This window comes from Sarcophilus harrisii, chromosome 6 (genome assembly GCF_902635505.1).
Source record: "Sarcophilus harrisii chromosome 6, mSarHar1.11, whole genome shotgun sequence".
Classification (NCBI taxonomy): Eukaryota; Metazoa; Chordata; class Mammalia; order Dasyuromorphia; family Dasyuridae; genus Sarcophilus; species Sarcophilus harrisii.
The window spans coordinates 98,911,867-99,035,261 of NC_045431.1; the positions used below are offsets into that span (position 1 = coordinate 98,911,867).

General features: G+C 36.7%; 1 protein-coding gene across 3 annotated transcripts; it reads right to left on the bottom strand.

The window, feature by feature from the left end:
• Positions 1–2,000: 2,000 nt before the first annotated feature.
• On the bottom strand, positions 2,001–71,638 carry MFAP3L (microfibril associated protein 3 like). Of its 3 annotated transcripts, none has more exons than XM_023505880.2 (3): positions 71,443–71,638; positions 36,772–37,208; positions 2,001–9,236 (listed from the first exon to the last, which is right to left on the bottom strand). In XM_023505880.2, exons 2-3 carry the CDS (start codon positions 37,070–37,072, stop codon positions 8,287–8,289), a joined length of 1,251 nt encoding a protein of 416 aa, XP_023361648.1. In that variant the 5' UTR covers positions 37,073–37,208; positions 71,443–71,638; the 3' UTR covers positions 2,001–8,286. The 3 variants fall into 3 exon arrangements, with proteins under 3 accessions (XP_023361648.1, XP_003773131.1, XP_031798945.1); XM_003773083.4 differs by having other exon boundaries at positions 71,315–71,638; XM_031943085.1 differs by lacking the exon at positions 71,443–71,638 and adding an exon at positions 70,815–71,095.
• Positions 71,639–123,395: the final 51,757 nt, after the last annotated feature.

The window sequence follows — 123,395 nt, forward strand, 5'->3', positions numbered from 1 at the left end:
TCTGGCCAGAAACTTTCAACTTCTTGGTTTTTTGTCATCTATCCTCCTGGGGTATCAGAGGTAGGATATCAGCCAAATCCACCTTTTAGGGAATCCATTACTTCCTAATACATTCAATTTCCTTTTTTTGTGGGATGAATTCTGAAAATATCCACAATAAACTGGGAAGAATAGTAATAAATCAATCAACAAGCATTTACGTATGTTAATGTTAATACTATCAATAGTTTAATACATAGCATTTATTTAGTGGTTTAAGGTTTGCAAAGTGTTTTATAAATGGTGATAATGCTATTCCCACTTTATAGATAACAAAACTTAAGAAAAACAGTTAAAACTGAGGGTTTTGGGTCAGTTAAGCACTGACCCTGAAGTCATAAGGACTTGAGTTCAAATTCGGTCTCAGACACACACACACAGAGAGAGAGAGAGAGAGAGAGAGAGAGAGAGAGAGAGAGAGACACACACACACACAGACCTGAGGGTCTTTCTAATGTTTTACTTTTTACAGGTAGAAGAAATCTCCTCTGTAATAATATTTTTGTATTCTGAATGGCTTTCTTTAGATGATTCTAGCTTTAGCTTAGGATCATAGAATGAAGAGCTATAAGGGACTGAATTAATTGTTTAATCTAAATCTTTCATTTAAGAGATGAAGAAACTGAAGCCCAGAAAGTTTAATCCATTTCCCACACATTCTAAAAGTATTAAGTGGCAGTGTCAAGATTTGAACCCATGACCTTAAAGTTACAATTACTTATGGGTCATGGAACTCAAGTTGTTGTGCCACAGTTCTCTTTAATTGTCCTGATTTAGTTTCCGTAATTGGTTCTGCCTCAGTTTCCTTAACTGTTCTGCCTCAATCCCCTTAGTTGCAACCCCCCCCCCCCCTCCCCCGGTTCATTAAGACCGAGGGCCATTTGCTCTAAGGTTATAAATTGTCAATGTGAGACTCAAAATGAGGGGGGGATCAAACTTGCTGGCTCCTAACTCCTCCTGCCCTCAAGAATTTATGACACTACCTCCTCTAAAATATTCCAAAAGATAAGACTATCCCAGACACCTCACTGACATCTTTACTTCTGTTTATTCAAACATCCTGACTCTGGCTTTTAGTAAGAATTTATAGCCTCCCCCCATCTTGACAGACCTAAATGGTTCTGTAAAGAAGTTTCCCACTCATTTCTTTCTTTGTTCGAAAAAAGATAAAGACTTGGGATTCTCCCATTTGTCACTGGATACTTTGAGATGAGAATCCTGTCCAGTCAATTATCCTCTCCAATTAATAAAATATTAAAAACTCTCTAATCTCTATCTTGCCTCAGTTTCTCTGGCATTACAAAGTTGTATCTATTACTTTCTGTTGTTTATGTGTTGAGCACTACTATAGTGATTTTTTTCCTTTCTCCCTCTATTTTCCATTTCTTTTCTTTACTATGCTGCTTTCCTTGTTCACTGGTTCATCTCTATTTACCTATTTTCTTCCTTTCTGATCTAATTGCATTCAGTTACTAGAGTCTCTGGGTTGACTAAGTGACCAATCAGAACATTCCCTTGAAATCTGCTTCTACTTTAGGGCTTTTCATCAGCTTCTTGGTAAGGACAGCTCTCTGACAGTGAAGTATTCCAATTATTTGAATTTTCTGGATAAAATGAGACTTTACCTATTAGGTCTGACAGTTTGGTTCTACTTGGCAGGGATGGGGGTCAGGGAATTAAAACTCTGGTTCATAGGTTTCTGCCCCCAAAATTAAATTCTAAAGGATGAAGACTATAAATCATGTCATATGGAGAGTTAAGACTTCCTTATTCAGATAGAAATAAGTTTTGTAAAAGTTATTACACTTTACTATTCCCTCCAAAAGTCTGCACAAATGGAAAATTTGTTCACAAAACTAGTTGAGTACAGATTCATATGTTGGGGAAATCCACAGTAAATCTACACTTGTTTTTGAAAATCCTTCAGGAGGGACACACACACATTTTAACAAACCCTGTGCAATTTTTTTTTTTTTTATTGAAGCAACAATCAGTTTACAGGATGGATCACATTTTTTTTTGGCTGTTGTTACATCCATTAGATGCTGCCATTTGTTTACATCTGTGAAAGAACATTTACAGTTCACAAAATCACCAGACAATTTTATGATATTTTTGCTCAAAGAAATCCCCTTTTCTTTTGCTTATATACCCATTGCATGGCAATAAAGGACTCCCAGAATGACTGAATTATAACAAACCAGACTTCAGTGTGGTCATTCTCTTTGAGCCTAATGAGTTTTTAACCACTCTGTGATGTCTGAGAGATACCTTGAAGGCTTCTAATTTTTTGTTTAGATGGAAGGCAATTATAACAGCATTTGAGTAGAAATGCTGCTTTGTAGCTTTTTATGTTGTCTCTCTATTCAATTTTTGAATATAGTAATACTCTCTGGGACTTGACCATTTATACCTCAGCCTTTAAAAGTCTCTATTAAAGGCTCATTGTTCATTATTGCCTTCATAGAGCATTTACTTGTATAATATTCAAAACACATGCTTTTGGATAAGATAAAAAAAAAAAAAATAGCTTCACTAAATCCAAATCTCCCCTCATTCCTACAAAGCTTTTTAAAATCCATAACATAATTCTTAATTCTATCAACATTTTTTTGCAGGGGTGGGATGAGGGATAGGAGGCTGTGTAGACCCTGTAATAATATGAGAAATCCCCACTCTGGAAACTCCCTTCACCTTTGCAGAACCTAAAACTCAACCTTAACTTCGTCTTAGGGAGTTATTGGGAACTAAAAGGTTAACTTACTCAGGATCACAAAATCAGTATATGCTAGAGGCAGGATTTTAACCTTGGTCTTTCTGTTGCCAAGGACAATTCTTAAACCATTAAGCCACTCTTGTCTTCCATCATCATTAACAGCAACAACAGAAAGTTTTTCGTTGATTTTTAAAATTAACAAATCATTGTAAAAATTAGTATCCCAAAGCCAATAGGTACTTAGAAATAATTATTGAATGAACAACAATGAGATAAGATAAAGTTTTAAAAGACAAATTTATCAATGAGCATAAAAACTGAATCAAAGATAAGGGAATTAAAGTCTCCAAATAATAACAAAAGGCTGTCCAAGACAATCAAATAGCTAAATTGCATTCAGAAAGATGGGTCCAAAACAACATTATCTTATTAATGAAATGCTAAGGGTAACAAATATGAAATCTCTGTAAGTATTCAATCATAGATTATAACTTCAAAGTGTGAGCATTGATTCTGTCCTGTTTCTAATATAAGTTTAAAACAAACAAAAAAAAAGCATCTGAATTCCATTTCTAAAATCAGGTTCCCTAAGTGGTTTAGGTTGGAGTTTTTACATATGAGTTAGTTGGTGTTGGTTTAGATTTTTATTCACACCAGGTTAAAATTAGAAGCTGAAATAATCCAGCTTTCTTCAATTCATGGATGAGGCAATGAGGTCCAATGAGGCTCACAGTCACACAAATTGATAGAATAACCATTACAACTCAGGTCTCTTGGCTGCCCAGCCTCTCTGCCTCTCTTGCCTCATTACTATCCCCCAAATGTTTTTGGCACCTCACATTGATCACTAGAAATGAAAAGAAAACCTGTGCTGATCTCACACCACAAAGTGATGTTGAAGCACTAACTTAATTCATGTTCTTGTTCCATTGAAATACATCTACATAACTGAAATATAAATTTGTAGACTTATACTCATTTTCCCAAGTGAAATGAATCTGAATTTCTACCAAAAAATAAAACTTATTTCCAATACAGGAAGAGATCACAGATTCAGATGGAGCTGGAAAGGACTTCAGAGGCTTTAGAGTCTAAGCTCATTTTACAGATGAGGAAACTGAGGCATTAGAGAGAATGCCTTGTCCAAGATCACACAGATTGTAAGCATCAGAAGTGAAATTTGTACCTAGGTCCTACAACTTCTAAAGCCAGTGCTCTTTCCCCTTTAAGGATCCACCTCTTTGTGTAGGATGTCAGGTCCCTTGGTCCTGAATAGGATGCTCATAAGCATCTCGTACACATCCTTAGGGATGTTAAAATCACAGGACAAGAGAACTCGGGATGATGGAGAACATTCAGATACTTAAGATTTTGATACACCTTGTACCACATTTGGTTCCTAGAAAGCTGAGTCAAGTATTGGTATTTATTTCTGTTCATTATGATGTACAAAAGGATGTGGACAGTAGCATATGTACCCTAAGCATATGAAAATATAATATATAAAACAGAACTATTATAAATTACATATATTTTCAATATAAAATTCTGTATTTTCCACTTAAGAGAACCTAATCAAGTTCAACCAAGCTGATAGGTCATTTAAGTGGATCAAATAGACATATATTTCCAAGGCTTCTCCAGTCTTTTAAGAAGCACAGATACAAGAATGAGTCTTGAGATAAGACAAGCATCACTCAGAAACTTGAGCATCTGCCCGATTTTAGGGTGACTGCCTAAGATCCAAAGGACATGGCTTGGAATTAATTTTCTGTGAAGCTTTAAAAAATATGCACTCTCTGGGTGCACTTCAGGTGGATTGTTCTGAATTTCTGTACCACTTTTCTCTTATTTTGAAAATTCAGCTTAGAAAAGGAGTTCCCCCCCCCCCAGATCTGAGACCCCAACAGGAGAAGTTCTACAGAGCCCAGACCAAGCTGCCAGGATGGAAAAATTAATATTGATGAAGGGAGAGCTCCCATGCAAAGGAACATTTTAGATGTTTTGTGAAGTTAGAAAAATCAGGTTACCTCCTTTAGCCTGAAGTGATGAAAACCAGTCTTCTGAGTACCCATCTCTATTCCTGCTTCTTGGGAAATCTCTCTTTTATTAGCTACCTGTCACTAAATCAGAACCAATGTGGAGTAAGATGCTTCTGAAGGGAAATATACATGTGGTTGTGGGAGATACAATGACTGACAAGCTCAGAATTAGAAAGAGAACATTCTAAATCATAACATTACAAGATGATTGATCTACAGTTGGAAGGCACCTCAGAGGTCATCAAATCTAGCCCCTTCATTTTACAGATGAGGAAACTGAGGCCGACAGGTTAAAGGATGTGCCAAAGGTAATAAATATTAGAGGCTGGATTAGTATCTAGTTCTCTGATTCCAGAGCAAATTATGTGGATGAGTACTTACTAAATTTGTCTGTTACCCAGTGTACACATCTTAATTCTTGGTGATCTCACATAATCATGAAATAGTTAAAAGACTTATGAATGCCTCCAGTATGGCGGTTGATGTTGAATAATATTTCTTTGGGAGGACTTATCAGATGACATGGGACTGGAATGAGAAGGTGAGAAATTGTGGATGGATCTCAATCTGTACCAAGGGAGGAAGGGTCCAAGTTGATGCAATTACGGATCTGTCCACCTGAGGAGGAATACCACTTGCTAACTGCTCATGGCAGGAAATCCACACATTTGTTAAACATTTTATTATTCGGCAGAGTAAGGTTTGGTTCTCTTTTTCACTGTTATCAAGTCAAATAGTGGCTCAGAGTAATCTCACTTTCCCATTCCACAAAACATAATTGTTACCTCTCTACAGTAGATGAGAATTGCCATCAGCTTCACTAAACAGGGAACTAAGACTTCCTGATGCAGAGGCAGTTTTAGAAAGGTCATTCCAATTTCCTTTTTTCTTATAATTGCTACATATGCAAAATCTATAGCTATTACCAGCTTCAAATGCAGCTTTCTCCAGTTACAATTTATGTTACTGGAAAGTATGGATAAATCCATAATGTACATGGTTTTGTGCATTTAACAATGAACCTCTTTTCATACAAATGCTGTAATGCTCACTCAGTGGAATGATGTCAGTATTCCCTCTTACACCACCAGCTTTAAGTAAACAAAGATTTTTCTAGGTGATCCCTAAACCAAAGGCTATGGTCTTTCACAAACCGAGTATACTGTGTTATCTTGACTAAAATTGAATTTTAGAACAAGAATAGGAAAGGTAATTAGAGACCATTTCATTTTCCAGATGAAGAAACTGAAGATGGAGGTCAATGATTTCTAATGATCACTCGACTAGTAAGTGTCAGAGGCAGGATATGAACTCAGGTTATCAGATAGCAGAATCAGTCACTTTCTACTGTGGCACAATGACAACTAACTAACAAGCAGCACCTGGGAATCACAGATGTAGCTTGGTTTTTTTTTGAATGTGTGCATTTTTGTCCCAATGTGCCTATAGGATTGTAAAGTGAGATACTCTATTCTGGAGATTAGATTAGACTTTTGAAATCTACCTATTTTTAGGTTGCTAGTCCTCCTAGTTTCTCTATTTATTATTTGATGAAATTTGGACACTGTATGCATTTTGTAGATGGTTCTCTATTGCTCAGAAAAGGGAAAGTTAACAACTTTATTCAGTCTTAAAGCAAAACAACATAGGTCATGTTAATATGAAGAATTCCTTTTCATAGAACATTCCAAAGTATGAGAAAAAAGTCAATTTTTTTCTTGTGTTGACTTTGATTTTAGTTCTTTTGGCTTAATTAATATAGAAATGTTAGGATTCCAAGGAGTAAACAGAGAAATCCTTGATTAGCCTAGCACCTGGCATATGATAGGGGCTAAATGCTTATTTCTTTCCTTCCTCTCTCTCCTTCCTCCTCCTCCTTCCTTCCCACCTTTCTTCCTCTCCTTCCTTCTTTTCCTCTACTACCCATAGCAAATTTCTCATTCTCTTTCTCTACTAGTAATAGCATTATAGATTTTTTTTTTTTAGAGCTGAAAGTACCCTTGGAGATGATATAATCTAACTTTCCCTTAAGGAGATCATCATAGGATCAAAAGTTGGAGCCAGAAAGTATCTTAAGAGACTGTGTTTTACCTCCTCATTTTCCAGATAAGAAAACTTGAAGAAGTGCTTTATTCAGGATCCCTTGTTTGGTTAGTGGCCGAACCAGGACTAAAGCCCAGGTCTCTTGAATCTAGTTTTTTGTTTTGTAACTATTCTGCCTCTCACATGTCTACATTCTTCCCACAGACCCTAACAGCAGTTTTGGTAGGAGATCTGGTATGAGTGTTCTATGGAACAGAAGGCTTCTATCTCATCTCTTGGGCCAAGAGTTGGCCAGATGTTCCCTTCAACACATCTGGTTCTAAACCTTCGTGGAGTTTCATATCATTCAATCTTATCTTCTGTTTGAGTCACCTAATGACAACTTCAGGGGAGCTTCTCTAAAAAGACTTCTCCAAGGATATGCCTGATGTTTTTTATTTCTGAAGTCACGACTATTTCTAGGATCTTAGTTTATGGAGAATGACACTGTCTATCTGTGAATAAAACTGGATTGAGGTGTGGGGTGTTGGGGAACAGACACATTTAACTTCTGAAAATCTCCCTCCACATGTCAGTGGGGCTCTCCAAAGGCCCTCAAAATCCAATTGGTAAACAGATTTTTATTTGGCTCTTAAAGTGCTGCATCCTGGGCAGGAACCTCATGTTCACAATAGCAATTTCATTGTACAAAATGCAACAGAGGAAAGTAAGGATAGGGATAGGGAAAGAAAGAGAAATGTGACTTCTTTCCAGGAAGTCTAGTCACTCTTTGCAGCTCTACAAACGGCTACTAGATGTCAGCCCTGGAACAAGAGGCTGATACAAAAGTCTCTGAGGTAAATGTTTCAAGGGGAAAAATATGAATATAGAGAGACAATAAGGGCAAAGACAACTAAACCAGAAAGAGCAATTAATATTAATATAATAACAATTACTCCATCATAACTAAACAGCATTGAAATGGGGGAGAAAGTGCCAAATAATCCATGGACATACTTTTTAAAAGGGAAAAGAAATGCAGTGTACAACTTACTAAGGGAGGAGAGGGGACTTCCTGCAGCAGAGAACAGAAGGAGCTCTCAAACTCAGAAGAACATATGGTATAAGGGTGCCTTCTGCCACCAGGTTATTCAGCCTGGAAGAGAACATGGCCTAAAACATCTCAGTCCACAACTTAATGGGCCATAGTCTGTCCAAGACCATCTCTTCTACCCACTGGTGTGTCTGGTGTGTAAGGCAGGAGGGGGGAGTTCTAGGTGCACACACACGTGTGCACACAATAACACACACTGCATTAATTTCTTTCCCCTTTTAAAAGAGCATCACTCCTATGTATGTTATGATAAGTCTACTGGTAAGGCTTTAGCGGCAAGTACATACTATATCTGTGTTACAAGGAGCAGCCCCTGATTTTCTCGATATGCATAGCTTTTTCAGAGTTAAGTATTATACATGGCTTTCATAAATAATACAGGTATTTGTTACATTTGCCATGGCTGGCTCAGTAGGCTTCAGGTGAGCAGATTCCAGCTGCCCTAGAGAGGGCACAGGTTCTGAAGGGGGTGCTGCTTCAGGAGGCATTACCTCCCTACAAGCCTCAGTTTCTGCCAGAGGCTCAGTGGGCGATTCTGGCTCCTCTGGGACAACTGCTACAGCAAGCACCTCCTCCTCCTTGATCTCTACCTGTACCCCCTCTTGGTCTTCCATGTGGTCCTTTTTGGACAGTGGGTGAACAGACACCTTGATGGCAATCTGCTGAGGCTGTTCATGAAGGGACGAGGCGTCCGAGTCGCCAGTGGGCGAGTCACTCCGCTTGAGCGCGTTGGGGATTGTATAAACTTCCTCCCCATCCGTAGCTTCCTGGCCCTCGGGGGTGTGCCTCACAAAGTTCTGGCCCTGTTCCTCCAGGCCCACCACTTCCATGATTTCTTCCATTATCGTCCTACAGTTCATAATGAGGGGAGGCAGAGGGACACTCCTGGCCAGCTCCTCAATATAGCGGGCAAACTCCATGGTTTTGAACTGGGTGACTTTGGCAAGCTCAAGAGTTTTGGCTGAGGTGATGATTGGGATACGCTTAGCGATCTCAAAGGCTTTTTGCAGTTTCTCTGCTCCTTCTGTCCTAAAGAACTCATTGATTGCTTTCTCTGTCTTCTTCAAGTGGCTGCTCATCATGCAGAGTCTGGTGATGTTTAAGACCATGACTATGGTAAAAGCCACCAGGCAGACAATCATGTAGTAGATGCCCATGTCCCCAGAGGTAAAGATGACTCTCAGTGTCACTGTATTGTTCACGGTGCCATAGATGTTAGAAGCGACACATGTGTATTTACCTCTGTCTGAAAATGACACCTGGGTAATGTTCAGTAGTCCATTGTCTTGAATCCACCATTTTCCTGTTGGGAAGGAAGAAAAAAAATTCAGTCAAAGATGTACAACTACTATGTTTCAGCAATTACTGTGCAAGGCTAGCTAACATATTCCTTGGTCAATAATAGAACTTTTAAGCCAGAAATAAACACATACAAAAGTAATTTCTATTTTTTCATACATCTTTAATTGGAAATGTCAAAGACTTATTCTAACTTGCATCACTGATCCACCAGGACCCCTGATCTAGAGGATCTGAAGAGTGTGTATGGAAGGTCAATTTATCTAGAATGATTTAGAATTAAAAAAAAAAACAAAACAAAACTTGGATTTTGAGGCAGCTAGGTGGTGTAGTGGATAAAGCATCAGCCCTGAAGTCAGAAGGATCTGAGTTCAAATTTGACCTCAGACACTTAACATTTCCTAGCGGTGTGACCCCAAGGTACTTAACCCCAATTGCCTCAGGGGAAAGACAAAACTTGGATTTTCCATATAACTATTTTAATGGAATATGGATTTTAAACCTGGAGGTCATAAGATCCTTGATTTGAAGGGTATCTAGGAAGCTCATTAAAATACAATAACTTGTAATATATTATTTAAGGTAGGTTTTTTTTTTTAAGTTTTGTTTGTCAATTATAAAATAATAAAAACATTTTAAAAGAAAAAACTTTAAAAGAAACTTTTTACTGATTTTGGTTTTATATCAGTTAAAGCTGCTTCCCCTCTAATATTTAAACTCCTCCTTGTCCCACTCAGAAATGTACTTTCCTTTGATAGGAAAATTAAGTAAAACTATCCAAAACATTGACAGCACCTGACAATGTACACAACTTTCTTTCCTAGTAGTCCCTCGCCTTTCTGTTAAGAGGAGGCTTCACAGGGTTGTAATGTTTAACAATTAGTTCTCTGGAAAACAAATGTGTAGAACACTCTTTTGAGTTTAATTTGCTATTGCTAATATTTTCTTTATCACTTAAGTCTAGACATTCAACAATAAGTCAAGCCCCAACTTGTGGTGCTTTCTGATTTCTCAGGGGTAAATCATCTCTTGAGGATCTTTAAGAACTGCCTCTAGGACAGATCTGGAAGGGAAATATATTTTCTTATCTGTTCCCCAGAACCAGAGATGGTTTTTCAATTTCTTACAATCCAGATTTTCTTATTTATTTATCCTGTTGTAGGTTCTGCTTATATCACTGTATCAATTCACACAAATCTCTGTTCTTTGAAACAGCCTGAAATTCCTTGGTTGCTTTCATGTAAGTTACTATCTACTAAGGGTAGAAATTTGGACTCGTATTAATTTTCTTCCATTGAGTCTAGCTGTGCAGATACATTAAGGCCTCATAAAGTATTTACTACATCTGAAAGGAATATTCTCCTCCTTTTGCTACTCCACTGAGCATCTCAACACACACACGTAAACACACACACACACTTTTCTATCTTTCTCTGACTCTGTCTCTCTGTGTGTGTGTCTCTCCCCTCTCTCCCAATAGACTAATTGGGTTCCTGCCTAACCCTAACATGATTTTGATAGGTCCCAAGTTGTATGTTGGGAATTTTCTTGGATTTAGAATAAGTCATGGGCAGAGGCTTGCTGAGTGATTCCTGGTTCTGAATCTGAACTTGGGGGTCTGGTCTGATTCTGCGTCCTTGAGAAGAGGGAAGGGAAGAGAACAAACATTTATTGCCTACTATGTGCGAGGCATTGTGTTACATGCTTTTATTTTTAAACAAATATTGTTTTATTTTGATCTTCCCAATAAACTAGTGAAGTTGGTGGCATTACATTCATTTTATAGTTAAGAAAACTGAGGCAGATGATAAATAACATGCCCAGGATCATATAGCTAGATAAAGTGTCTGAGGGTAATTTTGAATTCAGATCTTCCTAACTTTAGGCCCAGTTCTTTACCTACTGTACTACCTCTCTCTGCTTCTCTCTGTCCTGCAGAGTAGGGATTTTTAGCCTAAAGTTCAGAGATTCTAATTTTCAGTGGGTCCATTGGAAGGGAAAAAAAATCTTTATTTTCACTAATCTTTGATTTTCTTTAAAATCTTATGTATTTTATGCTTTTAAAATCACCATTCTAAGGAAGGATCTGTGAGCATCAGCAGACTGCTAAGGGCATCTATAACATGATTAAGAATCTGATTTGTAGAGGATCTTAACAGGGAATTCAGGTGAGACCAGAAAGACTGTGGTCTCTTAAACACCACTCAGTAAGAAGGCCCATAAAGAGATGCAGATGAACTTCCTAGGGATTCTTCAGAAATCAAGCATGTTCTGAATACATGCTGATTGCCTTGGGGCAGAATTGGTAAATATTAGCTTCCACTTAGGAGGAAGCTAAGGGATAAGCACGTTTAACTGTGTGGTACTCTATAAAGGCCCCTTAAATGATTTCCTCTGTTTTTTTCTTTCATTTCTAACTAACCATTCTTTCTTTGACTATGTTTTTTTTTTTTTTTTTTGGTGTGTGTGTGTCCGTCCCAATTGTGGAATTCAAGAAATTTCACATTTTTAAGAATCCTTTTTCCCTTTTAGTGGCATAGGGGACTAATTCTAAGGTCAAATGAACCTATGGTTCTTTTTATGGTCTTTATGCCCCTCAAGTTGGCAAATTCTATAAATTCTATAAATAAATTTATAAATAAATAAATAAATTCTATAAATAAAACATTAAATGGCTAGCCTGAATTAAATCATCTTGGCAAACTCTCGATTCTGTCTTTATTCCTCAGTTTCCTTTTTGAGGAGTTCCCTTTGAAGCTGGGGAGGTATTCCCAATGACTTATAGTTTTCATGGTATCACTGAGATAAGTTTGGCAATCATTTTCACAATCATAGGGAGTTGGGCTGTCTACTATGCCAATGTAATACCTCTGAGATAGAAATATTGGATTTGGGACTAGAAATGAGTATTAGATTTGGGATTAGAAATGAATATCAGATTTGGGACTAGAAATGAATATTAGATTTGGGACTAGAAATGAGTTTAGATTTGGGACTAGAAATGAGTATTAGATTTGGGACTAGAAATCAGGATTATATTTGGGACTAGAAATGAGGATGAGATTTGGAGAAGATACAGGAGATAAACTGGAAGGACAGATAATAAGCATGAGATGGGACATTCTTTTTATTGGGCACAGCTTGGTGCAGTGAAATGCATGGTTGGTGGTGGTCTGCACTCTACTGCCTCTGGTGCTGGTTTGAAGTCTAGTCCTTGTTCTTCTCATAGGGCACAGGATGCCCAGAAAAGATATCATTCTAGTGCATGAACTCAGAATGAGACTTTGCCCCATATGTTTTTCTCTTCTCCCTCCTCCTTTCCCTGTAGAAGAATATTGGAATAGGTTCTCTGGACATAGATTGCACACCATTCATGCTTCTGCTAGGACCCAGGAGAGGTGGATCTCCTTATCAAATTTGTTTCTTCTCTTTTGGAGGAATAGTCTGCATGAATGAAGATAGGAGGCAATGAGAGCATTAAGAGGATGACTGCATTGCCAAGGGTACAGAGCAGTGTCCTATTAAAAGTTACAGTTTCAGTCATGAAAACTGATTCAAGACATTGCTGTGGAATTGGTGATCCTGAAATGTATCCTAATTACAACATATTAATGTTTCACTGGAACAAATGCCCTTTTGAAAGACATTTCTGCACAGTTGGAGTTATCTCCCAGTAGGAAGAGATTACACTTAACTCTTCCTAGAAGGAAGTAGTCTGATGACCTTTACCAACCGGTTTAATCAGGGATAACTACTTGGAAGGCTCCCACAACGCCTCTTAAGCATAGTGAAAAGAGCGCACAAATTGCAAATCAAATAGGTAATGTCTAATTAAATGACATCTGCAGACTTTAGGAGAAAAACAATGAGCCATTAAGAATATGAATCATGAAAGAACACTAAAATGAGGCCAGACACTGAATAATTATAATGACCAATACTGGATCTGGAGAAGAAAGGAGGAAGAAGCACTTCCCTTTTCTTGTAGAAGATCAGGTACCAAAAAACTACATATACATACAGAAAGATTACCATATATCAATAAATTTTGCTTCACTGTTTTTCTTTGTTATTTTCAGTCATTTTCTTGTGACCCCACTGAGTTTTCTTGGCAGAGATACTGGTTTGCCATTTCCTTTTTCAGTGCATTTTACAGATTAGAAAACTGATGCAAACAGAATTAAGTGGATGCAAACAGAATTAAGTGGCTTACCATGATCACATAGTCAGTAAGTGTCTGAGGCTGGATTTGAACTCAGAAAGATGAGTTTTTCTGACTTCAGACCCTGGCACTATCTGCTGCAACACCTAGATGTCCTTCATTGTTATAAAAAAGGCCAGATTTTTCTGGGGGATCTGGTTAAGGGTTTGGCGAGCCAAGATAATATCCAAATTATGATATGATACAAGCACAAATTTTATCAATAAAGCTTTTTTAAAAGGATGTTATTGTTTTTATATTATATGCTAACTATACTAGAAAATGTTTATTACCATATTATTCAGAAGTATAATATTATATTACTATTGTGATATATTACTATATACTATAAATCATTTCTATTACTGATATACTATCATAGTATTGTTAAATTATAGTTCAATTTTAGTATGATTTAGTATATTGTAATATAATTACTATGATATGCTATCATAGTATTATTATAATGTAGTATAATTATTATAAATACTATACTATAATTCCTCTAGTATAATACCATTATTATTATACTATCCTATTGTGATAGATTACTATTTCTCTGCTACAGTAATATTACTATTTAGGAAGGAAGTATTTATTAAGCATCCACTATGTTCCAGATACTGTGCTTAGGACTTTACACATATTATCTCATTTGATTATCACAACTACCCTGAGGGGTAGATACTATTTTAATCTCTATTTTATAGTTGAGGAAACGGAGGCAGACAGAGGTTAAATGAGTTGCCCAGTGTTTCACAGCCATTATAAAGTCTCAGGCTAGATTTGAATTCAATTTTTACTGACTCCAAGCTCTATTTATTGTGCCACTTAGCTGTCCCTTTGGCACTTTATGGCACAGAAGTTGAATCTATATGAATCTAATAAGCAAGAGAAGAAATTTGAAAACAGATCTTTCTCACATCATGCCCAGCATTTAGGGCCATGAGGGCAATTTTGGGTTCTTCTGTCAATCCAAAGCCTCCTAGAAGACATAGTGGAGCAAGCTGCCCACAAGTTGTGGTATAGTTGTAGAGGCCATCACATTGGGTGAGCCTGCTTCTCCTGAGGATGGGAAGGGATTTAGTGTATTGCCTTAAGAGTCTTTACAGGAGAGGTAGAAACAATGGCAGGGCCTTGTGTTCATGTCTTCGGGTTAAGTCTCCAGGCTGACCAAAGACGCTTTATTACCATGGCACCCAACCAGACCTAACCTCCTCCAAGTAGTACCCTGACCTCTGGACTCCTTTATCTTCCCATCCTCATCAAAACTTCTCCAACTCATGTCTCTGACACAGAACAGGACCATGTTTATGATCAGTCGGGATTCTAGAAGGCATGACAGATAAATACATTTACACACACTTAATATGTTAATAACCTTAATATGTAACCCTTCTCACAGGTACTACAGAGTAAATATTAACTAAAGCAGTGCTTTTGGACAAACTAGATAATTTTAGCAGGCCTCTTTTTCTTTGATTTGATTGTTCACTGAATCAAGTGAGCCTTGTACTCCAAATGGAAGATTATGTAGATGGTCCCTCAAGAAAGATATTATTCCTGCCCTCTCTGGAATGCCCAACCAGAACAGGATTTCTCAGGGGGTCTCTGGTCCTCCTTTGCATGGCCATCTGCCCTGGGTTAACAGCTGGCCATGTTGAGGCCTTCTCCTGGTCACTCAGCAGCAGCAGCTGACTTCTTCATAGGCAGAAAGGCTGAATGAGACACGTTCTTACATGCTGATATAAGCCTGAAGAGTTGAAATTAAAAGGCAATAATTGCTTCCATGTATTTTTTTTAAATTAATAGAAAAATGCAGGGTCAGAAGCACTCATCTTTCAAGTTTTGAGAGGGTAATAACAGAGAGGAAAAAGCATAGATCAACAAAAGCATGATGGCTTCTGTGAAGTGATAGAAATAACAAGGTGCTTCAGAGTTAGGAAGACTGGGGTTGGCTCTGACACTTTAGGAAGTCACTGATGTCTACCACCAAGTTACCATGTTTTTTCCTCATCTGTAAAATGAGAAAATTATTTACAACTAATATAACTGTTATTGAGTAAAGTGTTTTGTAAAAAGCACTTTTAAATTTCTCATTTTTATAAATGACTTACAATCTGTATGGGAGATTCAGATATGTTTGATTAAAAAAGTTTTTTTTCTCATTATGACCTTTGTCACCTTCCCACCTCCTTTCCCACTTATCATATATGTATTATTGAGAATTCCACCTCTTGAGTTTGGAATACTTTGCCTCCCTCCCTTCCAAAGGTCTGGATACAAGAAGGAACTCCCATATAGCAAAAAAAGAAAATCCTCAATAGCTGCAGCTGCATGAAAGTATTATAGATTTACAAATTCAGGGACTCTCTACTTTTCTATACTTCAAAAAAGCTATTGTTAATGAAAATGTTATTAAACTAGCTGGCCAAATAGATCTTGGGGCAGACTATTTGCTATACCATATGAAACAAAGGTGAATGAGTATAACATGAACCCAGTATAACATTATGACACAGGAAAGCAGAGATAAGAAAAATTTGGTTGTTCTTGGCCAACTATTTGCTATACATATGAAACAAAGGTGGTAGAGAATAGCATTAAACCAGTTTAAGATTGTAGCAAAGGAAGGCAGAGGTGAGAAGAATTGGTTGTTTCTGGCCCAAAGTTTTTCTGTCCTAACTTAAAAAGATTTTTCTTTTTAAATATCAGGAGCAGCTTAATTCTACATGGCATAGTGTTTAAGGGACAGACTTGGATTAAAATAGACCTGGGTTCAATCCCATGTAAGGCATTTATTAGTTGTGTGAAGTCACCAAGAGGCAGTTTTCTCATCCATAAAGGGAGGAGGCAACTATAGCACCTGCTTGCCAGGATTATATGCAACTCTCTGAGATAATATTCATGAAGCCTTCACATGTTATCTAAGTGTGAGTGCTACTATTATTATCACTTCTGCTATTTATTGTTATTATGTTATAGTTTACATGCTCTACCTCTAAGTTGTAACATCAAGGAAGTCTGATATAGTAGAGAGATATCTGGTCTTGGAGCTAGGAAGAGCTGATTTGAAATGATACTTCTGATCGCTGGGCCAAGGCATTTAACCTCTTAATTTCCTAGGCAATTCTTTAAGACTTAGTTGTGGAGAAGTTGCCAGTCTATAGTAGTAGTTCCCTTAGGTGAGAGTTCCCTCTACCAATGAAATCAAAGGTCTAGTTCCTATTCTTAGTATATAATCCTGAAGGAATTCTCCTTATCAGCTTCCAAGTCCTGCTTTCCAGGACTCCATCATCTTCAGAAACTCATCATTCTGGAAGACAAAAACAACTCTGAAACTTATTTTTTTCATACCTCCACCTTTTAGGGCTCTTTCCTCAATCTGGTTGGAGAAGGTGGAAGGGAAGATATCTGAGAGCTCATCCCTGATGCTCTGCTTATGGAAAGAACCCAGGGAATCCTCCATATCATTTCTCACTTAGTTTCTTGGGCTTTATAACGTCCAAAAATTCATTATTCTTCAAGATGAAATCAACTCTTCCCTTTTTCAGATCAGTCTCCTTCTAACCCTGGCTTTACTACATCATCATATATCTCAGCAGAGGAACTTTCCCTTTCTTCTTTTTCCCCTTCCTCCAGCCTTTTGGCTTCTTTTTTGTATACTCCCCTCTGTTAGATTGTAAGCTCTATGAGGTCAGGGGCTATCTTATGTCTTTCTTTGTATTCCCAAGACTTAGTCCAGTGTTGGGCATGAGTAGGTACTCAATAAATGTTTATTGACTTTGTAATTGATATCAAACCACAAATGATGGGTTGAGTTTTAGGGAGTTGTTTATTATTATTCCTATTATTATAATAGATTGAGAAAACCATCCCCATTTCATAAATTAAAGATTGACTAATGCACACGGGATGAGAACAACACACCCAAGACATGTTGAAGCACAGTTTGATGTCAACATGGATGCTATCAGCTGGGCCATCTAGCAATTAAGAGAGATCATCATTGTACTGACTGATGCTTAGAGGCAGAACTGAAACCACAAGAAAATCTATAGAGTACTAAAGTTTATTCTAACCATAAACTTTGCAGCTATAAACCATAAAGGTCTTAAGAGTTACTCTCTAAGCTCTTTTTGACAAGTTTAAACAAAAGAACAAGGGGATCTCTAGTTGTATCATGAAAAGGGAATAAAGGTTATATATCAACAAACCCTGGAACAGAGGAAGCAAAGATCTAAGGAAAAACATTGTGTTGTTGCTGTTCAGTTGTTTAGTCATGTTTGACTTTTCATGACCCCATTTGGGATTTTCTTGGCAGAGATACTGGAATGCTTTGATATTTCCTTCTCCAGATCATTTTACAGATAAGGAAACTGAGGCAAGTAGGGTTATGTTTGCCCAGGATCATATAAGTAATAAGTGTCTAGAAGCTGGATTTGAACTCAGGTCTTCCTTATTTCAGGCTCAGTGACTACTATCCACAGTGCCTTCCCCTTCCTTGAAGAATCTACTAAGGCAAGCCATCCAAAGAATTAGAATACAGCAATAACCTGCAAGTTCCCTCTACCAATGAAATTAAATGTCTAGTTCCTATCCCAATTACAAAATTCTTTGGGAATTCTCCTTATCATTTCACACCTGGCTGCTCTCCTGGATCCTGTCTCCAGAAAACTAGTCATTCTGGAAGAATGTGTAATGGATTCGATAACTTGGGGTGAGGATGGGTGTGGGGTTCCCTCCCAGATATAGGTCAGTAATCTAATAATCTTAAATTCTGTAAAACAAAACAAAACAAAAATATTCTTTCAATCTTGTGTAGTTAAACTATAAACCTTCTGACTTCTTCCTCCATAGTCCTAGCCTGGGATTTTGAGAATTGATATGTGGTCTATAGCAATGCTTCTCAACCTGTGCTGAAAAGAACCTGAATTATCTTTGACTTTAACAGAATCTTAGTTGTTTATTAATAGGCATTAAAATAATACATTTGGATGATCTTAATACAAAGTTCTGCCAAAGTTTTGCTTAAACTGAAGGGTTTTGCCACTGTGGAAAAATTTGAGAACACTGTATGTACTATATGGTGGTGTGGAGGTGATTCTATGTTCCCAAGGGCTATCTCAGTGAGATATAAAACTTGGCAGGTTCTATCAGATAGGAAAGGAATCAAGAATAAGCATGGGGAGAGATTGGGTCCTCTATCATAAGGATTCAGCAAGGAACATAGAGATCATAGAATCAACTCTGTCATTTTGTAGAGGGGAAACTTTCAAGAAGTTTCGCTGCCATAAAAACAATGCATGGCAAAGCTAAAATTCAATCCCAGATCATTTGATTCCAAATTATTTCCTCCTGGTTCTTCTGTAAGTGGTCATCCCTGTCCCTGTCCCCTCCCCAAAAGTCTTTAAGCAAATGCTAAATACAATTTATTGGGTGAGATGTGTGTATACTTTTTTCAGGCATGAGTAGACCGAGATGATGGTTGAGTATCATTACAATTCTGAAGTTCTTCAATTCTACAAAGTCCCATCTTCTTTATATCTCACATTTGCATGATGGCCAAAAACCAGGCCAAACTATTAGAGATCCCAGAGGGCTTGTCATCAGGGGCTGAAGGGGGTTTGATTTTGTTGTTGTTGTTGTTGTTAACCATGAAAAAGAAATATGGGGGGAAAGCCAAACAATCTGTAATGATCTGGAAAGTTCATTAGGTGTTAGGACCTATTTAAGGACTTATGTATAAGGACCGAAACACTATTGAGTTCTAAAGAATGCTTCTCAAGTTACTGAAGAATCAAGGAAGAGTTTCCTTCAGAGGCAGCCCTTTCTTGGTGCTTCCTTCAACCTCTCAAACAAGATGAAACTGAGAAATTCTAAGTCCACAACATGATGGGGCAGAATGAAGTCCACACTTGGATTCATGATTTCTAAGTCTAAATTTAGGTTTCTGAGCCAGCTAGGTACATTCTTCCAAGAGGAGAGCTTGGTTTACTCAAATAATTAATGGTTTCACTGAAATGACATTGCAATGATTCTTCAGAATTTGAATTCCACAAGCCTTCTGTAAACTTGTATAATAAAAGTCTAATCTATATAATATATTCCTGCTTTAAAATATATGTATTTTGTGCACATATATACAGTACATACTACACATGTATATAATCTTAGAATTCCAGTTTATCGTACATACACACACATCTTGTATAAGCATTGTTTACATGTTTCTCCTATTGGATTGTGAACTTCTTGAAGGCAAGGATAATCCTTTACTTTCTTTGTATCCTGTTTAACACATTGCTAGATGCAAAGTAGGAACTTAGTAAATCTTATTTGACTAGTACTGAATGCTTTCAGAATACATAGGTGTTCACATGTACACATATATGTAGTGATTCTTACTACATATATGCTGAATTACAGACAGACATATTTTTCCCTTCAGATACTTCTTATTTGTATACACAAAAATATATAGGACAGAGAAGAATGACAATAGGATGCTAGGCTTAAAGTCAAGGAGATTTGGGTTCAAATTTTGCTTTTCATACTTGCTCTGGGGCTGTGAGCAAGTTATTTAAACATTATGCATTTTGAGTAACTAAAAATAATCTAAATTTCAGAAAGAATTCATCCAAAGTTCTAGATAGAACTAGAACTTTATTGAAATCCCTAAAACTTATCTAAACTTCAAACTAGTTGAAATCTGTGAGTGGAGAGAGTTTTCTTGCTGGAAGTCTCCTACTCTGAGGATATGGCAGATCCTAATGGTATTTACATATAATATATGTAGTCTTCTTGTTGGTACTGAACAAAGCATGCAATTCTTGGGGAAAAAAGAATTAAAGAGAAATCTGTAATTTCATGACTGCACCTGTTATGGAGCTTTCATAGTTGATGACAGGTTCTACAGGAATCTAGGCATAAAAATGCACCTGTTGTGTGACCGGTTGCACATGCTCTTCTAGACCCTCCCCCTAAGCCTCCTGGGAAGCTTCCTGAGAATATCAGGAAAGCTATTTCCTTTATCAGAAGTAGCAAAAATAATTTAACATAATATTCAGACTATAACACAGAAAAATAGCTCTGTGTGTATGTGTGTGTGTGTGTATGTGTGTAGGGAGAGGGATCAGTGGAATTTTCTGCATATGATCCATAGTTATTCTGCATTCCCTTAAAGTTTCCCCAAAAGGAGTAGGTGGCAGAAGGTGGGTTCTTTTAAGATAATATAACATTGGCAAAAATATAGGTTGCAGTTATTCTTCAAATCTAGCTTGTTCAAAACCTAAGTGTAGCTTATAATTATAATCTTAGTAAGAGAGCAAAGAGGAAAAGTGATGAAGGCAATGAAAACATTGACAAAAAAATGAATAAAACATCTTTAATTCAAATATAAAAAATCATTCATATTAAATAATTTTAATACAATATTTTAGTGTTATTTTTCAGGGTTTTTCTATATATTTTTTCCTTTCAAAGAGATATTTTAATTTTAATAATTGAATAATTTCACCTCAAAAGATAGGCAAAAGTTATTGTTCTTTTGGATCTGCATTTGAATCCCCTAGCTGCCAACTTGTGTGACCTTCTATGGGACTTAGCTTCCTTATCTGTAAAATGAAGGTGTTGCACTAGGTGACCTCTCCACTCCCTTCTAGTCCTAAAATCTACCAATTGGAAAATGTATGACTGCCAAACCTGGTCACAGTCATCTTTGAAAGACTTTGAAGAACTTCAAAGATTATGAAACTGAAAGATAAGGAAGGAGAGGTATTGTAAAATAAAGGATGATGTTCTGATTTTTTTCTTTTAAAGGGAAGTAGTTTTTGAGTGGAGTCCTCAAACTATAGCACAGTAGGGTTGGCTTTGATTCTGGGAAAAATGCTAGGACTTTTTAAAATGATGGTTTGTGAACATGTACAAAAGGAAGCAATGATCACAAAGAGAAAACAAAGTCCAAAGTCAAGTCATCAAGAACTTACTAAGCAAAGCACCTACTATGTGCCAGACAGGATACAGCGCCAGTCTTGGAGTTACTGGCCTTGGTCACTTTCAAACTGAATGATACTGGGCAAATTACTTAATCCTCTTTGTCTCAGTTTCCTTATCTGTAAAATGGGCTAGAAAAGAAAATGGCAAACTACTCCAAGAATCTCTGCCAAGAAAACCCCAAATAGGGTCATGAAGAATTGGACACAACTGAAAATGGCTAAACAACAAAAATGTGCCAGGGCAAATTTTAAATGCATCAAGAAATTTAAGGTAGTCTAGTAATGCCACAATAACCTCATTTTCTCCTTTTGGAAACATTAATGGACTGATAAGATTAGGGGAATGCTGCCAGTAACATTTATATAGATTTTTAGCAAAAGAGTTAACCTATTTCTCTCAGTACTGTTATTGTGGCCAACACAGAGATAGGTAGACTAAAAGATGGAAGGTTCAAGACTGGTTTGATGACCATACCCAAAGTGTAGTCAGATAGTAGAGTATTTTATGGAGATGTTTAACATTTTTACAAATGATTGGATAAAAGTATAGTTTACATGCTTATCAAATTTCCAGATGAAAACTGATAATATCTGGATGATGGAACCATGATCTTGGCAGGCCAGAACACTGAGCTGAATATCTTAGTCCCATCCAGTTTTAACTCTATAACCCTATGAGTCAGAGAAGATGGAGTTTGATGGAGATAAATGTCCCATATGTGAATGTTCAATTTAAGAAGTTTAAAATTTCTACAAGTACAAGATGGGGATGGTCCCACTGAGTAATAATGTGTGACCCATCTCAAAGAGATCTAGGGATTTTAATGGCCTGCAAGTTAAATATAAACCAATAGCATGAATTCATGAGATCACAGATTTGAAGCTGGGGGCAACATCTGAGATAACTTAATCTAATTGCCTTCTTTTACAGTTAAGGAAACCGAGCCCCAGAGAGACTAATGCCAGAGGCAGAATTTGAAACCAAGTTTTCCGAGTCTAAAACCTGTGCTCATCCCACTGTACCTGTCAAAAATGAAAAAAGAAAGCCAATGTGATCTGAGGCTGCACTAAGAAAGAGAAAGTATCCAGAAAGAGACTGCATATGGAGGATGGTGGTTTTTTCTAAAAGCTAAATTTTAAAGGGTAATGGAAAGTCTCCAGGTTGTGCTATAAAGGGATCTCCTGAAAGGGCTGAGAATGGTTTATCCTGGAGAAGACAGGGTGACAAGGTAGCCATCTTTAAGGACTGAAGGTTGGCAGAGGAAAAGAGGAATTGTCTTCATTAGGTTTTATTCTAAAGGACAGAAATACAGGTGATAGGGAGGGGATACAAAGAGACAAACTTGGACATTACATAAAGAAAAATTTCCTAATAAGTTTCTAGTAAGTGGAGCTACTCAAGAATGAATGGTTAACATACAACATAATAGTTTATATGCCATTTTATAGAGTTTTTATGAAGCAAAAAGCACTCGCTCTTTATGATAACCCTGTAAGATAAGAGCTCTTATTTACTTTATTTAATAAATGAATCTATTTAACACATGCCAGTCAGTTGATCAATGAACATTTAAGTGACTTGCCCGAAGTCAAATGGCTACTAAGGATCTGAGGCAATATTCAAATTCAAGTCTTCCTTCCTTGAAGTTCAGCACTCTATTTGCTGTGCTATTGTGAACAATATTGCCTGTGTAAACAAAGGAAATAAGTTCTTCATCACTATAGGTCTTCAAGTCAGGGTAGGATGGGCTCTGGCTGTAGATGTCGTACAAAGGATTCTTGGGCAATTCAATTCAATTCACTCATTCATTCAGTTCTACAAATTTTTATTATATGAACATGCTTGGGCAAGGCACATGGGATACAAAGACTAAAATGAAGAGTCCCTGACCTCTGTAAGCTTACCTTCTAGAGACTAGACATAGAAACACATAGAAATAAATATTGATGGTCTCTTACAAGTTTGGGTTTCCTCAGATCCCAGTTCAAGACTGGATGTAAATATGAGGAAGATGTCCACACTAATATTCTATTTCCTGACAAGTCCCCTCACAAAAATCACCTCACCTAATATTCATTTCAACTTGGTGGTAAACTATCTTGCAAAGGGCTAGATTTATATATGAAATACCCCATAGGCTAGTTAAATAATATTTTTATTGTCTTGGTTCTTTTAGCATGTGGATCCAAAATCATCCCTGATATACAAACAACCCTCTTGCAAACAATGAATGGAGATTCTCTGGTCCTATCATTAGGAAGAAGATAGAAGAATTCCTTTTTGTTTCTCTGTAGCAGCAGTATGGCCAGGGGAATGGGGAGAAGAGAGAAACATTTCTGCCAGAGGTCAAATATCAAGTTGGAACTAGGAACACATTTAAGCTATTGACAAACAAGGAGGCAATCTGGAGCTATCGACCAGGGCATTTGTTGGCAACTCAAGTTAAAAGACAAGAAGACTCTGGAGCCATTTTCTTTTCATAATTCCCATCCAATAACCTTCCCAGATGCTAATTCCTGCCAAATGAGTGATGAATCATAAATTAGGGTGAGTTTCCTAAATTAGCTCACCAAGGCCTACTACTCTACAACAGAGATTTAATGATGGAAGGGTCTTTTGAGGTCATTTAGTCCAAGGCTTATTTTTCAGTTGAACAAACATGGTCAGTGAATTGCCCAGTGTTATACTTAGTACATAAACCGCACAGTCAGGATTTGAACCCATATTCTCTGATCTCAAATGTAGCATTATTTATATTTTACCATCGGGTCCCCCATAATATAACTGGAAAAAAAATTTGTAAGTAGAACAAACTAGCATTAATTATCTGAGAACTTAACCACATACTTAAGGGCAAGCATACTGTATTCTAATACTACAAAAATACTACAATACTACTACAAATACTAATACTACTACTACTAAAAAAACAACCCACACAGAGTCTTCACTCACACAGAAAGACTGTGTGGGAAGTGGGCTTCATCTTGTAAATGTGAAACTCATTCCACTCTATGATTTTGCACATTTCATTGGAAGTCAGTAGGTTCTTCCCTCAAGAAAAGATTCCTTGGCTTTCTTCAAAAACTGCCACTTCCTATAGGAAGTTTTCCTTGATTTCCCTTAGTTCTTAATGTTTACTCCCTTTTGCCAATTGTATTATACTTACCTAAAAGCAAGCAAGAGATGATAGATTTAGATTTGTGAGAGATTTATTTCATTTAGTCTAATTCTCTCCATTTCCAGATGAGGTAATTGAGGCACAGGGGGGTTTAAGTGACAGGCCCAAGGTAACACTGTTCTGTGGAATAGGGTTTCACAAACAGGTCCTCTGACTCTGAATCCAAGCAAGCTACTTAACATATATAATAGCACTCACTTTAAAGACTGGGTGGTTTTCCTCACAGGACACAATTGTTCCCAAGTTCATTTACCATTCAGATATTTTCTTTTCCCTTTCCCCATTTGAAATGTGGTCTTTATGTCTGTTCCTGAGAACTCAAAGCACTCATTGTCTATGGCAATTCATTGTATTGCCTTATTATTGCTGCTTCAAATTATTATCTAACTTTTCATGCATTTATGGCTCTTCGTCCACTGAAACTGAAAATCTCTCTGATGGGCAGGAAAGCACATCTGTATTCCATAGGTTCAAGGCTTATTCTCTTGCAACAAAGGAACGTGTGGGCTGACTACCCTTCATTTACCTAACAGATTTATTCCAGAGAAGTCATATAACAAATTTGGGTAAATTAAATTACATTTTAAATATTCAAAGGAAGCTTATAACCTTTTTGGGGGGAATGAAGCTATCCCAGTGTGATGCAAATAAGATACCCCAATGTGTTTTGTTCTTTGGGGACACATACACAAAACACACACACACACATACACAAGAGGCAGAGTCTCTGAGATAAAGAGAGTAAATGGAGTGTTTAATTTTCTCTTTATTTTTAAAAGAAAGAATAGGGGGAGTGGTTTTTTCCCCCAGAACTAAAGTGTGGATGTGCATATTAAGGTTAAAAGCAACAGTATGTAAATTCCAGTGTCAGAAGACTGCAAGTTGAAAAAATCTTATACTTCTTAAGCCAAACATAACAAATACCAAATACCTATTCTCCCCATTAAAGCCATTAAACCTCTAGGACTTTCCAATGTTATAAAAAGGTGTACTTCTATTACAACATTATCTCTTCTCCATCCCCAGAAGAATATAAGCTCCAAGAAGGTGAGAATTGTTTTTTATTAAGTCTTTGTATCCTCAAGGCCTATCAAGTAAGATGGGTGCTTAATAAAAATTTAAAGAATTGAGTGAAAGTGATGTACCATCTGAAGAGCTTTTAAGAAAGAAGCTTTCTTTTTAAAAATATTTTTAGGTTGTCCTTGTGGTTGAGTTGTTTCATCTGTGCATGACTAGTCCTGACCCCATCTGGGGTTTTCTTAGCAAAAAATATGGGACTGGTTGGCCATTTCTTTCTCCAGATCATTTTATAGATCAGGAACTGAGGCAAACAGGGTTAAGTGTCTTATAAGTGTCTGAGGTGACTCCAGGCCCAATACTCTTTTATCCACTGTGCCCATTTGGGGTTACAGAATCATCCAAAATATTGTATCTTTTATATGGTGAGAATGTTTTGAATTCTCCTTGATGCATTAATAATTCCATGAAATTTATTCAGTGTTTCTTTCTATATGAATCATTTTAGGAATTAATATTTTAGGAAAGAAAATCTGTATGATACTTTTTCCTGAGTTTGGTCTGTCTGGTTCAATCAATTTTTAATGCTAACATGCATACATAGATTGTTTTTGCATCTAGCTTTGTCTGATGCAACACATTCTTCCAAAAACAATTAACTTTGTGAATAGGATATTAGTCTTATCAGTGAAGATAGACTTTTCTCCTTGCCTCTGACTAATCTCCTTAAAAGATAACTGTTCAGAGAAAAGTAATCTGAATGCTTCGCTGGCATAAAGTATAATTTTCCTTAGACAATTAATTTAATAGTTGCAAAGATATAATTTTTCAGACCCAAATAAATGCAGAAGTAGAAATGTGAAAAATAGGGTAGAAAATAATGATTTACTATGAAGAGTTACCATATCTGATGTTTAATTATAGTATGGATATGATGCCAGACTCAAATGCAAGCTCATGAAATTCTAACCGAGATAGTTACTTCTTCTAGTGTGACATTTGTGTCTGCTACAGGGTAATGGATTTTTTTTATAATAGCAGTTAGCAAAGACCATTCACTAAGGCAAGGCAGCTAAATTGGCCCAGTGGATAGAGAGCCAGCTTTGGAGTCAAGAGGACCTTACTGTGTGACTCTGGGCAAGTCATTTAATCCTATTTGCCTCAGCTTCTTTATCTTTAAGAAAAGATAAAAAAGGAAATGTCAAACCATTCTAATGTTTTTGCCAAGAAAATTTCAAATAGGATAATGAAGAGACCCATGATTGAAATGACTCAGTTCACTAAGGCAATGGTTCTCAAAATGTGGTTTAGAGATCCATGAGGGCCTTACCCCAAGATTTTAGGGGGTTCATGAGATCAAAACTATTTTCATAATAAAACCAAAACATTTTAATTTTTAATACAGTAAGTATCAATAGACATAACATACAAAAACAAAAGCTCAGCTTTTAAGAGAACCATCAGACTCAATCATGGAAGGGATGGATCAGTAAGAGGAGGAGAAAGAAGAGCTATGCTAATGAAATCAAAGAAATACTACTCTAACATTACTGTAATTTCTTACAGAAAATTTAGGGAGTTGCCCAGATGTGTTGCAATCTACATCAGAGAAGGGAATACTCATTTCATTGAGATCATAAACTCATCAAAATAGCCCATGTAGCAGTTATTTTATTCTCTTTAAGTAACTGCAATTTTTTTTTGTCCATTAGCATGTTCATTATGAAAACCAATTCTTAATTATTCATAATCAGTGAAGGTAGTGAGGTCTATGTCTGAATAATGGAAATACTTAAGTAATCCTGAGACTACCCTTTAAAATAAAAATTCATCATTTTTTCTCAGCAAGTCTTTAATCTAGGGGTTCTTATTTTGAAAGAAATATTTTGGTATCAATAACTATATTTCAATGGTATTGATTTCTTTTGTAAACCCAATTATTTTATTTCATGCATTTAATAACATTGAGAGGTAGTGTATGACACAAAAAGGTACAGAACCCCTACTTAAATCAGAAGGGCTAATGAGATAAAATGATATAGTATTTGTAAAGAGCTTAGCACAGTTCCTGGCACATACGGGGCATAATATAGCAAAGCTTATTTCCTTTCCCTTTCTCCTACCAAGTGCCAATGTCCCTTAACAACTCACATTCAATCTACATTATATGCCAGATATGTTAATAGTGCTTTAGATGAATGTTTACATATGTGTAAAAGTATATATATGTATATATATATCTATATCTGTTTATGTATGTATATATACACACTTTTATATGTGTATAATGATCCTTCTGCAGGGACTATTTGTGTCCAGCCTGTGACAAAGTGGTCTACTCAGCCACAGTTGGACACAATGTAACTCGATTTTAATAATGTCATTTTGGTCCTTTTTAAAAAGAGAGAACAATCAACCAACATACACACACACATATATACCCCAATATATTTATATACAATATGTGCTCAAGTATAGCTTGTTTGGGGAGGTGGGGAGGATGAAGGGAGGAAAATAAGAGTAAAAAATATACAGTAAAAAAAATACAGTAGACAGCAAAAGAATAATTTACAAGGAAGCAAAGAAAAGGATAGTCATGAACACAATCTTTTCTATTATTATATATGTTTTTTTTGAAATGGAAATTTATTGTTACATTTTTTGAATCCACCCTAAAGTTCTGCTGGGCACTTGAAAAATTTTTTTTGTTTTGTTTATTTCACTTTATCTCTCCCCAATAAAATGTGAGCTCTTGGAGAGCTGGGACTATTCTGTTTGTATTTCTAACACTCAGAACAGTACTGTGCACATAATATATAGTCTGTCTTTCTTCCTCTCTCTCCTATTTTTCCTTTCTTTTTCTTTCCCTTTCTTCTTATACAGGAAGTACCTAATATATCCTTCCTTCCCTCCTTTTTTCTTTCCTTTTATTTTTCCTTTTCTTCCTTTTTCTTTCTTTGTTTCTTCTTTCCTGTCCTCCTTCCTTTTTTTGTCAATGCAGAAAAAAATGATAGTAAATAATTCCCATCTCCTAACCCACTAAATGTCCCTAATTATACCTATTATTGCTTTCACATTATGAATTACAAAGTTGATCTGAAGGATCATTGTTCATGTTGCCAGTCCTGGATTTTGCTGTTTGTCCCAGACTCTAGAGTCACAAGCTATGTCTCTGCTCCAAAACAAATGTTCTTTCCTCTCTATCCTGGTGCTTTAATTCTATTTCCTTGATTCATCCCTTTGCTTATCATCTGAGGGAAGTGCTAACATTAAACTAAGTGTGTGAAAGTCAGGCAAGAGTTAGCTTTTTTTCCCCTACTATGTTATGTTTTTGTTTCATAAATTAATAAATTAAATAAAAAAGAAAGTCAGGCAAGAACATGGAGGTAGGGAAGCAGGAATATAATGGACAAACAGTCCTTCAAATATCTGGGAGTAGTTCTTATGATGTAATAGGTACTCTGTGACTACTCTGTGTTAGGTTCCATGAAACATCCTAAGACCCTGATGCTGTTCTTTTATTTCACTCTCTGTCAAAAAAAGCATTGAAAAATCATTAAAGTTGGGGATATTCCAGCACCACCTCAATGCTGGATCCTTTTGGCAATATATTTTGTAATTAACTATGGGCACATTCTTTGAGAGAACTTATAGAAAGAAAAAAAAAGAAAAACCAATGAGAGCAATGGGAAGATTAGTGAAATTATGCCTGAATGAAAAGAGGGTTCAGGGTCCTAGGCTATCTCCATCGGAGTGTGAAAGAAAGGAGTGATGGTGATCTGACACAGCCATCTTGCTGCTTCAGTTAAGCAAGTCATCCTTTCTCATTTCCAATCCAAACTAATGATGGCGGATCACAGAATCTTTCTCAGAATAGGGAGTGTGGCCAGAATTTTGTAACCATTTCTCTATTTCTGAATCAGCACCTTCCTCTCTAAGTCAGCGTTGTCAATCACTCACAGAGGGGCTTTATCAGATTAACCAATAAATGAAACAAACATTTACAAAGCACCAGTTCCCATGTGCTAGGTGCTGACTAGATACTGGGAAGATATCAAAGACATGAGTGAAATTCTGCCTGTCCTCAAGGAGCTTATATTTTATTTATTAAAGAGCTGAACTGAAAACAGCCGAGTTAGGGTTCTTCCTATCCTGTATCAATAATACAGCAATAATATTCTCCAAAAGACTCAGGATTTCATCAGCATGGGGGCTGGGCTATTTCCACTCAGGAAGAATATAAACCTTTCCACGACTTTATAGATGGGTTTCATGATTTGATGAGACCCAAAACATTGCTCACTCAGTGGTCAACTTTTTGGGTGAAAAGCCCTCTCTGAGCTTGACTAGCCTGGTTCTCAGGTGACAGACAGTCTTTCACTGAGGCCATATCTGAAGGCTTTTCCAGCTTGTTCCAATATGCCAGGCTCTGCTGACACAGCCTTTGTGAACCCAGGGGACACTCCCTTACCACCAGGAGGTATCAGGAGGCTTTTAGTTTGTGTCTCTGTCATATGTATATCCCAACTAAAATCACAATATCCGCTAAATACTTAAACTATATCAACAACTTTAGATCAATATTGTGATGTCAATAATTTATTATCAATATCAAATTATTCTAACTATTTAAGTGTGGGCCAAGAAAAGATTTGGGAGGCAAAAGACATAGGAATAGCAGCTTCTAGATAGATCAGAAACAAGGTGCCTCTCCTAGATGGTGGTATCCAGGATCCCTCACTCCCCCCACTGATTCTCAAATGATTATTATTTATTATTAAATATTAAACTTCTGTCTGAATTTTGCCTTAAAATTAAAATCTATATCCATTCATTCATTTAACACCTGGAGACCTCAGTTTGCTCATTTAGAAAATGAGAAGATTGTAACAATATAACCAAAATAACCACTTTATGATAACAAAGTACTTCTTACACATGTTCTTTTTTGAGCCTTACAGTAACACTGTGAAAGAGATGCTATGGTTTGTGATTCCAGTCTGATTTCTCTACTCTGTTCTTCCTTTTATCTTTTGTTCGAAGAAATTATAAGCTCCTGGCTTGGTCCCAAATTTAGTGGAATTTGTAAGTGATAATATTCTATATAAATATGTATATACATTCAGGACTTTTTGTTTTGTTCTGGGGGAGGAAGAGACTAACATGTACATATGCATATATACTTAGGCATATATATATGTGTGTATATACAGACACACATAAATATACATGTATACACACATATATACACATATTTACAACCTTTTATACTGACTTTGGAAAATATAATACACACAAGCATGTATGTATGTATACCTATGCCTACATATATGCATATGTATAATTTTAAACATACACATATAAACATACTACCTTTTATACTGGCCTTGGAAAATATCGATTTATATCTCTCTCTGAATGTGCATATCTATATGTATACATACACACATGTGTATATACATTTTATCTTTTCATATTATTTCACACTATTTACATAATCACATGCAATTATAATGGCTAACTAGGACATCAGGTGCAAGGTCATACCTTGGGCAGGACATTAGAACTGAAAGGCTTGCTTCGGAGAGGCTTGCTTCGGAGAGGTCACCTAATCTAATCTCTTCAATTTTTACTTGTGAGGAACTTAATACTATCTTTGTTGTGATAAGCAAGTTGGAGACTGATTATACCCATGAACAGACCAATAGCTTATAAACCCTGAAACAAGACCAATATTGATTAACTACTTGATTGTTTTACACATTAAGACCAGTCAGGGGGAGGTTACTAATAAAAATGAAGCTAAATGTCACTGCTACAAAAATGCATTCCTCTTAGAGAACTTTGATCCTCCTGTTCTTCCCATTCATTGGGTCGCGGAATTACAGAGCAGGGAGGCTTTTGGAGAGCTAGTCTTCACTGCACAGAGTAGTCCAAGCAAGGTGGTCTTTCTATTCTAGGTCTCCTTGCTTTTTACCTTGATTATAAATATATGGAATGAAAGAGCAAAGTAATGTGGGGCAGATTCATAATTTTATAGTAGGCTCATTAGTCTGAGGAAAGCTCTGGTGACTGATACATCCTTCCTTCCCTGGAGAGAGGTTTTGGACCTCATAGTTCCCACAATTCCCAATGCCCAGGGATAACCTTGGCTGTAGTATCCATGTGGGCGGTGAATCCAGGCCTGAATCCTATTCTCCTTGTTTCAGTGAGGGCAGTAGCCCCAGCAGTGACCCGGCCTGAAGTAGACTTGGAGAAGAAGCAGGGCCGGAGTGTGTGTGAGGCTGAATGTGTGTGGGAAGAGTTCCCAGTCACTATGGTAACTAGGCATGTGTGATGTCACTTCCTGCTGGGACTATGAAGATTAGGGTAGGGGATGAATTTATTGGAGTTGGTAAAGTTTCTCTAAAGACACTGCCTCTGTTACTGACTGACTGGGTATCTGAGCCTCTTTTTCTGTAAAATGAAGGGGATGAGCCAGATGATGTCGACCTGTCCAGCTATAACACTGCCCTGAGACACCAGGTAAGGGTCCTAATGATCGATTGTTCTAAACCTTGAAGATTTAAGAGGTCCCAGTCTTGATAGGTGGAGGTCAGTGCAAGAACCACCTGCTTATCAGACCACCCAAAAGTGCAGCAGGAGCCAAGCCCAGGCCTGGTACAAAGTCCCGGGACAAAATTCTGCTTGTAGTTGTCATTCAATACCTCTGATACCTCACCCTACAAGGAAGATGAGACCAGACAAGCATGAGCTCTGGAAAGGTTCTACCAAGCTAGAAAGACTGGTAATGGAACCATGTCTGCCCGCAGAGGATGGAGCAATCTAACTGAGAGATATATTCAGAACTAGGTTGGATGTGATAGGTTTTTTTTTGGCCATAGAAAAGACTTTTTACTAAGCTTTATAAGTGTTATAATCTATGTTAGTACATAATTACTATGTTAATTAGTAAGCATGTTCATACTTAGGGTAAAATCTTTTAAGTAGAGAATTAATTTAAAAAATATTATTAAGTATCTACTGTAATGTTGCTGTGGTTCAGACATTTTTCAGTTGTTTTGATTCTTTGTGATCCCATTTGGAGTTTTCTTGGCAATGATATTGAAGCGGTTTGCCATTTTTTTTCTCCAGCTCATTTTACAAATGAAGAAACTAAGGCAAACAGAGTTAAGTGACTTGCCAGGGTCACACAGTAAATTATCTGAGGCCAGATTTGAACTCAGGTGTCCCTGACTTCAAGTCTAATGCTTTTTCCAGTGCCATCTGGTTGCCATGAAGCCAAGTTCTAGGGGACATATATTATCAAAGTGAGATAGTAACTGTCTTTAAGGTCCTTATGTTCTCCTGGGAGGAAATAATTCTATGTAAGTTGAGAGCACCTAAGAAGAGGAAGTCCAGGAGTAGTATTTTGACAAAAGGAAGTATGAATTTCATACTGAATACAGAGTTTCCAACTTTGGTCAATTTAACTGGAGTAATGTAATTTTTAAGAACTATTGCTATCCCGTATAGACATCTGAAATCTTAAAACAGAGTACTTTTGCACAACAACCCTGCCAAGTAGATAACCCAAGTATAATATTACTACATTGAATGTATGAGGAAATTGAGGATCAGAGAAGTTATTTCACACCTGGGTTTCCTTATTCCAGGTCCTGTGTATTTCTTCCATTGGAAACTTCAACCATCTAGAACCCTGATAGAAACCCAAAACTTAGGAGTCCTACTCATAAGATTAAAACAACATGAATTTATTTCTTGAGGGGACCTTAGTGGTCATCTACTTCAATGCCTTCATTTAACAGGTGAGGAACCTAAGACCAAGAGACTGTGATAGAGTCAGGATTTGAAACTAGAACCTTGTGATTCTAATGCCAGCAATCTTTCCACCATATGAAGCTGCCCTCCAAATAAGCTTCCAAAGCTGGTTGTAAATAGGATGTATTATTATTATTATAGGATTATTAGATTTATAAAGCAGTATTTACAAGAGAGAAGGCAGAAAGATTATCAACTTAGAAAAGCAAAGTAAGAGGAGGCTATTTTCTGTTGGGTTAAACAACTCTGTATATCATACAAATCTGAATATCCCGTCAGCATCACTGAATTCATTCTAGAAAAACTTACAAAACCCCAACAAAATGAAAAATCATTCATTATGCAAGGGAATGGGAAGCAAATTGGTCCAAAAATCTCATTTTATACATGATGACTATTGCTGTGATTCAGTCATTTTTCAGTCATGTCTGACTCTTTGTAATTCCAATTAGAGTTTTCTTGGCAAAAATACTACAGTGGTTTGCTATTTTCTTCTGCAGTTCATTTTACAGATAAAGAAACCAAGGCAAACAAGGTTAAATGACTTGCCAGGGTCCCACAGCTAGTAAGTATCTGAGGTCAGATTTGAACTCGTGTTTTTCGACTTTAAGCCTAGCTCTGTATCCACTGTGCCATCTAGCTGTCCATGCAGCTCAAGATTTTACAAATAGGAAGTAGCAGCACAAAGTCAGATCCTCATTTGCTGTACAGAACTCATTTGTACAATGTTGTTTACCTGTCTCCCCTATCAGATTATGAGTTTCTTGAGAGCAGGGGACTGATTTGTGGTCTCTTTATATCCCCAACATTTAGCACAATGTCTGACTGGTCCACAATAGGTGCCTAATAAATGCTAGCTGATTGAAATTTTCAAGTTTATTTTCAAAAGCCCTTATTCCATCAGGGCTGAAATTGTGATCTATCTAAAGTAGAGAAAAATAGAATTAAAGAGATGCTACAATATTCATGTCAGTGTCTGTATCCATATTGCGATATAATGATGATGATGATAATGATGATAACTGGCACCTATTATGTGCCAGACACTGTGCTAAATACTTTACAAATTTTCATTTTAATACCTCTGGAAAAACAGGTGCTATTAATAATTTGATTTTTGAGTTAAGGAAATTGAGGCAAACAAAGGTTAGAAGTGACTTGATCAGTCACACCGCTGATGCTGAATTTGAGCACAGGGTCTTTCTGACTCCATGCACTTTGGTGGCACCTGAGAACAGCTGAGCCTTGGTAATTGGTAGACTTCAGAAAAGTTTACTCTCTATCTGCCTTTGCATCTATACTAAAGAGAAGACATGAATCAAAAGAGAGGTAGAGATCAATATAATAATAATGTATAGCTCTGTGAAGCTATTTCACATGTAATCAACAACTTTGACCCTCACAGAACCCTTGTGAGATGATAGCATAAATGTTATTATTCATATTTTACAGATGAGGAAATTGGGACTCAAAGTAGTTAACAGGCTTGCCTCAGGTCAGGCAGCTAATAATTGATGGAGCCCAGGTCTTCAGTCTAGTAGTTCAGTGCCCTTCTCAATATAATAGATTAGCTCTCTCTCTGGAATAATCTTGCCTTTGTCATTTAACCAATGGACTTGTACAGTCTTGGAGAGATTATTTCACCACTCTGGATATCAATGTACTCATTTGTAAAATAAAGGGGCTGGACTAGGGATCTTAAGATCCCTTCAAGTTATGAGGTCTGTGGCTCTAGTGAGTCAGTCAAACACGAGACAATAACCATTTATTAAATGCCTACTACACGCCAGGCACTGTGCTAAACACTGGACATAAACAGAGGCAAAAGACAGTTGTTGTCCTGAAGGGGTTCACAGTCTTATGGGGGTGCACAACATGTAACAAATTATTGATTCTCCTTTGTTCTCGAAGAGGACCATGACATCAGGGAGATGATGCCATGACACACAAATGAATTGGATTTAAGTGAAGGAGGGCTATGTAAGATTACCTGCCTCACTTTCCCCTCCAGAGCCACCTGGGTCCAGTGACAAGATATAGATTAAAATGACTGGAGATGACCCTGTATGCACATGCAACAAATATGCATGAACAGATTATGTATAGCATAATAGAAGATGATAGATAATTAAAAGAGAGAATGGGCTTCCCTCTCCCTCCGAGATCTAGGTCTCTTCATTTTTGCAAATGAGCCACTTTTGGGGGGCCTCTATATTACCATTTAGCACTATACCAGGACTTGGTGGCATAGCTGATGTAACAAAGACTTGATTTTAAATCTCAGCTCAGATACTTGTTAGCTATGCACCTTGAACACTTAATCAGCTTTGTGCCTCAGTTTACTCATCTGTAAAATGGGGAGATTTAATACTTCACAGGTTGTAAGGATAAATTGAGGCAACAGGCACAAAACCTCAAAGGGCTCTCTAAATGCTAGCTTCTGTTATTGGCTACTTATCTCTCACACCCTAAACAAGATTTATCCACACAAAAGCGGAAGAACCCAGCTGGAGGAGCTAAATTCTCCCTTGGGCCTTAGTCACACTCTTGAAGCAAGCTGTGTGCTAAGGGACTTGCATTGCCACAAAATGCCCTAAATAAATCTAGCTCATTAAGAAACGCTCTCGCCTCTGTCTTTCTGGCTGTTGCATCTTCCTTCCCTCTACAAGAAGCTATCTGGAAATTTAAGTCAGTCTCAGATAGCGAAGAGTGGAAAGACTCCTGTGTGATAGCAATGGATAGCATCTGGGGGATGTGCTGTGATGAATAATAACATAAGCAGCTCAAATTCATACGGTGCTTTAAAAGGTGCACAGAATTCTTCTATTTGCAGAGTGCTCATTTGATCCTGTATGATAAGTGCTATTACACAGATCAGGAAACTGGGCTGAAAGGGGGCTTCCTTGTAGGAGTCGGTGTGTAATTTGCACTCTTGTCATTTTAAATGACAGACAAAAGGTGAACTGATTGCTGCTTTCAAACATAGGCTAATCATAGTTTTATGGAGCTAAGAGCAACCTTGGGAGGATCATCTGATATAATTGCCTTATTTTGCAGCTGGAATGAATAGCCGAGGCCCCAGAAGTCACCAGAGGTCAGTTAGTGGCAAAAGTGAGATTAGAACCATGCACCCCTTCATACAGTGTGTCCATGCCCCTGCCCCTGCCCCCTCCCAACTGTGTATGGTCAGTGCTGTTTCTCCCTCTCCCATATGAGAAAATATAAAACAAGAAGACAGTATAAAAACAGCTTTTGTGCAGTGCTTTGGCTTCCAAGGCCTCATTTAGAATGCATGAAATTTAATATAACATTCGGTCCTACCTCCTCCCGTGCCCTGCTGGTCTTCCTCTTCCTTCAGTAAGTGGCCATTGGAATTATACCACTTGAAATGAGGGTCAGGGATGCCGTGAATGTTACAGTTGATCAAGGCACTTTTCCCTTCCTTGACGATCACATGGTCCACTCGGGCAATAATGACAGGCATGGATCCCAAGACCATGTCCGTGCTGTTTAAAGTGCTGTTAGTTATATTCTTAGCTGCAGCAAGAGTTGCTAAGAGGCTTATTAAGAAGGGCACAGGAGGCAAGAAGCACGCTCTCACGCTGCTCTTCAGTCGATTCATTTTTCTTTCTTTGCTCTGTAAGGCCACAGAGAGGTGGTTGGCTGATGGAAACTCCTATTTGGCTGGACGCTGTCCAGGACAGGCCACAGGAAACACTTATCCTTGATCCATGGAGCCGCTCCTTGCTTAAACAAGCCTATAAAAAGATTACAGAACCCAAAAAGTACTTTATTATTATAAAAGTATTAACACATCCATTCATACATACATATACATACATATAATATATATACATACATATAATATATATATATATATATATATATATATATATATATATATATATATATTACTAAAAGACAACTCTTCATTGTCTTCCTCCAACCATTCTGCAGAGCAATTTGGAACTATGCCCCAAGGGTTATCAAACTGTGTATACCCTTTGATCCATCAGTATCACGACTGGGCTTATATCCCAAAGAAATCTTAAAGGAGGGAAAGGGACCCACATGTGCATAAATGTTTGTGGCAGCCCTTTTTGTAGTGGCCAGAAACTGGAAAATGAATGGATGCCCATCAATTGGAGAATGGTTGGGTAAACTGTGGTATATGAATGTAATGGAATATTATTGTTCTATAAGAAACAATCACCAGGGTGATTTTAAGGAGGCTTGAAGAGGCTTAGATGAACTGATGCTAAATGGATTAACCAAAATCTGGAGATCATTATATATGGAAACAGCAAGATTAAATGATGATCAATTCTGATAGACAATGACTCTTGTCAACAATGGATTGATTCAGAGCAATTCCAATGGTTTTGTGAAAGCCGTTTATACCCAGAGAGAGGACTGTGAGAACTGAGTACGGACCACAACATAGCATTTTCACTTTTTTGGTGTTGTTTGCTTGTATTTTGTTTCTCATTTTTTTCCTTTTGGATCTGATTTTTCTTGTGCAACATGATATTTGTAGAAATACGTATAGAGGAATTGCACATGTTTGACATATACTGGATCATATGCTGACTGGGGAAGGGGAGGAAAGGAAGGGAAAAATTAGAACACAGGGTTTTGTAGGGGGTGAATATCAAAAATTATCCATGTATATACTTTGAAAATAAAAAGCTTCAATTAAAAAAATAAAAGACAATTCTTCATACTTCTGGCCATACAAAACTTATCTATAAATACAAATTCCACGGATAGCAAATTAAACTTCAGATAAGAGTTCTGATGACATATAAAGTTCTTTCACTTGATTTATTTTTAAAGACATAGGACTTTGATTTTTGTTTTTAAATAGAATCCTGGCTTTTCAGACAACTTCACCACATGGTGAAGCTAAATTTCACCAAAGCTCCTCCTCAGGACTATATCTTAGTGACAGTTGACACCAGGTTTTCAAAGACTAGCCAAAGTATATAAGTGCTAGTAAACAACTAACAAGGATATATTAAGCATGTGCCAGCCAGAGGCAGTGTGGCGTGATAAATAATTAGCCTCAGAGGCAGGAAGATCTGGATGCAAAGTTTTGCATCCAATACATACTAGTAGGGTGACACCGGGCAAGTCACTAACTCTGAGGATCTCTAAATACCTCTCAAAGAATATAAGCTGAAAAGCTGGTACTGACTGGCACTGGTAGAGGGAATCTCCTGTATTTCTATAAGGATGAAATCATTGATTCAGCAAAAACCAAATGTTCTAGATAATACATAGACAAACAAGGAAACAGCACATGCCCTCAAGCTTACATTCTAAATTAGAATAAATATAGAATACATTCTATAATATAAATGTGTGCATGCATGTGAAACTCTGAGTTCAAGAGTGGAGAATTTGCAAAAGGCTTTCCTCGCTGGTTGAGGATTTCTTCTTCCTTGTTTTAAGACCGGACATAGTATGATCTTCTTTAGGTGAAAACCCAATAAGAAAAAGACTTTTGATACACCAGATGTAGGAAAAATCTGGTGCTTCAAAATGTTCCTAATTTGAATTTATCTTCCAAAAGACTTCAGGAAATTTTTCCTTAAGTGAAATTGGACTCTCACACTTCAGGTATCTCAGCATTTCATTACCAAGGGAGAACTTATTCATTCTTTGAATTGTCTGGTATATTTTATGTAATATCTCTGATATAGGGGAAAAATGGCTTTACTTGCTATTTACTATTTGTGATGATCTTTTGTGTAATCGGCATCACGGGAAGCAGTTAAGTCTTTTCAATAAGATTGGAACACTTTTCCTCTTTAAGGGCTAATAACCAGAAAAATGGCTTTATCTCAAGAAAAGAACTATTTCTCGTAGACACATGATAAGTGTGTGTGTGTAGGACAGAGATTATCCTACTCCAGTATTCTCTGAAGAGCGCAGAGTGGCCAGTTTTGTGGTCCCTTCTCTAGCTCCTTCCAAGAGGGAATCAAGTTTCCTCTTCAGCAGCATTTAGACAAACTCATATACATAAAATGTGGGAAATAACTTGCTACACACAGAGAGGCACATGTGTGCACATGTACATTGTACATGTGTGTTGCATAAATATCTGGGGGAAAATATTAGCAGCTGGGAAAATTGAGAAAGATCTCACCTAAGCATTGATTCTTGAGCTGAACTTTAAAGGAATCTAGGCATTGTAAGATGTCTCAGAAAGGCTGTGAGGAGAGGACTAATGATAGAGTATGTGTCTACTGTTTGAGGATAAACCCAGTTAAGTGAAAGAATTGTCACCAGCTTATCTGTGCAGAGTAATAAATTTTTTAATTCCATAAACAGCAACTCTTCAAGTCTCTTGATATATGGATAGATTGCTTTCTGCTTGCTGGTGAAATCACAAATTCTTGAAGCGTTCTTCAAAGTTAGATTTTAAGATCCTTAAAAAATGTTTTGTACCTCCAGAATCTGGTACCTGGTAGGTATCCAAGAAATGCTTCTTGATTGGTTAACCCTTCATTTTGTGAGGCAATTGGGGTTATGTGGCTTGCTCAGGGTAACACAGCTAGTATATATTAAATGTCTGAGTCTGAATTTGAACTCAGGTTTACCTGATTCCAGAGTTGCACTCTTATCTACTGAGCCATCTAGCTACTACTCCTTCTCCTTCCTTTCCCAGTTCTCATGTTTTTATAATGTGCCTCCCAGGCTTTCAAATGCAATTGAGACTTTTGAGTCTCATTTAGAATCACAAGATCTCCCAACACAGGTGGGCATCAACACTATTACTCCCCTGTTATACATGAGGAACCCCAAAGGAATAATATTGGCTGAAGATCCCCAATTCACTCAATAGGAAATACTAGGCTCAACATCTCATGATATTCAGGCTTCCATACTGTTCTATACACTTGGGCATTCCTGTCTCTAGGGAGGCTAAGCCTGATGCACTATCATTGTGTGTCCAAGGGTGATAGGAAGAGCTTTAAAAAGGTTGTTTATTTATGATGACCTTGCAGAGTTTTTCCACCTTCCCTCATTTGGCAATGAATTGTGGTTTTCCTGCAGTAAGAGCTTAAAGGAGCTTTCTAACCTCAAAATAGTTTACTAAATTAGATATGCTTCCCTATCAGCTTTTCATTTAAAAGTCATGAAACTGCTAAATGTGCCTCTTTTTTCTATTTTTGTTCAAAATATCCTTATTAACATATATACTTGAAGTGAATCAAATTAGATCAAGCAAGTTTCTTTTTCTTTTAAAAATATGTTTTGTTAAAAAAAATATGTTTTGTTATATGAGATGTCCTTCTGGGAGGGGGAAGGCAGAAATACAAGAGGAAATTTAGGTGATGTAAAAATAAAAGATATCAATAATTATTTTTTTTAAGATTAGAACAATAAAAGAAATATGGAATATCTTTAAGAATATAATCCTTCAGTGTTCTTAGAGTTAAAATGTCAAAGGCAGGCAAGAGTCTGAGCACTTAATTTGGGAAGAGCTAAATCTAATAAAATAAACAAGGTGAGGGTGCGAGAAGTTCAGAGAAGGTAGCCAGAGCAATGAAACTTCATAACAATTACAGCTGTTCTGGAGTGGAATGGATAGTCTCAAGAAATGGTCATTTCTGTGTTACTGGGGTTCTCTATGCAAAGGCAGAGTGACCTGTGTTTGACAATTTCTGGCTACATTACAGAGGGCAGGTATAGATGTGTTGGATTAGACAGACTCTGAAGTCCCTCCCAACTATGATGTTCTGTGAAGACTTTGTTCCTATAAACGTGTGTGTGTGTGTGTGTGTGTGTGTTTGGGGACCACCCTTGGTATATTCATTAATGTGGTGAACTTTCATGGGAGAAATTCTCTCTATCCATGGTTTTGCAACTGCTCTTCAACTTAATGGTCTTCAGAATTTCCTAAAGCACTGAGCCAGTTTGTCAGTCAATAAGCATTTAATAGGCACTATGCTAAGTGCTGGGGATAAACATACAAGCAAAAGGGAACTTCCTTCTAATAGGGGAAGACAACACATGAAGCATCATTAATGGGGAAGGCCTTTCCTTCTGGGATTCTGGGAGGAATTCTCAAGTGGAAGAAGTGGGCTGGAAGTGTGGAGGAAAAAGGCAAAGTCTGAAAGTCATCATGAAATCAATCTACAAGTATTTCTTCTGACCCTCAGCCCAGTTCTTTATTCCCTATTCTACATTATCCCGCCTCTCCCACAAATATGCATATAAAACAGTGCTAGTAACAGGAAGAATACAGAGAAGCTTGGAGAGACTCTCTTGAACTGATGCTGAGTGAAATGAGCGGAACCAGGAGATCATTATACACAGCAACAACAATACTATATGATGATCAATTGTGATGGAAGTGGCTCTCTTCAATAATGAGAGGATCCCAATCAGTTCCAATTGATTAATGGACAGAAGCAACTACATCCAGAGAAGAAACACTGGGAAATGAATGTGGACTACTTGCATTTTTGTTTTCTTTCCAGGTTATTTTTACCTTCTGAATCCAATTTTTCTTGTGCAACAAGAGAACTGTACAGATCTGCACACATATATTGTATCTAAGATATACTTTAACATGTTTAACATGTATGAGACTGCCTGCCATCCTAGGGGAGGGGGTGGAGGGAGGGAAGAGAAAAGTCGGAACAGAAGTGAGTGCAAGGGACAATATTGTAAAAATTACCCATGCATATGTCCTATCAATAAAAAGCTATAATTAAAAAAAAAAAAAAAGGACAAACAACATTGTCTGAACAAAAAAAAAGTGCTAGTGGGGAGAAAGGTACATTCAGTTGAAGAAGGCAGATATTTCAAGAGAATATGAATATATCTACTAAAAGGTGGATCTATTTTTCATTATTAATTCTTCTTAAGGGATGGGGTGAAAGGGAGGGAGAGAATTTGGAATTCAAAATTTTAAAAAATGAAGGGTAAGAATTGTTTTCACATTTAATTGGGAAATATTTAACAAAATAAAAAATATATTTAATAAAGAGAATTCTTTATACTAGCAAACCCCTCCCCAAAACCCAAAACACCAACCCAAAACATAACCATGGGAAGGAAACAATTCTCCTATTATGTTCTAGTAATGACTGTAGTCACACTGAGTCAAAAACACAGTTATTGTTCTACAAAGACATGCCATCTCTTCAGAGGCCTTATGAGGCGATTTTCATCTCAATGCCATGATTTCCCAGGGTAAACTGATTATTCCCCTCATAAGGAGAAAAAGAGCTTTGGTTTTCAAATGGCACACGTGAAACAGATTGTTTAATTCACAGGTTGTTTGCAACAAAGAATGCCTTGACTATGAATACTCTGCTGGTGTTAATTTATGATTCAAACCAAGTATTGAACTGATTGACAATAAACCAGCTCGTAGAATTTAGTGAGTTGCGAATGTACTGTGTAATGCTCCACAGGCAACTTTATTGTTGTTGTTGCATTATACTGTAGTCAATTTATTTGTCACCAAATGGCTGGAATATGGAAAAATAAAATCATGATTTAGATGCATAGAAGTACTGTTTATATTTGCACATACATATGGGAAGCTTTTTAAGTGCCACATTTCCTTGTCTCTTGAATTGCTTATGATCTCTTTAATTGTCAGAGTCCATTACTTTGTGGTTAAGTACCAAAGCCCACAGGAATTGAGCTACCAAGTCATTCATAAGGAGGTGCCAACCAGATAAACCGGAGTATAAGCAATGTCGGGAAGGGTGGTGCCAGAAAGCAAGCCCGGTTAAGCCCAATGATCATTAAGGAAAGATCGCAAAGAATGCTGGTTCTGGATCAATAAGACCTTGATATTCAGGAAATGTATTCACTTCAGGCTTCAGTCTTAATGTGCTTTTTATCTGTATCTAGTCACATACCCTTAGGGGGTCATCTCCACCTGTTCTACTTAGCGACAACATATGTTGTCCATACCTAAATATCCCTCTCAGCCCCTAAATAACAAAGGAGGAAGGTAGGCACTTCATCAGTTCAGCAACTTTCCCTCCTCTGCATGTCACACCAACTGATTAACTACCCAGACTTTAGCGGTAATTATCAATGTGTACCCCAATATTCCAGGTCATTCCCTCTTGTTTACCAAAGAGTTCAGAAACTGACTGGAAGTTTCTGTTTATCCCAATCCTGCTCCTTATACTTGAGGATTTTAGGATACCTGTCATTTCCCTCTTCAGGATCTTGATACCTTAGTTCAGTGGTCCTCAAAGTGTAGTCCAAAGAATTGTTGGGGTCTCTGAAACCCTTTCAGAGGGTCTACAAATTCAAAATTATTTTTTATTTCTAATATAGTAAATAGTTATAAATATAACCCATGTGAACAAAAACTCTTTGAATAGATCCTCGATAGTTTTTTTTAACAACATGAAGATACTGAGAATAAAGGTTTGAGAACCACTGCCTTAGTTCACCGACTTCCTAACCCTCCATGAATTATACCTTCGTGCTAATTCAGATACTCTTATGGATGGTCATACCCTTGATTTCACCATCATCCATCCTTGTTTTATTTACATCAAGAACTCTGAAATTTCTCTAGTGATGACCATGGAAAGAGAGAAACACAGGATCATATTTTTAGAGTTTGAAGGAACCTTAGAGAACATCTAATAAATACTTTGATTTTACACAAAAGGAAATGAGATTCAGAGAAGTTGAGTGATATTTGCCCAGACTCATAAGGAATAAATAAGAGAGACAAGATTTTAACCAATGCTCTTTAATTCTAAATTCATCACTGTTCCTCACTCTTCTTAAAGATATCCTTCATTCCCACAATGACTTCTAGTCTGTGACCCTGACTGCTCTCCTAGTCATTTTGCTTTGGCTTTATTCTCCTTACTTCCCAATTTTGACCTGAGTGTTCACCAATTTAAGCATATATTATCAATTTTCCAAACCCTTTGTCTTATCTATTTGTGCCTTGCCAAATCTTGAACTTGGATTATCCTTATCATCTGCTTTCAGTGTTTTTATTTAAATGCTGCTAATTGATTACAGATGCATTCACCACTAGAATATTGTCTAAGGTTACTAAAAATTTGGGCCATAATGGACTTAACTGGGTTCTGATGAGGTAATTATTTTATTCTTCCCTAATTTACTCTCTGTCATACAGTGGTTTTTCCAAATCTCTTCTTCTTCCTCAAGTCTCATATACCATCCCTCCCTCCTTTTCACTCAGCAGAGGACCAAGGCACACACATTACTAAGAAACTTCTCCCTAATTCTATGATCTTAGGATTCCCAATTCTTTCCAACTTTAATCTCTGATAAAGAGATAGGTGCTCTCCTTTTCAAGCCTGATCATCAATCCCCTTACTCAGGCCTGCATTCCTATTCCCTCCCTTTTCTTCATCAACTTACACTTGTGATCAAGTGCCTCTCATTCCTTCTATCTTCAATCTTTCTTTATATTGGCTCTTTCTTTAATGTCTATATATGTGCCATTACCATATCTGTAATAAACTTTTATTTGATTCTACTTGTATCCACTTAAGCTATCACAGTATATCTATCTTCTCTTTCACAGCCAAACAGTAGAAAAAAAATCTGCATTTGTTTCTGCCCCTTAACTGAGATTTGTAGAAAGCTACAAGAGCTAAAGATGAAGAGAGAGAAAAGTATGTAGAGCAGTCATGAACATGTTCGGTTCTGAAACAGTGTTGGGTGTGAGGAACAGCAAGGAAATCAGACTTAGGTATAAAAAGATGGAAAGCTGGGAAGGGACCTGTTTATGAAGGACTTTAAAAGTAAAACAAATGATTTGGTCCTGCAAATAATGGGGAGCCCCTGGAGTTTCCTGAATAGAGGAGTTGTGGGATCAAACTTGTGAAGATGAATTTGATAGCTGAGTGAAGGATGAATTGGGGTAAAGAGAGATTTGAGGCACAGAAACCAACCAATAATAGCCCAGCCATGAGGTGATGAGGTGATGAGACAATGAAGGCTTGGATCAGAATGGTATCTCCAACTGCATAATGTACATTTGAAACTGAATGTCCTATAGACATAGCCTAAATGAGAATTTATATTTTTCTTCCAATCCTTTCTCTTCTTCCAGGTTTCTTATTTCTATTGAGGGCACCCCAATGCCAGGTTCACAACTTTGGAATCATCATCAATTTTTCACATTCCCTTAACTTTTCTCATATCTAGTCAACTGTGAAGTCCTGCTGATTTTATGGCATCAACTTCAGAGAGTACTTAGTCCAAATTTCTCATTTGACAGAGAAAGAAACTATGTATATTACTTGCCTTTAAGGCCATTTACTAAATCAGTGACAGTCTGGATGACTTTATGCCTAATAACATGAGGGGTGCTCTGATGATACAGAAGAAGAACATGAGAGAGACCCTCAAGGAACTTATACTCCATCTACAAAAAATAAACTTACACTTGAAACAGAAGGGGTAGGTAGATAGAGCGCTAGATTGGAATCAGGATAAAATCTGAGTTAAAATCTGGCCTTCGATACTTGCTGGCTCTGTGGTCCTGGATATATTTCTTAACCTACCTCGGGCTGTTTCTTCTACAGATATGTACAATGGGGATAATAATAGAATCTACCTTCCAGGATGGTTGTGAGAAATATTTTAAAGTGCTTTGCGAACCACAAAGTTAAATAAATTCTAGCTATTATGATGATGATGAAATAATTAAGGAAGTATTCTATTCAAGCACCAAAATAGACCGACAGTCATTAAGTGAAATTCAATTATCAAAAATTTACTAAGTGCTTAATGTGGGCAAAGTATTATAGGGCTAGGCTTTAGGAATATCAAGTTTTTAAAAATAGCCTAGTCCCAGACTTCAGAAATTGCCAAAGGAGATAACTGAAGTTAAAAAAAGTTATCCCTGCTAAAATTATTCCAAGGGATAAGGTGATTTCTAAGGTTTTTTAATTTAATGAAATTCAATGATTGTACTTAAATTTAAGAAACTGCACCTACACTGAAACGACTAATTAGTAAAAATTGTTTTAGCCTGGGTTAGACCAAACTGAACAAGCAAAGATCAAAGAATCGGGACTTGGAGTTTCAGACCATAGCATGAATCCTCTTGCCTGAAACTCTAAGCCCTGATTTTACACGAAACTAGGTTTGTTTTCATAGATGTTCATACTCTCTCTCTCTCTCTCTCTCTCTCTCTCTCTCTCTCTCTCTCTCTCTCTCTCTCTCTCTCATTCATATATTCTGAAGAATATAGTTTGAGTTTAGGTCTCTAGAGAAAAAGTGAAAGAAGTTCCCAGTTTCCATATAAGCATTCAAAGACACAATCCAATGATTATATATAGAAAAGCCTTGATTTCACCCTACAAAAAGGGCAACACACAAAGGACTTATGTTCAAATCTAAAACAGTTAAGACAAATCCCCTTCCCTCTGCAACGAGCCACATTTCTTTGCAGAAATATATTCAGTCCTCTAGACTTTTAGCACTAACCAGTAAATTGTAGCTTCCTCCCAAAAGGAAAACATTTCAGGATAGAAAGTTGACTTTTCACCCTTCAGGAAGCACCACTTCCCCGGAGCAAATTCAGACATAAGAAAATATTAACAAGTGAAATAAAAGTATGTCAGTTCACAATCTATTACCTTAGAGACAGTCACATGGCCAGTTTGGAGAATTGTACCATGTCACTGTGGATAACATTTCAAGACCTAAAAAAATATACCACGAGTACAATTGATCTAGTTGCTTGAAATAAGCTCAATAAAGCATAAGAACAAAGAACACGGATGCCAAACCCTGCCAAAACCAGGGTTTAGCAGAAAGTACAATGAGTAAATTGTTAAGCTTCATGTGACTACCCATAGCCTCTGGGAAAACTTCTTGAGGTTAGCTTATTTCTACAAATACTGGAATGAAAAGATTAAGCAAACAGCTGATCTTCCTTCTATCACACAGCTCCTGCTCATTTCAATGGTAAAAAAAAATTTTTTTAATAAAAATTCCATTAAGAGATAGGGTTCAATGAACTTCATGTTCCTGTACCTATGAATAAATATGATTTTTGTCTAATCTATATGTTCTCTGAAGCTAAGGGGTGGCAAGGAATTAGTGGGAAGGAGGAGGAAACCTCTTGTTTCAGAGTAGTTGGAATTGTATAAATATACATTACTATATTTTTCTTAGTCATACTGATGCTTGATTTTCCCCTATCTACAATGTTATATGATTCTGGAAATTATCTAAAATTGTATGTTCCATCTTATCATACTCTTCATATCCAGAATGATCACTGACACCTTTGGATCACTGATACCATTGCATGGGCATGACTAGAAAGAATATTTATTTGACCACATGCAAGCTTGGGGCTCCCAGTAATATTGCTATGATTAAGTATATAAATCCTCATCCGTGTCATGCCTAAGAAACATGAGTGTCCCCCAAGACTTTGTCCTAGGCCTTCTTCTTTTTTCCCTCTATACTTTTTTGTTCAGTGATCTCATCTTTTCCCTTGAATTCAATGACCATCTTTAAGATGGTGATTCTCAGATCTTTTTAAGCAGCCCTAATCTCTGTCCTGATTTTCAGATTTACATTTCCAACCGACTGTTGTACATCCAACAAATTGGTTGATAAATTTTAGTTGCCCAAGGCTCAGAGAGAGATTAGTCCACTTGTTCATAGTCACAAGGCTCTGAATTCATTTCTTCCTGACTCTTAAAACCAGCTCATACTTACTTCTCATTTTAGTTTGACTCCAAGTTCCATCTGAAGAGATTTTTCATTTTTTGGCAGCCACGGGACAGAATGGATAAAGCACTGGACTTCAGGTTCAAGAAGATCTGAGTTCAAATTTTATCCAAATACTAGTTATATGGCCCAAGGCCAGTCATTTAATCTTTCAGTTTCAGTATCCTCATCTATAAAATAGTGGTAAAAATCAAATGGGATAACATGCAAAATAATCTATAAACTTAAAAACCCACTTTTTTTCTAGCTATTATTATTTTGATTTTGTATCCCTCTTTTTATTATTTTATCTTAAGCACCTACTAGTATCTGGTAGATGTTTAAATGCTTAACAAATGACTAGTGATCTGTTGATCAGTAATGACAGAAAAAAATAGCAAATAGTTTTAAAAATAGGTCAATTTTCCCCCTTCCACCCCTTCCCACCTTCACTGGGTTTAAGTATGAATAAGAACTGCATAGGGTAAGATGTGAAAGGGATTGTAAACTATACAAGTGGCAAAAATCCCCCAAACCATAAGATCAAAGATTGATCCAAGTAATCTAACATTTTAGTCTCGATCACTCTTTGCAAGAGCAAATAAAACAAATATTCCTTGGGTTGTCTTTTCCTTCCTGCTCCTCTATGTGTACTCGATTTTAAATACTTATGGTCAGTTTCGAGCAAGGACAATGGAAACCCAAATCCACTTGTCAGGGTAATTTGCAGTACAAGCATGTTCCCACAGACATGACTCTAGCTTCCAAAAACAAGTCATCCAACTCTTTTCTTTCAAATTAGATAAGTTCCTATCCTATCATTCAAGGGCAAATCACTGGCATGAAACACATGGTCTTTTCCATGCATTTTTTTTTTTTTTAAGGTTTTGAAGACATCTGTGCATGTAGGTTTTTCAGTGCCTTTAGTGATAAAAGCAATTTTGGGTGCTATTTGAAAGGATTAACGTAATATTTTAATGGCTTCTACTCCTAGTAGAGCAGTAGGTTAAAGTAATCTCTAACCCTCCAAAAGAGTTAAAATCATAAGATTATAGATTTAAAAATGGAAGCACTTTAGAGGCCGCCTAAGATGGCCAATACTTTCAGAAGGGAGGAAACTAAAGCCCAGGGAGACAAAAAATGCTTCTGTAAGATGGGATTTAAACTCAAAGTGTCTGATTCTAGAGTCAGTGTTCTTTCCACTTTGCTACGCTCTCTCCCATAGATTACTGATTTCAATACATCAATGAACCATGATTTTCTTTTCACTGAGAGATCATATCCTTCTGCTCTTTTTTAGATGGTCTCTGTGAGTTACCATGACTGAAAATTTTTTTTTTAATCATCTGACCATTAGACAGGCTTCTGATGATCAGCTTGTCTTTTAGATATACAACCTGTTGCCAAGCCTTTATCAACACATTTTTTTTGGTAGTTTCTACTGAGTTTGTCCTTTAATGGTATAACTTTTTGAGTCCTGAAGCACCTCCATGCCTCAATGAACTATTGGAATAGAGTATTAGTGGAGGTTAAGGTACCCATTTTGGTTAATAATTCACATATGCAACAATTTAGCCTCTTTACTCATTACTAACCAGGTACAAACTGTGATTTCTAGGCTCATATTAACCCACAGAAGCTACTTTAGTCATTGACTTTGTTTTTCTCATTCTCTTCATAACCATAAGCAGCTCTTATTTCAGTATAGATTGATGAAATATAGGGACAAGGATCACCACCAACAATTGTTAAGTCAGGAGGAAAAATACATTTTCTTAAAATAAGGTGTTTTGTTTCTCAAACTATTAACGACTAGCATTTATTTTCAGGTTTGTAAAGCATTTTACACATTTCATTTAATCCTCACAATAAACTTATGAAGTAGGAGCATACTATCTTTATTCCCATTTTCTATGTAAACTGAAAGTGAGGTTAAATGATTTGTCCAGAGTCACATAACTAGCAAGTGCCCAAGACAAAGTCATACTGACTTCAAGTCCAGCACTCTGATCTACGGTACTACCTAGCTGCCTCTGAAACAAGAACCTGTCAAATTTAGGTTCCTAAACATCTCCACTTTAAAAGACTGAAATTTATTTTTATTGGGGACAATTTCTTAGTTAACTATAGTAATAGTTAATCTTTATACAGTACTTCTGTGCTATGAATTATGGTTTACAAATATTATTTCATTTGATCCAGTTTACCACTACCCTATGGGGTGGGTGCTATTGTAAATCCCATTTTACAGATAAGGAAACTGAGTCAAAAAGAGGTTAATTAATTTGCCTAGATTTACAAAACTAGTTGGTGGGAAAGGATGATTCGAATTCAGATGTTTTTGACTCCAGGCTAGCTCTCTGTGTACTATGGTTCCACCTAGTTGAACCTTAATTTATTTATCTTGTTCTGTCTGGTCCATCCCTCAAATTTCACTGCTAATTTCATATAAACAATCTGTTAAGAGATGGTGCTCAAAGAAGTAGCTTTTTGCCCATCTATCAGGAACAGACCAAAAAGATGACTTTAATTGGCAATCACCTCAAATGAAGGTTTCACACTCTTGATCTGTCATTTAATATATGGGCCACATAACCTTGAGAATTAGAAGAGACTTGTTTAGATGAGTTATTGTTGCTCATTAAAGTTCATTAAAGAAAATAACATATTCCTTCCCTTCCATCCTCCTCCTTTCTCCATCTTTGCTGGAGCGAAAAGTGTATTTTTACTGCTTTGTCATTTAGATAAAATCATTACCATTTGATCTCTGAAAAGCTAATAGGGCATCTCTGTGAATTTCTTATTGTTTCAATGTGATACTTTCTATTGGCCAGAAGAGATGACAATCAGAAAAAAGGCAACTGGAACAGCTCCAGAATTGCAGGGGGGAGGTGTAGGTTTGTTTATGCAGCACTTAATGAAGCATAAACAAGCCCTTTAAAGCTTTTTCTCTTTGGGATCTAGAATTAAACCATATGCAGCAGAATCTAATCCCACACCTGTCCAAATACGCTTCTAACATATACAATGGAAAGAGAGCAAAACTTGGGAGTTACAGGAGCTGAATTCCAACTCTGACTCACTTACTACATGTATAAATTTGGACAGATAAATTTTGCCTCAGATTTCTTATTTGTAAAATGAGGGTATTGTTCTACACAGCCTTCTATTTCTATGAAGATTCCTTGATACATAGATGTTCTCCCTTGAAGATAACTTAGCGATCATTTAGTTCAAGCCCTCATTTTATGGATGAGGAAGCCAAAGAGATTTTGTAACTTGTTAGAGGTCACACTTAACTCTGGTGATAACTTCCCTGTTGCCTATGAATCTTTATATTATTTTCTTATTGACTCTTAGATCACAAATTTAGAGCTTTGAAGCATTGTAGAGATCATTAATCAAACTCCAAAATTTCAGTCAAGAAACTGAGACCTTAAGAGATAAAGTCCCAAGGACACAGCTAGAGGGAATAGCAGAACTGGGATTTTGAACCCACAGTGCTTTTACTCATGTCACGTATTCTTTCCCTTATGCAACTCTGTCTTGTAAGAGTTGCTGCAGCTCAGAAAGATCAAATAAGTCTCTTTTGAATGCTTGTAAAGTCCAATTTCTGTAATCTCTTTCTATTCTCTTCAAAATTCTAATTCAATCTCCACCTTCCTCATTCTTAACATAGTACCTCTTTACTATTTTCTAAAAAATGGAAATGATTGCAAGTGAGTTCTCTCAGTGGCTCTTCTATCATGCTCAAACTCTCTCTGAATCCTGGTACTTTTCTTCTTCATTCCCATCTTTTGAGCAAGAAGCATTCTTCTTCTGTGCTACCAAGGATACCCTCTAGTTGTAGAACTGATTTTTTACTCCCTTCTCACTGGAAATTAAGACTACTCCAGGACCCATCCAGGGTTTTGAGAGGCCAGCTTGGCTTTACCTTGCCTGGTTCCAAGCCTCCATAGTATCTCCTGGATGTTCCAGTCTTGCCGCCATTATGAATCTATCCTCCTCCACCTTTCTGTATAGCTACTTTATCTTCTCTCCTTAGAATGTAAGCTCCCTGAAGGCAGGGGCTGTTGCTTGCTTTTACTTGTAATACCAGTGCATAGCCCAGTCTCTACCATATTAAGTTCTTAATAAATTTATTACCTGTCTGTCTGTCTGTCTGTCTATCCATGCCTTTATCTAGCTATGTATGCATCCATCTATCCATCCATCTATCATCTAACTCATCCCTTCTCATTTTCAGAATCTTGTTCCCACAATGATTCCAGATTCAGTCTCTTCCTCTTTTCCTGCACCTTTCCTTCTGTCCACAATATGTTCTGGAAAAACTTCTAAAGAAATCCTTCCTCTGTTTCTACTGTCCCCTCATTTATTTTTTTTTCCCAAGGAAAAAAGCTCTTTATTATTCTGGAAAATAATCTGGGATGAGAGCTGGTGGTATCACAAGATAAAAAACAAGGATAACAGATCTATCATTTAGAATGTTTTCACCTAGAATGGTCTTATCACAAATTCAGGCATATTAGAAGAGGGATTAAGTAGCCATTCCCAGAGAGAGTTTGGCCCTAACTCCCTGTAGGATTTCGGGAAAGGCAAACTTTAGGAAAGGGTCACTATAGAGACTGGACACCAAGGGCAGTAGCCACAGCAGTTATGCTATGGTGGTATAAAGTAGAAAAAAAAATTAAGTTTGTGTCTCCTCATTTATGAACCACTGAAGCCCTCTGCTAGGACAAAAATGATACCTAAGGCTTAATGTCAGGGAAAATATCCTAACAATTAGAACTGTCCAAGTGTAGAAGGAGGGAAAGTTTCTCTTTTCTTAGAGGTCATCACGTAGAGACTGGACAACTATATGTGCAGTATGTAATGAGAATGCCTTTGTTGTGTGGGTCATACTAAATGACCAACTCTCAAACTCTATGATTCTATTTCATATAAGGGAAAGGTATGAGAGAGACAAAAAAAAAAAAAAAAAAAAAAGGATTTCCTTAAACTGTTTGGGGTGAGGAGGGCATGTTCCTTCCTTGGTCCCTTTAGACTTGCCTTTGACACATTGCAAGCCTAGCTGGCTGTTATTCCAAAGCAATAAAGAGCCCCTGAAACTCTTCGCTTTTCTCATACTTTCTTGAAGTGCAAAAGTCCAGTGAATCCTGACCCTTGTATGATTGTATTTTAATAGAAGGCTAGCTACTCTGAATATTGAATTGTTGGAAGGAAGAGAGGAAAGGATGATAAGATAATGTGTCACAATATACCCAAAAGTATACTTGAGGAATATGTAGGTAATAGTTCAACAGAGAAACATTAAAAGACTTCCATGAACGGATGCAAAGCGGAGATAGCAGAGCTAAGGAAACAACATACAAGAAGAATATAACAATATAAGTGGAAAATACAAACATCACAAAAGAGATAAATAAGATGAGACAATTATTGAAAAATTATCAAGAACAAGAAGCCTGGCTCCAAAGAAAAAACAGAAAAAGATATGTCGTCTTATTTCTTGAAGGCTCTGTGTGTGTGTGTGTGTGTGTGTGTGTGTGTGTATACTGGATCTGAACATTGCTTATAACTTTTTTTTAATAGAGTGATTGGTTTTGCTGAATTTTTTTCTTTTCATTAAAATCATTATAAAAATAGCTAGAATTGGGGATAAGAATACTAGTGATATTAAAAGATATCAATAAAATCTGTTTTCAAATTCTACATTGCTTTCTACATGCAAGACATTGTGCTATGTGGAAGCAATAAGATACTTTTAAGACTTTAAAAACTGAATAAATAAAAGCAGTTCTTGATATCTTAGTTACCAAAGGATGGCCTATTTACATTTATATACCAACATTCAATTTCACCAACACAGGAACTTTTGGATCACATATCTATCATCTAGATATATCTATCATATATGATAAATCATCTACATCATGACTTAGAGAATTGCCTGAGGATAAAAGAGGTTCAACAATTTGTCTATGGTCTCTAAAGTAGTAAGTGTCAGAGATTGAGATTTAAACATAGGTCTTCCTATCATTAGCATCATATCCATGTATTTCTCTTAGGAAATATGCCATGATATTCCTTTTAAGAAACATTTGATTTATAGAAAACCCTTTATTTGATCTCTTTATTTTTGTTTCTTAAGCATTGGACAAAGCTTTTATAAGGGTTATAACCATTTTAGATTCCATTAATGTTAATACTTAATTGATCAGAAAGCTATTTCATTAGGAGCTTGATGGTCGAAGGAATGAACCTGGAAGTTAATAAATATGTGATGCATGTGTAGTTTCCTTCCTCTTTCACATTGATTACAATAGGGATAAGAATGATATTATGTATTCATTCATTTAAAAAATATATGTTGTGCTTTAAGAAATGATGAGCTCAATGACATTAGAAAAACATGAATAGACTTGCATGAAATAAATAAAATGTGAAGTGAGCAGAATCAAAAGAACATTGTATACAGTAACAGCAATATTGTTCTAAAAATGACTGAATGAATAAGTCATTTTGACCATTATAAACATCCAAATTAACTGAAGTATGACATTATCAGTATTCAGAGAAAGAAATAGAAGTATTATAGAATGACTTTACACATGTGTATGTATATATGTATGTATATTCACATATTTGTGTCTAATAGTAGCCATTTCTAGGGCAGGGGATAGGGGAGGGGAAAAAAGGGAAAAAAATTACATGATAACTTTAATTTAGATTTAAAAGCATAGTAAGCTACAGCTTACATGATAGAATTGGAATTTCATGTGCAAAAACCCCCAATATTCAGAGAAAATAAAAAATAAAATCATAACCTTAATTTTAAGGATATAGAAAATTCTCAGATAAGGAGGTATTCACCACCAATATAGACTGGCACCTGCTGTGCAACTCAGAATTTAGTGAATTTTTAGGAGACAATGAGAAGTTAAATAATTTGTCAGGAGTCATATAGCCAGAATGTGTGGAAGGTAAGATCTGATTTCAGCTTTTCTTGGCTCTCTCCACTAAATCAGTCTGCTTTTCAACTTATTAATGTGTATAATGTCTTGGTGGAAAGATTACTTGGCAATAATAGATGCTAAATAAGTGCTTGTTGGTTGATTGATTCTCATTTCAATTAATTTTAATATATATAAACATCTCTCAATTTATGGATTCATATCTCAAAAATTCCATAAGTTATTTTGAACGGGACATAAATTTTCTCACAAAAAATGATGCATGGCATATATAACCTATATCAGATTGTTTGCTGTCTTGGGGAGATGGGAAAAGAGGGATAAAAAATGTAGAACTCAAAATCTTGCAAAAATGAATGTTAAAAACTACCTTTGCATGTAATTGGAAAAAAATAAAATACTATAAAGCGAAAAAAAATTATGTGCGAGTGGTAGGGTTCCATTGCTGAAGGACAGGATTAATAATAGGGAGCAACCTCTTTTCTCTAAAGAGGAGCAGGAAAAGGGGCTGTCCTCATTCCCAATCACAGATAGCTGATCCTTTCATTAGGCACAGGTAAGGAGCCAGGAAAGCAGCTCTGGATTGGATTGAGGTGTTAATTGGGATGAAGGGGTCTGGTGGGAACAGGTAAGAGGACTGAAGGGGACGGAAAGAGGGCCAATAAGACTGTCAGAAAAAGCACTAGTTTTGTTTGAAATAAGGAGAGCCTTCTAGTCCTGGATTTAAGTCTCTTAACTTCTTTGAGTCTCAGTTTTCTCATCTGTAAAATTGGGCTGGATTATAATTCTCTAAGAGATTGTGACACTCTTAAAAGTTTATGACAACTAGAGCTTGGGCAAGTATCAGGAGGGAAGTAGGAAGCATTCTAACTTTATTACTTAAGCCACCAGCTTCAGTTGGGTGAGCCAGGGAAACAGTACACTCCTTTATTGTATAACTAAGAACATCCTTAAATTTGTATATATGGATATACAATTGTATATATGTTGAGACATAATTATATTACTGAAAGACATCCTTTATTTTACTAATTCTCTACAGCATCACTACTGTCTATCAACTTTACCTCTCATAGTTTGGGGATGTTATATCTAATGATGTACTCATCAATAAAATACCATTACAATACAGTGGTTTCCTTCTGAATAAATGCTCTCTAGATCTACCATAGAAAATTTCATATTTATTGTTTATGCTTTTAATAACTTGTAATAATTTGCATTTTGGGTTATTCATTTCCTTAAAGCCTGTTATCATTTTGTGATAAACTGTTGGGCTAGACAGTCTATAGAATTTGTCTATAAATCCATATAACTTGGACAGAAATGTTCATGGACTAGGACTAGATTTGGAATTGAATGGGAGGAGAAGTAGGTTAGTTGCCTTTAGGAAATTGTGCAATGCTTCTTAATCAGCTCAGGTTTCTCCTGGGGTATGTGTATATGTGGAGAGTGGCATTGTGCAAAAAAGCTCCATCTTTTAAACAACACTTTTAAAGACTATCACTTTCCAGGCTTCTTATAATTTTTGTTCCTCTTCTCTACATTCAATGACATTGACTTCCTTGATGTTCCTCATAGTCCATCTTCCAACTTTGGACATTTTTATTGACTATTTCCATGTCTGGAACATTCTTCCTCTTCATCACAGGCTACTAGCTCTCTTGGCTTGTTTGAGTCACAACTAGATCCCCCCTTCTTTAAGAAGCCTTTCCCTGTCTCCCTTAATACTAGTACCTTCTGCCTGATGCAATCTCCAAATTCATGCACAAGAGAAAACATCACTCTTGTTATATCACTGGTCTTCTTCAAAAATAAGGAACGATCAACTTCCAAATTATCCTCTGTATATCTTGGTTGTACTTGGTTGGAACATTTGTCTCCCCTGTTATATTGTGAGCTCCCTGAAGGCAGGGACTGTTTAAACGTTCTTTGTATGTCCTGCACTTAGCACATAGTAAGCCCTAACCTACTTAGTACTTAGTGTTTATAAAAGCTTGTTGAACTTGACTTGACTACATAGTTACCAAAGTAAATTGTGAGTTATCTAAGAAGAGATGCATGGAGGATAGAAGCATGCTACATGTGTTACCAATGAAGAATGATGCAAGAAAGTCTTAAAGAATGCCATCAGATATAGGTGTGACTGACAAAGGACATGGGCCAATCAACTAGTTAAGAGTGAGGGACAATAGATTTAATTGGTAATTATCTAATGTTAAGAGATTCAGAGGAAGGTTCCTAGAACACGGGGTAGAAAATTCATGGAGAAATATGGATAAGCATCCTATTTTATGATATTCTATGGTCAAGTTGCAATTAGAATATTCACATGGGTAAGATTACAGAACTATTGATGCATATCTAACAGTAATTAAATAAAATAGTTAAGATCTCTTAATTGTTTATCTTTTGTATCATTCTTTTTCAATGTCATATAATTTTAATAAGTTGATAATTTTTAATAAGCACATTTTTCTAGCATGTCCTGTAACTTCCACCATATTCCAGAAATATTTGATAAATTCACAGAGATGGCTTCCTTGAAATTAGCCCTAATTGGGACTATATAGAGAATTGTGTCCCACTTCATTGTTTCCCCACGATCATGTCAAATCATGTAAGACCCTGTAATAAAATGTTGTTTGTCCTTAATTCTCAGAGGATCATCATATAAGGATGGGGATGCCAAGTGAGTTGGATTTAAGTGAGAATGGGCTGTATAAAGTCACTAGCTTCACACACTCCTATAGCGCCTGCTGGGTCTAGTGGCAAGATATAGATCAGGATAACTGGAGATGGCCCTGCATGCAGTGGGAGACCTGGGCTTTTTGAAGTTAAGATCTTTAACAAGTTTCAGTTTGACTGAAGCAATGCCCATTCATTGATTAAGGCTATGTAAGAATTAAAGTAAAGAATGACTTCTAGTCACAAGAAACAAACAAATTAAAAAATCAATCTGAGAGGGGAAGACCCTCAGGGTTTCCAGCCCAAACAGAAACAAATGCTATTTATATTTATTTTTAGTCAATCGGGTTCGAAGACCAATGGGGCTTGGTCTAGGAACTGTTGTTGGCCAGTCAATGAAAGCCAAGGTGATTTGGTGTAAGACATGGTCCTTAAGAAAGAAATTTAGCCAGATGTTACTAAATGCTTAACATCTTTAGAAAGTAGGTGACATTGGGAAAGTTTCTACAACTATGGGTCTCAGCTTGTCCTGTAAAATGAAGGAATTAAATATTAAATTATCCCTTAAAGTCTTCTAGTGTTAACAATCTATGATACTGATTCCTGGGCTGATGCTTAGGTTAGCGCTCAACAGTAGGAAAAATGTCTCTCCAGAAGACTGGTTGCCTGGCAATGAAGATTTCTATAATGATTACTTCACTCAGAATCTAATTCAACTTCAACAACTGCTTTGTTCTTAGCATCGATCTTAACAAAAAGCAATTGCCTAATTCTTTTGTTTGTTTTCAGCTTACACTTTCCTATGATTTACAAAAATTTCAGCCCACCTTCCCTCAAAAAACCTCCTCCCAAACTAAATCCAAATCATTGTAAGAATTGTACTGTGGGAGTTTGATTAAGGTCATTCAGGCACACAGAATAGGAAGTACTTCACCTTTCATCTGAGAGATCTTTCATATTTGTTAAAATATGCCTAATATCACAAAAGAGTAGATAAACAATTTTTTTCTTTTCTTCCTCCTTTACAAGGCCATTACCAGAAATAAATATGAGCATTTCTCTGAGCCTTAAGTGAAAACTTTTATGGACTTTTTGTCACAGGAAAATAATAAATATTTAGTCTTTTTCAAACATATTTTTTAAAAAGGCAGAAGGGAAGTTCTAAAATTCAAAGTGTAGTCATTAACTCTTTGGTTGCTTGACTATTTTCCTTTTTTTCTGGATGAAAACAAAAATGACATCACTCTGTTGGGGTTAAGGTACAGTGTGTCTGATCAGATCGCTATAAGCTTACCAGGTTCTACTACAGGTCAGGCACAAATATTCCATATTAATTTTGGTACCCACATCCTTTTACCATTTCTACTAAGAAGTCAAATGATTACACCTTTGTTGATAAGTTGGTTATATTTACACAATCATTTCATTTAAATATTTAGATAGATGTCACTTTATGGCAAAAGAATTGATGACTTTTCCCCATATCTTCCAGTTAATCTAGATGGCTAATTTAAGACAACCAAAGCTAAATGTTTTTTTCCCCCCAAATAATAGGAGATTAAAAATTAACTCAATAATTATACCTTATTAGAAGAAAGATATAGAGACCAAGGTGATTAATGAAAAACTTGGAAAAAAATTGACTGCTTTTGTTTTCTAGAGTAGGAAAGAGCATAGACTACCATCCATCTCTAATTGTTGTTTACTTTTTTTAGGATTCTAATGATGCATTTTTAGTTGGTTCTATAATACTTATTCAAATGGATTCATGATATTGATGTTCATGAAAACTGCAACCTGTTTCTACATCTTAGCTATCCTTGTTCCAAATCTTTCCATAAGTCCTCTATAAAACCTAACCAGTAATCAGGAGATCTTTTTCTGATTTAACATTTCATAGAGACCAATGCAAAATCTAGCCCAGATATCTCTTTTTCCTCCCTAGAAATACATAACCAGCTAATAACCTTTTCAGTTCATGTTTCCAGTGATGCATTTTACAACACTCCTCAAGAGCAAGTGTCAATGATTCTTAAGCTTAGGCCATTCTTCCATTGTCCTTTGGGTCACCTAGCAATCATAAAACTTAGAAAGTCAACAGCGCCCTATTCTGTTCTAAACAAAGTTCAAATTCTATTGCCTGATAATCAAGATCCTTTATAATTGGCTGCTACCTTACAGTTCTAGATTTCTTCCCTTTATATACTTTATGGTTCAACCAAATACCACAGCTCTCCTTGAACATAAATACAATTCAGTGCCTTTGCTCAGGCTAATCAAAGGAGCCCAGATATAGAACTAGTGGGACTTCAGAGGCATCTAGTCTAATATCTTCATTTTACAGATGAGGAAACAGACCCAGAGAAGGGAAGAGAATTGCTCATGATAAATGGTAATGTGTCTGAGATGGGATTTGAACTCATGTTTTCTAACTCCAAAGAGGATAGTCTTTTCACTTGAAGTTCTCTTTGCCTGTGACTGGGATATTTTGTCTTCCTAAAATCTATTGTATCGCTAAAACTTCTGTATCGCTGGAGAGAGATCATTAATGAGATCTTAGATCCATCCATCATGATAAAATGTTATGGATTGTATTATAACTACTGATGTTAATCATTCTCTCCTCCTTGATATTCTTCTCTCTACATTTTCAGGACATCACACTCTCCTGGTTCTCTTTCTATAGATCAGACCTCTCCTCAGTCTCCTTTTCTGGATTCTCATTCAGCTCATATCCTCTAACCACAGGTGTCCCCTTGGGGTTCTGGCCTGGGCTTTTACAATTTCATTTGGTGAGCTCATCAGTTCCCATGAATTTAATTATAATCTCTATGCTGATGACAATCACATCTTTTTGTCTTTTCCCAATCTCTACTGATCTCTAGTCTTGAACCTTCAATTATTTTTCAGACACCTCAAACTGAATTTCCACAAAATATCTCAAACTCAACATATCCAAAATTGAATTCATGACCTTTTCTCCTAGATTCTGCCCTTCTCTGATCTGCCAAGGGTAACACCATTCTTCCAGATCTTCAGGTTCAACTTAAGAGTCCAATTATATCACTCCTACTCAATAAACTTCAGTGGCTCCCTATTGTCTCTAGGATCACATACAAAAATCCTCTGTTTAGCATTCAATTCCCAAATATCCATCATCCTCCAGATTCAATTCTATGATATGGGTCAACAATTTTACCTTTAAAGCATCTTTCAGAAATGTCTATTCAAACCATACTTGGGCCCCTCACTGCTTTTTATGAAGCCTTTTTTTAATAGCCTTCTTATTGATCTCTTTGCCTTCTTTTCCAAGCCATCTTTCACATAGCTGCCAAAGTAGATTTTCCTAAATCATGAATCTAATCGTAAAACTTCCCTGGCTCAAGAAACTCTGGTCTTTCTCTGTTGTCTAGAGCATAATATCCAAATTCTTTTTTGATTTTGAAAACCTTCATCATCTGTCTCTACCAACCTATCTGTCTGTACTGAGTCTCCATTATTCCAGGCAGATGAACCTACTTTTTTATTCTTCAAACATGACATTCTATCTTCTGGTTCCTTGACTTGGTACGATTTATCCACCAAGCATGGAGTGTTCTCTGTATTTATAAAGGCATCTTATAGAATTTTACCTCAGTTGTTAATATTTCTAGCTATCTCTTCCTTAACCTCTCCAACTTACTTTGTATGTATTTGTTTTTCTTTATTTATGCCTAGGAAAGCAAGCTTTTTGATCCCATATTAGGAACTAACAGAACTAACCTATTTTTCCTTTTTAGCAGCAAATGGTTAATAAAATACTTAATTGTGTGATGTTGAAACTTGCTTCAATATCAATTCAATTACACTTGAAAGGGTATATTCTAAGTCCATTTAACAAGAATATTACTTTTTTGCTAGGTGCCTTGAGAATGCAGAAATATAAGACCCATTCTCTGTGCTTAAGGAGTTTCCACTTTGAGGACATATAAAAATGACAAGCCAGTATAGTATGAAGAAAGTATTAAAGGGAAGACAATACATGATCAGTGCTATGAATGAAGAAAAATTCTAACATTCATCTATACGGTATGGGCAGGAGGGTTTAGAAATAGTTTCTGGGAGGAGATATCATGAAGGGCTTTGATCTCTTCAATCCCTTTAGGATTCTAGGATTCTTAAGTGTTAAGGACCATGCCAAAGTGAAGGGGCAGGTCATTTCTCTGAGAATCTCCACAGCTGTGAATCATAACACTTCAAGGAGTTGCAAAGCAGCCTGCCGCAGATGTTCCTTGTGGATTGGGAATGAAATAAATTGGAGGCAAGAGGGAAGAAGAGAGAGATCAGACAATGCAACTGCCTCTCAGTTAGAGAGGTCAAAGAACACAACTACCTCTCAATCTCCTTGTATCATCATCATCCTCTCCCACGAAGAGATCCATTCTACAGGTCTGAGTTAGACCTCCAGCAGCCACTGGCAGGTGGCTCTTGTATCCTGCAACATATGGTGCCCAAATATGGGACACAAGAATTACAAGAATCACAAGAAACAAAGAAGTAGCAGCACCTGAGAGCTGTTCGTGAGTAGGATCCTCCTAGAGTTTCTTTGGTAACTAGTGGGGAAGGAAAGGGAAAAGAGAACTGGCAAGACTTTTTTAGTTGGGGCAATTTAAATGGGCCAACACATCAAAGGGCCGACCCAGGAGACAGAGGAGATTTGTGAAAAATGCCTATTCTGACTATAGTCCTCTTCTCTGTTTGAAAGTTTGCCTCCATGACATCTCACAAGCTTCAACACCTGCTGTTTGCACTCCCTAGCAGGTGGACTCAGATATCTTAGAATGTGGACTTAGATAACAGCTAATGCACAAACTTACTGACCATGTTGTGGGGAAAAAATAATCACAGTCTCATAAAATAAAAAACAGGGAATTGTTAAGGACCATGCCTAGGTGAGGAAGGGGCAGGTCAATTCCCCAAGAGCCTCCACAGCTGTGAATCATAAACTTGAAGGAGTTGCAAAGCAGACTTTACTAACACAGACGTTTCTTGTGGATTGAGAATGAAATAAATTGGAGGCAAGAAGGAAGAGGAGAGAGGTCAGACAATGCAACTGCCTCTCAGTCTCCTTGTATCATCATCATCCTCTCACATGAAGAAATCCATTCTACAGGTCTGAGTTAGACCTCCAGCAGCCACTGGCATGTGGCTCCCGTATGACAACACTTAAAGCTCATCATTTAACCTCTCAGGTGCTGATTTCCAGCATTATAAAGCAAGATTCTCTTCTAACTCTAAATCTACAAATCTATTGTACTTGGGGCTCAAATGTATACTCAACATCAATTACAAAAGTGCATGTTTAAAGTTCCTGTTTTCACATAAAAGATGCCCTGTTTCATAGACTTACATCTAGGAAGAACCTCAGGGTTAATTGCCAGGGGTTCTTAACCTGAATTTGGTGAACTTGAATTTTTTTGTTTGTTTGTTGTTGCAGCAATGTATTTAAGTGACTTGCCCTGGATCACACGCTATTAAGTGTCTGGGGCTTGATTTGAACTCAGGTCCTCCTGATTCCAAGACTAATGCTGTAGCCACTGGGCCATCTCGTTGCCCTTTTAAACTTGTTTTTAAAGATATTTTGGTATTTGTATTTCAACATAATTGGTTAATTTGTAATTCTATGCATTTTACTTTATGAATTTGAAAAATTCTGAGAAGGGGTTCATGAATTTAAGTGTGCTAAAGGGTTTGTGACATAGAAAATGTTAAGAATTCCTGATCTGTTCTAAGACAATAGATGAGGAAGCTGAGCCCCAGAATGGTGAGGTGATTTGTTCGCCCACAGTAACATAATGGGTCAATGGAAGAATAGGAATTCAGACCTACATTTGAAAAGGTTTGGAAAATGATGGAGCTACATTTCCCCAGATGTCCCCTTGACATCTCAAACTTTATCCACAACAGAACTCATTCTCTTTACCCCTAACCTCCTCCCCACCTCTATAACTTTGCTATTCCCATTGGAAGGCACCAACATTCTTCCATTTATCCAGATTTATAAGATAGGATTAATCCTTAACAGTTCCCTCTCATTCATCATGCCTTATATTCAATCATTTGCCAAACCTTGTCAAATTTATCTCCATAGCATCTCTCCCAATTGTTCTCTTCTCTCTGCTTACACTGTAACCATTCTACTTCAGACTCTCTGGATCCCTCATGGGATCTCTCTGTCTTCTTTCTCCTTAAAGCTGCCAAATTGATATTCCCATAACACATGTCTGACCAGGTCAGTCATCTTGTCAAGCAGTTTCAGTGGCTCCCTACTGCCTCTAGGATAAATTCCTCTGCTTAGCAACAAAAGTCAAATCTCTAGACGAATTTTACATCACTACTCACACATTCTATATTCTGGCAAATTGAACTGCTTAATACACTCTCTAAATAGTTTAGAATTCTCTCTACATGGTAGGAATATTCTCCTCCTTCCTTTCCACCTCAGTTCTGGACTCTGCTCAAACAAAAAGCTGCCTACTGCAACATAGACTTTATTGATTACATGAATTGTGAGTGTTCACTTTACCCCATCTAAAATCATTTTATATATATATATATATATATATATATATATATATATATTGCACACACACACACACACACACACACACATCCTGTATTTACTTATCTGTAAACATATGTTATTCTCCAAAGTAGAGAGAATATAGTAGAAAGAACAGGAACTATTTTATATTTGTATTCCTAGTGCTTGCTACATTGTAAATGCTTTAAAAAAATGGTTGTTGATTGATTTGACAAATATTCAATGTTACTCAAAATGTATATGTGTTGAGATGAGGAGTGTGACGACCGTGCTAGCACCCAGGATACCTTAGAATCAGCCAGAGCCCGGATAAGCAAAAGTCTTTAGTCTTTATTCTTGGTCTTTAGGGGTAGAAGTGAAAGGGATGGAAGCAGGATCTCCGCAACCTCCTTCTTCCTCGTCTACAGCCAAAGTGACCCTGGCTAGTCTTACTCCACCCCCTAGTGCCTCCTACAATGCTCTGTATACACCAATCATCAAGGCAGCACAGGATAGTGGAAAAGCATATGCCCATAGAGTATAGTCCAGTCAATAGTTCGCCTCAAGTGCTTGGCTGTCCTGACCTTAGTCCATTGACTCAAGAATTTCAGTCCTCTACAGAGGAGAAGTGAGATATGAGGAGAAACTAGAGTTATACACCTATACATATAAAACATAATTGGAAAGTGAAATTAGAAAGATGTGAACAAAATTCTAAGAAATTTTAGGAGAGGAAGAAAAAATTCCCACTTGAATGATTAAAGCTTCATGGAGGATATAACAATAAGAAGACATTGGCCAGAGGAGAAGTAATTTTAAACCTTGAGTACAAAGAGCAAAGATAAGGAGATAGAGAAGGGTAAGAAGTGTGTGAAGAACAAGTAAATCCAGTTTGGTTGGGGCAGAGGATCCATGAATTCATCTGGTAAGAGGTGAGATTGCAAAGGTAAGGTCCTGAATGTCACCACACCTACTAAATATGAACTTTATTCTATTGGTGCGAGGAAACCATTGAAGGTTTTTAAGTGGTATTTATAATCAGAGTTATACTTTGGGAAGAATAATTGGTCATTCATGTGTAGGTTGGATTGAAAGGGAAAAAAGACTCCAAGAGATGGACTAAGGAACTTCTGTAAATGACCTGGCAAGAAATAATGAGGATCTGTGCTAAGGAGATAATAGTGAAGATAGAAAGGATAATATGGATGGGGAAAGGAACTGATAAAGTGGAATTTTTAGGAAGTAGAAATTGGAAATGTGTGTTGGCACAAGGGGAGGGGAGATAACCCACAAAAAATGGAAAGGAATTAAAATGAATGCTGAAATTTTAAACCTAGGAAAATAGAGGTGCCATTAACAGATACAAAAACAGGAAAGTCGGGAGGAAGAGGATTTTTAAAGTTTGTGTTAAATTTTTTGTTTATTTTTTAATAGGAAGAAGGTAAGAGATCAATTTTGTTCTGGATGAGTTTGAAGTACTCATGGGATATATTAAAGAAGCAGGTAGATATGGAATTTGGGGAAGAGGTAGGCAAAAAGTTAAGATGAATTTAAGAGTCTCCTATATGGCTAAATAAAGGTCATGAAAGGAAAATATATTTACAGTAGTTATAACTGAAAGCAACCTCCAAGATCATCTTCATATTTCACAGATGAAGAATCTGAAATCCAAAGAGAGAGTTAGATGTGAACAAAAAGAGCCACAAAGTGCCACAAAAGAGCCTGAATTCAAATTCAGGTTCTTTGACCTCAAATTCGGGATTGTTTCCATTATGTCACACTAACTTTACTGAGAAATTAAGGGCAAGAATAGACTTTAATGAAATGATTTTGTCTAAAGGAAGAGTAGAGGAAACAGATTAATGATTAGGCAGAAAAAGAACTGTTAGAAAAGTAATTGTCCTAAAAAATAGGACATAGTTTCCAAAAGGAAAGAACCAACAGGCTTAAATGGAGGAGAAACATAGAATCTTGTGAAGAGTGAAGAAGTTTGGAAGAGTGATGTAGTTCTGGGCTTGAAATAAGGAGGATTTAAGTTAAAAACTCACTTGAGTAGGGCAAGTCCCTTAACTTCCTCAGGCATCAGTTTCCTCATCTATACAATGAAGGGCCCTTCTAGCTCTAAATATATAATTCTATGAAAAAGCCAATGAATTTGGTGATTAAGAATGTTACTGACAGAATCAGGAGAACAGCATACAAAGTAAAAGCAAGATTATATGAAGATCAACCATGACAAACTTAGCTCTTCTTAGCAATGTTGTGATCCAAAACAATTCCAACAGACTTGGGATGGAAAATGCCATCTACATCCAGAAAGAGAACTGTGGAGACTGAATGTAGATCAAAGAATACTATTTTCACCTTCTTTTCTTTTTTTTTTGTGGTTTTTCTCTTTTGTTCTGATTTTTCTTTCACAATATAAATAAGTTTAAAATTATTGTTCATGAATAACCTATATCAGATTGCTTGCTATCTTGGGGAAAGGAGGAAGAAAGGGAGGGAGAACAAATTTGGAACTCAAAATCTTACAAAAATGAATGCTGAAAACTATCTTTATATGGAATTGAAAAAATAAAATACTATTCAGAAATTTTTTAAAAGAATGTTACTGATTTATTTTTTGAGAAAGCAGTTTTAGTAACATATACACATACACTATATAAGCAAGTTGGTTGTCTAACATATAAACTGAATCATTCATGTGATGTGTATGGTGTGACTTAAACCCTTATAAAATAGCTTTTGTAGAAGTAGCTACTTTTGACCATTAAGTTATAACCTACTGCCAGGAAACAGAACATAGGGGAACAGATATTTTGTCCCAGGATAACAGGTGAAAAAATCTGTTTAAGACATGAGTATCCTATTTACCTGTTTGTTCATTCATTCATTAAACAAATGTTTATCCAAGTACCTACTTACTATGTGCAAAAATACTGTGATACTAAGACAGGTACAAACCAGTTTATGCTAAATGATTTATGAAAGATGCTGACAATAAGTAAAGTGGAGTTCAAAGGTATCCATTTCAGTTGGGCTGAACAAAGAAAACTTCATGGAGGAAGGAATTATCTATACTGGACCTAGAAGGATTGAGGTGGGAGTAGGGAAAAGGGCACTCTCAATGGGGAAATGCAGGGAATAAGAAACTGGGGAAATTAGATTAAAAAGAGAGGAATTAAGTGGATAATCCATTTGGATCATAGATTAAGAGTTGAAAGATCTCAAAGATCTTCTAGCCCAGCATGCTCCATTGCAGAGGAGGAATTAAATCCCTGGGAGACTGACTTGATCAATAAGTTAATTTTAACTTCTGAGAATAGAGGTAGACCTGGAAAGTACCTGAAGAATTCAGCAAAAGCATTTTTCTTCCTCAGGGTTTGAAGGTAACAATAAAAATTATAGTTATGACTTGGTTTGATATAAATTGGCTATTAGTATAATAACTAAGGGAGAGTTAAGAAGAACCATCAGACTTTTTTCAAATGCCTCCCCACACCCCCAAGTGGAATAAGGTCTGAGTTCTGGGAACCAAAAAGAAAGAAACCAAAATGAAGAACATGTCTCTAAAAGGGTCCTATATTTTAAAATTGACTTCTAAAAATATGGTATATACTTGCCAATCTTAATGTACTTTGTACCCTAAGATTCTTTTTTTACTAGAGAAGTGATTTCTTGAATTCTAAATGGTTGATTGAATATGATGTTTCTGAAGATTATGAAGAAAACTATATCTCTAAAGGCAAGGTCTAAAGAGGAGATCTCCATTTAATCCAGCAGGTTGTGGCAGTTGCCAAGGCAACATAACCTCAATGGACAAACTTTTTGGAGTGTCCTTGGGGATTAGTGTGGTTTATTAACCACTTTTGACAGTTTTAAACTATGAAAAAAAATTTAAACTTCACAATTAGCTCAATTTCTCTAATTTTTAATTCCAGACCCTATTAAATTAGTAAAAACTAATAACTATCTGGGTAAGAAATAATTTTCTGACAACTTCAGGGGGCTACTATCAAAACTCTTAAAATGGAATTATTTTGAATTTGCCCTTGGGCTCTCTTCTGTTAGAGAGATTATTTATTTCCTTCTGAAAACTGTGTAGTCATGCACCAAACAGTCCCATTCATTGACTCTTCTAATCTGGAGGGAACTGAGTTGGTTCTATTTGTATAATCTTTGAATTTCAAAAATTGCACACCTTAAAAAACATTAAATATGCTTATTTGGGAGTTGGATCTTGAGCAACCAAGGCAAATACTATTAGAATGAGGTTCCTAGAATTTTTTTTTAATCAAATTCTGCTTTGGAAGGAATAGTTAGGCCTTTGTGTTAATATATTAATGAAATAGAAGCTATTTCTCAGTTTCATAAAATTTAGCTTAACTCTGTAACATGTGCACATTGTTCCTCAAAAAAATCCAAAGACACCCGAAACAAAGTTACTAGTTCCTTGGTTTCCTAGTGTTTTTTAATTTTTCTTGGTTATGGTATTTGTCAAACAGTAGGATAAAAAAGCATGAGTAGATATATACATATATATATGTGTGTGTATATATATATATATATATACACACATATATATATACACACCAGGAGTAGATAGATACACACACACACACACACACACACAAAATACCAGGGCTACTGCCAGTTGTCTTGATCTATATCTTGCTACTGGATCTTGGTTCTGGAGGGGAAAGTGAGGCAAGTGACCTTGCACAGTCCCCTATCACATTAAGTCTAATTCACTTAGATATCATGGCATTACTTCCCTGATGTCATGGTTGTATTGAAAAGGAAAGACAAATAACAACCTATATGTATATTCTCATACAAATTGGCAAATGCATCTAGAGGTATAAGCCCTCTGTAAATAGCAAACATGAAAAAAAATTATTAAAGGTACTATTGAGAGTTTAAGACCATAGATTTTAGGAATAATAAAATCACAGAAATACTACCTAATTAGCTCCTGCTGGGGCAAAAGGTTTTCTTATCTTGCTTATCTGAAATCTTAGTCTATAATTCCAATGGTTTTAAATGACCCTAAGTACTTTCTTTTGGACTCTATATTTATTCTGATTTGGAGTAAAATCAATGGGGCCACTAGAAGAGAAACCTTCCAATGAGTCAATAACTGCATGTGTACCAATTGAAAAGGTAAGATGATTATAGACTATAGTACTCTCTGTTTAAGATAAAGTATCTGCTTGTCAGTTTAAATCACTTTGCTTAATAATGCCTTGGTAGTATCATAGACAAAGCAGAAAAATGTCACTAGTAATATAATAAAATAGTGTGAGCTGCAGATTGGCATAATGAATAGAGAGCTTGTCCTATATCCAGGAAGCTGGAATCCCACCACTGAAAAGTCAGCAGTGAGACTCTAGACAAGTCATTTAAGCCCTTTGGGCTTCAGTTCAATAAAATACCATAGTTAAACAGAAGGTACTTCTAGCTCTGTAGAATTTTCAAAGCTAATGAAATCACATCCAGTTCCTATTCCTAGATTTAAAAAAAGATCATATTTATATATCAATGGTTTTAAGGCTGACAGTATTTCCTTGTCAGAGAGATCAGTGAAACAAATGCTATTATGATCTCCATGTTGAAGATGGGGAAACTAAGGAGCACAGCCAGGGGTTAAGTGACAGACTTAGATCACATGTTTAAAGTAAGAGGGGGAGAGCAGGCTTTGGACTCCAGGACCACTTTTATTTCCACACTATCAAGCTGCCTCTGCCACTTAATTATGTACTAAACATTATAGTGATCTAGATTTCCAAGTTCTGAATTTAAACCTAAGAATATCCAAAGTATAATCTGTCACAACAACTATAACTTCACTCCAGGCACCTTTAAATACATTGACAACTTAGCACTAATAGTAGCTTAAATTCTGCAGTGTGGGCAGATAATGGCACTGAGAAATCTTTAACTTTTTTTTTTTTTTGGTCTGGCTTGTTTTCAAAAACTCTAAACAATAGTTTTTTTGGGGTTGGTGGTGGTGAGTAGGAGCTTAAAAAATAGGTTCAAGCTACTAAACATTGTGTGCGGTTTTAAATCAGAGAAAGGTCTATTTTAAAAGCAGAAGAGGTACGTTTCCACATTTCACCCTAGGAAACAAAACCGATGCCAACTTGCCCAAGCTTCATCTTCTAGTAGAAACTTGAGTCTACCCTCCGTAATGTCATGCCGCACTTCTTACAGACAGCTCTGCTCCGTGTGCTTCTGCGGCATCGTGGATCAAGAGACATATTCCTCCCCCCCTCCCCGACGCCTCTCACACCTCACCGGCCCCCAGAGCTTCCTAATGAAACATCGATCTCGTCAACACATTTTACACCTCCGTTCGGGAGTTGGAAACTGAGGCACTGGAGGCCAACCAACACACCCCACGAGTCGGAAGAAACCCAGATTCTCACCGCCCTCTTCTGACCACTGAAGAGCGGTGTCCTGGCAGATCCTCAAGCGCGCAGAGGTGAACAGCCTCCCCTTCTCTCTGAAGGTTAATCATGTTCCATCTAACTGCAGGACCAAGGCTGTCAGTGAGCTCCGGCATTCCAGCCCCGGCACCCCGCCGCGGCTGGATGCTTGGTCCCAGGCGAGCTGCCGGCTGCTGCGCTCTCCCCAGCCATCCCTTCATTGACTTCTGCGGCATTCTGCGCCCCTCAAAGAAGCTCCCTCGCTCGTCACCATGCCCGGCATTCGCCCTAGCGCGCAGCCTCCCCGTCAGCTGGGCTGGCCAGCCCAAAGTTAGCTGGCGCAAAACGCCGGGCGCAGCCCCCCACTCCGGTCCGCTAGCTATGCTGCCAGCCAGCCGCCCCAGCGTGTCCGGGTCCCCGCGCCCTGGGCGCTAGCCGCCACCGCCGGCTCTCGCTCCCCACCCCTCTTTTTCCTCCCCTCGGCGGGCGCCCTCGCTAACCTGAACGCTGCCACTCAGGTAGCCAGCGTGTGCCACGCGCCATCACCAGCCCGGCGAGACCGGGCTGAGCGCCTCCATCCCCGGCTGGTTCCCTCGCCTGCGCGCCCGAGCCCTAGAGCAGTGCTTACTGCGAGGGGCCGGTGCCCAGATCGCCTCCTCGGTGCGCCGCTGCCGCCTCCTCAGGGATGCACGAGCTGCATGCTGCAGGCTGCGGGAGAGCAAGAGCTGCCTACCCACTGGCAGCCAAAAAAACCTGCCCGGCTCCTGAGCATGCCCAGTCTGGCTTGCCAGAGTCACGGAGGAGTTTCAGGGAGGCAATCCACTCTTCCGGATTTTAGCAGCAGCCAGAGGAAGAGTAGCCGGGGGTGGGGTCGAAAGGAGAGAGGGAACCACCCAGTTCCCAGGAGATGAAACCTGCCAAAAGGGCGGGGCGAGGGAAACTGGAAGAGGAGGAGGAGGAGGAGGAAAAAAAGAAATAGTCTTTGGGTAAGAAGAAAAGTATCTGCAGCCACAAGTTCTTCTCAAACAGGTTGGAAGGTTCTAGAAAGTTTCAACCTCCTCTTAATATGCATGGTTTGTACCTAGCTAATTTCAAGTCTTGATTGATATCGGGAATACATAGTGTTGTTATTGTTCGTTTAATAGCCAAGGTTACATCCTGATTCTAGGACTTAATACTCAAATGTGGTCTGTCAGCAGTCTAATGGAAAGGATGCTACATTTGAGGTCGGATGGCAATGGTTCCACTATTAGTCCTTCCATGTTAGCTTTTGGGTAAACCATTTAATAGCAATGGTTTTCAGTTTCTCATTTATACAACGTGGGGGTTCAATGAGTCTGTCATCTCATCTTCACAATAGTTCTATGGAGTAAATGGTATAGGAGTTATCAGCAACATTTTCCAGATGAAGAAACACTTTTGCGGAGTGATGAGAATTAAACCTTTGCCATAGCAGATGGACTCTAGGCTGCAGGTTGGGAATCAAACAATTTCACATGCTTTAGGGACTGGTGACTTTGATAGCTAATGATAAAAGTCCGTGAAAGGGAAAGAGGCGCTGAGCATACATTGGTGGTGAGTGGGAAATCAGATGGATGCTGAGAGAATATAGCATTTAGACAGGTCACCTTTTTTTTTTTTTCCTTCCATGAACTTCATTTGTGTCAGGTTTAAAGATAACAGTAGGGAAAGGCTCTCAAAAAGCACTTCCTCCTTGCCCCACTGTGCTTTCCAGAGAATAATAATAATTAACATTTATATGGCACTTTAATATTTTCTCATTTTTATCCTCACAACAAATGTGTGAAGGTAAATACCAATCTTATTTTCATTCTGCCGATGAGGAAACCGGTTAAGTGACTTGCCCAGGGTCGTATAGCTAAAAAAAGTACCCCAATTTGAACTTGGCCCTTCCAGACTCCCGGTAGAGCATTCGCTGTGCTATCCAGCAGCCCACGTTCCTGCTAATTCTAAAGGGGAATAGTGTGTGTGTGTGTGTGTGTGTGTGTGTGTGTGTGTGTGTGTGTGTGTGTGTGTGTGTACCAACTCTCCAGAATAATACTGCTCCCGGAAAATGTCCTTGCCAAATCCTAGAGTGAGGGGCTGGTGGCGTTAGTGGGTAAGGACAGTACATCCCAAGCTCTTCCCCTTCCTCCTAGCCCATCCCCTATACCACCTCCTTCCCCGCCCTCTTCCATTTAAGGGTTCCTTCGCTTTTCATTCCCCTTCAACCATCTCTAAGACCCGGAGAAGCAGGATCTTGCCCATCGAGCCTCCTCCTCGGCACCTCCAGGACGCACTGGGCATGTTCCTTTGCTGGGTCAGGGTTTGGTGACACGTAGGAAGCTTCTCCGGCAGCCTTGCGCCTTCGCGGAGATTTTCTTTCCCCTCTCCCTCTCCGGGCCCGACACAAATACAAGTGGCCGGAGGCAGCCTTGGTCCCCCACGCCGGGAGGCGCCGAAGTAGGTCAGGGCTCCATTGAGCATGCTCGCGCCGGGGCCAGGCTCCTCTGCCTGCTTTAGCTAATCGCCGAGGTGAAGGTCAGGGGCTGGATGGCAAGCCGGCCAGAGAGGATGCGGAACGGGGTGGCGAGCTTGCACCTTCGGAGCACGCGAAGCTTGCGAAGGACTGCCCACCCTAGCGCAGCACGGTGCAAGAATGAAGCGGGGTGGCAGTGTTTTAATTATATTTATTTTTCCGGCGTCCTTGGAACTGGAACCCAAGTTTTCTCGCTAAGAACTTCGCAGCCTTTTACCTTTTCAGCCTTTCCCCCCCCCCCCCCCCCCCCCCCCCCCCCCCCCCCCCCCCCCCCCCCCCCCCCCCCCCCCCACACACACAATCCGAGACCTTTCCCCGAGAGCCTTCGATTGCCTTTTAAAATCGCAAGTCAATTCAAGGAACATTTATGGAGTGCCTACTACAGACACTGTGCAAAGAGCTGAGGATGCAGAGACTAAAAAAACATTGAACAATGCCTGCCCGCAGGGCGCTAATTACTTTCCTCGGCGACGGGATATCTTTATAACTGGTATTTTAAACTATTCTGTCACATCCCCGTCCTAAAAAAGAATGTGTTGATGAAATCTGCATTCTCCCTTGATGCAATGCTGTATTCTATTCTCCCTTTTTTTGGTGGGGAACCGCCTTGCATGCACTCCCTTCTCTTCCCCATTCTCCACCTTTCAAACACAAACTATGGAAGTGAGTTGTCGTTTGTGACTCAATCAACTAGCATTTGTTGATAGTCTACTATGTCAGGTGCTGTTCTAAGGACTAAAGCTGTAGAGAAAGCCAAAAAGCTTTCTCTGTCTTTGCCCCTTAGAAAATTTACAGTCTAATGGAGTCATTCATAGTCTAGCATCTGTTGAGGTATTTTATCCCACATTTTAGAGAAGTTAAAGAGATTAGGAAAAATAGATTTGTAGAAGGAGCTGGAAGAAGCCTCTCCAGAAATGGAAAAAACCGTAGACTAGTTCTTCTATTTCTAGCTGTGTAATTATGAATAAGTCCATTTGTCCTTTCTAGGCCTTAGTCTTCAATTGTATTAAAAAAAAAAAAAAAAAGTTTTGTGTGTGTGTGTGTGTGAAATTATATTTGCACTACCTACTTTACATAGCTGTTGGGAGAAAACACTGTTTAAAAAAAATTCTGAGATTTGAATCAGTCCCCATTTTGGTTGGTTAATTTAGTTGCATTTACTATTTGGTGTATCAGCTCCTCTCCTTGCTGAATAGAAGGAAGAGAAGTTAAGGCAATAACCTGTGGTGGAGAATAATACTGTTATGTTAAAAAAAAAGAAAAAAAAAAAAGAAAGAGAAATCCTTCATACCAGCCCAGAAGTCAGATGAGGTTCCCCTTAGAATTACACTAGAAATTCTAATTTCTTTGGTCCATAATCTTGCCTTTCCCCCATAAGTGGTGTGTGTGTGTGTGTGTGTGTGTGTGTGTGTGTGTGTGTGTGTGAAGGCAAATGAGCAATTTTGGGAATGGAGTTGAATTTTGGACTCAGACCTATTCTGAGGACATCTTGGACCTCCTTCTGTAACTCTGAGACTACTGAAAGAAATGAAAAAGTGTTTATCAAATACTTAGGATGTCTGAATTTGAATATGACTGGGGATTGAGATTAAGTAGTGGTGGTAGAAGAGGACATTTTAAGAAAACTAGAGGCTTCTAGACTTGGACTCTGACAGGAAAACTTGAATTGGAATCCTTTCTTAGATACTAGCTTTCTAAAGAAGTTTCACTACCTGCCTGACTCTGAACAAGTCACTTAAGCTCAATTTCTTTATCTGTAAATGAGAATAATAATAGCACCTTCCTTACATGGTCTTTATGGAGGTCAAATAACATGCATAAAATACTTTGTAAATGTTAAAGCGCTGAATAAATGGCATCTCTGTCTCTGTGTTGTAACAGCTTGCAGGTTAATGGGCAGATATGGGACTAAGGAAGGAAGAAAGGAGTTTAGAAGAATGGAATTGTGACATTATGTGATAGAATTTAAGATTGTTTCCCAAAGGCATTTTTGAGAGTTGGTCCAATCAGTACTCTTAATTTACAACTAGGTTCAAATATTTAATTATTTGGAACTTATGAATTTTTCTCATAGAAACAGTGTTATAAAGAGTTATTAGGTTTCCAGGACAGACCACAAAAGCTCATTTGACCAACATTATAACAAAACTATCTTCCTTTTAAGCCCTACACTGATGCCTCATTAAGATATAGAGATCACTCTGGGTTTTGGAAGGTTGTACCAGCTGATCCCAAATTCTAATCATTTTTATCAAACTGAAACAACATTGAGTGCAGTCCCAGTAATAACTGTTGTCCTAGGATCAGCTTCTTTTGCTGGCCTGGTGCTTGGCCAGGTAGCCAGGAAAGGGAAAGTATGTTATCTTTGTTTCTCATCTCCTGGTTTATTCTTGGGACCTCCTTGGTACCAGGGTACCTGTAAACTCTCTGTAATTGTGAAGAATGATGATCCAGTACTGCTAAGACTATCCCCTCAACCTTAAAATGGTGGCATTGATCAAGCTCACCAGACTTATGCTTTTCCTTCTGTCTAAACATGCTATCACCATTAGCCCTTGTTTCTTCTGACTGTGGTCTCACATTAACTCTGTGACCTCCATCTAAATTTTATATAAGATTGCCAGAATATGCTGATGAGGTGAAATAAGGAATCTTTAGATGCAAGCAGAACTCTAACTAGGCAAGCTCTTAAACTATTAAAGAAAAATCCAATTTGTGCAGAAGGAGATAGAGACTTTAGAACTTTCACGAGAGAAGGGAACAGAATGGGCTCAGACTGAGGAGGAATTCATTTAGGATATATCTGTGTCTACTGGAGTAAATGGGTAGGGGAAACTGTCCATTTCATCACTTCCCATTTTAACTAATTATTCTTGCTAACTAAGAACTAAACTCATTTGTTTTCCTTGCTAAAGAAGTGCAAGGGCTATTCATTCCCTCCAAATTTCAGGAACTTGAACAGAACCCCAGTTGCCTGGACCTAGTTACAGCTCTTGATGTAAATATTTTAAAAAATAGATGCTGCCTTCCTTCTGGGGTCTGGAACTCTGTAGAATTTAGACGTCATTTTGCTTGGCTATTGATTCTGTGTTTAGTTTTGTTGAAATGTTACAGCTCTTATATAAAAATTTTCTTCCCCACTTTTGGCATCCAGCAAAAGGCAGAAGAAACCCAAAGCAGTTCAATCATTGCTTGTTGTATGAATGAATAAATTAATGTGGTAACACAGCAACAATGCAATATTTAGGTACACTTCTTAATGGTTTCTTTTTCACAGCATTGTAGCTCATCTGCTTATTGTAATTTGTTGTCACCTGCACTATTAAATTCCACAAGGCCACCTTGCTACTTTAATAGGAACAAATTCAGTGTCTCAGAGTTTAATATTCATATAACAGGATGAATGTCGATTATGATTATATTTATTAACACATAAGGTGCCTTTCTTTAACTATTTAAATGAGACAATGACTCATGTTTCTTGGAATAAAAATGGTTTATAGATAGAACTCAATAATTATTAATAGGCAATTAGCAATGACATAATTCTAGTAAGAATCATTGTATCTTGCATATAGTATGTGCTTCATTTAATCAGCAACTGTTTATTAAGTCTCTGCTGGGTACAAGGCTCTAATCTGGGCGCTATTTGAAGGAAGGAAAGAAGGAATAAAGGAATAAATCAATCAAGATCTCTGTTTAGAGATAATATAACTGATTCTATTACTTTCTAATGCAGCAGGCTTATGTGTATCTTATAGCCTAGGGTACAAATTCCTGAAAAATGGACAGAGCTTGTCAGGGCAGGGGTCTTGCTAGTCTTCGAGAACCATTGATTGTCTCTCATGAATATTACATTTAATTATGTGAAAAGTCAGTTGGTTGCATATTATCCACAAGGGAAATGGTTAGATAACGAATTCATTTTAAGTCAAAGCACTTGTATGTGTATATGGATATATCTATATGCATATATACAAATATATGTTTGTCTATATAAAATTATTATTATAACATTTCAATTTTTGATAACAATATTTAACATAAAGCAGATTTATTTTTCTGATACTATTCTGTAACCTTTAATAATGGTTTAATTTTCACTGATGAGAAGGGTAAGGAAGAAAGAAATTACAAACAGATCATTAATATTGAAAGACCTGAAAGTTTAAGCCCAGGCCAGTTATATATGTATCACATATATAACATTGTTACTATGTGATATTTTAAAATGTCTGTATCCAAAGACTATTTGCCTAATTATTTGTATTTATGAGCAGGGATATTATTTTATTTGAGAAAGCAGGTGTTGTTATAAAAAGAATACTGAACATGAAGTCTGAAGCCTCCAACATTTAATAGTTGTATGATTTTGGTCAAGTAATTTAACTATAGCCTCTGTTTTCCTATTTTTAAAATTGAGGATGATAATATTTGTACTATATAGTTCATAGTATTATTATGAAGATCAGTTAGAATCCATATATCCATGTGAGCATAATAAAAGTGTGTATATGGAAGGGGGAGGGAAGGAGGGAGGGAGAGAGAGACAGAGAGAGAGAGAGAGAGAGAGAGAGAGAGGAGAGAGAGGCAGAGGAGGGGGGGGGGAGGGAAGGAAGAAGAGGGAGGGAGGGAGATAACACATCAATTTGCAGATTCAAGTTACTTTGTGAATCTTGTATAAACTCAAGGCTCTACCATTGTATTCACCTTTATCAGTCAAAATAGCTAGTTCAAGCTCTAGTTCTAGCACAAGCACAGGTCATTAAATGACATAGTAAGTAAATAGCAACAAAATATTTTTCAAGGAAGAGCAGGTGTTGCTATGCTTTCTTGGCTTAAAACATATACATAGATATTTTTTTCCCCCTCTCACCAGCTCTTTTACAAAAGGCAGAAAAATCCTTTCCCTTAGGACCAGCAGAAAGCTTCTCTATCCTTTGCCTTCTGAGTCTTGGCTATTAAGGCTTATTATTGCTTTAGAATAAAAAGCATAGTCATTTAAAACCTTTGCATTGGGTGTCCTCATGTTTAAATGACTCTTCTTCCTTATCTCTGTCTCCTGAAATCCATATGCTTCCTTCAACACTCAGCTCAAATGCCATTTTTCACAGGACATCTTTTGTGTTTACCTTTGATACTACTGCCTTCACTGAGTATACTTTTTGTATTTAAAAACTCAATTCTGTATATTTAGATACTCAATTCCAATCATTCAAATACTCAATCCAGATACCTCCTCATGGATTTAGTACTATTTTATATCCTAATGATGCAGATTGCAAGCTATCCATGTCTGCTACCTTTTGCAGCATCCTTTGCAATCGCAACGTCTTCTTGTGCATATGCATATATAGCATATTTAAACAATAGGTAGAAAATGGTAATTTGTCTTGATTAGTAGTTATGAAAAGATATGATTGGCAGTCAAGGAATGGAGAATGACTTTGGTATTGTCCTACCTCCACATTTTCTCCTGCAACATGGAGCGTAGAAATCATAACTTTTATTCTAATCATTCCAGTTACAGTTGTGCTGTAAGATACTTGTCTTGGCCCGTTGTGGGTATCTTCTAGATGGCTGCAATGCTCTCATACAGAATCCCCTAAGATCATAGATTTTAGAGGGAAAGGAAATTTAGAGTTCATTGAATCATTAAATCAGGGATTTTAGGACTAGAAAGGATCACAAAGGTCATCTAATTTAGCTTCCCCATTTTACAGATGAGAATACTAAAGATCAGAGAGATGAAGTGAATTCTCTTGTGTCACATGGGTGGCAGAACCCAGAGTCAAATGGATGTCCTCTGATTCTTTTCACTGAATGACAACAATTCCTTATAAGATCAACCTTTCCGTCTCCCCCCACTACCTTAAAGTACAACCTTCAGCACTCCAGAGGCTTAGTTCCAGGGACAGCAGCATGCTTGTTAGAAATACATTAGGAGATAGAATTTTGAAAAAAGGTACTTTTTTTTTTTTTTTTTTTGCTAGGAATTGTCACCTTAATTAAATGAATGAATATTGATGTGGTCTTTAGATAAGGATCTATTACATAAGAACCAAGCACCACAGAAATAAATTTAAGACACAATAAATCACTCTTGTGAATGCAAATGAATGGGAAACTAGGCATGGTGCCATGACCTTTAGTAAAATTTATTTTTTATATCATCGGCAGAAATTGCCCAAATAATTCATGCAAGGATGGATTAGATGTATTAGTTTGAGCCAATGAAACTCCTATATTGAATGAGGGGAAATCAAGACTAATAAATAAAGTTTAATCTATTATAAAATAAATATGCCAGATCTGCCATGAAATTTTTGAAACATCCTATAATTTGTCAGGACTGTTTGTTTAAGAAAAGATAAGAATGCTGAGTTTTTACAAGAAAACAAATTAGTCAGTGAGTCTTCTTCTATGACTTATTTACAGTGGAAGTTTTTAAAAAATTGAACATGATGTATGAACATTTAGTGAAGTTATTACTGCCCAAAAAACCCCATTTGTGACAATAAAAATGAATTGATAATATTTTACATTTTTATCCTACCTCAAGAGATTCACTGACATAAACTAAAGCATTTTATGTAGTTTTAAAGACATCAGGGCAGTTTTCCTTGATGATTTCTTGAAAAATATTGTCTGGGATTTTTGTTTCATCATGTGTTCAGGTAGTCTAATAATTTTAGATTATCTCTCCTGCATCTAATTTCCAGGTCAGCTGTTTTTCCATTGAGGTATTTTACATTTTCTTCATTTTTTTCATTTTTGGGTTTTTTTTTTGACTGATTCGTGATGTGTCATTGAGTCATTCACTTCCATTTGTTCAATTGTAATTTTTAGTGACTTATTTTCTTCATCTTTTTTAATCCCCTTTTCCTTTTGGCCAATTGAACTTATAAATAAATTGTTTTGTTTATTGAATTTTTTTCCATTTCACAAAATCTGTTTTTCAAGGAGTTATTTTCTTTTTCCATTTCATCAAATCTATTTTTAAGGAATTATGTTCTTTTCCCATTTTATTAAATCTATTTTTAATGAGTTTTCTTCAGATAATTTCTGTTTCCTTTTCTAAACTTTTGAATTCTTTCAAGAGACTCTTGTGACATGGAGACCAACTCATATCACCCTTTCAGGCTTTTTCTGGAGAAGTGCCTTTAATTTCTTCACGGTTTGAGGTCCTCATAAAAGCTGTCTATGGTCAGAGCTCTTTTTGCTTTTGTGCTCATTTTTTAAAGGTTAAGGTATGTGCTTAGGGCCAAGGGGAGATTGTCTCAAGCTTCCTCTACAGGTAACAATGATTTCACTCAGCCCTGGGGCTGGTGCTGCCAACTTCCTTCCCATGCTGAGTGGGCGCGGCCAAGTCCTACATTTTGTTGGGGTTCAGGGGCTCATTATTTTCATTCTGTAGCTATATTAGAAGTCTCATAGCTGGTCTGCTGATCCACTAGCTTCTGAACCAGGATGGAGTAGTCAATGTTGCTATATTTTGGCTAAGAACCTCTCAATAGATTGACCTGGCATAGAGACCACTCCATCTGGGGTCCCTGTGCTGTGCCTGCACTGGACTGCCTACTCCCTTGCCCAATTGAGAGACCTTTATTAAAGTTCTTCTAAAATATCTTCTCCTGAAAATTTGTTACACTCCAAATATTTGTGGGTTCTATCACTCCCAAACTCCAAAAATCAGAGACTAAATCTGGAGTTGATCTGATAGAAACCAGGAAAAGCTGAGACAGAGACCTGTCTACTCTCTGCCATCTTGGCTCTGTCCAGTTTATATAGTTTTTATGCCATAGAGGTGATGAGTTTGGTGAAAGATGATCAAATCCTAGCTCTGACAAGGACTGGTTTTGTGACTTTTACACACAATCACTTAATCTTTGTGATATTTTTCAATGGCCAAATGGGGAAAATAACTTTTGTAATGATGCCAGTTTCCTCAGATTATTGGGAGGGAAACAATCTGAAAAACTTGATGTTCTGAACAAAGGTAAGTTGTTATTATTATTTGATAGTCTATGTTTAGAATGGTTTCAAAAGCTCATCATTTGTAGCCTTACTCTGGGTCTGGGGGACCTTCCTTCCTTCTTCCCTCCTTCCTTCCCTCCCCCCATCTCTCTATTCCGCTCTCTCTCCTTCTCTCCCTTCCTTCTCTCCCTTCCTTCCTTCCTTCCTTCCTTCCTTCCTTCCTTCCTTCCTTCCTTCCTTCCTTCCTTCCTCCCTCTCTCCCTCCTTCCCTCCCTCCTTATTTCTCTCCCTCCCTCTTTCTCTCCTTTCTTCTTTTCTTCTTTCCTTTCTTACTCCCTTCTTAATTTTCTTCCTCCCTTCCCTCCCACCTCCTTGAGAAGGCAAGCAATTTCATATCGTAGTAGACATTTCGAATTATATCTCAAACTTAACATACCCAAAACAATTTATCTTTTCCTCCTAACTGATTTCTCTTCTGAACTTTTCTGTTACTGTCCAGAGGCACAACCATTCTTCCAGGCACCCAGGTTTAAAACAATCTTGTTACCATCCTGACCTTTTCCAACTTTCCCCACATATTCAATTAGTTGTGAAATTTTGTCATTTCTACTCTGTATGATCTTTTGAATACATCTCCAATTTGCTAGTGTCTTCCCTTCTAACATTTTCTCATACACTCAGATGTATCTGTAATCTCATCAATTTGGACCATCACATTCATTACTGGAATGAAAATGAAAGTCTTTTGAGTCGAGTCTATATTTTATCTTCAAAGAAAAATGTTATAGGGTGGAGTCAAGATGGCATATTAGAAGTGGCAATCTTTCTGAACTCTCCTAACATTTCCCTCAAAGAAACTTTAAAATAGTGCCTCAAATCAAACTTTGGAGTGGTAAAGCCAACAAAATATCAGGGTGAAACATTTATTTTTCCAGAAAAGGAAGACCATTTTAGAGGTTGGTAGGAGAGGTCTGTGACACAGTGTCTGTGTGTGTGTGTGTGTGTGTGTGTGTGTGTGTGTGTTTGTCTGGGCTGGTCCAGAGCATAGTACACATGGCACCAGCACTAGCAGTAGGCTTTGGAGGCAGCTAAAAGAGCAGTTCCCAGAGCTCTCAGTCCAGAGATGACCAGGCAGTTGGACAACAGCTCAGTAAGAGATTATAAGAGACCCTTTGTACAGCTGGTGCTGAGTGGAAACTTTATTTTCCACTGCAGTATTAGGTTGCAGTTTCAGGGCCAAGAGGAGTCCTAGTTCTTGTGGCCATAGGGACAGAGGGCCTCTTCCTCGGTAGTCTGGAGCACAGACCTCAAGAACAGTAGCTACACCTCTCCTCTGATCACATCACCTTGGAAATACAGAAAACTTGCAGATCCCCAGAAGTAGCACTGAAAACAGTAGTGCAAAAAAGCTTGGGACAGGTCCTCTCTCATCCAAAATGAGCAGAATCTAACTTTAACCTAATGTTCAAAGTTAAGAAATAGGCTGAGAAAAATGAGAAAACAATAAAAAAGAACTTGATCATAAAAAGTTACTATGATGGCAAGGAAGACCAAGACATAAAATCAGTGATAATCACATGATCCTAGAGACATGGACTGAACTCTTCCATAGTGTTCTCAGTCTACTAACAGCATGGAAGCTACTGACCATATATTTCAGGTTGAAGTCAATACTTCTCTGGCTGAATGTCCAGCTAAAGAAAAGGTTTTGAATCCATTAGGCTTCTCTTGTTTTGCAAAGTGCCTGTTGTTGATTCTATTTTCCCTAAGATTAATAAGGCAAGGGGTCCATTGCTCATAAAAAGCTGACCAAAATCTTCCAGTTTATATAGCAAGAGGAGGATATCTCTGAGGAATTCAAGGATGCCTCCATTGTCCATCTCTATGAAGGAAAAGGAAATAGGTTCTCCTAATCCTTCACCTGGAAATGGTCATCTACCTAAGAACCAGTATGGCTTCAGAAAGAGCCAAAAAGTAGTTGATGGGTTGTTGATGAACAACTCTAGGAGAAATTTCAGAGGCACAACAGTGGTCTATACATGTCTACTAATCTGTCCAAAGTCTTCAATAATGTCAGTTGTGAAGGCTTGTGGAAGATCATGGCAACATTTGGTTGCCTAGAAATGTTTACCATTTTTGGATGCCAATTTCATAATGGATGGATGCTTGAACAGATTTTGGATAATGGATGATGTTCTAAAGCTTTCCTTAGACATAAATAGAATGGAGCTGGACTGAATACTTGTTCCCATGCTTTTTTTTTTTTTTTTGCTGAGGCAATTGGGGTCAATTTGCCTCAGGGTCACACAGCTAGAAATGCTAAGTGTCTGAGGTCAGATTTGAAGTCAGGTCCTCCTGACTTCAGGGCTGGTCCTCTGTCCACCGCACCAACTAGCTGCCCCCTGTTTCCATGCTTTTTAGCATAATGTTTTTAGTGATAATATCAGACACCTTCAATGAATATGAAAAAGGCATCAAGTGATTCAGGCCAGTTCCAATTATCTTGTGATGATGAGAACCATTTTTACCCAGAGAGAGGACTGTGGGTACTGAATGTGGACTACAACAGAGTATTTTTACTTTTTTTGTTGTTGTTTGCTTGAATTTTATTTTCTTTCTCATTTTTCTTTTTGATCAGATTTTTCTTGTGCAGCAACATAATTGTATAAACATGTATGCCTATATTTGATTTACATTTTTTTTATCATGTTTAACATATATTGAATTACTGCCATCTAGGGGAAGGGGTGGGTGAAGAGAGGGAAATTGGAAAAAGGTTTTGCAAGGATCAATGTTGAAAAGTTATCCTTGAATATATGTTTTGAAAATAAAAAGCTTCAATAAAAAACTGAAAAAAAAAATCTGTGTTCAAATCCTGCTTTAGACACTAACCTAGGACCTATAGTGTTTGTGACTTGCATGAAGTTCTATGGTGTTGGAAAAAGTGTCTGAAGAAGGATTTGAACTCTGCTCTACCATACAAATATATGATTAGAAAAGAACAAATGCATACCCAGATGATAAGTTGCTTCTTTTTTGTATATGAAAAATAGCATAATGTTTTGAAATAAAAATGGTATTTTCTCTGCCAAGGTGTATTCTTCTACTCTCCCTTCCAGGAAATATTTACTGATTTAGTTTTTGGTATAGGCCCTGGATCTCTGAAACTCAATCTTCACAGAACCTGAGTAGTCTTCTTGAGATTTACTTTAAAGTAGCAACCTGATTTGTGATGTCAATTTTGCTAACTCTAACTTAAGTTCTTATCCATGTCACAGGAAGCAAGCTCATGACTGAGCCCAAGTATATTCCAGATGATCCCAGAAAGAATTCCAGAAACTTGATCTGTTATGGACTCTGTAATTTGCTACCTCCCACCTTCTCTGCTTTCTCCCTCCACCCCTACATATGTAATCAGTTGCCAAGTCATGCCATTTCTATCTCTTACATTGGATTTCTTCTTGTTACTGACAAATCCCATCTTGATTTATACTCCTATTACCTGTTGCCTAATTTATTGCAATAGCATCTCAATTGGTCTCCATGTCTTAAGCCTCTCTCTACTCCATTTTTTTTCTGAATTTCTTCTGATTTTTTGAATTTTTTCTGATTTTATAACCATAGATCTGACCATGTCGTTTCCCTATTCAATCACACCCAGTGTACTACTAAGATAAAATTATTAACTATTCTTGTTAGCTTTTAAAGTCCTTCACAACATGGTCCTACCTATCATTCTATGTGATGACTGCATTAGCACTCTGGATACCTTAGAATCAGCCAGAATCAGGATAAGCAAAAGTACTTAGTCTTTATTCTTGGTCTTTAGAGGTAGGATTGAATTAGATGGACTCAGAATCTCCATGACTTCCTTCTTCCTTGTCTACTGCCAAAGTAGACTTTGGCAGTCTTACTTCACTCCCTAGTCCCTCCTACAATTCTCTGTATACACCAATTATCAAGCCAGCACAGGATAGTGGGAAGGGCCATTTTCCAAGCATATGCTTATAGAGTATTGTCCAATTGGTCTTTAACCTTAAGTGCTCGGTTGTCCAGACCTCAGGGCATTAACTCAAGAGTTTCAGTCCTCTACATCTCCCGCTTTCTTTTGTTTTAGAACATAGGTGGTCAAGCCATCCCTGACTTCTCAGGAAGGGAGTTGAAAGCACTAAAAAGGAGATGATCACACCCTCCCTGACATCTCAGGAAGGGAGATGAAAAGCACCAAAGGGAAGTGAGGATTGCTAGTGGGTTTCTGGGCTGAAGGGTCTTATTAGAAACAGGTATGCACAAACCCATCAGCATGGGAGATATTACACAAGCACATAGCAATAAGGCACAGGCTATTAGTGGTGACTCTCCTCACAGCCAGTGCAGGCTCAATGTGGTGCAACAAATATGAATTGTACATGCAAGTAGTGATATAACAAACAATATGAATCAACATGGTGTTGTAAAAGATTTCCAGAAGTCCTAGAAGGAGGGTCTGTAAACAACAGTCACACTTAAGCCTTTTTCAGCAGGCAAGAGATAGTCCAAAACCATTCTATTGTCCATTGCTTCATATATCAGGGAACCCAATGATCCCCACAAGTTTTTGAAGTCCTGCAACAGTCTTTTTATGTGTTAGGGAATCCAATGATTCCAGCAGATTTTGAAATCCTGCAACAGTCTTATCATTTCTCAGAAAATCCAATGATTCCTGAGGGTTTTTAAGACAACAACAATCTTATTATATCTCAGAGAATCCAATGATTCCTGAAGGTTTTGGAGTCCTACAAAAATCTTATCATGTCTCAGAGAATCCAATGATTCCTGAGAGTTTTCAAGTCCTGCAACAATCTTATCATGTGTCAGAGAATCCAATGATTCCTAAGGATTTTGAAGTAAGGATGAAGAGTGGGGTGAAGGGTGCATAGTGATTTGTCTATTAAAATACTCACCCTATTTCCTGGTCACTGGAGACTTCTTCAGTGAAAGCAGGGTCCTTGGTCTACATGTTGGGCACCAAATGTGATGACCGCGTTAGCACCTTGGATACCTTAGAATCAGCTGGAATCAGGATAAGCAAAAGTCCTTAGTCTTTATTCTTGGTCTTTAGAGTTAGGATTAAATTAGATGGACACAGAATCTCCATGACCTCCTTCTTCCTCGTCTACTGCCAAAGTGACCCTGGCTAGTCTTACTCCACCCCCTAGTCCCTCCTACAATTCTCTGTATACACCAATTATCAAGCCAGCACAGGATAGTGGAAAGGGCCATTTTCCAAGCATATGCTTATAGAGTATTGTCCAATCAGTAATTAGCCTTAAGTGCTTCATTGTCCAGACGTCAGTGCATGAACTCAAGAGTTTCTCTACAATTCTAGCCTCAGTGTCCATTACTTATCCTCCCAAACATTGTGATCCAGACAAATCATTCTTCTGTCTTTTATTTATTCATATTAATCCATTCATGGTCTTCATACCTTTGCCCTGGCTCTTCCTCATTCTTTGAACTACTCTCTGAAAGGCCATCAATGACCTCTTAATTGCTAAATCTGATTGTCTTTCCTTAGTCAGTATTCTCCTTGACCTTGCTTGTCATTACTGACTATCTTCTTTAGATACTTTTTGTTCTCTTAGTTTTGCATCCAGATTCCTGGAGCTTAGCCCAATGCCTTAAATATAATAAATGTGAGAGAATCACATGTCACTTGATGAGACGAGACTATCAATCAATATTTAGGTGGCACAGTGAATAGAATGCTGGGCCTAGAATCAAGTTCAACTCTGATGTCAGACATTTTTAGGTGTTTACTTCAGTTTCCCCATCTGAAAAATGAACTGGGAAAGGAAACTTCAAACTGCTACAATACTTTTGTACCACTGTACTAAGCACTGGATGTACAAAAAGAAGCAAAAGATAATCCCTACTCTCAAGGAGCTTACTAATGGGAAAGATAACAGGCAAACAAATATATACAAAATATGCAGGGTAAATAAATGATTCAAAGAGAAAAGGCACTGGAATTAAGAGGAATTGGTGAAGGTTTCCTGTAGAAGGTAAGATTTTAGTTAGAACTTAAAGGAAGCCAGGGAGGCAGTATTTGGGAATAAAGGAGGGAAAGTGTTCCAGACATAGAGGACAGAAGAAATGTCTGGAGCCAAGAGATGAAGTAAGATGATGATGTATTGTTTAAGCAATAGCCAGAAAGTCAGTGTCACTATAACAAAGAGTACATCTTAGTACATCTTGGGGGGTTAGGTATAAGAAGAATGGAAATTTAGGAGGACTCTAGGTTATAAAAGGCTTTGAATAGTAGATTTTATAATTGCTCCTAGAGACAGCAGAAGGCCACTGGAGTTGATTGAGTGGAAGAGGGGTGTGTGTGTGTGTGTGTGTATGTGTGTGTGTGTGTGTGACATTATTGGACCTGCACTTTAGAAAAATCATTTTAGTGACTGAACGGCAGATGGATTGGAGTGGTATTTGGCTGAAAAGATACAGAATTCCTATTTGGTTCTCAGGGACTAAGGCTGTGCCTTAGAAGATTGACGACCTGAGATTCAAAGAAGCGGACCCTTGTCTGAGGAGCCATCCCTCAATGTGGTCTGTAAAAGTGAACTCTTCCTCTGTTCAGGAGACAGACTAGCTTGTAACAGAACTGATCAGTGTTGTGGGAGGGTAAGGATTTATGATCATAAATGATCTCTTTTCCCTAAACTAGAAATGATTGCCTTTTTGCAGAGGGTCTATGAAAGTTCGATATGCTTTCAAGTGGTCTGAGAGAGGAGAGACCTTAAGAGTAGACTTTTCCAATACATGAAAGGGTAAGAGCTAAGGGACTGAACAATATCCTCTAGAAGAACATGACCAAATCAGACATGAATATGTCCACTTGGCCTTAGAGAAAAGTCCCTACATGTGGGGTTACCTTTTAGTTTCCTAAGATCCCCAAGATTGAGGATCAGGCCTTTTACAAAGAGGAGGAAATTGCCTACTTCTGTACATATACTTCTTGGAGAAATAAGAAAGCTGTGCTTACAGTTCTGGAATAGCATCCTCCCCGGAGAAAAAAAGCTGTTGAGTTATTTAGACAGTGCAAATTTGATAGGAAAAGGATTGTTTATTCAGTAATTCTAAAGGGTATTTGCCTTCTGGGGCAAATCAAATCATAGAGTGTTAGTGCAATTATGGCAGAAAGTATGTAGAACCCCATTAGAGGGCTAAAGATCCACTAGAATGTTAAAAATGATTTACCAATGACAGCCCCAAATTCAGTACCTTTGTGAGGGGAACCAATGGGCTATTTGAGTATTTTATTTGTTTCTCTGAATATGGATTCCTGTGAACCCTTCACACATTCTGTATTTCCTATGGGATAAAGAAAAGTCTGTCCTATTCATCTGCATTGCTACTTTGAGTGCCTGTGAGCAGAGACCCTGTTATCCACATTTGGGAAAACTTAGGCATGAGCCAAACCTAACTTATATTTAGAGATTTTCCTGGAGAAACTCCACATGGAGGCAATGAGATAATGGCACTTTGGGGATCAGTCCTAAGGTATGAACTGAGTCTGTAGAGGCATTTGTGTGCATGAGGGAAAGTGTAACTAAAGTGGGAATATGGGCTATATGATCAAGAAATGCTTGTTGAATTGGATAATAAATTAACACTGTGATCACAGTTTCATTTTTTAAAAATAAGGAATTGCCAATTAAAGTAAGTGTGAGAAAGGAAAAAAGAAACTAAGGAGGTATGGTAAGAGGGGAGAAACTGACAAAGACAAACTTTTCACTTTACCTCTGGGTCCATGCCATAAAATGATCATTTCTGGCTTGCATCAAAAGCCTGGTTTTCATTACAACAGAATAAACTTTTAAGTAAGCATCCATAGGCATTACAAAAGCTTTGACCAATAAGGGCTTAAATTTAGTTTTGAGTACATGGGATGGATTATGGATAACACCATCTGGTTACTAAACTCATTGAAGGAAAGGTCCAGAAGATGAAAAGCTATGTGGAAATCTGCTGCTGGGATCAGCATCCAAAGCTTGGGATTCTTAACATGGACATCTATGCACTTGGATGAGAAAAAAAAAGTATATCTTTAGTTCAATATAATTGGTGTGCTTTACTATCTTACACATTTTATTTTATGCATTTAAATACAGTATTCTGAGAAGGGTTCCATAGATTTTACCAGACTCTCAATGGTGTCTATAATACAGAAAAGGGCAAACAAGAATTCCTGGTTTAAAGCATTCTCAATTGTGTGCAGAAAAATCTGGAGAAAGCTGTATCATAGCAAGGAACTTGGGACTCTTTGAGAGGGACCTAAATTCTTAGAGATAATTGAGAACAATTGCAATGAAATAAAGGGATGGTTTGTATATCAGTCTGGTTGCAGTTAGCATTCAGCTACTCTCTTGAGATTACTACCTTATGGCAAGAATGTTTTCTCTGTCTCTGTCTCTGTCTGTCTCTGTCTCTGCCTCTCTCTCTCTCACTCTGTTTCTGTTTCTGTTTCTGAAATTGTCTCTGTCTCTCAGTTTCTCTTACTCTTTGTCTCTCTGTCTTTCTATGTGTAAATACATTTGTAATAATGCCTACTATAAATGTTATTAGAACACTAAGAGGGAGAGGTAACACATCAAAACTTGGGCTTGCTGGCATAAAATCTCACTTTACACTCATCCTTCATTCATTCAGTACCATTCTTCACAGTTCATCTTTCACCTGTCTTCTATATCTTCCTTTTTATTTACCATCAGTTTCAGTGGAGAATGAAGATTTATGAAGGAACTAACATTAGCGCCGAATTGATGAAATATACTAAGATAAAGGACCAACTTATTTCATTTGTTTTTTAAAGTTAAAACATGTTTTTTAAGATGTGTTTTTATTGTTATATCCCTTTAAGTTTTAAGTGGTACAGATATAATTGCTGCTCCAATATAATAAATCATATTTCTTTTAGAGAGATTTGTTGAAGTTTTATAACATTTGGGTTAAATTCAGGAAGCTGCTGTCTTTCATGAAATAAGAGCTCTGGTTCTTTATATAGCTGCTTCATGAAAAAGGGGGTGTTGGGTAACAGCCATTCTTTCTCCCTGTGCAAATTCGATTTTATTCTTCCTTTATTTATGTTTTTCTCCTCTGTGTTCCCTTCCCTCCCCATTCTCCCCCTCCTCTTCCAACCTGCATTATAGAATTTCTTATATGACAGAAACACTCTTCAGATTTGGGGCTCTCTTCAGAGCTATTTATCTCCTTAAAGAAAAGCTAATTAACGTGTATACACCTGGCATTATTCATTTTTTTTTAAAACTCATTTTTGTTTCTGTTTCCCTTCATTGCTATTTTCCCCAGTATGCCCTGGATTTTGAAAATACTCCCAGTATTTTCAGTGAAGTTCCAAGGTCCCCAGAGATTCTATAAAGGACAGGGTAGGAAGACATGACAAGAAACTGTCTATTGAGGATGTTTTTCATAAATTCTGTTTTTCTCTATATGGGGTTGTATTATATAAGTGAGGATATCTTCATGGAGCATAGCCAGAAAAATAGGAAACTGGAACAAAAACCTTTTCATGTTCTTGTTTGCTCTGTTTCTTTAATGAGTTATAAGAAAAAAAAAACTATCTATTATGTTCATTTCTGATTATCCTGCTGCAAAATAGGAGAGTTACCCAGGAGAGATGAAACACAATCTGTGATTTATAAGCACACGGACTTACTTTAACTACAAGCATTATGAAGAAGAATATGGATGAAGAACATGAGTTGCCAGTGTCCCAAGTATTCCATCAGACCTATGTTCATTGTAAGAAAAAAACTTCCTGACAACTAAACCTGTCCAAAGATGGAATAAGCAATATTAGAAAGCCAAGAGAGTTTCTTTTCTCTGGAGGTCATAGGACAGAAATTGAATGACCACTTTTTGAAATTGTAGCAGGATTTTGATTTGGGAATGGCTTTAAATTAGATTAATTCTCTGAGTTCCTATTCATATTCTGCCACTGAGCTTCTTTTCAGATCATTTTGTAGAATCAGCATTTATAGAGAAATATTAATGTCTAACCTTCTTTGTGGTTGTAAAACCTACATTACCCTAGCAAGCTTCTTGGGCAATTTCATAGCTTCACTCACAAGCCACCTTAATATTAAATGGCAAAAGAGAATGACCAATGATGTTTTGGAATGTAGTCTGTCTACCTGAAACAATGCTTGGTGCTATAAAGTTCCAGATAATTGGATACAGGTGGAGAATGAATGACTACAGGATGCCTGGTGTTTGCTTTTCTTTCTTTAACTGCATAGCACACCCAATGAATGGTGGTAACGAAATATCATGTGATTAATGGATTTGTGTCTGGTTAGCAAGATGTGAGACAATTGTGAGCCCATTAAAAAAACAAATTTTAAAATGAAAAATTTAAATGACTGTTCTTTATCTGTGCTTTATTTACTACCCTCTTGTTTCTATCTAAATCTACAATATATCCTTGTAACCTTGTTCATTTGCCCAAATCTTCAAATGTACCTTATTTTCTGAATCCTCCCTAAATATTCCTATTATTGTGATTTCTACTCTCTCTATTCTATTTCTAGTAATAGAATATTAGGGTTTAAAGAGACTTTGTAGATCACCTAGGCCTAGAGTTATCAAATTACCAAATATTGTGTGCTGCTTGTTTTTATATGTCTGAAAGTTAAGAATGGTTTTTACATTTTTAAATAAAGTTGTATATTTGTAAACAAACTTGTATTTAAATAAAATTGTATTTTAAAGGACAAAATTTAGCTTATCAGTTATACAAAAAGAAAAAAGGACTGGATTTGGCCCATAGGCCATAGTTTTCTGATTCTATGTCAAAGTCAACCTTTTTTGATCCCTTTAGTCCTTGGCTTTTTGGCAAATCATCCTCTACCCCCTATTTATTATGAAAGGAAATAAATTTCAGAGTTTACCATGCAGAAAATAGATTCATTTCTTCTCTAAGGATATAGCCAAAAGTTTTCACTTTATTGATGGGAAGTCAGTTCACAGTTTCTAAACTATTTTCATAAGATGATTTAGTTCTTTACTAAATAGTCTTTACTAAATATCTCCTTGATAAGTAATTTTTTGTCCAAACTTTTCCTTTTTTTAAGAGGAGGAATTTGAATATGAAAATTACTTCCTTCAAGTCATTCAGATCAAGTAATAGAACCAAGCCTTTCTAATTCATAGAGAGGTTGTGGACAGACAGACACATTAATAGACTGTTGGAGCTATGAAAGGGTCTAACCAATATGGAAAGCAATTTGGAATTTACAAAGAAATGGAAAAAGTGTCCATAGTTTTGGATCAACAGACCATTGTTGGGCTTATACCAAAAGAGTGACCCCATGTATGCAAAAATATTTTTAAGCAGCATGCTAGAAACAAAATAGATGCTCATTGATAGAAGGAATAGTTAAATGCATAAAAGCAAATATATGTGTTTTAAGAAATGATGAATATAAGGAATACAGAGAACCATAGGATGACTTATAGAAAGTGAAGTAAGCAGAAATAAAAGAAAAGCAATGTATTCAATGACTATTAACAATGCAAATAGAACAAAAAGCAACAGCAAAGCAAGTGGAATTGAGTGTCATGAAATGATCATGAACAAGTTCATTCTTCCCTCTCCCTTTCCCAAAGATGGAAAAATGAGTTTCCTCAACTTTATTTCAAGGTTTATTTTTCTTTTTAGTGAGTCAGTAGGAAGAGTTTGGGACTTGGATTTAGCAAGACCTGAATTAAAATCTTACTTCAGACCTTTAAAAGCTGTGTGATTAATTTAACCTCCTCTAGCCTCTGTTTTGTCCTCTGCAGGCTGTTTCTTAGGTTATAAGGATCAAATGAAATAACATGTATAAAGTGGTTTGCTTAAGCTAGCTTAAATATCATTATAGTTGAATATGGAAAAGCTGAGGAGAATATATAGAGTTATATAAGTAATACAAAAAGAAGATAACAATAAGCTTTTTTTTTTTTTTTTTTTTTTTTTTTAGAAAAAGAGGCATAATTCAGAGTGGACATATTAATCTGTGAGTGTGAGAAATAACTTCATTGGATTTAAGAGAGACAAAGTTAAAAGTCTTTAAATGCACAACTGCAAAAACGGATATCTTATATGATAGTTACCCTTAGGATCAATAGATATACATGCAAGTCCCTCCCCTGATTTTCCAATTGACTGACTACCACAGAGGTCACAACCTATCTGGAGCACCTAATCTTCCCATTAAGAGGGAATTTCCCCCACCCCCATCCCATTTCATCATTACATCTTCCCTTGGCATTCCCCTTATTTGGACATAGTTCAGTACTTCCTGATTTCCCACTGATTGAATACTGGAAAGGTTTTTGCCTTTCTAAAAAGTCTAATTCCCCCACCTGAGTCTAAGACCCTCTTTGATCATATCACCACACCTTCCTTCCAAATCCCCATCTCTTATTATATTTTACAATGTGTTTCTTATTCTAAGTCCCTGCTTCTGAGTACATTTTACAATGTGTTTCAGTATTTTCTTATTCTAAATCCCCACCTTTGGTTACATTTTCCCTCTGTTTTCAAGCTTCCCTCTGTTTCTGAATCCCCCTAAATTTTCCTTTTATTAGTTTTGTTTCCTTGTTCCATGTTCCAGCCTCCATGTCTAGACTTCATCTTTCTAATTTAAGTTTCATTTCTTTGCCCCTCTCCAATTTAATTTTCATAACTCTGTGGAAACCAGCCCTCCATCCAGTTCTCACAGTGAACATCTGTTTATGATTTTTAGTGAAAATAATATATTTTTATCAATTTACTACAATTAACTTTTAATCAAGCTTCAGCTTTGGAGAGTCAAGTAGATCTCATGTAGTATTTTAAGTTGGAAGATACCTTCGAGAACATTTAGAGCTCTCTTGTCATTTACTAAATGAGAAAACTGAGACTCAGAGAAAGAAGTGACTTGTTTCCTTAATAGATGTTAGTACCATAGAAAGAGTTCAAACCCAGGCCTGGTGGAGTAATGGATTTGGAGTCAGACATTTGGATTTGAATCCTGACCCTGCTTCTTAATATAGCTTTGTGATTTTGACAGATTATTTACTCTCTCTGGGCTTCAGTTTCTTTATCTATAAAATGGATATTATAATTAGCATTTACCTCAGAGGATTGTTAAATGAGATCATGTTTGTGAAGAGCTAAGCACGGGTACCTGTTAAAAGCTTGTGGTTTTCCCCCTTTCTTTCCATTCCTGGACACTTTCAAAAGTACCCCCATTGCCTTCCATGATAGGAGTATTGTATCAGACTGAAAAACTGTAGCAGAACTCAGGAATGTGCTTTTTCTATGATTGTTTCAAAGACTGTATCTTTGTATCTCTGATTTTGAGAAGTTCATTTGAGTGTCCCTTTTGCGAAGGATACTGAAGTATAGTAGGGGGGTAAAAAGATGAAAAAAAAGACCCCAAAACAAAACAGCAGTCTCTGTCTTAAATGGTCTTATAATCTCATAAAGGGATAAGACAGATAACGCTGATATAAGTTAAAATATGGAAATTGGAGAAGGAGAGATCAAACCTAGTATAAGGGCCACTTCTAGAGGCAAATTGGATGCTTGATTCATAGGAGACACTCAATCACTCTTTATTATTTTGACAACAAGGAAGCCTTCTGAAGATACCTGTGGATACCAATGCTGCATTCTTTCACTTAAATAAATCATCAGATTATATGTGATTAGATTTGATCAATTTCTATCATAAAACACAGGTCCACACCATAAGGTTATGCATTGATTTCCCTTCCCCCCCCCAATCATTTCCCCTACATATGAAATATATTTGGCTTTCTTAGATGATATCACTCTGACTGGAACATTTACTGTCATATTATTCCTGTCTTTGAAGCTTGTTTCAGGAAATTTGAATTAACTGGAATAATTTTTTTTTTTTTTGTTTGTGTGCTTTGTTTTGGTCCCAAAGGAACCCTGCCATCTGCTGGTGAGGTTTGTCACTCCAGCTCTCATCTTTTCATTTTGTCTTTCAACAAAGATTTTAGAATCATAGGGATATAGCTCTAGAGATGGAAATTGTCTAGATCAAGGTGATTTTATAGTGAGAAAACTGAGGTCTAGAGGGATTAAGTGTCACTCACAATGTCCTCTCGGTAATAAATATCACATCTGAGAGTTTAACCCAGGCTTCAAGTACTTGAGAGACAGCCATGGAGTGTACATAGAGTGGAGTCCTCAGACTCAGGAGCATTGGATTCCACTTCCCTCTCTATCTGTGTGTGTCTGAGCAAGTTACTTCTCTCTGTGTACCTGTAGTCAGCACTGCAACTCTAGGCTGGAGAGAAGGTGCTTTCTCCAGATGGGTTGTGACCTCTGTGGTAGTCAGTCAATTGGAAAATCAGGGGAGGGACTTGCATGTATATCTATTAATCCTAAGGGTAACTATCATATAAGATACCCATTTTTGCAGTTGTGCATTTAAAGACTTTTAACTTTGTCTCTCCTAAATCCAATGAAGTTATTTCTCACACTCACAGATTAATATGTCCACTCTGAATTATGCCTCTTTTTCTTAAAAAAAAAAAAAAAAGCTTATTGTTATCTTCTTTTTGTATTACTTATATAACTCCATATATTCTCCTCAGCCTTTCCATATTCAACTATAATGATATTTAAGCTAGCTTAAGCAAACCACTTTATACATGTTATTTCATTTGATCCTTATTACCTAAGAAGTTAGGAGTAGAGGGACTTTCTTCATGTGGAATTTCTTAGGTCAGTGAAATCACAGGGCTAGTCCAAATCTCCCCCCCCCCAAAAAAAAAAAAAAACACTTTAAATTATTTAACATATTTAGAAACAACCTAACACATACATTATTATATGTATAAATTTTGGAAACATTTTTCTTAGGCCAATTTTTTAAATCCACCTACAAATATCAAGTTATGTCATTGTCTCTCAGTAGGCTATGGAACTTTCTGATCATTCAAGTTGTAGAGAAGGTTACTTCTATTGGTAAAGGAAATTTCCTCACCTGGGAGTTCCCCATTCAGAGGTGTTGAACCGGCAGCTTATGGATGCCCTGAAACACTCTAGAGTGTACCCAGACTAAGGGAAATATTTTACAAAATAGAAAAAATATGAGGATGTAGATAATAATAATATATACTTTTCTAAGTCAATATGCCCCTGCAGGGATCCTTTTCTATGGCTTTCTTTCCATTTGAATTGACACCACTCCACCATACCTGTGAAATCATCTCTCTTACCCATCCCCATCCAACCAATTTCACTTCTAACCTTAATGCTTTTCCCATTCTATTCCTTTTAATGTGAATTCAGATTAAATCTATGGTTAGGTATTCCCCAGATTATGGGAGGCCAGGTGCTTTGGATGAGGTGCAATTGATGAAGTAAGTGGTAGTTGTGATGAGGTGTGAGAATTGGGGTGGGAAATCCCCTCTGGTCAAAGCTGCAGGTCCTATTCACAAACCCTATATCTGTGTGGCCTTGGCAGGGCAGCTTGCCAAGAAGACAACTTCCTTGACAAGTATAATCCTGTTTAGAACTTCTGTAAAAGCAGTTTGACCAACCCTTGATTATATGGGTAAATCTTGGCCTGGGGGCTGGGGAGCCGTTTGAACTGACTATCAGGCAGAGATCTCCAACTGAATAAAATCACTTAATGGGGAGTTTGAGCTACTGGGAGTGCACTAATCTTCAACTCAATAGAGAGTGCAACCATATCCCTGGCCAAGATCGTCAACTGAGTGAGACCACTTAACTTGATTCCCTGAGAATGGGTCTCTCCCAGAGGAGAGTTTGGACAGTTTCAGGGTTCACCCCCATAATTTCCCCCCCAAAGTCAAAGGGGACACAATTTGCATCACTTTTATTTTACTCAGAAATTTAGAATGGGGATCCCAATAGGTACCTTTTTACATATTTTAACACCCTCAGGCAGGACAGCACTTCCATTTTTCCCTTGAACCTCTGACAATATCGTATTTCCTAATTCACTTCAGCTTGACCCACTTTTAACAACAACACCACTTAGGTTTTCTGGGAACCTAATCTGTGATTTTATTAATCTCCTGATTAATTATTAAGATAGGGGTAGTTTGGTGATGCAGTGGATAGAGTATTGGATCCAGGAAATCCCACATTCAAAGGCACTTACCTGGACAAATCATTTAACCCCTATTTCCCTCAGTGCTTTATGTGTAAAATGGGGACACAAACCATTCCAGTATTTTTGCCAAGAAAAACCCTATGAATAAAGTTCATAAGGTCCTGTCCAGTAAGACATGACTGAGCAGCAGAATACTTTACATAATTACCTAATTTGATTTTTCTGTAAGAGGTATACACCGAAACACAGTTTATCCTATCCAATTCATTTTCCTCTCAAGCATACTCCCTCTTATATTTAATATTCTCTTTTACCCCCAAAGAATCCTGCCATGCATTGGCACTTCTTGGTACTTAATCAATAAATACATCAATAACCATTCGTCAAGCTCCTAATATATCCAGCAGTGTGCTAACTACTGGATATACTAAAAGAGAAATCCCTGCCTTCAAGATGCTGACAATCTAATGAGGAAAACAAGTTGGAAAAATAGCTTGCAAAGCTATACAAAAGGATATGGCCAAGAAAGCTATAAACATCCTACCACTCATTTACACTCAGACCTCACAGCTTCAGGGATTCGGGGAGGAAAAACAATCACAGTGAGCTAGACCACTCAGCAAAAGCTGTAGAAGGCTATTGCAGTAGCTTAGCTGCCTGTCATCTAACCTGTCGCTAAGATATTAGCCCTCCACACTGGCTTATATGAGGGATATAATCCACATGACTCTTTCTGTCAATAAAAGATAGTTAATGTCTTTCATTCTCATTCTTGTCTTTATAGTAGAAGACTTAATCAAAACCTTAGCGACATTTTTTGATGCTTCCTCCCTCTCCCATGTTTGTTCACAGTGTCTTTTTAACAAAATAGATAGAAAGTTACAGGAAATACAAAATCCTGCTATAGTTGCTTTTAAACAAATTTGATTTAGTATCATAAAATATACACTTAAGTCAGGAGCTCCTAAACCTGTTTTGTGTTCTAGATCCCTGTGTCTGGTGAAGTCTGTGGACCCCTTCTTAGAACAGTAGTTTAAAATAAATAAAATAAAGCACAGTACATTACTTTAACAAAATAGAGACTGAATATTATAGGAAATGCAAAATCCTGCTGTGATTTCTCTTGGTTGTTGTAAATAAATTTGATTTAATGACACAAAATACTCTCTTTTACTCCCCCAAAATCCTGCCATGCATTGACTCTTAAGTCAGGGCTTTCTAACTGTGTTTTATGTTCTAGACTCCTTGGACAGTCTGATGAAGTCTGTGGATCTCTTCTCAGAACAGTGGTTTAAAATAAATGAAATAAAGCACATTATATTACAAAGGAAACCAATTATATTGAAATGCAATCATTGAAATATTTTTAAAAACATGTTCATGTAACCCAAATTAAGAACATTAAAGAGTCTTCTCCAATAAGCTGGGTTTTATGAATGTTAAGACATACTAGTGTTCAAGTTGCCAATGTCTTGACATAGAATAGGGAGACTTAAATTCCCCATTTAAGAATGTCCTGGCATTGATGCATTGTTGGTGGAGTTGTGAACGGGTCCAACCATTTTGGAGAGTAGTTTGGAACTATGCTCAAAAAGTTATCAAACTGTGCATACCCTTTGATCCAGCAGTGTTACTACTGGGATTATATCCCAAAGAGATTATAAAGAAGGGAAAGGGACCTGTATGTGCACGAATGTTTGTGGCAGCCCTTTTTGTAGTGGCTAGAAACTGGAAACTGAATGGATGTCCATCAGTTGGAGAATGGCTGAATAAATTGTGGTATATGAAAATTATGGAATATTACTGTTCTGTAAGAAATGACCAACAGGATGATTTCAGAAAGGCCTGGAGAGACTTACACGAACTGATGCTGAGTGAAATGAGCAGGACCAGGAGATCATTATATACTTCAACAACAATACTAGATGATGACCAGTTCTGATGGATCAGGCCATCCTCAGCAACGAGATCAACCAAATCATTTCTAATGGAGCAGTAATGAACTGAACTAGCTATGCCCAGAAAAAGAACTCTGGGAGATGACTAAAAACCATTACATTGAATTCCCAATCCCTATATTTATGCACACCTGCATTTTTGATTTCCTTCACAAGCTAATTGTACAATAATTCAGAGTCTGATTCTTTTTGTACAGCAAAATAATGTTTTGGTCATGTATACTTATTGTGTATCTAAGTTATATTTTAATATATTTAACATCTACTGGTCATCCTGCCTTCTAGGGGAGGGGGTGGGGGGGGTAAGAGGTGAAAAATTGGAACAAGAGGTTTGGCAATTGTTAATGCTGTAAAGTTACCCATGTATAAATCCGGTAAATAAAAGGCTATTAAATAAATAAAAAAAAAAAAAAAAAAAAAAAAAAAAGAATGTCCTGGGCAGCAAAGGGCTATACAACTGTGCATACCCTTTGACCTAGCAGTGTTTCTACTGGGTCTAAATTCAAAGAGATCATAAAAAAGGGAAAGGGACCCACATGTGCAAAAGTGTTTGAAGCAGCCTTTTTTATTGTAGTGGCAAGTTACTGGAAACTGAGTGGATGCTTATCAGTTGGAGAATGTCTGAATAAGTTACAGTATATGAGTGTAATGGAATATTATTGTTCTACAAAACAATCAGCAGGTTGATTTCAGAAAGGTCTGGAGAGACTTCCATGCATTCATGTGTTTTGTTTCACCCCCATCATGTTTCACCCCCATGCATTCACCCCAAAACATGGATCCTAAGTGAAGTGAATGGGACTAAGAGAACATTGTACACAGTAACAAGAAGATTATACAATGATCAACTTTGATGGACTTGGCTCTTTTCAACAATGTGATGATTCAGGACAATTCTAGTAAACTTGTGATGGAGAGAGCCATCTGCAACCAGAGAGGGGATTGTGGGGACTGAGAGTGCATTACAACATAGTATTTTTATCTTTTTTTTGTTGTTATTTGCTTGGTGTATGAATGTAATGGAATATTATTGTTCTAAAAGATATGATGAACAGGCTGATTTCAGAAAAGCTTGGAAAGGCTTACATGAACTGATCCTGAGAGAACTATGGAGACTGAATGAGGATTGAAGCATACTACTTTCACCTTTCAAAATTTATTTGCTTTTTCTTTCTTGTGGTTTTCCCATTTTGTTCAGATTTTTATTGACTAAAATGGAAATATGTTTAAATATATTAGATTGCTTGCTGTCCTGGGAAGGGGGAGGTAAAGGAGGGAAAAAAGAAAAGTTGAACTCAAAACCTTACAAAAATAACTATTGAAAGCTTAAAAAAAGAAAGAATGTTCTGGGCAGGATAGAATTAGAAAATGGATGTACGAGAGGCTCTAGATGCTGTAATTTGCCAGTAATCTTATGTCAACATCACAGAATTTGCTCAATATGATCCATGAGCACTGAAAAGAATTGATCCTAACACAGCACGTAGGAAAAAACAACCTAAATCATTGAAGAATACCTATTTATGGGCACCCCAATGAGTTGATTCTTCAGTACTTATACCTAGATCAGGTATTGTAAAGGACAGTAGGCACCAACACAGAATTAACTAGAGGAAGAAGTCAGGTTATAATAATATTTGGGAAGTTTCTCAATACTTTCTACAATATTAAATTACTTCCTGACATAAAAACTCAGTTTTTTAAAAAATCCGTGCTATCTTGCTAAAAATAATATATACTTTCCTCCCATTAGACTGTGAGCTCTTTGAGATCAGGGAATATCTTGCCTTTCTTATATATTCTCAGCACTCAGTAAAGTACTTGGCACAAGACAGACAATTAATGCTGCTTGACTGAGACTCTTTAAAGGATCAGTCAATCAATCAGCATTTAAATTTAAAGCTTTTACCGTATAGCTGACACTGTTCTGGGCACTAGAGATACAAAGATAAAAATGTAAAAGTCCTTGACCTCAGGTTGATTATGTTATATTAAAAGAGACTTCAGGTGATCCAAAGAGCTATATTTTGGGTGTAAATTAGCCATGCTCTATTTCCAAGGATGAGTTTCACATGATATTTGATACAAAAGAAATTGTCAGGAAACAAATGGTATCAAAAGTTGGTGAGCTGGTCTTATAGAAAGAACAAGAGATAACAAAAAATAAGCTCCAAAGCTGTGCTAGAATATTAAAAAAAACAAGTGATAACAAAAAATAAGCTCCAAAGCTATGCTAGAATATTAAAAAAAAGAAAAAAAGAAAAGATCAAGAATAAGGCTAGGGAAAATCATCTATGGAGGATTTATGAGAGGACATTGGAAAGAATCACATAATAACAAAAACTCTTACCATTAAAAGAGTACCCAGATAATAGAATTACAGAGCCATAGTCATAGAATATTTAAGTTGTAAGGGATCTCAAAGGTCTTCTGGTTCAATCCATATCTAAATAAGAATTCATTTCTACCTACAGTTATTCCTTTCATATCATGACCTTCCCCATCATAGTTTCAATATATCAAGGATTGGTATAAGAAATTAAATGGGAATTTTGGGGGGAGTTTTGTGGAAGTTGAAGGCAACACACGAAGGCCAGTAGATGACACAAAAACATTTAGAAATTTCAGAAATGTATAAAATATATGTAAAGTATTGTATAATATCAAAGTATTTTATCTTTTAATACCATAATATTCATACTTCTTTTCTGATGCAAAGGGCGAGCCAAAAAAGTTTACAAGGATTTTTCAGATAACCCCCTCAATGTGAAAGGGATAACTGTACAACATACTTGACAAGTAGTTGTTTAGTTTTTGCTTGACATCTTGAGCAATTAGGAAGTTCTTCTTTACCTTGAATGAAAACTTTTCTCTGCAGCTTTTACCCAGTGCTCTTTCTAAGTTGTTTTTTTTTTGATACTTTAATGCATCTCTCCTTTTATCAGTGTTGGTATTCCTTTCCAATAGTGGAGCTCTTAAGGTAGTCAGACTTTCTCATGTATAACTCTTGCCTAAGCTCTCCCATATGTCATGCACAGCCCAGTACACTGGGGATTTTGCTTTAGATTAAGGACTCTTATTCCTTGTTCTGGAGTCATGAATAACTTTGGCAGCCCAGTAAAGCTAATGAACCCCTTCAATAAATGCTTTTAAATGTGTAAAATAAAATGTGTAGGATTACAAAGGAAACTAATTATATAGAAATAAAGCTATAAATATATGCATGCACATGCAATATATAGACATGCATGTGTATATACACATACATGTATGTATATATCATCTCTCTCTATATGATATACACACACATTCTCACACACATATGTACATACAAATATTCAGGAACCTCATATTCCCCAACTCTTTATTTTTTGACATTGCATGCATGTAACCAGTGGTCTCAGAAGGGTTTTCACTGGTTATCTCTTGCCCTTATTACATGACTGGGTAACTTTTTATTTTCTTAAAAAACGTTTTTATTTAAAGTTTTGAGTTCTAAATTCTCTCTTTCCTTCCCTTCTTCCAGTCCCTTCCCTCTTCCTGAGCTGGTAAGTAATCATATAGGTTATGTAATTATGTAAAACACATAAAACATATTAATCATTTTGTACAAGAAGACCTGAAAAAAATGAAAGAAAGTGAAAAATAGTATGTTTTAGTCTGTATTCAACCAATATCAGTTCTTTCTCTGGAGGCAAATGATATGTTTTCTCATTAGTCCTTTGATGGATCATTGTTTTGCTAAGGAAAGTTAAGAATAAGAATACATTCTTCATCAAACAATGTTGCTTTTACTTTGTATAATGTTCTCCTGTTTCTATTCACTTCATCATGCATCATTTCAGACAAGTCTTAGTTACTAAAAAAGAGCTGCTATAAATATTTTTGTATAAATAAGTCCTTTCCCACTTTTTTGGATGTCTTTGGGATATAGCCCTTATTGTTCATCAACACATTTCTTTGATAACATCCTTGTAACCTTTCTACAATTCAATTTTCATTAACAATGTGTGCAATAGACAGAGCTCTCAAAGCTCAGGAAGCATCAGGAAGACCTGAATTCAAATCTAGTCTCAGATACTTATTAGTTATGTAATTCTGGGCAGATCACATAACCTTTGTTAGCCTCAATTTTCTCATCTGTAAAATGAGGATAATAATAACACCTGCTGCTGAGAGTTCTTGTGAGGATCCATCTTAAAAAGCTACATAAATGTTAGCTATTATTGTTATTCATATCCATCATGTGCTTTCTGAAATAGAGTAAATATATAATTAAATACTAAAGCTTGGAGATGTTTTTATATACAGTTTCTTATAATTAAAAATTTCCACCTTGGATATGAAACTATTGAGGGCTGAGTTGGGCTTTAACATTGAAGGCTTTTAAAAATAATTTCAAAACAAGAAATTATTGCATTGTTTGGTAGTGCTAGCAATTAAAATCCAGAGCTGATTAAGGAAATTGTTGCCTTGTTTTAACTAATATCCATTGCTTCATTTGTTTAGCTTTTAGATTTTCACTGAGAAAAATTTCGGTGTACCAATTTGGATTCACAAGGGTTAGAGCTGGAAAGATATTATCTTCATTTTACCAATGAGAAAACTAAAACCTTATGTGAAGAGCTGACTATTCCAAGGTCACACATTTAGCAAAACTAGAATACAAATCCAGGTTTTCTGATGCTAAATCCAGTGCTCTATCCATGGTACCATACAGCCTCTCCCATTTTTCTTTAAACCTCACATAGCATATTATCTTATGTATGACATCCCAGAAGAGCTAAACTATCACTATTATCACCATTTTCACCACCATTTCTCCTCAGGGCCCGTGGAAACAAACCAGGACTCTGAGCCCAAGAATCTTGGGAATAACAATGCTTCTGGGTCAGTTCCCTTACTATCATCCTTGGAAGAAACTATTATGGAAACACATGCTAGAAATTTCTCTTATAAATATTGTCACATCCACTGAAGATCCAGAAAAGAAAGTTCTTGCTACCAAAGTCCTTGACATGGTTCAACATCAAAAATGGATACAATTTTATCAGTAAAAATGATATTAAAAGGAGAGACATTATTATCTGTTTTGCTCCTGTTCCCTAAGGACATGGAACTTTTCCAAAAGACCTTGCTAACACCTTCCATGTGTGTTGTCTCCTTTATGAGTTCCTTGGGACTTGGGACTGTCTGGTTTTTTTCTTTGCGTCTCTTGTTTAATAAGTGGTTTCTAAATGCTTCACTCATTCACTTAACATAGTACTAAACTTAACTGAAAATAATAATAATCATGCTATCCTCTTGACTTTCAGCTATTTTCTGTGATAATCATTTGATTACCATTGGATTATGAAGCAAGGAGCTGTGCCTGCTTTGGGGAGTATGATTTAAATAAATAAATATATTTAGGCCTATCTATAATTCTCTTTTATTCTATTCTTTTGAGTACTTCCTCTTCAAGACTTTACAATTTTCTTTAATCATTTTCTGATTAGACTTAGTTAGCTTTGGGGAAAATGTACAGTACTCAACCTTCAGAGGATTTAGTTAGTTGATTTTTGAAAAGGATTTTGAGGAAGAATCATGCTGTTCAAGTGTTATCACTGATCAAAAAAAAAGAGTTAAAGGCTCTCATACATGAAGAATTGACAAAGAAATGCATAAATATGGAGAGTTTGACAATTTGGAATTATATATTTACTTAAGTTTTTCATATGGGGTGTATCACTCAGAGATATTACTAATGGGATTATACCCTAAGAAAGTTAATGGTAGCAAAAAAGAAAAAAAAGACCCATATTTATAAAAATATTACTATTTATAATGATAAAATACTGAAAGCCAGTTGTGCAACCAATAATTGCGAATGGTTGAACAAGTCTTGGTTTATTAATATACTATAAGAAATGACAACTAAAGAATTCAGAGAAACATGGGAAGACTTGTATGAAATAATATAGTATAAAGAAAATAAAGTCAAAAGAACAATATAAACAAGGATTGCACCAGTTTGAATAAATAAAACACTCAAAGACAACAAAACTGAAGATAAATCGAACACTGAGGGCTCTTATACTATCAGTTACAATAGCCATTCTTCCTGTCTAGTTACTAAATTGTACGCTTCCTAGGAGCAGTTAGATAGCTCAGTGGAAAGAGCAGCAGCCTTGAAGACAGAAGGACCTGAGTTCAAATGTGACCTCAGATGCTCAACACTTCCTGGCTGTGTGACCCAAGGCAAGTCACTTCATCCCAATTGCCTCAAGGGCAAAAATTGTATGCTTCCTGTCTAGAAATATCACTGCAAGGCTTATACTTCAAAGAAAGAAAAAAAGATATTTATATACAAGAATCTTTAGAAAAAACTCTTTTTACTATAGCAAATAATAGGGATGGCTGAACAAATTATATAAATGATTGTAATGAAATATTATTACTCTGTAAAAATTGATGAAAGATATGGTTTCAGAGAAACTTAGGATGACTTGTATGAACTGATTCAAAGTGAAGTCAATAGGATTAGAAGAACAGGATATGTAAAAAACAATCACATTTTATGAAGACAAATGACTTTGAAAAGTTTAAGAATTGATTAATGCAACAACAGCCACAATTTCAGGGAATCAATGGTGAAGCTTGCTACCTTGATAAATTTACAGGATCTATGCTTGAAATGAGAAAGAAACTATGGGTGCCCACCAATTGGGGAATGGTTGTACAAATTATGTTTTATGGTTATAATGGAATATTATTACACTGTAAAAAGTGTTGAAAGGAATAGTTTTGGAGAAACATAGGAAAACTTTTATTCATTGATGCAACATGAAATGAAGAGAATAATTTATGTAATATTAAAGAAGACTTTGAATCACTAAAGAACTATGGTCATTACAGTGATCAGCTACAACTCCAGGACCAAGGATGAAGTACTCACTTCCTGACCCCTAGAGACCTGATATACTTAAAATGTCAAATGAGCTATACATTTTTGGACATGACTTATGAAGGAATGTGTTTTGCTTGACTGAATAGTTGTTCCAATAGTTTTCTTTTTCTCCTTTAATTTTTTTTGGAATGGAAACTAGAAAACAAATGCTTATTAATTTTTTTCAAAAAGTTAAAAAAAACCCTCTCATAATTCATTGGAAGTCATGAGCTATGAGAACACTGTTTCTAGGTTTGAACCTAGAAACTGCAGGAACCCTCCCATATAAACTAATTTTAAAATTAATTAAATCAAATCATTAAATGCATTCTCTCTTCTATCTGAATTCAGTACATCAAGTGTTCTTCTCTTTTTCTTTCCTTTGAATTATTTCCCCTCAAATTGGCTTTCATCTCCCTTTTTCCTATTCCTGAAACACCACTTTTGCCATCTTGACTCCCCAAAGAGCCAGAGATTCAGACTTTGAGCAACTGCTTCAGGATTTGTGACATAGCTGTATATTCTTGGAGGGGAAGATAGCATCTATGTGAGCTTTATCTCAGGTCCATTTTAAATCCTGGTCCTCCCAACCTCATGTCTTATCATCATTCTCAAGAAGTCCCTCCCATAGAAATCCAAATCTCCCCAGAAGCTCAGTCTTTTGACTTGGTATCATGGGGTTTTGTCCAATTTTTTTTTTTAGATTTAGATAATCTGACCCTTAACCAAGAAAAGGTATCAATTGCCTATAAAAATATTTTAAAGGAATTAAAGTAGTTTCCATTAGCTCCCATTTCCAATTCTCACATATAATTAAAATTGTAATCATCTATTCTCCTCTATTCCCTTTTGGTATATTTGATGCCTCTGGTTGGTTGTTGTTCTTTCTCAAAGGGGACCAAAATGACAACAATTAGAGTTGAATTACAATATGTCTAACTGTGGCTGATCAGACCTATGTGAGCTCAGAATGTTATGCTACAGGTTGGACACAAATAGTCCCTATGAACATTTGGGGTGAACTCTATAATTTGGTGTATCTCAAGTTTCTTCTGAGCTAATTAATGATAATAAATAATGAGATTTGCTCATAGAGCACACAGCACTTTCTCTGATGAGGGCACACACACCATGCTGGATGGTCCTGTATCATTGCCTTGCATGTCATTTAATCAATTCTAAAGTTCTTAAGACCTTGAGAGTGTTCTTGTATTTTTTCTGACCACCTTGTGAGGGCTTGTCCTATGTGAGTTCTCCATAAAATAATCTTTTTCTCAAGCATACATTTGGCATTCAAATAATATGGCCAGCCCAACAGACTTGTGCTTTCTGCAGTAGAGTTGGAACGCTTGGCAGTTTTGTTTGAAAAAAGACCTCGATGTCTGGTATCTTTTCCTGATTTTCAGAATCTTCCTGAGACAATTCAAATGGAAGCGATTCAAGTTTCCTGGCATGGTTCTGGTATATTAAAAAGTTTCACAGCTCTGTGGACCTTCAGTTTGGGAGTCAGTCTTAATACCTCTCCTCTCCCAAACTTTTCTTCAGAGTCTCCCAAACACTGAGCTAGCTCTGGCAATGCATGTGTCAATCTCATTAGCAATTATCAATGAGGACATCCCTGGAAAGTATACTGCCAAAGCAGGAAAACCTATCCACAACATTCAAAGCTTCATTTGCTGTAACTGATGGTTCCATATGGTATGGGGCTGGATGAAGGAGGACCTGTGTTTTCTTGGTGGTGTTAGTCTGAAATTAGCACAAGCATCAGAAAATTGATCCATACTTTGTTACATCTCAGCTTCAGAGGCTGCATTGAATGCACAATTACCTGCAAACAAAAACTCATGTACCAATACTCCTTCTACTTTAGTTTTGGATTGTAGGCTTTTTAAGTTGAAGAATTTATTATTAGTGTAGTAGCTGACTTGGATTTCATGTTTGTCATCATTGAAGTCACATTTGCCAACATGACTGAAAACATCATGCTAAAAAGCATGGGAGCAAGCACACAGTCTTATTTCACTCCATCAGTGATTGGGAAAGCTCAAGAGCATTGTCCATTGTCCAGAACTTGGGCAAGCATGCCATCAAGAAATTATACATGTATATTTTATTTGGATTTTTATATGATGATAGATGACAAAGTAAATAATTTTGAATGATTCATTTTTATTTGTTATAATCTTGTGCAGTTGGCTAATTAAAAAACAAAGAATCCATCACAATTTTCCAATTTTAAGAGAGGCATGAGACTTCAACAAGATAAGTATAAAAGTCTACAGTACTTAATGTACAAAAGAGAAATAAATGAACATGTCAAAGTCTAGGGAAGAGAATGGGAACTACAATTGACTCAGGTTTTTTTCTCATTATTATTTTTAAGGTCAAGTTTGTCTTTTCATGTTTCCACATGACTTTTCCTTTACCATAGATAGAGGATTTATTTCTGAAGTTGGCAGACTGGCTAATTTTTACTTATTTTTTTGCTTCATGTTCTAAATATATTGCACAGGCTATACAGGAAATCTCAGAGTACTGGGCATTTAAAAATGTGGAAGCTTTCCATGGATTTTTTTTTTTTTGGTGGGGGAAGTGTGCTGTAAATAAATTAAATGTTTTAATTACAGTGTATTTCAAAGCACCTAATAATGCCTTTTACACTCTGTCGAGGTGTTAATAGAAACTGGTGTTTGGAAGTGATTACTGGGTTATCTGGAATTTTTTTAATAGAAAACTTTAGAAACCTGGAGATAAATTTGAATTAAAGAGGAAAGAAATAGCACATCCTGTGTAGAAACCTGTTGTTCTAGAAATTACTCTTTAATGAAGTCATAGGTGGGAGCAAGAATTGGGATTTAAGCATTTCATCTCTTTCCATGTATAGGACCTGTTTTAGAGCTACTCTGCCAATTCCCAAGGTCATTCACAAGCTGGGTCATCAGAGGACATGTATTATGCATCCTCACATCTTTTGAGATAAATTTAAGGGGCTGGGAGTGTTTTTCCTAAGTACCTCAAAGAATATGTTTTCTCTCCTGTGATCATTAATTGAAATCAGTTAGTCAGCCAGGCTTCATTCATTTTCAGAAATAGATATTTGTTTCAGTGCTATGGCTGGAACAAAACATCCCTCTCAAATTCTCTTAACATTTTGCTCATTAGACTGTAAGCTTCTCAAGGGCAAGGGATGTCTATCTTTTTCATACTTGTATCCCCTATGCTTAGTCCTGTGCTTCACACATAGTAGGTGATTAATAAATGCTTATTGACTATTGACTGATGAGTACAGAATCTAGATAGTATGTGATTTTTGAAAATCCCTTTTAGGATGTCTGGAGTGTTCTCAGGTTTTTTCCTCAATTTGACTTTCCTCATTGCTTTCAGTCCATCTTCAACTCTCGATACATACAATATTGTCAACCCTTGCTGTCATGAGTGTTACTAGGATGATAATAAAAAAAATATAAATATTCCAGTCCTTTGAAATTAGGAGGCTAAGGGGTGTGTGTGTGTGTGTGTGTGTGTGTGTGTGTGTGTGTGTATTTAGGTTAAGGAGAGGAGAAAAGTAGGGTTGTAGAAGAGACAAAGTCCAAATTTTAGTCACTCTTCTCCCTTCTATCCACCTCCAAGCATTATCTTCTCAGAGAAGGATAGTTGACTGGAGGTTTCTTTCTACTCTTTCAAACTGTCTTGATATTTTATAGATGAGCAAAAGAATGGATCAACTAATTTAGTCTGAATACACTTCTATACCAAATCAGTGGAAAGCCAGTGGCTTTCAAAATTTTTAAATTCAAGGACTCTTAAAAACTTGGGTTAAAGCTTGTGATTAATTCAACAGAGAAGTATTCTTATCTGATTAAGGTATGAATAAGGTAGGGTGGATGGGAATGACAGTTGCACACTTACTTCAACTACTGTGAAATAATTGCCAATTCTCATACATTGATCTCAAGGGACCAATTATGCATAGTGGAAATTATATTATGTTTGGAAACAAATCTCACCTTTGATATTTACTCTCTTTGTGATACAGGCAAACTACTTTGCCTCAATGGGTCTGTGAGTCTTAGTTTAAATTATTTTAAAAATAAAGAGGTTGTACTACATATCAAATTGCCTTGAAACTTGCCTTCAATTGTGGGGGAAAAAAATCACTGAACTCAACTAACAAAGGGAAAATTCTCTGCCTGACCTTTGTTATCATGAAGAAAGAAACTCTTTAGTCAATACCATTATCACTTGGTTGCTATGGCAAAATGCAACTGTCATTAAAATCTCACAAGTCAAAAGTCTTAAAATTTTGATACCTAGATTCAAATGACAAAAAGTTGTAATGTGGTAATCCCTTTTATTTTTTGGAAAATAAATTGACTAAATGTTTCTTTTTAAAAATAACAATTAAAACAAAGTCTACAACCAAAACTAGTCATCTAAACAAACAAAAGTAAGGATTGGGGATATCTATATTTATATCTACATATCTACATATATATATATATATATCTGTACTCACATTATATATATATATTTAGATAGATACATATAAATAGATACACACATATAGTCTTAGGCACTTAAAAACCTTTGTATATATTCTCTTGGGGCTACAGTTCTGTTTTGGGGACCCCTTAAGTAGCCCTAAAATATTTCCTCTTCTGTAGAGAAGTTTTATTTGGGAGTGATGGTTTATCTTTGAACATGAATTTGCTCAAACAAACAGCCTTCTTAAAGAATGTTGCTCACTTTCTTGCATGAGGAAGAGACTAGAAAAGATGTCTGGAAAATTTCCTGCTTCATTCACCTGGTTTGCTTACTGCAGGAGGTGAAAAACTGTAACCTATAGTTAAAACACACACACACACACACACACACTCTGCACAAAAACTTTTGCAAAGAATATTTGCACTCTCCAAAGATACATTGAATGTGTACAAGAAAAATCTGCTAGCCCTCAAAAGTAAACAGTTCTTGTTGGGAGATAATTCAGCAGGTATAGCATCCAAATAGCAGTCCTGAGTGAAACTAGACTAGAAAATGAAGGCTAGCTTACCAAAGTTGGAGTTGTATACTTGTTTTTCTGGAATGGCTGCAGTGAAGAGTAGAGATGTGAAGTTGGTGTAGATTTTGAAATCAAAACTAGTCTAGTCAATAAGCTACCAAAAAGAGTGAACAGCTACTCATGACAATGCAATTGTCCCTTGCAAGAAAGCACCAGTACAACATCATCAATGTTTTGTTTTCATTATGATGAACTCTCATGAGTTCAAGGAAAAAATTATGAAGATCCTAAAGAGTCCCTTCATCAATGTGCTGGAAGGGGATAAGCTTGTAATTGTGGATGACTTTAACGTCAGAGTAAACACAGATTATCAGTCATGACAGGAAATCCTTGGGAAGAAGGAAGTCAGAAACAGCAACAGCAATGGTCACTAATTATTGAAGACTTGTATGTGTCACGTTCTCATCAACAACACCGTCTTCCTTTTTCCTAAATGCAATAAAACATTGTGGATAAACTCTTGTAGCAAATATGGGTATTTAGTAGAAGAGACAGACAGGATGTGAGAGTGATAAAAGTGATGTGTACAGCAGAGTGTTGGACTGATCACAGATTTATGATCTCCAAGCTAAACATTCACCTTCAACAAAAGCTACAACCCCAAGGCAAAATGACTTCCAGACTTAATTCCAACAGATTAGAGCACTTTTCCCAGCATGGACAGTTTAATGCTAAATTGGAGGGAAAACTGACCCAACATACAGTCAGTTGGCAAGAGTGGAGAAGAAAAGGAGTGGATACTTTTCAGAGACTGATGTACAGCACTGCATTTATTCATATGAACCAGGAACCTTACAAACATCAAGACTGGTTTGATGAAAATGATGGAAAATTTGGAATCTGCTAAAGGAAAAACAACAATTCCATAGGGTTTACCAGCAGGATAGTTCATCCATCTCTAGGAAGGCAGTATTTAACTCCATCAAAAGCAAAGTATAGCAGCAACAAGATTATATGATGATTAATTCTGATGTCTCTTTTCAACAATGAGAGGATTGAGGCTCGTTCCAATGGTCTTGTGATGAAGAGATCCATCTACAGATGACTGTGGGAACTAAGTGTGAATCACAACATAGCATTTTCACTCTTTTTGTTGTAATTTTTTGCATTTTGTTTTCTTATTTTTTTCCTTTTCTGATTTTTTTGTATAGCAAGATAATTCTATAAATATGTATGCATATATTGGATTTAACATATATTTTAACATGTTTAACATATATTGGACTACTTACCATTTAGGAGAGAGAATGAGGGGAAGGGAGGAAATTTTGGAACACAAGGTTTTACAGGGGTTGATATTGAAAAATTATCCATGCATATGTTTTGAAAATAAAAAGCTTTAGTAAAAAAAAATAAAGTATAAATGAAATTTAGAGAAATTCAGGGTTCTTGTCTCAGTAAGAAGGAAAATGAAATTCAGTTTTATATTGATAATACTAATTTAAAGCACTTTTATGATAGCCTGAAGATTTTTTAATGGACCTACGAACTATGGAGCATCTCAACTAATCAGTGCTGATGAAACCAGATTTTTTTTTTTTGCCAGATTCATCCTTAATAAACTGATTCTTCACCTGGCGGTTTCAGAAAGATCTGAACAATGGTTGATATGGTATTTGGTGTCTGATAACTCTAGGAGAAATGATATGAGCAAAACAAAGGTCTTAAAATGTGACCAAGATCTTTGATATAGTCAGTCATGGGGGCTTGTGGAAAATAATGTCAAAATCTGGTTGAGAAGTTGATCAGTATTGTAGGTCAGTTCCATGATGGGATAATTGCTTGCATGGATTCTGGACAGTGGATGATGCTCTAGAGTTTTCCTGTCACCAATGCAGTGAAGCTGTGTGCTTGCTCCCATGTTTTTTAGCATGATGTTTTCAGTGATGTTGGATACCTCCAACAAGGACAAAATCAGCAAGGTCATCAAGGCCAGCTATTGCACTGATGGTAAATTATTTAACTTGAAATGGCTATAAGCCAAGACTAAAGTGGAAAGAGAATTGTTATTTGAGTTGGTGCTTTTTGTTAGCATATAATTGTGTTTTAGTCATTAGGCAATCGGGGGGGCACCCACTTTATTTTCGTTCTTTTAATGACTTTGAAATCACAGGACATGGATTCAAATTCTACCTCTGATACTTACTATTAGTATGATTTTGGGTACATATTTATCATCATTTAATCTCAATTTTAAAATGAAGGCTCATGCCTTTTTAAAGTCCCTCACTAATTCTATATTCACAATCTTTTATTATTGGATAATGCTAACAGCATATGGGCCCCTGGGGCAAAATGACCACATGGTTTGACTAATGAGCACAAACAGAAGTTGGGACAGTTTCAATTAATCAATAATCGTTTATTAAGTCTATTTGATGGTTTCAATATTATGTCATATTCAATATATTTATACTCTACAATCATTGCATTTTTATTCATGCCATATCAAAAATATTATTCAATTAGTTTTCAATCTGGCTGACTCTTTGTGATTCCTTTTGGGGTCTTCTTTGCAAAGATACTGGAGTAGTTTGCCATTTCCTTCTCTAGCTAATTATGAGGCAACCAGGATTAAGGGTCATGTAGCTATTTAGCATGTAAAACTGAATTTGAACTCAGATTTTTCTGACTCCAGGTTGGGTAATCGACTGTGTTACCTAGTTGTCCAATCAGAAAATTGCATTTAAATTAATTTTAAAATAAAAATGAGCATTTCAATCATTCTATTAAAGAGAATTTTAAAATGCTAGGTTGTTTTGGAAATCCTTAGAATTGGAAATCCTGGATCAACTCTTTCTATTGCTATTGTGTTAATATGCCTTTACTTCTTGGAGCTACCCAGGATTGAGTTGTCAAAGCCTTTCTGTTGGTCTTGTTTTCATCTGTGTCATTTTGCTCTCCAGTCTGATAGTGTAAGGATGAATTATTATATGCCACAGCTGGATTTCTCGTGCCCAACTTCTCCAACACTGCATGCCTTCTAAAGCTGGAAGCTATAGACATAGATTAGTTGATTTAGATAGAAGGACATTAAGATCTATATTAAAAAATTTTTTTCACCACCCTGCATTTCAAATCCTAGTGCAGCCTCACTATTCCCATAACCCTTGTATTTTTGAGAAAGGTTTGGCTGTTGGGTGTGAAGCAGGTTGGGGTCCCTTTAAGAAACTGTATTTCCTATTGATTTGTGATTCCTTTCAGATTGATCTGTGATTTCTTTCAGATTCCCAGCCCCTCCTGGCTGAGGCATATCCTCCCCAGACAAAGTTGTCTTTCCTGGATGGCAGAGCCTGATTCACAAATCCTGGTCAAAAAGCATCCCTTTGAATTCCAATAGGAGATCTGGGTTTGTCCTAGCCCCTACTGGATCTGAGGTAATTTAGGATCTCCCATCCCCCATTTATTCTGATCTGCTCCAGTTGTCCTAGCCCCCATTCTGATTTGCTTGGACTGCCCAGCTCGGGCTTCCTAAACCCCACTAAGATACCCAATATAATAAGCATCCATCAACTAAAGTCTTTGCAATGGACCTCGGCAGCTCACTCAGCTACCAGGACGTTCTGTCCACTGAGAACTGCATTCTCAGTGCAAAACTCTATTTTCCATAGATCTGCCACTATAGGAGTCAGTCTCTGGGTAAATTGATTTCTATCTAACTAATTTTTTGCAACTAATATTTGGGAATGAGTGAATTCTTTCACTCCTAGAATCTATGGCTGATTTAAAGGGGATTCTTAATAACTCTCTTATAGCCACTAACCTCTAGACCACCAGGAATCTAGACCACTCAAATAGCATCAGGTGCAGTTTTTAATTCCCTTAACAATTAAGTGCTTATTCTATGCTAGTTATTAGGGATTACAGAGTTAAAATTTTAAAAAGGAAGTTTCTTCTCTCAAGGGTACTTGACTCCTTTATATAAAGACTCCTACTCCTTGAAGTAGACCCAAATCAGTTTTCCAAATTATTTTATATCTCCCTTTTATCCAGAAATCAGAAGGCTAGATAATCTTTATTGTTATTTATTTGGTAGCATTATAGGAAGTGGGATATTAAAATGACAAATGACAAAAATCTGGACAAATGTTTACTCTCAAAGTTCAAATTAAAAATTCTAGATTGACATAGCATACATGCCAAGATCCAAGGTAAGTTTTTGACTTTAGATCTTTTAAAAAAATCCCAATAATGATAATTTTTTTGGGGAGAATCTTTTATAAACCTTCAATGGCCCTCCACTATTTACCAGGACATTTAAGACACTCCATTATCTGAATTTCCCATTCCTTTCCAGAGTTATTTCCTTATGATTCCTTTTTATAAAGTCTGTGTTCTAATTAAACCACATTGCTAACTAGTTCAAATTTGACCTCAGACACATAATACTTACTAGATGCAAGTCACTTAACCCCAATTGCCTTGCCAAAAAAAATACATACCTTACTAGTTAAGTACTTGTTGTAGTCAAAAGGAATTTAAAAGTTCAATCTTTAAAGCTAATGTTCAGATGATGAGTCTCTTTGAATTTATTGAGGCTGGTCCTTGGATGACAGATCTTGGTCCCCTACCAGGGCCATACATGATGCTGTTCCATCATGGGAAGACCTTCCAGAGCTTACTTGTATTCCATAGGCATGGAGAAGCCAAGGTTACTTTCACACTGTAAGGAATTATAGTTCATTTTAGTGAAATGTCATATATAGTAAGCACTTATGTAGCTAATGAATTGAATTTTCTCAACTTTTTAATGAAATTGATGCTGTTTCAGGATCATGTATACACTGGATCTTATTTTAATTGTAGTCAGAAATTTATTCATCAGTCTCATCAAATTTGCAGATAATAAAGCTGGCAAATTGTTAACATACTGGATGACAGAATTTGACCAAAACAAAATCAAACAAATGAGCAAAACCTTTTACTGGATCTAAGCATTGGGCTGAATTTAGTCAAATGAAATTCAATAGCTATATATAATACACTTGAATATTAAAAGAATCAAATTTTGAGGTATGGGATGGCATAGAAACAAGTATAAATAACAGTTTAACAGAAAAAAAAACCTGGGGAATTTGTCAGACTATAAACTCAAGGAGTTAATAGCATGATTCAGTTACCAAAAAGGCTAATTTGATCATAGATGCTATATTGAAAGAGGCATATCTTTGAGGAATAAGATGATGTTCCTTTATATTTTGATCAGACTATTTCTGCAATATTATGTAACCAGGTAACTAAGTGAATAGAACATTGGGTTTGGAACCAAGAAGACCTGAGTTTGGATTTTGTTTCATGCTAGTTGTGTGACTCTAGGAATATCACTTAATTGCTCTGTGATTAATTTTCTCATCTGTAAAATGGAGGTTAAAAATAGTTTACAGAGTTATGAGGATCAATTGAGTTGGCATACATAAAATGCTTTGTAATTCTTAAAGCACTATAAAAATAAAAATTTATAAAAATAAAAACCATTACACTTACTCCTTCTACTTCCCAGGTGTAGGAAGCACAGTTTAAGAAATATATCCATGAGCTGGAAAGAACCCAGAATGGGCAGTCAGGATAATTGAAAGGCTTTATTTCTATATCATATGAGGACTGGTTGAAGGACCTGGGATTATTTAGGAACTGGAAATTCTGAGGGAAGTGAGTTACACCCTTAAACATTTGAAGTACTGTTCTGTAGGATAGGGATGAAATTTATACATCTTGATTTCATGGGTCAGAATCAGGAGCAATAAATGGAACAAATCAATGTAGGTTTGATGCCAAAGTAGACTTGAATCAGGAAAACCTTTCTAACAATGAGAGCTGTCCCAAAGTAGAATGAGCTATCCCAAAATATTAGAGGTTATCCTTCCTTGAAGGTCTTTAGGTACTGGTCGGATGCCCCTTATTGAATATGTTATATTAAGGATTCTTTTAGCCATGGGTTTGCCTAGATGGCTACTGGAGTTTCTCTAACTTCTAAAATTCTGCAATTTTGTGATGTAAAAATACCAACTTATTTGCTTCCCAAACAATGGAACATTTTCTTGCCTACATATCACTTTTATATGGCCTTTGTTCCTATGACTATCTGCTCTATAATACAAGGGGGAAAAAAGCCAGAAAAGTGCTTAGTCAGTCAAGAAAAATCTATTCTTCACCGATCACTTCAATGAATGATGTGGGAAGCCAACCTGTAATCATTGTCTGCAGACTCTGGCTGCATTGTGCCAACATTTATCTCCTGTGATGGGACTCTTTGATGGTAGCAGCTAGATTAGAGCTGCAAAGTGAGTGAGGCGATGTCATTTGGGAGTGCTCCTGTGGAAATAACTTCTCCAGATGGTAGAAACTGATCCTGGCTATGTTTATTCCCCGGGACTCACATGCCTTTGAGATAGGCAGCTGTGTATAGGGAAATGTTCACCACAATGAATAACTTGAAGTGAAGAGGTACTCTTTAATTCTCCTCACGTAAAATTTCTAATTGCTTAAAGAGCTAGACTTTAAGTGATTTAAAATTGAGCAAAAGTAACTCTTGGACCAGCAGTGGTGGTCTTCAGCCCAAATGCTTATCAGCAATGATTTACACAAATTTAATACATAGATTCTGAGTTTATTCTATTGGTCTCCAGACTGGATACCAGAGCAAAGTTACTTCTCCCTCTCAGAGTTCTAGAAGTAGCCTGTGGTGTTCTTTTTCTTTTTTATAATATAATTGTTCTCTGTGGGAGCAGGTTTCTTGGGGAGGTTTTCTGGAGGCAGCCTTAGTTTCGGTTCAGAGTAATAATCACCTCAAATACAGCCAGCTGATAAAATCCAAAGGTTTATTTCTCCAAGAGCTCTTGCAGCTTTGTCCTTTGCTTCTGCCTCTGCTTTCTTCAGCCTCCAGCCAGCACGGAGGTGGAAGATGGAATGAATCTGACTCAACCTCCGAGAGTGGGCTTGTGAGCTTCCTCCCAGAATGCTCTGTCAGCTTCAGCTTCTCTTCTTTCAAATATCTCCAGCCAGCACAAAGGTGAAAATCATTTTCCCTCTCCTTATGTACTGTTTTGCCTCAGAAAATTACTTACTCTTAAGTGGTGGTCACATGTTTGAAAATGGTGTTGTCAACTGAATTTTATATTTGGCTTTTTTCCAAGAGATTCAGGCACTGACAAATGAACAGATAGAAGTTGGGTAACATGAAAGAGAGATCCTTATGGCATCTACTTATGTAACATTCATTCATTCAAGATCAAGAATGTTTGCCCTCAAAAGCTGATATTTAATTAGAGAATGAGGGGGGAGGGCATATATATTGACAAATATAATACAAAGGCTACATTTGGAATGAATCTGTCTTGCTTCCAAGAGAGGGCTTCTGGCTCTCCTAGAATGCTCTTTGGCCCTAAGAGCTTCTTGCTTATATGAGCTCTCTAAAGGTGTGAACACAAGCATTGTTTCTATCATTTCCACTTAGTACCTTGTTTCAAGTTCTGATCCAAAATATCTCCTTGTAAGATCAGATCAATCATACTGGACCATGCTAAATTAGATAATTATTGTCTCTATCAATTCTAATGAGTTAACACTTTGTAAGAATTCCAACAGTAGCCCTGAGGGATTTAGTGATATTTTTCTAATGCTATTGCTCATGACACCCTATCTCATTTATCTCCTCTCTTCTAGATTATTCATCCAGTTACCATCTTCTCCAATATTATTAGTTGATTTTTCATATCAATTATCTAATTAATATTAATTAATACTAAAAAAGGAATATTTATGAAGAAGATGAAAAAGAATCTAAGTACAAAAATCTTTGACACTGGGAACTGATTCTCCTCTATTTGGTCCCTAGGGAACATAGGTCCACAATTAAATTGACCCTTACAAACATTCCTTATGCTCCATGTTTTACAATTATTCTTATTTGATCCTCACTACAACCCTGGGAAGTAGCTGTTATCATTATCCACATTTTACAGATAAGGAAACTGAGGAAAACAGAAGTTTAAGTGATTTGTTCAGCATCACACAGCTATTTAGTGTCTGAGATCAGATTTGAACTCAGGTATTCCTGACTCTAGGACAGCTACTCTGTCCAATTTGCCACAAAGTAATTGAGAAAAGGAGCACTAGGGCATCAGGACAGCCTTCTAAAGAAGTGGCCTTTGAGATAACTTTGAACAAAACTAGAAGTCACAAGAGGTGAAACTGAAGAGTATATCCATTTTAGGCATGGGGGATAGGCTGAACCTAGATAAAGAATGCTGTACCCATGGAATGAACAGTAAAAAAATCAGTATTATGTATGAAGGAGAATAAGTAATATATAATAAGACTGAAAAGGTAGGCTGGAGTCAGATTGTGAGGAGGCATTAAGGAGCCATCAGAACTTCTTGAGCAATGTAGTAACAGACAAATAAAATGTTTCTAAGATGCTATATGTATATCTACTGTATAGTAAGGTAGTTCCCACTTTTTGTTGTAACACAATCATACATGCCAAGCAAGAAAAAGTGGATCATTTTCCCTCTCCTTATGTACTGTTTTGTCTCAGAAAATTGCTTACTCGTAAGTGATGGTCACGTGTTTGAAAATAGTGTTGTCGACTGAATTTTGTATTTGGCTTTTTTCCAAGAGATTCAGGCACTGACAAATGAACAGATAAAAGTTGGATAACATGAAAGAGAAATCCTTATGGCATCTACTTATGTAACATTCATTCATTCAAGATCAAGAATGTTTGCCCTCAAAAGCTGATATTTAATTAGAGAATGAGGGGGGAGGGCATATATATTGACAAATATAATACAAAGGCTACATTTAATATATACAACTTGATATTTCAATTAACACAATAGTTCACACAAAAATGGACTTCAAGATGTGCTGGCTATCTGCCACAACTCCCCTAACTGTTGAATAACTCTGGATTCTGATTAGTTAACATAAACCACTTATCATAGGTGAGGCAACTCATTTTCCACCAAAAGAATTTCATGGTAATCATATTTTAAAAGGGAAGTCATTAAACATTTTTTGTAGAATATAGTGAAAAGTTTCTACTTCATAAATCCTTGGATCATAGACCTAGATTTGGAAGGGACCATGTATTCCAAGCTCCTCATTTAGCAGATGGGTAATAAGTAGCAGAGTTAGGATTTGAACTTAGATCCTGTGATTCACAAATACAAGGCTCTTTCTGCTGCGCCACATAGCCTCCTTTGAGAAATGTTTTTAAAAAATATTACTTAAGAAGAGTAAACATATGCTCTATTCCCAATGAGACAGGAGGCTCCCTCAGATATAGAACTAAGCCATAAAATCATAGGTTGATCTGGGATAGTTAGAAATCATACAGCAAATTCCCTTATTTTACAGATGAAAATACTAAGGCTCCAAGAGTCAATCTTCTCATTTTACAGTTGACAAAAATGAAGCTGACCCCTAGTGACTTGTTCAGGATTGCTCCAGTGATAAATGGGACATTGAGTGCTGGGTCTGGAGTTAGAAATACCTGAGTTCATATCCTGCCTCGGACACTTACTAGCTGTGACCCTGGACAATTGGTTAACCACTGTCTGCCTTAGTTTCCTCATTGGTAAACTGGGAAGAATAATAGCATCTATTTCCTGGGGCTGTTTTGAAGATCTAACGAGATATTTATAAAGTGCTTGGTGCAGTGCTGCCCACATAGTAAGTGCTTAATAGATGCTTTCCCCCTATCCCTTCCCTCAGTCTGGAATCAAACCTAGGTTATTTGATTCCAAATCTAGCATTCTTTGCACTGTGTAACATTTTGTAGTTATAAGGTATCTTTCAAATCTCAAAATAATATATATCATTAAATGATTCTCTGTATCTTTCCATGAGAGAGGAAGATAGATTGGACAGATATCTCTTTATGATTTTCAAATGGGAACCCCTGGCCACAATTCTTCTATGTGTATTGTCTCATCCTATTAGAATATAAACTCTTTAAAAATAGGGATAATATTTGGGGCTTTTTTATTTGTTTCTACAGCTGTTAGTACAGTGCTTGACATATAATAAGCACTTAATGAATGCTTTTTCATTCATTCATTCATTTGGAATAGGAATGAATAGTATTAAAATTCAATACAAATATAGTATAAAACAATCTGAGATGATGATTTTAATCTGGTCAGATGATTTTAATGCTTAACTCATTTGTGTTCTGGGACGGTTCACTTTCATTTGCTCTTGGTGATGAAGCTATGTTTATTCATGCTTTAAATAAGGTTCTATGACCCTTGGATTCATGTTTACCATGGTTTTTTTTTTTCTTTTTTGAATGAGATCTCCATTTAATAAGTAGGTTTAGGTTTAGGTGTGTCCTCAAGGTTTAAATGTATCTTTGAGTTAGCTTTGAACTTGCCCATCTTCATCAATTCATCCTCAGCCTAGATAATTTTCTTCCTTCTTCCCTCTGGCTGTGCACAGCTGAATTCACTGGGCATAATGCCATTAAAAATGTGTTTACTGTGCTACAACAAACCATATGGTGCTTTTGAAAGGACCTTTATAATTATGTTTTAAAAAATTCAGGGAGAACCCAAACGCTTTCTCTTTAAATGATTAAATTAGATGTTTGCTTTTTAATTATATCAACTAATACCCCAAAGGAGATTTCAATTCAGGTATAAACATGGAAGGAAATCAAGTCAGGATGGAATATGAATTTAATGTACAAAAAAGGGAAAAGGGCACGTGTTTTGATAACAGCCAATGTCTTAATCAAACAATTAAAAGAACAATTCAGGCTCCTTATTTAAAGGATGTATAAACATAACTTCATTACTTTATAAATGTGATCTCATTTGATCCTTTCAAAACTACTGGAAGGTAAGATGCCATTATTATACCCATTTTATAGATGAGGATTTATATGAAGGCAAATTTAGCTTAGATGATTTGCTCAGGGTCACACAGGGAGTGTCTGAGACTGAATTTGAAATTTAGTTCCAGCACTTCATCCACTATGACAATATATTTTTGGATATGAAATAGATTTCAGAACTGTGTACTTGTTAGTTTCAGCATCCTGTAGGCACTCTTAAATTGTCCAGGTTCTAACAAGTACAGAATATCTTCTCATTGATTCAATTTATTCAGTTTTTTAAGAAATCATGAAATATAATTTGAGATTTCTGAACAAAATTTAAACAATAAAAATTTTATTTTTACCATGTTTAACATATATTGGATTACTTGCTATCCTAGGAGAGGGAGTGGGAAGAAGGGAAAGAAAAATTGGAACACAAAGTTTTGCAAGGGTTAATGTTGAAAAATTATCCATACATATCTTTTGAAAATTAAAAAGCTTTAATAAAAAATAATTTTGAACACTAAATGAAATTTTAAAAAATCTATAAAAATCAAGTTTTGCATAACTTAAATTGGAGCATGAATTTTCACATAGCTCCATTAAATGAAATATTATAAACTTTCTAAATAAAGTTAAAATATGATCCTTATGCTTTAATCCTTCTGGGATCTTTGATTTCATTGATATAAGTGCTCTTTCCATTTAAGTCCATCATTAATCTTTTGCTTCTTGGTCAATTGTGTTTATGATTCAGTTGGAGGTTAATTTTCTCATGATTATTTGTCTATACTTACCAAGGTTGGTCTTTACATAATAGACCGACATACTTTTTCTAGGACCACACGAAAAGCAGCGAGAAACACATTAGTGATTTTCAAAAGTTTTATTTTTTATTTTTACTTATTTTTGTGGCATTTTGAATTATTAACTTGGCAACATTTTGAAAGTCAGCTGAGTACACAAGCTCAAACTGAGAACTCGGCAATTTCTTTTCAATGAGCGCAGCTGTCTTTGTTGGATTGTTTGTAAATTAAGATCGGATATGCTTTAAGGTTAATGGAAATAGGTTCTGAACCTGTACTTTTGTTCATATATAGGGATGAGGAAATGCCCTTCATCAGTGCTGGTTGGTACTTTC

Bases quoted from the DNA above. Each gene is read 5' to 3' on its own strand.
- MFAP3L (XM_023505880.2), bottom strand. From the start codon at position 37,072: ATGAATCGACTGAAGAGCAGCGTGAGAGCGTGCTTCTTGCCTCCTGTG. The intron at 9,237-36,771 runs GTAGGACCGAAT...CCTTCCCAACAG, and splicing joins CCAGCAGGGCACGGGAGGAG to GAAAATGGTGGATTCAAGAC.